The sequence below is a fragment of the Magnolia sinica genome, chromosome 4, assembly GCF_029962835.1.
Source record: "Magnolia sinica isolate HGM2019 chromosome 4, MsV1, whole genome shotgun sequence".
NCBI classification, from domain to species: Eukaryota; Viridiplantae; Streptophyta; class Magnoliopsida; order Magnoliales; family Magnoliaceae; genus Magnolia; species Magnolia sinica.
In genome coordinates, this window is record NC_080576.1 from 98,673,540 (window position 1) to 98,807,593 (window position 134,054).

The following is a 134,054-nucleotide window of genomic DNA, read 5'->3' on the forward strand; positions in this document are numbered from 1 at the left end:
ACAAAAATTGATGTGATGCAACGTCCATAAAGGCCCATCAGTCTTAATTAAGATATTCACCATTTTCACCTTAACTTTCTTAATCACCATTTTCACGAATCAAACGGATGGGATCTTCCAAACAAAGGGTGTGAGTGAAATTTGATCAGTTAGCCCAGATGGGAACCAATAAAAAAGGATTGTGCATGACTGATTTGTATTCCCAATTTACTTTAACTGAGTTGAGAATTGAAACAGTTTTTGAAGGAATTGAAATTCAAACAATATCTCATTTGTTTCCATGATAATTAAATTTAAAAGAAAAAACAAAAGAAAATCCCCCAAATGCCCATAAAACAGAACTGAAGATGCATGAAAATGGTGTCAAGAAAGACACAAACACAGATGTTCAAAACAAATCCAAACCATCAGAGAAAATTCCCTTCAATCTTCTTCTTCTTCTTCAGGAAAGCGAAGATGCTTCCCTTCTGGAGTCGGCATACCCTTCAACCGTAGAATGCCTGGTGACGCAGACAGACTCATGACCACCTCCTCTCCTTCGATCTCACCATCGCTGTTGTAGATGAACCGAGTATGCCGGCCCACAAACTCAAGCAATCCTCTCTTCTCCTCAACACACATTAATCTCAGCCCGTGGCATAACTCGTCGATTAATTCTCCCTCTTCTTCTGCTCCTTCATCATAATCATCTTCTCCTTCATCTCCTTTTGAACTCGCATTGGCCTGAACAGACCAGACAGAAGCATCGTCGTCTTCGTCAGGCAGTTTTTGTCCATGACAGCTCCCTTCGTATGTCAGAGCCGATGAGATTGTAGATGAAACAGAGTTTTCAGATTTTCCAGGGGAGTCGAACTGTAATGCCCGAGTAACCAGACTATCCTCAGATTCACTAGTTTCTTGTTTTAAACAGTTGATCGGATGACTGATCTGAAAAAAGAAAATCAGAAATACCCAGGTGAGGAAAGAGTACCAGATGAAAATAAAATGAGGCCGATGTGGGCCCCATTTGATGATGGACAGGAAAAAATCTTGTTATTGTTCCCAAACCACCTGAATTACAGAGGGACAGTGTGTCAAAGGCCCACATCCAATGCTTGAATTAAACCAACCTAGTTTTTGGGCCAACATTCATTCATGGTGGGACCCACATGATGAGCGGACTGGATCTCTTGAGAAGTGTCATCCCAATTTTACTCTTATTTCTCAAGAAAACAGGGGAAGAAAGAGGCTGGAAATTGCCTAGAATGAGACCTCGATTATCTTGGAAACTTCATGGGCCACCGGCATTGTGACGATCGGCAACGCAATGACATCTCCACCGTCCAAAGGATTCGAAATGAGTGGTGTGTTGGCCGGCGTCGGAGCTAGAATCCCTGCAGGCGAATCCAGAAGGCCTTGAAAATGAGGGAAAGGACGCACATCGAAAGAGAGTTTCGAAACCTCCGCCTCTTCTTCAACCTTCTGCAAGAGGGTTTTAACCTGCCCACGCAACAGCACCTCGCCCGATCCTGGTGTTCGTTTGGCTTGATCGCTGTTCTTGGCTACGGAATTGGGGGTTTTTAAGCTTCCCATCGCAAGCCCAACAATCGGCGAATCATTCGTGATATCAAAAAGAGCCGATCGATCGCATTTCCCTTTTCTCGATCTCGAAATAACCTTATCAGATTCTTCCTTCTTCCCTGCGTAGAAGGAAAGAGAAAGCAAGATGGTGAAAATTGAAATCTATTGCAGGAATCATTCGATGTTTTCGGCGGAAAGGGAAAAAAAAAAAAAATACTTACTCGAATTGGGTATGTTGTTCGATCCAGTCATGGTCTGGGATCTTGTGACTCGTCTTGTGGAAGATGGCGTTTCCATCGATCCTAAGAACAGAGACGATCGGACGTTTGTGATTAGAAGATGGAAGAAAGAAAGGTGGAAATCGATGAAAAGAGATGGGGAGATTCAGAAGGCTTGTAATGGGAGCTGTTAGTCTCAGAGAGAGATGTTCTTTCTTGCGAGCAGAGGCGTTTGCTTTTTTAAAAGATTTGAATTGGATTGAAGATACAACGGTAATATGACCGTTAGAGCATGCGGGATTTCGTGGGGCCTTGGTTTGCAAGGATTTTCGCGTGTTACTACGAGCGATTTGCGCGAGTAGGTATTAAAATAGTTGAATCGCGGAACATGTGCCAACAATGACACGTGTTTGATCAGAACCAATAATTACTTGTATTTGATCCTTATTATACCATGTTTCAAATATTAAAGTGATCCACTAACCAAGAAATCCATAATCATACGATGATAATATATAGTTATAAGGAAAATCATCAACAGTCTATATTCAATTAGAAGTGTGGACCCAAATGATGACTGGATCAGATTATATTATGGACATGATATGTACACCTTTTTCTCACCTATTATACGGACCATGTCTCGCACAAAACTGTGTCGCTCCAGTGTTGTGCCGCGCACTCGGCTTTATAATCTACTCGCGAATGTCAGTCGAATATTTCATGTTAATGCTCCGAGGGAGTACGTGTCGTGCGAAGACGAGCGCTGACGCTCCTCCATCTCCGAGCTGTACGAACGGTTCAAAGGACATCAAAGTTACATGGCCCCCAAAATGATGTATTTATTATATCCAAACCGTTCATATATTTTTCAAGATCATTTTAAATAACAAGCCTAAAAATTAATCATATCCAAAGCTCAACCACACCACAAATAGCAGCGGAGATAATGTTATTCACCGTTAAAACATTCAGATGGCCCACCATAACGTTTATTTTCCATCCAATCTGTTCATAAGGTAAAAATACCTGGATGAAGAGGAAAAACAAATATAATATTCATCCAAAACTTCTTTTGACCCCAAAAGGATTTCAATGGTAGACGTTCAATCCTCCAATACTTTTTTCAGTGTGGTCCATTTGATATTTATATCTATCTGATTGTTTGGCTTGAGACTTAAGACGAGTTATCCAAATGGATGGAGGGTTTGGATACAATACATACCTCATGATGGGACCCACAGAACTTGCTGACGTCACCACAGCAGCTACACCGCTTCGATCGAGCGATAAATGTCGGAAACGAATTGGCTACTCCCCCTGCCACCAGCCCGGTAGCTGATGGTCGGTGCTCTGTGGGGCCCTCTATGATGTATGTCTTTCATCATTCCGTTCATACATTTTTACAGATCATGTTAGGGCTTGATACCAAAAATGAGAGGGATATAAATCTCACGTCGATCACACCACAGGAAAACAATAGTGATTGGATATCCACCATTAAAATCCTCCTAAGGCCCAATGTATTGTTTATTTGACATCCAATCTGTTGATTAGGTCATATAGGCCCAGATGAAGGGAAAAAAACAAAGATAAGCTTGATCCAAAACTTTTATAGCCCCCAAAAGGTTTTTAATGGTCGACACACATTCAATACTGTTTCCTGTAATGTGGTCTACTTGAGATTGGGATATAACTCATTTTTTGTTTCATTGCATAAAATGATCTGAAAAACTAGATGGACGGAATGGATGAAACACATACATCATGGTGGGTCCCACAGAGCACCGACCACCAACCATTGGCCGGTGGCAGGGGGAGTAAGTAGCCAATCCGTTTCCTATAAGTCGGGTCTATCTGGGCTGAGCCAGGTTCAATCAGGCTAAAGTGGTTTGAGCCCTGGCTCGATCCAAAAAATTGTTCGAGCCATAAATGGTAGGGGTTAAGCTAATAGGTTTAAGCCCACCCAAAGCTGGGTTGGGTTCACCTGGTCCAGCCGCTACTCGGCTTGAACAAGGTTGGGCTGGCCCAGCCCAGCTAGACTTCAAATGCACGGCTATTACAGTTCTCTATTGGGCAAGCAATGGATCAAGCAATTGTAACCATCCAAATGTTGAGTATGAAATCTATGGTTAAAATAAAAAATTCGTGCGGGTCCTAATTCAGTGGCCAAAATTGGAAGGTTTCCATCATGTTCTCGATGGAGCATTCACCACCGTCCAATTAAATTAGTAGATGCATGCTCCGTAAATAGTCTCATCCCCAATTATAAATTTAAGATTTACCGGTACAATTTCTTTAATGGGCCCACATGGGGACTTCATTAGGTGCGAGGACTGGGTATTAACCCCACCGGGACTTAGCCAGAGATGGACGGTCCTGTCAGGGGCTATGTGGGGCCACATGATGTATGTATTTAAAACATCATTTTAAGTGATGAGCTCAGTTCGAATACTGAAGTGGACCACACCACAGGAAACACTAGGGATTGAATGCCTAATGGTGAAAACCTGTCGGTGCTGCACAAGTTTTCGGTCAAGCTAATATTTATATTTTCCTTTTTATTTCGTTTGTGTGACCTTATGAACAGTTGGATGGAAAATAAACATCACAGGAAGCCCTATGAATGTTTCAACTGTGGATGATGGTCCACTCAACCTTGCATCTGTCTCCTTTTGAGCTCATGTCTTAAAATGATTTTCCAAATTGAATGAACCGCTTGAATAAAACAAATATAACAGGATGAGGACTTAGCTAAGTACACCCCGTCGAAACCTTCCTAGGGCCCACCTTGATGTTTATTTGGTTATACAGAACTGGACCAACAGAAAACATAAATGGATGGACGGCATTAGATCTGCCTCGTTTTTAAGCTTCATCCAAAACCTCTGTGGACACGTATTCCATCCCACTATTTCCTGTGATTTAGTCAACTTCAGCATTAGATCTGCCTCGTTTTGAGCTCATGCCTTAAAATTATATGTCAAAATGGATGGACGGCATGGACAAAACACATGCATTACGGTGGTAGGCCCACACTGCCAGGGCCGTCCGTATCTAGGTTTGTCCTGGTGGCGTGCGGTTTAGGTGAAACCCCGGATCCACCAAGGTGGGTGGGAACCCTTATTGTGGGGCTCACAGTGATGTATGTTCCCTAAATCTAGACTGTCCAACCATTTTAAAAATTAACTGAGCTTCATTTTTTTGGAACATGCCCTTAAATGAGCTTTCAAAACGGATGGACGGTGTGGATGTAGTCACAAACGTCACAGTGGGCCCCACGGTCAGAGTCCCACCCATCTTGGTGGATCCAGGGTCTCACGTAATATCTTCCAGTTCTGGTGGGGGTAGAACCCGATCCGCTTCCACCCTGGCGGGGGTTTACTCAACGTGACTTGACCTTCCTGAACTGTTATTTTCAGAGGAAAATTTTTCTGTGTGCTCTAGCGGTGTATGGCCATCCATACACACGCACGGACCCCATCTGCTGTGTAAGTAGCATCACTTCAAACCTGCCGTAGCCTGAAAATTACAGTGAAGCCGCTTGGTGGCCAACAAATGGAAGGTTATAAACAGGGCTTCAAATTCAACCAAAAATTAAAAAAAAAATAAAAAAATCTACTAATAAGAGATTAGGACCGTCCAATCAAGCCAACTAGGGGATCAGGACACATCTATGTTAGGCCGGACTGAATGGATAGTCGCATGAGTATGCCACGTCTCCAGCGCCGAGATCGCTTAGATGACACACATCTGCGAGCATGCCAAGTTAGTACTGTATCCAATCCATTCATCAGATGCGACTAAGCAGATGAAATCTGCCGCTCGTCATAGGGGCACCAGTTTACATAACAAATGAACAGCTGAGAAAAAGTCGGCTGAAGTTTTCTTACCCGTCCACATTGTGGTCCACCTTCCGAATGGATCATAATTATTGCTGAGAGAACATCTAAAAAAGGTAAGACCTACTTGATGGACGGCTTGGATTCTGCACCTTGGCTAACCTGGTAAGTGGTACCTGGGATGGCGTGTATACATTGCTCCGTGTGAGAGGTTGTACTACACTCCAGTTTTCATTTTGTAGATGTGGGTCCATGGTTCAGTGATCCAAGCCGATCATGTGATTAATAAGATTATTTACCATTTAAAAAAAAGGAAAAAAACCCTCGGACTGGTTAATCCTATGGTCTTTTCTTCTTGATTAATGTCAACCGCCTGATGTATTTTCTATCTTAACCGTCTATTTACTGGCTGCCAGCCCAAGAATCAGGATTTCCAGGCTGGAAAATTCTCGATGCATGGGCCAGGTCTTCTAAAACAATATTTGGAATAGGCCTACAGGCCCATAAAGTAAGGCCAATCATATCAACCCTTTATATTACTGAAAAGTGGACCACATACGTACACATTTAAAACATTAGTGGAATGGACAAAAATCATAAGAGTAGGCACACAGACCCATAAACAAAGGCAATCCACTTATTAGGTGGGCCACACACGCATCACAATAATGGATGGTAGGAAATAGACGCTTGAATGCCTCAGTAGCATGTAAGATCAAAGGAAGGAGTTCGGAAGGGCGAAGCAATGACGATTCCAGAGACAGATACAGTTGTCCAGCACCGAATCTCGAGCGTCCTTTTACTCTACAGCTGGCCATCGCTTTTGCCGCCTCAGCGATCCCTCTCTACAGGCTTCCACCAAATTCGTGTGGGCCCTCCAACTTCATAAGAATTCGTGTGGGGCCCACCCTCCCAACTAAAGCAGCAACACGACGAGCATGTTTGGTGCACGTGTGGGCCCATTACATCCCATCATGCGGACAAGCCCTGCCAACTTCCGTTGATAGTAGGGCTGTTCACGAGTCAAGCTAGCTCGGAAAACTCGCTCGACTCGGCTCAAGTCAACTCGAATTGACTCGGTTGGAATGGCAGATTCCGGCCACGTCAAGCTAATTATTTGAAGCTCGAGTTGAATTTGAGCCGAGTTCGATCAGGGGGCATTTCAACTTGACTTGACTTGAACTCGACTTGACTCGAGCTCGATTGGACTTGATTAATAAATATATTAAAGTTATGGGGAATGCGGAAAAAGCTGAAGTAGGATCTCTTTGCTTTCACCCCAATAATAAAGAGTTTGATGTTGGTGTTGACGATCTCTTGAATTTAAAATGGTATGTTGTATGGAGCACTCACATGAATAGACATATCCTTCTTGAATATGTTGTGAGCTACAAGTCCTCAAATCATCTACAGGGTAATGGAAACTGCGCTTTTGTCTGAACAGCAACAATACAGGTTGGTCTCACTTTTTTGTGGTCCCAAGTCTGTTCAAAATCCTATCCATTGGAAAGTATGGCCTTGATGATGGATAATTCAGAATATACAATTGAGAATGCTTTTGGCCCATTGTTCTTTTATCATAGGGCTCACACAGGTAGGTTTTCTGGACTGCTGAAAGATGAACCACACCCTGTTTTGATTGCGGGGCCAAACTAAAAATAAATTTCGCTTGGTGGAGCGTCATGTAAAATGCATCTTTAAATTTATTTATTTTTTATTTCGTCTCTCTTCTGAATCAATGGAGGAATATCAAGAACAGAATCTATTACTCTCTCACCCAACAAGCTCGAGCTTGAGTTGAGATAAACTCAACTCGACTCGAACCACTAACTCGACTCAAACTCGACTTGACAACTTTAGCAAACAAGTCAAGCTTCATTCAATGTTGAGCTTGAGACTGAGCTCGAGCTCGAGTACAACATGGACAAGCCAAGCCGAGCTTGGCCCACCTCGACTCGTCCCGGCTTGATGCCCACCCGTAGTTTATAGCATGCTAAGCAGATTTTCGCGGAGGGCTGAAGAGTCGTCCGCGCATTCACCTACGTGGCAAGTGCGACATTGATCTGTATTCACGCGACGGGCCCCACCTGATGAACGGTTCTGATTCGAACAACCTGACACGTGCTGCGAGTCACCTCTTCGGCCTTTGAGAAACGTGGAAATGTGAGTGAGTGCTACTTACATGTGCAGCGCTGCCATGATTAAGATTCAACTCAATCTTTCCATTCCCACGATCACGAGTCATGTGCACACCGAGAGTCTGACTCGCGGTAACTGACAGCTGCTTGGGACAAACATACATGAGATCCACCCCGTCCATCAGCTGGTTAGTCACATTTTCACCATGGATTCTAAAATTCATTCAAATCAAAGAATTATATGGGCCACACGAAACTGAACGGTGTTAAATGATGCCTAAAACTCTAAATTAAATAATTACGCTTATTTAATTATCAGACCATCGGATTGTTGGTCCTTTATTGGACAGTTAAAAATGAAATATATATTCCACGGTCGTATTTCAGGAAACGAATCTCCAAGGAGGAGAGGTTCAGATTGACCCGCGATTTAATAGTTTAATTGATTTAATGCATGCACGTGTACAACTTTTGAGCGCCAGATTATCAAGCGCTTGCGGAGCCACAAGAACTTCACATCTGCAGAAACGGATAGGCTACTCCCCCTGCCACCAGCGCGGTGGCTGGTGGTCGGTGCTATGTGGGCCCCACCATGATGTATGTGCTTCATCCATTCCGTTCATCCAATTTTACAGGTCATTTTAAGGCTTTTCCACAAAAATTAGAAAGATATAAATCAGGTGAACTACACCACAGGAAAACAATAGTGATTGGATATCCACCATTAAAATCGTCCTAAGGCCCACTGTACTGTTTATTTGACATCCAATCTGTTGATTAGGTCATACAGACCTAGATGAAGGGAAAAAAAAAAAAGATCAGCCTGATCCAAAACTTTTAACGCCCTAAAAAAGTTTTTAATGATCGACGTTCATTAAACACTTTTTCCTGTAATGTGGTCCACTTGAGATTGGGATATACTAATTTTTGGTTTCACATGGTAAAATGATCTATTTTTATAGATGTACGGCATGGATGAAACACATACATCATGGTGGGGCCCACAGAGCACCGACCATCAGCCATTGGCTGGTGGCAGGTGGAGTAGCCAATCCGTTTCCACCAAATATGCAACACGTGGCAACTCGTGCTAACATGACTGCATGACTTTGTGCCAAGTATCACAAAATGTATCAGGACGTCAATACTGTCCTCATGAGGCCCATGAATCGGATCTCACCGTTTATGGTGGGGCCCACCGTCGACCTTTATAACATGTACCGCTGTTGTTTCACTTTCCGAGGCTTCTAATCGTAGCCCGCTGATGAAGGGTCAAGATCTTTTTAGTCACCAAAATGACTGACGAGATGATGCGAATCACTATACATATCCAATGCATCAGGACCCTGCAACTCCCCACCTTATAATTGGTGGTGGCCGGGCAGGTGAGGCGGGACATGAGCCTGGCCCACTACGTCTACCTGTAACGTCCTGCGCCCGCCTGACAGAATCGGTCCAGGCAGGGACTCTGTGAGTCCCACTGTGATGTATGCGTTTTATCAAGCCATTCATCCATTTTTTTCCATACTATTTTAAGCTATAAGCCCAAAAATAAGGAAGATCTAAAGATCAGGTGGACCACAAAGTTGTGATTGAACACCCACCGTTAAAAAATTCTTGAGGGTCACAGAAGTTTTCGATCAAGCTAACATTTTTGTTTTCCATTCAATTAGGTTTATGTGATCTTATGAACAGATTGGATGGAAAATAAACATCACGGTGGGCCTGGGAAGGTTTGAACGGTGGGCATCATTACCACTGCTGCTTCCTATGGTATGGTCCACTTGAGATTGGATTTTCCTTATCTTTTGTCTCATAGGCTAAATTGATCTGAAAAAATGGATGAACGGTATGGATAAAACCCATACATCACGGTGGACACCACAGAACCCCTGCCGGGACCGATTTCTATACAGGGGGCGTAGCCAATTCGACAGACGATGTTATCAGTCAACTAAAAGGGGAAGTGCAGGTAAGCATGACTCGAGCCGTACATTCAAGCTTAGCCACTTGGGTCTGTGTTTATCTTATTTGCATGGCACGGAACAACGAATGCAATCCGAGGAGAAGTCTAGCATACTTGGGATTTCAGTTTGTCCGTTAAAGGCCCTCCGTTAATGGATCCAGACCGTTGGATCTCATCAAAGATGGACCATTCCGAAAAATCTCCTTGATTAAATACTCCTAACCCTTTGTTAATGATCTGCAGGCACCTGAAGACAGTCCACGGAGCTGGAAAACATGTAGATGATGGTTTCACAGTAGGTCCCATCGTATCAACGGTCTGGATCACTAAATGATATGCCCTGCGGGCACGGATGGAAAACCCCAGCATAATATGAATATCCTCGGTCGAGGACAAATAGTTCCTTTTCAATTCCCCAGGTAACCACAAGTGTTGCGTGTATATACTGCGAAAGTTAGAATTGGTGCAACGCTCCTGTGATAGTTCATCACCATTTTGAAAATGATGGTGACTCATCCTCTTCACGTGTGGAACACATGTGCATCTATCCAGACCATCCAAAATGTGGGACACGTTGTGGATAGAGCCTATATCTCCAAAATACCTATATCAAGCAATGGTAATATCCAATTAATTGCTTTTAACTGGCTAAAAGAAAAAAAGATGAGTGGTCCAAATTCGAAAAAATCAGATGGTTGGGATCATCTTATCAGTCTAAATTTTGGGTTATGGTCCATCCAGACTTATCTGGGCCAGTGAATTGGACAGTCTGAATACAGCGCATCTATACCATGCTAAGGCCAAAGAGTAACCACTATCTTTTAAATCGTTCTTAACGATGGACGCGGTCACGCGGACTGTGGATCGAGCCGCGACGATATACCGTATCGTTATGACTCCTGTGGGGTCCACGGTAATGTATATGTTTTATCCACGCCGTCCATCCGTTTTTCAGCTCATTTTAGTGCATGAGTTCGAAATTTAAACATATCCAAAGCTCAGGTGGACCACACGAAAGAAAACAGTGGATAATGACGTCAACCGTTGAAACCTTCTTATAGCCGACAGTGATGTTTCTTTGTCATCGAAACTGTTCATAAGGTCAAAAAGACATGGATGAAGGGAAAATACAAATATTAGCTTTATCAAAAACTTCTGTAGCCCACAAGAAGTTTCCAACGCAAGCCGTCAATTCCCACTTTTTCCTGTGGTGTGGTCCCCTTAAGTTTCGAATATATTTAAATTTTTGTCATCTGGAAAAACCAATAGACGGCGTGGATTAAACAAGTACATCACGGTGGGCCTTACAGTCTTCAAACCATGTTAAAGGGTGGTGAACGCCTCACTACACAATCCGCGTCCCCAAGCTATCATAGATGCTTCGCCCACTGACTTCTCTGAAAGCGGATACGTGGGACCTCCAGCTCTAAAATGAGCTGGCAAAAACAGATGGACGGCGTGGATATAGATACAACACCATACATCGAGGTGGGCCCCACAGTCAGGGTCGCACCCACCCGGCTGGATCCAGGGTCGCACGTATTACGCGTCCCTCCTATAAATGAAGCACGCCCTCTCCTTGTTTTCTTCGCAAGAAAGACCTGTTTGAGACGTTTCTGTCCTTCTTCGCACGTGTCTTCCCTTCTCTTTCATGGCTTTCTCGAGAGCTGTCGTGGCTTTCCTTCTGCTAACTCTCTTTTCTCTGAGTCTTGTAGAAGCGCGTCATGGGTTCGAATTCCACTCGGTACAGATCCAACCTATGTTAGAATTTCTTTTCTTTCTTTCTTTCTTTAATTCTTTTACTGTTTCATGACATTAAATCTCGTCCGTTGAATGTATTGTTTTGCAGTTAATGGCTAGTGGGGCAGAAAGGAACCTCCTCCAGCGCATAGGTATATGTGCCTTGCAAGCATATGTTTCTTTATAGCGACTAATCACAGACGTCCATGAGATTTGCGCCATTCATTGGTTGCGGGCCATCTCATGGATGAGCTTGCCCAAAAAAATCAGGCTGGTCTATAAATGGACGCAACTGGGTTATATTCTAACTTACACGCATGGCCCACCTGACGAGTGAGCAGTCTCGATTTTATTTTTTTACCATCGGAAGTGGTTCCCATCTGATGAGTGGCCCGCACTGTCTAACAGACCGCACAGCACTTAATATTTTCTAGGCTGGCATAACGTTTTCCGTCCGAAACTGCTTTAAATTGATTAGAGGAAAACTTTCGTAGTCTTCCAGAGCATGGTCATCCGTACACATGCACTTACAGATTCCTAGAGACGTGGCATGCGTGCAATTTTCAGAAGCCATCCGTCTGATGGGTCCTGTTCGTGGTCAATGGCCTATAAAAATTACTCTCTATCGGACATTGGATTGATGAAGCTGATGGTTAGGATTATCCAATTTGGTGTGGTCCTCCTCTGATATTCAGAGGAGTGGCAACGGAAGCCGTCTTTTTAGTGACTTGGATTGGTTACGGCCCATACTTAAACGGCACTTACTACATGTAGAAATTTAATTTGATGGCAGGCTGTTGTTATAACATATTTCAAAAAAAATGAACCAGATTCAAATTTTATGTGGACATACAACGAAAAACATTTGTGACCAATCATTAAAAACTTTCTTATGGACCACGAAAGTTTTAGATCAATTTAATAATTATGTGGTCCCAATTTATCCAAGTCTTTGTAACCTTATCAATAGACCGGATGGCAAATAAACATTTCTGTAGGCCTCATGAAATTTTTAATGATAGGTCTATCACAAGTAGTGTTGTTCATCGATCCGAACACCCTTGCAATGAATTTGATAAATGGTCAAGCCGGTTCAGCACCACAAGTCACCCTCAGACTCCGGGGAGCTGGGTCTATTAACCATTGATTGGGGTGAGTCGTGGCGGCTTTGAGTCAGATGAATGAAATGAGGAGGGTTGATTATATAGAGAGTGAGGATGATGAGTGATCATGTCTACATTTTATGCAGATTGTGGGACAGCATGTGGTGTGAGGTGCAGCTTGTCATCGAGGCCGAGGCTTTGTAAGAGGGCATGTGGGACATGCTGTGCTAGGTGCAACTGTGTGCCACCAGGCACGTCGGGCAACCAGGAAAAGTGTCCCTGCTATTATAACCTCACCACTCATGGCAACAAACGCAAGTGTCCTTGAAATCCTAGTCTCTTTATACAAGGCCTTCTTGAGTTTGTGTAAAAGAAAGAAAGAATTAAAAAAATCATGTGAACGTTTGAACTATCATGTTGAAGGAAATAATGGGATGTGAATAAGAGACTTAAAGAGTGAAAAATAGAGCATGTCTTAAATGGAAGCTAAGTTCCTTTATTACTTTTGCAGCGCCTTTGTTATTTTTGTGTTAAAACTAAGCTCCTCTCTCTCTCTCTCTCTCTCTCTCTCTCTCTCTCTCTATATATATATATATGTAGAGAGAGAGAGTGGAGGTGGGTCGGTGGGTGGGTGGGTGGGTGGGTGTTAATGGGTCTGCCTATTATCTGCATGGGGCTCCTCTCTCTCATTCTCTGTGTGTGTGTGTGTGTGTGTGTGTGTGGAGGAGTGGATGTGTATCAATGGGTTTGCCTAGTGTCGGTCCTAGTCCCCAAAGCCCAGGTGGCCTAAACAGGCTACAAAGGCCTTGGTCCTCGACCAGCCCCTAGACCTCTAGGGCTAGGCCAGGGCCATCCCTTTTAAGGAATATATAATTAAAAGTCTGAAATAAATTAAATCTAAAAAATAAGTACTATTCCCTCCATTCTTGACAATTCCCATCATATAAATGTCTTTGATAATATAACATGACCATCAATTCAAAAAAGTGCCTTTAAACTACAAATAAAAGTTGAATAGAAACTTAAATTGTTGGACCTAGCCAACAGGCTTATCTAAGCCATACATCGCCCTAGCCCAGCTTAGCTCAAACTCCAGGTGGCCCAGCCCTAGCGATAAGTAGGGGCAGCAATGGGCCACCCCTAGTGATGAGTAGGGGGCAGCCATGAGTTGGGTTAGGCATCGAAAGTCCAACACTTCCCACTCAACGGGTCAAGAATTCTTGCCCGAGCCAAGCGTATGGTGTGACCTGATCTATTAAACGAGCCAAAGCTCTGTATCCCAAACCCAACCCTAGTTTAAGGATGGAATATGAGTCTAAAAATATGTGCAAATGGGTCTAATTAGCACACTTACATACTTGACTAGTTCTATAGTACAACAGCTTATACAATAATTTATGGTACACCCAGCAGATAACTTCCACCTATGATCTTCATACTGCATCCAATTAATTCTTCCAATAGATTGTCGTATGCAGAAGTCAACCCCTTCCACACATCAGGCCGGGTACATCTTTAAAACTAATTTATAACTATAGATAAATAATAAAATACAGGTGTGCTTTACTTGGGAGGCGGTTTGGCTAGTGACGCTGCCACTAGCCAGGTGGCTAGTGGTCGGTGCTACGTGGGCTCCACCATGATGTATGTGTTTTATCCACGCTATCCATTCGGATCATTCTAGGGCTTGATACTAAAAAGGAGGCAGATCTAAAACTCATGTGGAGTACACCACTGGAAAACAATAGTGACTGAATGTCCACCATTAAAAACCTCCTGGGGCCCACTGTAATGTTTATTTGACATCCAACTTGTTGATTAGGTAGTACAGACCTGGATGAAGGGAAAAATGAAACATCAGGTTGATCCAAAACTTTTGTGGCTCGCTGGAAGTTTTTAACGGTGGGCGTTAAATGATCTACAAAAATGGACGGATGGCATGGATGAAATACATACATCATGGTGGGCCCACATAGCACGACCATTAGCCATTGGCTAGTCACCGTACTCAGAAAACCTTTTGGATCAGTGAAAGCCTCCATGAAAGCTGGGAAGTCATCTGAACAGGTGGTCCATATGTATAGGGAGGACTGGTCGACCTCATGGGAACTTCCTGTGAGGTCAAGCTGTGTGAGCCCACCGTGACGTATGTTGAACATCAACACCATTAGCCAGATACACTATTCCATGGTGAGCTATGGGCTTAAAAATCAAGTCAATCCATGACTTGAATGGGCCACACCATATACAACAGTTGAGAGGGGTTACCCTCCCGTTAAAACATTCATAATTATTTACTGGGCCCACTAAGATGTGGTTCATAAATCCAGCCCATCCATTGTGTTTGTCACACTTAGATGAGGGGTCAGGCCAAATTTCAGCCGCATCCAAAACTCAAGTGGGACCCACCAAGTGCTTTTATATGTTTTAGGCATGTCTTCACATATTTTTAGATGATATGGCCCACCTGAGTTCCGTATACGGCTGATTTTTTAGAAATCCCACAACACCAGTTTTGGTTCTTCTCAGTATTGACAAGCTGTTTGAGGTTGAGTGTGATGTCTCTTATATCGGAATTGGAGGAGTCTTATCATAAGAAAGCAGGCTAGTAACCTTCTACAGCAAGAAGCTTAATTAGCGAAGCCCAAAATAAGTGGTCAACATATGATCTTGAGTTGTACCCAGTTGTTCAAGCGTTGCGATATTGGCGGCATTATCTGATTTAGAGAAAATTTATTTTCTACATTGATCATTAAACCTTAAAGTTTATTAATAGTCAGAACGTGAATCATGTGCATGCTAGATGGGTTGCATTTTTGCAGGAATTCACGTTCATTTTGAAGCACAAGTCAATGTAGCAAAATAAGGTAGTTGATGCACTTAGCCATCGTGCATCACTACTTCTAACAATGAGCAATAAGGTGGTAAGTTTCAACTATTTCAAGGAGTTATATGTCGAAGATGAGAAATTTAAGGATGAAATGGATGAGGCGCCAAGTGGGTCATCCCAATGACATATGTTATGGGAAAATCTGACCAAACTCAATAGAGGTCGATGAGCCAAGTAAGGCCTCGGATTGATAATTGTATGTCCGCTCCGACCTCGTCATAACGATCTAAACTGGGTTTCCAAGTCCTATTATAAAGCTTTAGGACCAACCTAGATTCAAGAAGAGGCTATTACATGCCTTGTCCGACCACCGCAACTAGACCCTTATCGGCAGACAACTAAAGCCAACTTGATCATGGGGTCGAAGTGTGAGGGTCGGCTCGGACGAAGGAGCCTTCAATGATCACGCTGAGGAATCAACTCCAATAACGCATGTCTGAAGCGATATCCCGCGCACGATCTACTGCTAACAGCCAACATCAGTGCGCCCTCCATTCTTACTCAACGGCAAGGATTGTGCTGAGATTGACGGGCACGTTCATCTCAAGAAAAAGGTATAAATAGGGGACTCATTTGGATAGGCAGGTACATAAGATTAACACCCTAAGCCCCATCTACACTACTTAGACCCAGATCCCTAGCTTTACTTTAGCATCGGAAGGTCCCCTGTTCTAGCCAGGGTCTCCTTTACTCTTCTCCTGTGCAGGCTTACAGGGCTCGGCGCGAGTGCTTGGAGCTCGGCGAGGGTGATCCAGATTTCTGCATCAACAACCTACATATGCAAGATAGTTTTCTCTTCGAAAGGAATCGACCGTGCATCCCTCAAAGTTCTTTGAGGGAGCACGTTATTCAAGAGCTACATGGAGGTGGCCTTGGTGGACAACTTAGGTGAGACAAGAGACTCTTGTTGAGGAGCGGTATTATTGACCACAATTGGTTCGTGACGTGGGTAAAGCAGTGCAACACTATCATGTTTGTCAAACCTCTAAGGGGCAATCTCAGATGCGGGCCTCTACACCCCGTTACCTATTCTTGACGGCCCTTGAGAGGACTTATTTATGGACTTCGTGCTTACTCTCCCACGAACACATTATAGCATGAATTTGGTGTTCGTAGTGGTAGATCATTTTTCAAAGATGACATACTTTATCCCATGTAAGAATACCATCGATACAACATACATACAAATCTATTATTTAGAGAGGTCACGCAGCTACATGGGGTTCCCAAGACCATTACTTCTAACTATGACATGAAGTTCATTAGCCACTTCTAGCGGACTTTGTGGAATTGGTTCGATACACAACTTCAGTTCAGCAGTGCCCACCACCCACAGACTGATGGGTAGACTGAATTTGTAAATTGCACGTTGAGAAGCCTCCTTCGATGTATTTCAGGTGACAAACTAAAGCAATGGGATTTGGCATTGTCTCAAGCGGAGTTTGTATTCAACAACATGGTGAAGCACTCGACAGGAAAGTCTATATTATAGATTGTTTATGGTCGAATGTTCCGCCACACACTTAACTTGGTCCCTTTACCCAAGCTCCCGGGCATGAGTGTTGCAATAGAACATATGGCGGATTGAATTGTGGGCATTTATGAGGATGTGGAAGCCAAGTTGCATGCCTCGAACGACAAGTACAAGGAGCAAGCCCACAAGCATCAACGACAAAAGGTGTTCGAGGTGGGCGACCATGTTATGGTTCATCTATGCAATGAGAGATTTCCGACCGAAACCTATAACAAGTGAAGCACAAGAAGATTGAACCAGTATTATCCTCCGAAAGATCAACGACAATGCTTATATTGTTGATCTTCCAAATGACATGGAGATCTCGCATACTTTCACCATCGCGGACCTAACCGAGACCATGAACCGAAGTCTTTTGAAGTGAAGGGGGTTGATGTAGAGCAGGTCGTGGACACTTTCATGGCCAAGATGGACCAGAAAAGGCCCAATTAAAGGTGAAGGTAATCAGGACCGTTAGTACATTAAAACAGACATATCTCACAAACCGAAATGAGTTTTTTCGACATATCATATATGATTTTGGAGTAGGAAAAGCTACTTTAGCCAACCAACCCAGCTAGGTCGGATTGCCCGTGCTAGATTTGCAAGATTCCATTAAATCGATGGTCGAAAGTCTATTTTATTTCCATTTTTACTATAAATAGTAAGTTTTAATTTGATCTTTTGATCCTTTGAGTTTTAGGAGTCATACGATAACGCCCTGAAATTCGACACTCGACTACATAAACTCCGATCCCGAATTCCCAAGTGTTAACCAAATGAAAATGCCCATACGACCTCGTTTAGATTCACATTCATTTCACACACAAGCAATCAAAATAGCATAATTTAAATTAGTAGATCCAAATCGGAAGATTATACGAGCCACAATATACATACCCAAGATGATTAAAGTGTAAATTTTTCAATTTGGTCCAATCCTCTAAAACATAATAGCGGTGGCACAAGCCAATCTAAGCCTACATGTAACACCCTGAAAATCGGGGGTCGTGCATACGCTCGATTCCCAAGTTCTCGGGGTCACTTATAATCGGTTTTCATTAATATGCGATTAATCCAGGTTTAAAGGCGCAGCATGGAATTACTTGAAACATGAAGCACGATCACAACTAGTCTGCTGAAATGAAAATAGATCATTATATACATGTCCAAAAGGATATAAAAAGGGTCGCATCAGGCGTTGCCCAACAAAATCACAAAAGGAATATCATGTCCAAAAGAATAGGGCTGAGTCCACAACTCAGCGATCCAAATCCTGTCTACTAGGCCGACGGGGAACCATCCATCAGCTGAAAGTAAGAGAACTCGTCCTCCTCCTCGAGGCTCGCATCACCAGGCTCCACGAAATCTGTATCACCTGCATCTATGAATGGGTCTGGTTGGTGTTTTAAAACACCGTCCCAGAGTGGGAGTGAGTGATCAACTCAGTGGGTGCTATTAGCCATAAGTTGTAACAAGCATCAATTATAATAAGAATTTAATGAAAAGCAATCAATCATAAACATCTATCTAGTCTTGTTAATGCGCATGCATGCAGGATGATATGATGTATGCCCTCGCCACAACACTCCCTCGAGCGACTCCATCTAACGATCGCGTATGACAACACTCCCTCAGTGCGACCTCGACTGCCGAGTCGCCAACCTAGCTAATGTCATGCAATGATGATGTTAACCGGGTTCTTAGTTAAGTCCATTCATCCAGCAGATTTGAGAATCTGATACACCCCACGTATCAAATGCCCTGAACTAGTTGCGAGGCCAAGACCCCCCAATGTGTGAGGCCGAGACCCCGCGATCCTTGACGCCATCGGGTTTCCCCCATCCCCGACTTCGAGCACATGGGGGGTGCTAAATGTGGGGTCACTATGGGGAGGCGCGTCACCCCAACGTAGGCCGACAGCTTGGATATAGTGTCCCATTCCACCATGCCCGGCTCATGAGACTGTGGATCAATATTTCATCCAGTATCGATGGGCTACAACGGTGGTGGGGTGTTCCAGTTTTCATACATATGTGAGCAAACAAGGTTAACAAACTAGGTGGGTCAGCCAGTGGACTAAACCGCACGAGCCCAGGCAAGTATGTGGCGGAACGACATCGGGTACAAGCGACCCATGTAGCCTAACTACTGCCGCCCACACGTACTCGTCCAAACCCACAAGTCCAACCCTAACGGAGTCCTACCGATGAGACTACCGTCTCGCCTCATGTTCCTGACCAACCCAAGGGTAGGAATAGTGACTCATAGCATGCCAACTACCAATGTAACATCAAGCATATTCAACACCATGTTCTCATGTTGCTCAACATACAATTCAAATTTCTCTAGCAAGCAAACTATTAATATCATGAATAAGGTGTATGTGTGTGGTGTGGGTTGGTGAGGAAGTTAAGCACTTCCTACACCTCAAGGGATCAAATACATAAGAGCAAATGAATCATACACAATATGAAGCAACACATATGAGAAAAAGAAATCAACCAAACATGAGCATGTAATCATCCATACACTAAATCATGAGAGAGGCAAGATTAACATTAAAGAGAAATAAACATGCAATTCATACAATTCCAACAACGTGTCATCCCTAGGTTCCTTTAGATTCTTCCATACAACATACCAAGCAAACAAAATCATTAAACTCCAACTATAATTGGTGCTAGGCCACCTAAGGATAATAGTCCGCACCTATGGATCGTTGAGATCTTAGAAAACGACCTAGAAACGCCAAACTCGATGTTGATCGGCCGGAATCCTAAGACAATGCACTTGCATGTTAGGATTTCATACAAATCCTAGCTCAACACAAAAGATTACAAAAAGGATGGGTGCTTACCTCCCCAATCGGATGAAAATCACTTGTATTTGTGGATGTGGGATTTCTTGAGCAAAGGGAAGAGGGGTTTCTAGATCTCACCTCCCTTGGGCCCACCTTTCTCTCCCTTCTTCCTTCTCTCCTTCTCTCTTTCTCCTCTTTCTCTTCTCCCTTTTTTCTCTTCTCTCCTTCCTTCTCTAGGGCAAATTCGTATGGGGAGAGGGATGCCCCAAATGAGGCCCTTTTATAATGCCAGATTTGGTGCCAATGGCCCCAAGTGTTGGGTTTTACCATACTAACCTTATGGGAGGGATTTTTCTAGCCTCTAGGGCCTACTATGGGGTATACAAGTCAATATACACCGTAGAATAGCTATCCCTAATGATGATCTACGTATGGATATGATCGGCTCGCCATTGGGATGCGCCGATCGACAGATATGATGAGAAGTCTGTTCAACGGTCACCGATAGTCGATCAGGGCTGCGGCTATACGGATATGACCAGAAAAATATCCTTACTCCATAGGTAAAGTTTGGTCGCAAACCGACGGTCCGAAATCCTCAACTTTACATAAGAGTGGACGACTCAATTCACTTAAGTTCCAACTCCTTCCTTTAGGGTATTTGCACTTCTCATGCACTCGTCCTTCGGCTCAAGTTGACCGGTTCTGGACCGTACCCAGGTCCGATTCCCGCGATGGTCGTCAAGCCCAATGAGACGGACATTATTCTATAGTTTTGGAACTAGTGGTCCACCAACGAGCGGTCTAGAGCTTGTTTGGATAACCGGGGCAGTTCTGGTGGCCCTCTGACCATGAAACTTATAGGATAGGTGCTCCATGGCCCGATGAAGGGCCATGCAAAATTTGGGGATGATCAGATATGGGGTTTGGTCGCACGGGTCTGATTCGCGATCAACGGTCACCGTGCCACGATCGGGACCCAGATTTTGTGGGCGGGCGTAGAAAAATACATTAGACCTTTACCGTAAATCTGGAAGAAATCCGACAGCTGAAATGCCTGAAATCTCAATTTTATTTACCAGTGCCAGATTCCAATTCTGGCATTGGTGGGTTGCATTTGGCAAGTGCCGATGGGACGGCCTGAATAGTTTATTTCTGGGTGTCCATTGGGTCCGTGGTCCGCGATGGACCACAAGCCCAGTGAGATCTTCAGTTCCCTAAATTTTTAGATTTTTCTGACCCTCCTCGGTCGCTGGGTGGCCCACATAGGTTGTCGTTAAGTGTAAACGGGCCATCTGGCTTGACTTCGGTTAGATCTTTGGGTCCAATGTGAGTGGATCATGGGGCTAAACTTGATGTTCAGGTGATCGGGCGGATTCGTTGGCTTCTTACAGTTGATTAAATGGACTTGTGCGGTTCTTTACTGGTTCTACCCGTGTTTAAACTATTATTGAGTGCTAATGGCCATTAAGTGATATTATAAGTTAATTAATAAAAAAATTCAAGGATTTTTTTGGAAATTTAAAACAGTGAAAATCCAGGATGTTACAATCTACCACTTCTAAGGTCTCGCTAGTACTTACATCAATAATATTGTCTGGTTGGTGTTTTAAAACACTGTCTTAGGTATGAGTAATTAGCTAACTCAGTGATTCTATTAGTTCTAAGCTACACATGTTATCGACTCAATCATCACAGTTAATGATAAACAAAATATCAAGCATTTACTAAATACTCTTGTTAAATTCATGAATGGAATTATGGAATAATGATGTATCTCAATAAACGACTTCAACGCCTATTTCATAAATGAAATTATACATCCTTCTTATAATCCAACACTCCCTCATAAGCAACTTCCATGCCTATTTCATAAATGACAACACTCCCTCACAAGCGACTATGTAACGCCCGAAAATCGGGGGTTGAGCAAGAGCCCAACTTCCGAGTTCCAACACATCACTTATGCAATATAGATAATGATGATTAAATGTTGACCATATTAGTGTATTAAACATGAATGAGATTATACCAAAACAACATATCATACTCCAGACAACTGAATTACGCAAACGGAAGACTGTGATAAGTATATAAAACATATAAGTGACTGTAAGACTCCTGAGTATGATCATGTTACCAGGTCAATTAAGTACATATAAAATTTTCAAAATATACAAAATATGTAATGTCATCTAGTCACATCCCAGTAATCCCTGTCGATCAGAACAGGGCCTACATAGACCCACCTGATAATTGCATGTAGGAGAACTCCTCGTTATCATAAAAGTCTGACTCCGCTACGTAAGCGTCGCCATCATCTGCAACTACAACAGGGTCTGGTTGGTGTTTAAAGCACCATCTCAGAACGTGGGAGTGAGTGATCAACTCAGTGGAGCTATAAAGCAAAGGTTAACATGTTATCAATTCAGTCAAGCAGTAATGATAAAGCAGTACAACAATCATGTCCTAAGTACTCTTGTTAATGCAAGGATGGGATGCGATAATGATGTATGCCCTCGCCTACACTCCCTCTGCGGCATCATCTCACGGTCGCGCATGCAACACTCCCGCTGTGCTCAACTCCAACGCCAAAGGCACATGCAATGCGGTGCATGTGCGTGATTAGCCAAGTTCTTAGATAAGCATATTCATACAGTAGGATTAGAAATCTAAGGCACCTCCCTTTATATCATTGACCCAAACAATGATCTATTTATGGTCGTTAATCCTAGTTAATCATATACGATAGGTAATTCTAGGTCGCTACGGAGAGGCTCGTCACCATCAGTGCAAGCCTAGTTTATACTCGAGGTTACTACGGAAAGGTTCATCACCTTAACGTAGTCCTAGTGTATACTCGAAGTCACTACGAGCTCGTCACCTGATCGTAAGCCAACAGCTCGAATACAGTGTCCCATACCACCATATTCGGCTCACGAGTTTGGGTTGCTCACTGGTCACTACGGGGAAGCTCGTCGCCCTAGTGTAGGCCGATAGCTCGACCACGATGTCCCGTACCACCATGCCTAGCTCATGAGTCTTAGTGGATCGAGGTACCAAGGTTAAACGGGGCTTTCACTAGTAAGTTGGTACCTTAGATTCAAGCAGTAGTGTCCATACATGGTGAATATACATTAGGCCAATTGGGTTGCTTGACAAGCTCGACTAGTTCGAGCGTACGTCGAGCTGATCGACATGGAGCGCGTAAGCATTCCGCGTGGCCTAACCACTGTCGACAAGCAGCGTACGACTCAGATTCATCGTGCGTACCATTGTGGTTAAACAGTTCGGCCATCGATCGTAAACCATTACCGAATGTCTGGATTACATCATAGCCCCAATCATTCTCAACATAATAAGCATCCATGTTTCATAGTCAAGATAGCATGCAGCAACCAATTCAAATGTAAATCTCATATAAACATTTTAACGATCACATAGAGAACATGTTAACATACATAGGCATTCATCCATAAAGCACGTGGTGGTAAGATAAGTCCCATAAAGGAAATTGTAACTATAGATAAGGTCATTGAGAATCCCATTTCAATGCCCTTATTACATGCATTTTCAATAAGCATTTCCTTATTCAAGCATTTTATCAAACACTTAGGCTACACATATCACACATATGTAATAAATTAGTAAAACACATATTACGGCAAATCCTTTCACATAAGAGTGGCCACATGCACAACAATCATGTATTTACAATCATAATCCTAGCGAGCACAAATCCAAATTATATATTCATTTAAACATTTCAACAAACACATGAAATGCATTATAAATCAACATAGTTTATATATAGGCATACTATACGAAAAACCTCGTATCTAAGCACGTGCGATAACAATCAAGCCAGTCATAAATTATTACTGACATTGAAAGCTTTGAAAACCATAACATAAACATTTATAGTCCGCATCTTTCGTCGGCAAACTCATAACAAACTCAGTTTAAACATTAATTCCTCGCCTACAGCACAACGATAACCTATAGCATGAAATAGGTTAGTTATTTCACCATTTACTCTATTTGAATCCCTAAAACAGATTAGGGTTAGGATTTCTTACTTGAAAACGGAATCGAAAACGCCAGTATAGCGACACAGAAGCGGTGGTTAAGCATGTGGAGTGGTAAGGAAGGATCCCAGGAACAGTCTCCCACTTTCTCTCTCACTTTTCTCTCTTTCCTTCTCTCTTTGCTCTCTTCTCTCTCCTAGGGTTTACAAATTCATATGAAGTGAGAGAGGGGTGGGTTTAGGTGTTTATATAGGCCCTGGACTGATGTAAATGGCCCCAAGGCCATGGTATACTTAGGTTATAGCCAAAAATTAGATGTTTCGGTCCAACGGAGCACATCTGGAGGCCCCTTTTCTACGTACAGTCCGGAGTAAGTCCTCTAACATTGGATCTAGGTCCAGTTAAGTTTTTGGTCCAATTGGATTTACAAATCGACCGCGGAGGACCAGTTTCAGTTCAACGGTCATCAACACTCGATGAGGGCCACAAGTACATCGACATGTGATGGAAATTTTTCCTAATCCAAGGGTGTAGTTGGATCAGAATTTGACGGTCTAAAACCTTAGATTTGACCTGCAAGTGAACGACTCAATTCACTTAAGTTTCGGTTCGTTTCGTAAGGATATTCGCGTTTCTCACACACTTTGCTCCGGGCTCAAGTTGTGCGTTTTTGGATACTATCTGGACTTGATTTCTGAGATGGTTGTCAAGTCCAGTAAGGCGGTCACAACCGTATAGTTCCGCGGTAATCGGACTTTCGACGCGCGGTCTAGGTCCGATATGACATTTCAAGATGCTCCCGAGAGCAACTGGGTTTTGAAATTGATCCTAGGTTTTTAGGTAATGTAGCGTTAATGATTTTACTGGTTTTGGGTCTTGCAGTTCGTATTTAAAGTTGTCCAAGCTAATTCAACAGGTGATTTGGTTTAACACTTAATTAATCTTCGTCTAATTTCTAAAGGATTCAATCCTTAGTGATTTCTACCTGAGGTGGTACTTGAGTCTTTCTACGAATTTTTCCGAGACGTTACAGACGACTCCAACGCTAAATCACAACATATCTTAGGGTATGCATGATTAGCCAAGTGATTATTAATACCAATTCATATGCCAGATTGGCAAAGATAGGATACCGACATTATATCACGAGTCCACATTCAGATCACATGGCTCGTTGTAGATAGCGGCCATCACTAGTATCCCTTTATCCAAATTTAGGTATCACTAGTTTATCTCACAAATTAACAATTCCAAAGGTATGGCATGATACCCAAATGTATGATAATCAACTTTGTATGAGTCGTCACTCAAACACCGAGTATGATCACTCAGTTTCAAGGTGCGAGCTTATCACATGAAATTAAATCATCACAAAAGAAATGGCTCATCACCCAATTTCATTCACACCCGGGTCATTCGAACGATACTCTGGCATTGGTTTGGTAATTTAACGGGGGTCATTTGAACACTGATTTATCACCTCTATTAGTACCCACTGGTCACTATGGGAAGGCTTGTCCCCCAACATAGGCCAACAACTCGGACATGGTGTCCCATTAGAGGTGGGCATGTCTGACCCGATTTGGTGGATCCGACTCGATCAGGCCTAATCCGATCCGAAAACCCGATCCGAAAGGATCTGGACCGATCCGATCCGGAGTGAGTAGTCGGGTTCCCTACAAAACCCAATAATCTCCTTCTCTGATACCCTATTCTCCACCTGCTTAAGAGAGAGAAACGAGAGTTCATGGGGAAGTATGAAACTGGAATTGGTGTTGTTGGAGGCGATTTTTTTTCTGGGATTTGAATTTCTTCAGCGGATCTTTCTCACCATCATCTACGCGTGTTGGCGATTTAAAGCAACTAAAAATAGCCAAACAGAAAGCCATGGATATCCGGGATTTTCTTTTCACCTGAAAAAGAGAAATGATGAAGTGGCGTTTGGAGTCGTTGTTTCCATGTTTTTATACTGATAATAGTCGGAGGGGTTTCTTACGAAGCAAGCTACCAGTAACTCTCTTTTTCTTTAAAGTTATTTGTAGTGTTAGGCATGCAGTTCTTTTGGAAATGGTGGTGACCCTTATACATTACACGTGGTGGCCTATTACCTCTTTATTAGAATTTGGTTCCATTTTATCAACAAGATATTTGTTGAGGGGCCCCTCTTTGAGATTACACTAAATTTTCTATTATCTTTTTTTTCTTGAAGTTTTTCATATCCAGATGCATATTTTCTACCAGTCATTTTAAATATTAACAAGTTAACACAAATAAGGAATAATAATAATAAATAAACAAAAGCTAATTGATATAAATAATAAATTGAAATATAAATTCTTGAACAATAGAACCTGATGAATCCTAGATTTGTTGAAGCAGCAACAACCAACGGATTAAGACTCTTAGAAGCTGATTTGCCGATTATTTGAGAAGTTGTTTTGTAGATATTGTTTAGCAAAAAATTAGAAAATACTTTGAGATTGAGAAGCTATTTTGCTCCGCACCCACAGGGGCGGCTCAACATTTTTGGGGGCCTTAGGGAAGTCATAAAAATGAGGCTTTTTAGAAAACTGAAGTTAGAATTTAATTTAGAAAAATGACATTAGAATTTAATTTCTTGAGAACTTAATTAGCAATAAAGTAGGTAGTTGTGGTCCTAGGTTTTAGGAGAAGAATTTATTGGAAATGATGATATTGTTTTGAAAAGCGACGATAGAGTTAGACTGTTATTATTGATAGTGCTAGTTTCTAGGATTTGTTTTTTATTTTTAATTTCAAATTTGTAAACTAATTTTTAGATGTTCCTATTTTGTAGGCCTGTCAATAAGTTTTATTTCAAAAATTTTAGGCTTTTTTTATCTTCTTAATTTTAATTTTTCTATAATATAGGACCTTCATAATTAAGAAATTTTAATTTTGCTATAATATAGGGCCTTCATAATTAGGGGGCCTTAGGCGATTGCCTCACTTGCCTACCCCTTAGAGCCGCCCCTACAGTACATGTAGCCTACACTGCAGCGTACGTAGCGTGTATCGTTGGTAGCATAGTTGGTAGCATACGCTACCAGCTACTCTCTTTTTCTTTAAATTTATTTGCAGTGTTACGCATGCAGTTCTTTTGGAAATGGTGGTGACTCTTATACATCACACGTTGTGGTACTTTACGTCAATTCGGACCATCCAAATTGTGGTCCCCATCGTGTTTACTCTTCATCCATATAGTTACACCCATCGGACAATCCTAACCATTTGATTTTGGGCCTAAAACTATATAGATGGAGAGACTTTAGGTTTTCTAACTAGTATTAAACTTACACAATAAAAAAAAGTTTATAACTTAAAACATATTTCGAAAAGGGTTTTGAAGTCCCTACCCGGCTCTAGCGATGTTGCTTCCAGCCCCAAAAGGGGAATTTTCGATTCTCTCAATCTAGACATCTGTTTGAAACAAGATTTTAGGGGTCTGATCGGCCATGTTAGAGGATCCTATGGGTGGTGTTTCAAATGCATTGGATCAATAACAAAGGAAAACTAAGTATTTCCTCAATCTAATGTCTGTGCTACTGTAGGCCTTCCGATTTGCGACTTTTGCTTGATTTGGAAGAGATTAAAGGCATGTTTATTATTATTAATGTCATTTAGTTATATTTATTTTAATTTTATTGATAAAATGATTGATATATGTTATGTTATCTTCTTTTTTTTTCATTTTTTCCCTATTTAGTTGCCATTTTTTTTCATTTTCTTCTCTGTTTGTTTGCTTTTTTTTTTCTTTCATATTTCTCCCTCTTAGGGATGCCGATTTTGTAAAATAAGCTTGTTTGACAAGCATTGGTTGTGTATGGCCACTGTTTTAGTGTTCTACATGGAAATGGCCCACCTATAGACCTATTTTACATGAAAATGGCCCCTAATTATAGGCATGTTTTTCTTTTATCCCTTTTTTATATTATTTTAATTAAAAAATAAAAGTATCATATAGCTTACACTACACGCTATAGAGGGCCGAACACTACGCTATACACTACACACTATTTAAAACACTGATAAGATCTTAGCTGTACATCTGGTTGGTAATCATTTTCAAATTTTCCTCTCTGAAAATCAGATTGTCTTTAAAGATTTTATGAACCTCGATGGCGAAGTAATCTGATGTCCAATCTGATCCGACTCGGTTTTCCTAACTGAGTCGGACTCAGATTAGTTCAGGCCAGCAGGGGTTTGAATCAGTTCGAGTCAGATGACCCGAACTTGGTACCAGATTAGTCCGAGTTCGGGTTGGGCCATGTAAAATCCAAACCGAGTCAAGTTGGACCCAATCCGATCCGACTCAGTCCGATGCTCAGCTCTATGTCCCATACCACCATGCTCGACTCATAAGTCTTAGTGGGATTGTATCGCACTAACAGTTATAAATGGACTCATTCATTCGGAACAAGGTATCTTAGATTCTATTTAGTCGCGTCATACATTGTGAACATAAATGATCAGTCGGCTAGTGGACTAATTTGATTGACTAGGGAGAAACCTGGCATAACCGGCACTGGGTGCAACCATCCCGTGTAGTCCATCTATTGTTGGTCCTCCATGTTCAACCCGAGTCAATCGAACATGCCTAGGATGGGCGACCAAACTCGAGCCACCCCTTGGTTTGGGTGATTTACCAACTGACCCAACATCGTAAGTAATTCTAAATGTAACTAAGGGCTAACAATTCGTTAAGGAATCATGATAAGATTTCATATGAAGCCTAAATTTAACAACAAAATCACTCAAGGATTTTATCAAACATGTAAGCATCAATGACGCAACACAATCGCATAGGTATTTCATCAAACATGTGATCATCAATAATACAAAACAACCACATATACACTTCATCGAACATGTAAGCATCAATGGAACAACATATTCAATAATTTAGGCATTTTATTAAACATGTGAGCATCTATAAACAGGCAATAATACATGTTGCTATCAAATTGAAATGTGAACATGCTAGCATTCATCAACTTATATATAAACAACAAAATCATTAACTGGGACCCTCAAGGGTCGATAAATGGAAACTTAGGAATAATGGTTTACACAATGTGACAATCTGCCTGACTCACGACGCTCATAGAGTTAGAGTGTTAGGGGAAGATTGTCGAGAACCTAAGTAAGTATGAAAGCTTGTAAGATTTGAAAGGAATTAGCTACAAGACCTATACCTACAAATATGACTCAATACTTACCTTCAATCATCGTTGAATCGACATTGATGAAGAGCAATGTTATTATAGAGGGGATGAGAGGGTAAAGGTGTACAAATCCCCACACTTCCAAGCTCTCTCTCTCTCTCTCTCTCTCTCTCTCTCTCTCTCTTCTCCTTCTCTTTCTCTTCTCTCTTCAAAGTTAGAGCTCAAAACTCATATGGGGAGAAGGGGTGCCCAAATGAAGGCCTTATATAGTTTTAAAAGTAATGCAAATAACCCTAAGGGCTAGGTTTTCATTATTCCAGCCCTATGGGAGGGTGTTTCTAACCTCTGGGGCCCACTATGAGATGTACAAGTCGATATACACCTTATGATAGTTGGCCCTAGTGGTAATATATGTATGGATACGATCGGCTTGCCATTTGGATGCACCGATCAATGGGTATGATTAGAAGTAAATTCAATGGTCACCAATGGTTGATCAGGGCCATGATTATATGGATATGTGCAGGGTATTAACTTAGGTTATTTCTCTAAATTTGTTCATGATTTAACGGTCCAAAAGCCACAACTTGGGCAAAGACCGGATATAAAGAATTAACCTAAGTTCTTGATTAATTTCAAGAATATTCGCACATCTCATGCACTGAAATTGCAACTCCAAATTGAGCGATTCTAAACACTATCACAGCTCGCCACCTGCAATGAAAGTCGAGCTGGGCAAGACGGACATTATTCTATAGTTTCAAGACTAGTAGCCAACTAACGAGCGATTTAGAGCTTATTCAGATAATCATGGCATTTCTAAAATGAATTAGGTAGGGAGATTTCTTTTGCGCAATTATTAAAGTTGGATTATTGAAGTTCATAGTGTGGCCTACTCGCAATTAGCAAAAATAGCGATTCAGTATAATCACTATAAATCGTCGGTTCTTATGGTAAAATGATAATTGGGTCACTTTGGTTTGTTAATTAAGATCTGACCCCTAATTGTCTCGGTTTTGGGATAATCTTTATTTAATTGCGGTTATCTTAAATAGTCAATGATAGGTCGGCTAGATTTGGGCCCTATGTGAACAAACCACGAGGCTAAACTTGATATTTAAATGATCGGATGGATTCATTGGCTTCCTACGGTTAATTAATCAGATTTATATAGTTCTTTACTTGTACCACCCACGTATAAGCTCACCTTGAGCATTAAGGCCAGTAAGTGACAAATAGGCTAGTTATATCAAAAAATTTCAAAGTTTTTTGAAAATCTAAAATGGTGAAAATCCATAACATTACATATGCCCAACATGAAAAGGGCTTAGAAAAATTAGGAGAATAACGTGGTTAGGCCAAATTAGACACTTACTACTTTTGATCGAAAACCATGAAGTCTAGTAGGAATGGTGACTGTCTAGTAAGTTTATTATTTATAGTAAGTCACATTTTTAGGGTGTTTGAATCTAAAAGTCCATCCTAGGTTTAAGCTCATTATTTGTAAAAGGGTTCTAATTTCATTTTTATCATTAATCAATTTATTTCAAATTATTAAAAATTATTTTGGTTTTCATCCCTTGTGGATTCGAGGAATCTCTCTAAGGAGTCCAAAGAAGCTCCATGGGTTCAGAATAATTATCCCTGAGGAAGACAATGATCGACCTCATCACGTCCTTCTCTACGTCATAAGGCAACGTGCCCACTAAGTTTATAAGAGACCCATTGAGAGAATATATCTTATCACAAATGTGGCGATAATCTTCTCAGTGAGGTCCTCTCTCACAGTCCTTTTAAATGGGATATCTTCCCAGAGATGTTCGAAAAGGTTGTAGCATTCCAGAAGATTTCGAAGATCAGAAGATCGGACCGGTGTCCAAGCGAACTCAGCTACTGTTTGGACCTAGATCAGGAGAAACGGGCACATCATTCGAGTTAGGTCTATAACAATGCCCCGATTGTAATGAAAAGAACGGGCAACATATTCAAAGAAGGATAGGATCTGCTCAATAACTGATTAGTGTCGAACAAGTTTCAACCACTCATCAAGAAGATCGGAAGAGTTAAAGAGATTACCTAGAGGCCATACTGGGTGATCTGATCTGACAATAATGGTCCCATCAGAGCCAAAAGAATGACAGATCTTAACCCGAAAAATCTAGCCCATTATCGATAACTGATCCAGAATAAATGTCAATTACCACTCTAACGGTTAGGAACTGAGTGATCTAGACCAAGTTGCTTAGATGGACGGTCAGGATGGGTCTCAAAGAAGGATGCTCCTTTGGGTAGTGCGAGTCAAATAGGGGAGCATTTACATATAGGAGTGGAAATTTGAGATCCGACACCCGTAGACTTTTTAGAGATCTTCCTGATTGAGAGTTTCCAAATCTTCGTAAGAGACTTTCTTCGTTAGAAAGTAAGTGACTTAAGTGCAAAGGATTCAGAAGCAACAAGGAAACCCTACCGAGGGTTTCACCGTCTCGACAATTTATAAAATGAGCAATCGAAAAAGAGCTTGAGGCCCCATGCCACACATCAACTTATCTTTTAATAATCTTTTCTTTTCTTAGCATAGCTTATCTTAGTTTAAGCTAGCATCTAGCAACTCTCACTATAGTACCTTAGGAGTAGAAATAATCTTTCTCCAACCTTAAGTTGTAGATCGTAATCATCTAAGTTCCAATTTGGTTTATCACATCCGCCTTAATTCGTCGGTTCCATTAATAAGCGTATCAAGTATTTATCCATTTTCTTTCATTTATTCATTTGGGTTGTCTCACACATTACCGATTATAATAAACATCATTTTACAATATCTAATTAAATAGACAATATATTACCTTATTTAATTTGATTGGGTATCTTTGTTCATTTGAGAATTGTTTTAAACTTAAATTGTTAGTGAAAGAACAAGTCTTTAAATTCATAGAGTCACATTTATTGTCACAAGTAAAAAAGAACTCATTCGAAGGATTGCCCTCCTTTCTTTTTACTAGTCGCCTGAATGGAGCCCAATTTTAGTGAACGAGAGGACTCTGAATCTCTGATCCTAGTCTCCAAGCTGCCTGTCTCAAAAAAGGGGACACCAACCATTCAGTCAACCCTTGAGTTAAGTAGACTTTGGCACACCCGCACATCCTACTCGCATATACATGTGCAAAATCTAGACCATCAATCACACGAGTAGTTCAATTTAATTGAAGTGAGTACAACAGGTCCTATGGTGATATATGTGACTTATAAATGACTTTCATCCATTTCGTGGGCTCATTTTAACTCAAAATTGAGTTAGATGGCCCATACGAAAGGGATCGGTGTTAAATCATGATGAAAACTCTAACTTCAAGTGGTGTGGTCCAAATGAGTTTATTAAACGTATTGCCAATCAATTATTATGCAAATTTAATTATCGGATGATCGAGTTGGTGAACCTTTAATGGACGGTTAAAAATGAACTTACATTATACCAGTCCTATTTCAGTGAACAAGTCGCCAAGAAGAGCTTAAGGGGTCGTTTGGCACCATGGATTGGAGGGGATTTGAGGGGCTTTCAAATCCCCTGGTTGTTTGGAAGCATAAATAAATGGGGATTTCAAATCTGAGGGTGTTCCAATCCCCTCTTTAAGAGGGTTTGTAATCCATGGTGAGAGTTTGGATTACACCTAAAATTATTTCAATAGTTGCAGGTGTAACATGTGTGTCACTATACACTATCCCTCGTAAACACCGCCCGTAGCCCAATCCTGGGATGCAAGTTTTTACCGCTATGTGTTGCCCATCGAAATATCAATGAGATATCCACTCCCTCCATCATTTTCACCAGCCTACGTTCAGGCATGACCTTGTTTTGAGGCAGATAGAAAACAGTGAGTAGGGCACACCACAAGAAGCAGTGGAGATGCAAATCCATTTATTTGTAATGGTCCAAACACACTGTTGTATATCCCATGGGTTATTGCAAACCCATGGGATCAGCGGACAAATGCTGACACCACCATCATTACCTTAAAATCCATTCCATCCCTCATAATCCCATGGGATCGGCCCAGCCAAACACGCCCTAAGAGGGTTTGTAATCCATGGTGAGAGTTTGGATTACACCTAAAATTATTTCAATAGTTGCAGGTGTAACATGTGTGTCACTATACACTATCATTTTATTGGGTACATGGCCCACTAATGATGATCAGCACCATCCAAACATTGTCCATGTAAATTAGCATTGTCCAAACATTGTCCATGTAAATCAACAATTAAAAATCGTTGGTTAGTCACTCAGACATGATCTTGTGCTTGTCTATCCAAACATTGTCCATGTAAATCAACGATTTGGTTAGTCACTCAGATATGATCCTATGCTTGTGGCCTATCCAAGATTTGGAATTTCATCATTTTCGGGCAAAGCATATATTTCAGTGGGCTTATCACAACCATTGTGTCAAAAATTATATATCTCACTAATTAGAGATATTAAAGTTGATTTAGTAATTAAATTCAAACTCCTGTAAATATACCATGGATAAGTACTTTTAACTAAAGTTGATTCACACTACAGGTGCCAAACACACTGGGAGGATTACAAATCCAAGGGTTTCTAATCCCAGGTTCCGAATCCAAGGGATCCAAGTCCATGCTCCCAAACAGGCCCTAACATTGTTCCACAATTCAATAGTGGAAGCGGATTGGCTGGTGTACCTCACACCATTTATATAGCTGCTTATATTGACGTGAGCGAGTTTTGTGGATCTTATCATGAGGTAAGGTATGTGTTATATCCCAATACTTTCATCTTAATATCACAATCTTCTGGTTTGCTCTTAATAATCTTGTAAATTCTAGAGCGAAGCTCCTCTTACGTAGTCTCGAGACGTAACGTAATTTATTTTGAAGTTCCACCCGTGTACAAGTATCGCTTGTTTTCAAATTCTAACTCCCCGCCAAAAGAGCACATGATTCTCATAGCCATTATCTGAAAACTAATAAAATGACACATTATCAGTTAATCGTAAAACAATGGAAGCTTTCTATAAGACAAAACTCGATTAAATAATGAAGGACCGACAACTCAGTTTCTATTATAGATAAGGATGATAAAGAGCTTAAGGAAATAAACAGTAAGCTACGCGTTTATATTCCAAATAAACAACTAGATCTTATACGGATTAGGCCTTCGTCGTTAACGAATGATTTGAAGTGGTGCTAGTTTAATTTTGTTTGTGACGCTATCTATCATGACATTGAGTGAGGGAAGCTTTATTAGTTTGAGCAGGACACACATGACATTCAGCAGGGTAAACTGAAAATTGAGTGGGCCAAACTAGAAATTCAGCGGAGCAAACATGAAATTCAGCGGGGGTAACATGAAATTCAGCGGGGCACACATGAAATTTAGCAGGGCAAACTAGAAATTGAACGGGAAAAACATGAAATACAGCGGGGCAAACATGAAAATCAACGGGGCAAACAAGAAATTGAGCGGGGCAAACTGGAAATTGAGCGAGGCAAATATGAAATTCAGCGGGGGTAACATGAAATTTAGCGGGGCACATATGAAATTTAGTGGGGCAAACTAGAAATTGAACGAGAAAAACATGAAATTTAACGGGGTAAACATGAAAATCAGTGGGGTAAATCATCAATTTGAATGGGGCAAACAAGAAATTTAGCGGGGCAAACTGAAAATTGAGGGGGGCAAACATGAAATTCAGCGGGGGTAACATGAAATTCAGCGGGGCACACATGAAATTCAGCGGGGCAAACTGGAAATTGAACAGGGAAAACATGAAATTCAGCAGGGCAAACATGAAATCAGCGGGGCAAATGATCAATTTGAGAGTGGCAAACAAGAAATTCAGCAGGGCAAACAAAAAATTGAGCAGGGCAAACATGAAATTCAACGGGACAAATCATCAATTTAAGCGAGGAAAACAAGAAATTCAGCGAGGTAAACTAAAAATTGAGCAAGGCAAACATGAAATTCAGTGGGGTAAAATGAAATTGAGAGGGGCAGACATGAAATTCAGCGGGCAAACTGAAGATTGAGCGGGGCAAAAATGAAATTCAGCGGGGCAAGCAAGAAATTGAGCGGGGCAAACTGGAAATTGAGCGGGGCAAAGATGAAATTCAGCGGGGGAAACATCAAATTCAGCAGGGGGAAACATTAATCGAGTGAGCATAGCATGATATTGATGTGGGCAAACGATATTTCGAGCGAGCATAGCCTAGCATGAAATGGGCAAACATTAAATAGGCGAGCATATCATGATATTGAGCGGAGCAAACATTAAATCGAGCGAGCATAGCATGATATTGAGTGGGGCAAACATTAAATCGAGTGAGCCTTGCATGATATTGAATGAGCGAACTGAAAATTGAGCGAGCATAGGATAATATTGAGCTGGACAAACATTAAATCGAGCGGGCATACCATGATATTGAGCGGGGCAAACATTAAAATTGAGCGATCCTAGCATGAAATTTATTGCGGCAAACATTAAATTGACCTTATCTGCCATGAAACTAAGCTGAGCAAAAATTAAATTGAGTGATCCTAGCATGATATTTATTGAGACAAACATTAAATTGACCTTATCTACCATGAAATTAAGCTGGGCAAACATTAAATTGAGCGATCTTAGCATGAAATTGAGCAAGGTAAACATGGAATTCAGTGAGCCTAGTAACAGGTCAAGTGAGCCCTAACATAGAATTGAGTGAGCTTCAAATTGAATTGAGCGAGTTTGACATGGATTCAATCGATCAACGCATAAAATTAACTAAGCCTAACGCATAAAATTGACTAAGCCTAACACATGGAATTGACCAAACTTCGGATGCAATGCCATTGTACGAGTGTAGCTTTTTTTTAAATATCTGTATCACTGACTACTGTAGTACCGGTCAAATGCAAGTTGAAGAGAGGTGCTTTGGAGTGAGGGAATATTTTGAACCTTTTCAAGGAGATGTAACTAGTTCGGCGGATTTCACATAACCCTAGCCAAGATGAAATATGGAAAATGTAGAATAACTATATCTAGATGGATATCTAGATGCTTCACAGAGATTTCAGTTAGGAAAACGAGAAGAAAACCCTTGTACTTCACTTCTTCGTTCGAAGAGAGTGTAGGGGAAGCACCTGTTTTTTTCGTTAAGGGGAGTGAAAGCAACGCTGAAAAGCAGCAGCAGTGAAAAGAGTATGCAAAAAGGAGGGGTCTTTTCTTGAGAAATTTAGGAAAAGCATATCTAAGACTCAATTAGAGCTAGGCAAAACAGACCCGATCCGACCCGATTAGAATCGATCCGACGGTCTGGATTGGTGCTGATCGGGTAGCCCCATCCAGATCCGAAATCTTTTCGGGTCGAATTCGGATTGGCCCTGATTTGACCCGAAAACTGATCCGAATGGATCCGGACAGATCCAATCCTACCCGATCCGGAGTAGTTCTTTTGATACTTCTACCTTTTCCTGTGGTATGGTCCGCTTGAGCTTTGGATATACATCAATTTTGGGTTCAACTAGTAAAATGATATGCAAAAAATGAATGGACGGCGTGGATACATCACATGCATTCAAGGTGGGCCCCAGCTGAGATTGCTGTGTACAATAGCAAAATGATTTGCTGTGTACCGCACACTACACACAGCTACTACATAGCTGGCTTTCAACCTAAGTGTAGGTACGTATCGTGCCAAGACGATGCTACTCTATTCAAAGGAGATCAACGTTATATGGCCCCATAGTGATGTTTTTATTATATCTACACCGTTCACATATATTTACAGATTAATTTAGAGCATTATACAAAAAAAGGTGACCCAAAAAGGGTTTCAATGATAGACGTTTAATAATCACTGCTTCTTTCAGTGTGGCCCACTTAATAGTTAGATCTATCTTATTTTTCATCTCAAGCCATAAAATAAGCTCAAAAAATGGATGGACGGTTTTGATATAACACATGTACCATGATCAGACCCACCTAACTTGCTAACGTGACGTCAATACCGTGTACTACCAATGCACGGGACAGTCCCACTGACGCCATTCACAGCTGTAAACAACTTTAACTTTTAAACGTCGAGCGTTGTACGAACGGTTCAAACGAATTCAACATGGGCCCCACAATGATGTATTTATTATATCCATACCGTTTAACTATTTTTCATGATCATTTTAGAGCATTCGGTAAAAAAATGAATCATATCTGAAGCTCAAATGGACCACACTGAAAATAACAACGAGGATAATGATTTTCACCGTTAAAAAATCTGATCAGTATCGTACCTAATCCGATCCGACTCGGTTTCCCTGGCCGAGTCGGACTCGGTTCGGGTCAGGCCAACAAGGTGTCGGATCTGATCGGATGGCATGTCCCAGATCCGGCCCCGGATCGAAATGAGTTCGGGTCAGCGTATTTAGATCTCGGACAGAATCGGGTTAGGCACAATCCGATCCGACTCGGTCCGATGCCCACCTCTATGCACGTTAAGTTTGTTTTGCTCCAAAAAAACTGCTGGATAAAAGGTGGGGTCCACGATCACAAATTTCTCGACAGATGGCTGGTGTACCTCACACCATTTATATAGCTGCTTATATTGACGTGAGCGAGTTTTTGTGGATCTTATCATGAGGTAAGGTATGTGTTATATCCAAACCATCCATTCATTTAGCGAGCTCGTCTTAAGGCTTGAGACGGAAAAGGAAAGACAGATATAACTATCAAGTCGACCACACCGTAAAAACCAGTGGGGGTTGCACGTATACCATTGAAACCCTTTTTGGGGTGACAGAAGTTTTGGATCAATATGAAATTTGTTTTTCCTCTTCATTCAGGTATTTTTGACCTTATGAATATATTGGATGTAAAATAAAAGTTACGGTGGACCCTACAAATTGTTTAATGGTGAAAATCATAATCTCCGCTGCTATTTATGGTGTCGTCCAGATGATCTTTGGATATGATTCATTTTTTTGTATAATGCTCTAAAATGAACTCTAAAAATAGATGAACGGTGTAGATATAATAAATACATCACTGTGGGGCCCATGTAACTTTGATCTCCTTTGAACCGTTCGTACAACTCGGAGTTCGAGGAGCGTCAGTGCTCGTCTTCGCGCGACACGTAACTATAGCAGCTATATAGCTGGTGTCTGGTACACCAGTCAATCCGCTTCCTGCGTGGTGCAGGGATCGTATGTGGGACCCACCATGCTGTATGTGTTGCATCCATGCCGTCCATCTATTTTTACAGATCAATTTACAGTATGAGACCCAAAATGAGATATATCTCAATCTCAAGTGGACCACATTACAGGAAACAGTGTTGAATGAGCGTCGACCATTAAATATATTTTGGGGGTCATAAAAGTTTTGGATCAAGCTGATTTTTGTTTTTTCCATTCATCTTGGCCTGTATGACCTAATCAACATACACTACAGTGGGCCTTAGGAGTATTTTAATGGTGGATATCTAATCACTATTTTTTCATATGGTGTGGTGCACCTGAGATTTATATCCCTCTAATTTTTGGCATAAAGACATAAAATGATCCGTAAATGGATGAACGGAATGGATGAAACATATACATCATGGTGAGGCCCAAAAGGCACCGACCATCAGCCACGGGGCTGGTGGCAGGGGGAGTAGCTAAACCGTTTCTATAGCTGGCGGGAGGTACACCAGCCAATCCGCTTCCTTCAATAGTGGTTTAAGTGCATGACACGTGTATAAACTTCTGAGCAATCAAGCGCTTGCATAGTATCAAATGGCTTCATATCCAGTGTATGCCTGACCAGATATCCGACACGTGGCAACTCCTGCTACACAGACTGCATAGCTTGGGCCAAGCACCATAAAATGTATGAGGACGTCAATAGGGTTCACATGAGGCCCATGATTCGGATCTCACCGTTTATAGTGGGGCCCACCGTCGACCTTTATAACCTATACCGTTGTTGTCTCACTTTCCGAGCCTTCTAATCGTAGCCCACTGATGAAGGGTCAAGATCTTTCACTCAAGGGTGGCCTATCAGATCACCGAAATGAACGACTGGATGTGGGGCCCACTCAAACGAAACAGTGCATTGGGATGCGAATCACTATACACATCCACTCCATCAGGACCCTCAAACTACCCACCTTATAATTGGTGGTGGCCCACAATGTCTACCTGCAAACAGAGAAACGTTGTTTTCACGTACGAATACGATGCGAGTCTGTGGAACCACGGACCCGACCCGAGGAGAAGTGTAGCATACTTGGGTTTCCAGTCTGTGCTTTAAAGGCCCACCATTAATGGATCCAGACCGCTGGATCTCATTAAGGATGGACCATTCCGACAAATCTCCTCCATAAAATACTCCTAACCCTTTGTTTATGGTCTGCAGGCACCTGAAGAAAGTCCACAGAGCTGGAAGACTTTTGGGTCATGGTTTCATAGTGGGTCCCATCGTTTCAATGGTCTGGATCATCAAACGATGTGCCCTGTGGGCACAGACTGAAAACCCGAGCATAATATGAATATCCTCGGACGAGGACAAAATAGAACTATTTTAATTTCTTACGTACCTAAAAGTGGTGCGTGCGTAGGTGCTACACGCCTGTGCCAGTTCATCACCATTTTGAAAATGATGGTGGCTCATCCGGGTCACATGTGAAACCCATATACATCTATCCAGACCATCCAAAATGTGGGACACGTTGTAGATGGAGCCTATATCTCCAAAATCAGCCATATCAAGTAATGATAACCATCCAATTAATCGCTATTAAATGGATGGTTAAAAGAAAAAGGGTAAGTGGTCGAAATTCGACAAAATCAGATGGCCGAGATCATCTTATCAGTCTAACTTTAGCGTTAGGTCCGTCCACCCACAGCTGGGCTAGTGAATTGGACTGTGTGAAAACAACGCAACCATACAATGGTAAGGCTAAAGAGTCACCGCCATCTTTTAAATGGTTCAAAACTCAGACGCGAATTGTGTAGGGCGGCGCTCGCCGCCCTTTGCCGTGGCGTGAAGGCTCCCTGGGGTCCACCATGATGGTTTTATAAGCAGTCCATTAGCTTTTCAGTTCATTGTAGGGCATGGATCCTCCATTGAAGCATATCCAATGCCCAGGTCACGGCTTTGATAAAGGGAAAATACAAGTATTACATTGATTCAAAACCTAGGTGGCTCTCAAGAACTTCTGCAGGTTAGGAGTTTATTAATACTCACTTTCTATTGTGGTGTGTTCCAATTGATATTTAGATCTCAGTTGATATAGGCAATAACATGTGAAGGCTCAGATCCAAAGTTTATCCAGATGATCAATGATCTCTATAGCTAAGATCTTTGAACCTCGCAAAGACACCTTGACCCATAGCTCAACTGGTAGATTGAGCGGAGATACCTCGTTTCAACACTTAAGGTCATGGGATCGATGAAAAATGAAAAGGTTAAGCATCCTTTTACCGCCAGTGTCAATCGTGGATTCCAAGTAAGAAAAGGTTAAGTATCTTTTTACCACCCGTGTGAAACACAGTTTCTATTTTGCCAAACTGTACCATTTCAAAGAGGATTCAAAAAACTTTTAATAAATACTAAACTTTAGATATCTAAAAGATAAACTGAAAATAAAATAAAAAAGGTAGAAAATTGGTTTTGGAATAAAAATACGAAAAAGAACACAATTTTTTATTACTCCTTTCTATCATGTTTTCTAATACAGAAGTTTCTCAAAAGAGACAACTCTAGATTAGGTGGTCAATACAGAGGATTCCAATGTACCGACTGGAGAAAGATAGATAAAAAATATAACCTTATCTTTGAAGTTGAAGGATAGATAATAATAAAAAATATGGCCTTAGCTTTAAAGTTGAAATATACTATGAGATTTAAGTAATAAAAGAGACCAAGGAATCTTTACTCTTGCTCAGGTGGTAGACTGTTAGGAGTTTCAACACTCCGTCAAGGGTTCGAGTATCCATAAGTGGTGAAATTCCACTAGTGTGACTGTGTGGGGGTGTGCATGCGTGTGGTAAATAAATAAATAAAAATAAAAAATAAAAAATAAAAGGATCGAGAGAACAGAGTCTCTGTACTATCTCTGTCGTTGGCTATATCCATGGTTCTCTCTCTCTGTGTTATGAAGGCAAGAGCACCTTTTTATAGGTATTTCAGGGGTAGGTTCTGTTGGTCACAAGCATCAAGCTTGGATGCATAGTTAGGTTCGTGCAATCCATCTCATTCCACGAGTCATGGATGGGCATGGATGATAGTGCGGATCACGGTATGAATGATGGCAATGATCATGGTATGGTATGGATGATGACATGGATGACAACATGGATCATGGCATGGGTGATGCTCGTGCAAGCTGAGCTGATGTGTCAGCGAGCGAATGGATGATCAGAACCCTCAAGAAATGTCAAATTTTGATTTTTTGCGCAACACAAAGATGGCGCTGGCGCCGCCGTGTTTGGGCAAAACCCAGTACTCAGTACGATGTTGGGCTAACCCTAGCTCAATAAAGACCGTTGGTCAGCTTTCTTTAATTATTTTAAGCGTTTTAAACTGAGGGCTCACCCAAATTACAAAGCCAAATAATCATGTTTTTATTATGGGGTGTCTACAGTATTATACTTTAAAATGAGCTTTACATCACGGTTAGAGTTGTACATGAACAGAGTTAGCTCGGTTAACTCGATCGACTCAACTCGAAAAAGCTCAATTCGGCTCGGTTCAAAACTGAATTCAAGCCGAGTCGAGCTGATTTTTGGAACTCGAAAAAATTTCGGCAACTCGGGTATTTTTTGATATATTAACTATTATTGCTCACCAATTGTATGATGAAACGACTCAATGAAGTGGTGTTTCGAGTGCATACATTCTCTGTAGGTTCAGCAGGTAGGGATAAAGTTATGATACGAAACAAATCACTAAAAAAAAAAATTTACACAATAAAACTACCCTTGTATTTTAATTTTGATGTTTCATATCAAGTGTTTGATGAAATATCTGCAAATTGATGGTACTGTTTTGCATAGTGTGAGATATTGAAGGTGCGTTACATGTGTTTGAGAAAATGTCGGCTCGAACTCGCCCAAGCTGCTGAGTCGAGGTGATGAGTAAAGCTCGAGGACCATGCTAACCCGAGTCCGAACTGGTCTCAGCTACTGGACGAGCCAAATCGAGCTGTGCCAAGCTCGACTCGGTTCGAATCGTCTACAGCACTATTTATTCACGGTGGGCCCGACAGAATCTTCGCACTACGGTAAAGGGCGGTGAGTGCCTCACTACAGGATCGACCTCCCTAAAATATCAGCAATCGGATGACTGTGACCAAGGGCACAGATATTCCCGTGCCTTTGGATGTGTGCAGCCCACAGAGATGTTTGTCACAAATCCACTCCGTTCATCTGTTTTGCAAGACTACATTAGTACAGAAATCTAACAATCAGACAGATCCAAAACTAATGTGGGCCATACTACACAGAAAAGTGGAGATTAAATGCCTGGTGGCGACAGAAGTTTCCATGACTATGATATTTCTGCATACAGTTTATCTGAGTGTTTATAAACCTATGAATGGTTTGGATGGCATATAAATATCATGGTCAACTCCAGCAAGGTTTCAATGATGGACGTTTCCGTTCCCACTGTTTCGTTTGGTGTGGGCCACCTGAGTTTTAGATCTGCCTGATTTCTATATTTCTGTCTTATCGTGCTGTTTGAAAACAGATGGACGGAGTGAATCTGTCACAGACATCCTGTGGGCCCCACAAAACCCCGGGCACAGAAATATATCTGTGCCCAGGGTCACACGCAATCCGTTTCCAAAATATCACAGATGCTTATTCTCTTGTCTTCTCTGAAAGCGGATACGTGGGACCTGGCTCCAGCTCTAACATGAGCTGGCAAAAACAGATGGACGGCGTGGATATAGATACAACATCATACATCGAGGTGGGCCCCACAGTCAGGGGCGCACCCACCCGGCTGGATCCAGGGTCGCACGTATTCTGCGTCCCTCCTATAAATGAAGAACGCCCTCTCTTTGTTTTCTTCGCAAGAAAGACCTGTTTGAGACGTTTCTGTCCTTCTTCGCACGTGTCTTTTGCTTCTCTTTCATGGCTTTCTCGAGAGCGATTGTAGCTTTCCTTCTGCTAACTCTGTTTTCTCTGAGTCTTGTACAAGCACGTCATGGGTTCGAATCCCACTCGGTACAGATCCAACCTATCTTAGAATTTCTTTTTCTTTCTTTCTTTTATTGTTTAATAAAACTAAATCTCGTCCGTTGGATGTATTGTTTTGCAGTTGATGGCTAGTGGGGCAGAGAGGAACCTCCTCCAGCGGATAGGTATATGTGCCTTGCATTGCAAGCATATGTTTCGTTATGGCGATTAATCACAGACGTCCATGATATTGCAGGCGGCTGCTCTATAAATGGACGCAACTGGGTTATATTCTAACTTACATGCATGGTCCACCTGACGAGCGAGCAGTCTCGATTTTTTTACCATAAGAAGTGGTCCCCACCTGATGAGTGGCCCAGATCCAGATCACATGTGATATGTTGTCACGTGTGGAGCAGATCGTGTAGTCATCTCACCTGGGACATTAAATAGTCATTTTGTATATATGTTTATTGAGTAGTTTCTCTGGCATGGGTTACGTAGCCTACAAAATGACTATTTTGCCCTATGGGCGGATCGCGTAGTCATCTCGGACATTAAATAGGTGGGCCCCACTTCTCTGTTTAGGGATTTGCTCACTACATGTGTACCGGCTGGTACCCCGGAATCTGTGGGTGGTACCTGACCGTGGGGCCCACCTTGATGTATGAATTATATATCTACGCCGTCCACAAGTTTTTCCAACTCATTTTATGGCATGAGCCAAAAAATGAAGCAAGCATAAATCTCAAGTTGACCACACGATATAAAATAGTGTCATCAAACGCCTACTATTTAAAACTTCCGAAGCCACTGTATTGTGTATTTGCCATCCATCCCGTTGATAAGGTCCTGGATGAAGAGAAAACAAAGATATCACTTTCATAAAATGGGCTGGCAAAACGGATGGACGGCTTAGATATATAACACATACTTCGAGGTGGCCCAAAGGTAAGGCTTCAGCGGTACCGGCCAAGTCGCGCCCGGACAGGTGCATAAGTTGGAATCCGCCACGTGGCGACAAAACATACCCGCCGCCGGAAGCGGATTGGAAACGGATTGGCTACGCCCCCTGCCACCAGCCCCGTGGCTGATGGTCGGTGCACTATGGGCCCCACCATGATGTATTTGTTTAATCCATTCCATTCATCCATTTTTAAAGATCATTTTAGGACTTGATCCAAAATATTAGATGGATATAAATCTCAGTTGGACTACACCACAGGAAAACAATAGTGATTAGATATCCACAATTAAAATCCTCCTAAGGCCCAATGTACTATTTATTTGAAATCTAATCTGTTGATTAGGTATTAAAGGTCGAGATGAATAGAAAAAACAAAGATCAGATTGATCCAAAGCTTTTATGGCCTCCAAAAGTTTTTAATGGTAGACGCTCATTCAACCCTGTTTCCTTTAATGTGCTCCGGTTGAGATTTTTCTATAACTCGGTTTCTGTCTCATACCATGAAATGATCGGGAAAAATAGAAGGACGGAATGGATGAAATAAATACATTATGTAGGGCCATGGAGCACCGAGTGGCAGGGCGAGTAGCCAATCCGTGGCTGGTATATCACACACCACCTATATAGCTGGTGTTGGTGCGTTACGTGCAAAGACGGGAAACGAATCGGCTACTCCCCCTGCCACCAGCTCCGTGGCTGGTGGTCGGTGCCCTATGGCCCCATCATGATGTATGTGTTTCATCTATTCCGATTCATCTATTTTTAAAAATTATTTTATGGCTTTATACCAAAAATTATATGTATATAAATCTCAAGTGAACCACACCACATGAAAACAATAGTGATTGGATATCCATCATTACTATCCTCCTAAGGCTCGTTATATTGAAAAAACAAAGATCAGCTTGATCCAAAACTTTTATGCCCCCAAAATGTTTTTAATGGTCGACCCGCATTCAACACTGTTTCTTATAATGTGGTCCACTTGGGATTTGAATGTACCTCATTTTTTGGACTCATAACATAAAATTACCTATAAAAATAGATAGACAGCATGGATGAAACACATACATCATGGTGGGGCCCACATAGCACCGACCATCAGCCATTGGCAGGTGTCAGGGGGAGTAGCCAATCCGTTTCCCAGGGGGCGGATTAGATACTGACAACGTAAGTAGCAAAATCGCTACTGAAGTGACGTCACCAAGCTACGTGGACCCCACTATGGTGCATGTATTGTATTCCTACTGGCCATTCACTTGGAGAGATCGTTTTATGACATGAGAAAAAGAATGAGATAAATATAAAGTTCAAATGGACCCCACCATAGAAAACAGTGGGGACAGTGACATCCACCGTTCCAAACTTCTCAGGGGCCACAGAAGTTTCCGATCAAGTTTATATTTTTTTTTCACTTCATATATCTCTATTTTAATTTATGAATATGTTGGATCCAAAAAATACATCATGGTGGGCCCTATAAATGTTTCAACGGTGGGTGTGACTGATCCCACGGTTTTCTGTGGTGCGTCCACTTGAGATCTATCTCATTCTTTTTATTATGTCATAAAATGATCTCTACAAATGGTTGGACAGTATTGATACAATGCATACATCATGATGGGTCCACAGAGCTTGATGACGTCACTTCAGTAGTATGTAAGTATCAAATCCGTGCTTGCAAAGACGAGCGCTGACGCTCCTCGGGCTCCGAGTTGTACGAACGGTTTAAAGGAGATCAAAGTTACATAGCCCGCAATTATGTATTTATTATATCCACACCGTTCATCCATCTTTAGATATCATTTTAGAGTACCATCCAAAAAATTAATCATATTTAAATATCAACCAGACCATATCACAAATAGCAGCCAAGATAATGATTTTCACCATTAAAATTTTCATAGGGCTCACCATGATGTTTATTTTCCATCGAATCTGTTCACAGCGTAACAAAGACCTGGATGAAGAGGGATAAAAAAAATAAAATCATATTGATCCAAAACTTCCGTGAAATGGCAGACGTTCAATCCCCACTACTTTTTTCAGTGTGGTCCACTTGATTGTTAGATCTGTTTTCTATTTCTCAAGCCTTACTATAAGCTCGCAAAATGGACGGACGGTTTGGATATAACACATTCATCGTGATGAGATCCACAGGACTTGCTGACGTGAATACAACAGCTATATAGATGTGTGGTACACCAGCCAATCCGCTTCCCCCGCCGCCTCGTCAGTGGTTCCCACAAAAGTCATTGAATCAGACCACCGACATGTCTAATTTTCACTGTCCCCTGTCTTCATACTCGGAAACCCACCTAATGAGTGCAACGGTCTCATTTCGCCGCCAGCACTGATCACGCATGTCTAGCAAACGGAAACGGATTGGCTACTTTCCCTGACACCAGCCAATGGCTGGTGGTCGGTGCTCTGTGGGCCATCCATGCTGTTCATCTATTTTTAGATATCATTTTACAGTATGAGACAAAAATGAGGTATATCCCAATCTCAAGTGGACCTCAGGAAACAGTGTTCAGTGAGCGTTGACCATTAAAAACATCCTGGGGGCCATAAAAGCTTTGGATCAAGCCGATTTTTGTTTTTTCCCTTCATCTGGGCCTGTGTGACCTAATCAATAGATTGGATATCAAATAAACAGTATAATGGGCCTTAGGAGGATTTTAATGGTGGATATCCAATCACTATTGTTTTCATGTGGTGTGGACCACCTGAGATTTATATACCTCTAATTTTTTTGGATCAAGCCTAAAATGATCTTTAAAAATGGATGAACGAAATGGATGAAGCACATACATCAAGCTAGGGCCCACAGAGCACTGACCACTTGCCACGGGGATGGTGGCAGGGGGAGTAGCCAATCCGTTTCCCTAGCAAACCGCGCGGCCGTTATAATGTTTTAAAGGCTAGCATAACGTCTTCCCTACGAAACTGCCATTAAAATGTTTGGAGAAAAACTTTCCTACTCTTATAGAGTTTGATCGTCCGTGCGCATGCACTTAGAAAATTCTTAGAGTAGGAAAGTTTTCAGAAGCCATCCGTCTGATGGGTACCGTTCGTGGTCAATGGTCAATAAAAATTACACTCTATCGGCCATTGAATTGATGAAACTGATGGCTAGGATTATCCAATTTGGTGTGATCCTGTCCCGATATATAGAGGAGTGGTAATTAGAAGCTGTTTTTTTAGTAGATTTGGAATAGTTACGACCCATATCTATACGGCATAGGAACACACGTGAAATTTTGATTTGACAGCAGGCTGTTTTTGGAACATGATTTTTTAAAAAAAAAAAAATTCAAATTTTAGGTGAACCATACAATAGAAAATAGTAGTGATTGACCATTAAAAATTTATTATAAGCTACGAAAGTTTTAGATCAATTTAATAATTATGTAGTCCTTTCATCTGAGTCTTTGTGACCTTATCAATAGATAGGATGGCAAATAAACATTTATGTGTGCCCCATGAAAATTTTAATGGTAGGTATTCCATCATCATAGATGTTCCTATGATATAATGAAGCCCAATTTCCTACAAGTAGTGTTGTTCATCGATCCGAACACGCTTGCAATGAATTTGATAAATGGCCAAGTCGGTTCAGCACCACAAGCAACCCTCAGACTCCAGCTAGCTGGGGTCTATTAACCATTGACTAGGGCGAGTTGTCGTGGCGGCTTTGAGTCAGATGAATGGAATGAGGAGGGGGTGATTAGAGAGTGAGAATGATGAGTGATCATGTCTACATTTTAAGCAGATTGTGGGACAGCATGTGGTGTGAGGTGCAGTTTGTCATCGAGGCCGAGGCTTTGCAAGAGGGCATGTGGTACATGCTGTGGGAGGTGCAACTGTGTGCCACCAGGCACGTCGGGCAACCATGAGAAGTGTCCCTGCTACGCCAACCTCACCACTCGTGGCAACAAACGCAAATGTCCTTGAAATCTTATTCTCTTTGTACAAGGACTTCTCGAGTTTTGTGTGTATAAAAAAACTTGGATGGACGTTTGAACTATCATCATGTTGATGGAAATAATGGGATGTTAATAAGAGACTTTTTACTTAAAAGAGTCTCTGAAAACTAGAGCTGCATGTCTTAAATGTAAGCAAAGTTCTTTTCTTACTTTTGTAGGGAAACGGATTGGCTACTCCCCGACACCAGCCAATGGCTGGTGGTCGATGATCTGTGGGGCCCTACATGATGTATGTGTTTCATCCATTCCGTCCATCTATTTTTACAGATCATTTTACATTATGAGACCAAAAATGAGCTATATCCCAATCTCAGTTGGACCACATTACAGGAAACATTGTTTAATTAGCATCGACCATTAAAAATATTTTGGGGGCCATAAAAGTTTTGGATCAAGCTGATTTTTGTTTTTTACCTTCATCTTGGCCTTTATGACCTAATCAACAGATTGGATGTCAAATAAACAGTACAGTGGGCCTTAGGAGGATTTTAATGGTAGATATCCAATCATTATTTTTTTTCATGTGGTGTGGTCCACCTGAGACATATATCCCTCTAATTTTTAATATCAAACCCTAAAATGATCTTTAAAAATAGATGAACGGAATGGATGAAACAAATACATCATAGTAGGGCCCACGGAGCACCGACCATCAGCCCCGGGGCTGGTGTAGGGGGAGTAGCCAATCCGTTTCCCTTTTGTAGAGCCTTTGTTACTTGTGTGGTAAGCTAAGCCTCTCACTCTCTCTCTTTCTAGGGCTGGACTAGGGCCAACCCTTTTAAGGATTATATAATTAAAAGTTTGAAATAAATTAAATTAAATTTAAAAAAAAAAAAAATCAGTATCCCCTCCATTGTTGACACTTTTCCAATCATATAATATGAACTTCATGCCTTTCTAGAGAATTAAATTTTACATTATAATGTGTCAAATAAGGTTATTCATCAACCAAGCATATATCTATGAAATTATCCATCATATGGATTTAAAAAAGTGCATCATTGACCATTAAAGTGGGGTTCACACTTTGAATAGTCTAAGAGTGCTTGTGTATCATCCATCACACTTTACCAGAGTATTAAAGTTCTTCATAATAGCATGTACACTAGTATATGGACTCTATAATCTATGTTACAAATATCCACGCACCATATAAAATACACCACGGAAGGAGGCCAGGTATTCATCATTAGCCCGAGCCCAGCCCAACGCGAACACCGGGCTAGATTTCAAGCCCTAGCAGGTGCATGTTTAGTGATCCAAACCCTTCAGATCACCCAAGATAATTGGGCAGCCATGCCCATTCCCACCCCTAAGATAGAGACCAATGGACTAGGCAAAATGACTAGATTGGTCTTGACCTAGGAGTAACCTAAACCCAATTTGCTTAAGCTGGTAACGTCTTCTGGCTCTAGCCTGACGACCGTTTATTTACTGTGGCCCAAACCTGCTCCATGAGTAGATCCATTGCCACCCTTAATGGCCAATGAGTTATATAGAGAGATTCTAAAAATATATCTAACCATTTTCTTTGGGGCCAAGAGACACATATCTACATGCTGAAAGGCTTGGATCTATAGCATGGGTGACCTTTCTTAATATATATATATATATATATATATATATATATATATATATATAGGGCTCTATACTGACCTTCCCGTTACAAGTTAGCTCGGTTTGTGTCCAGCTCACTAGTGCACACCACTCACTTTAGATGGGTTTTCATTCAACATTTATGTCCGTTGATTTTTAATGATTGACTATTTTAATTTTGACCGTCAATATCAATTAACATTCGCTAATCTAGTGGTTGGAAATTATTTAAGAGCCATCTAGATTACAGCCAACAATTTTAACCCTTTCGTTTGGTTAATTACATTGCAGGAGCACAATCTTTTTAAGTAGAAACTCTCTTACTATACTATTTCACTATAATAACCTAAATACTCACTTTTACTTCACAACTCTTATCATATCTTTAATTATAAACTCTTATCACCTCTCTTAATTAACTAACAGCCCTTTTTACAGTTTTTTTTTTTTTTTTTTAAAGGCAAATCCTAGACAATGGACCCCAATCAGCATGCTTCTCAGATGTCCACCACAAGTGGAAGGTCATGTTTGAGTGCAAGCAAGAGGAGCAACTACAGCATCGCATAGAGTAATACCTGCCACTAATCTGTTGGGACTGGGACCCCACACCTAAAAGTCAGGCCAGTATTATGAAATTTTAAACCAAATTAGACTGATTAAGCATGAAATATTGTGAAATTTCATGATATTTGGTGTAACCAAACACAGCATCGCATAATTCCAATGATTTTTCTCTGTCAATCTGCTTCTTGCTTCTTTTTTCCCCAACGGCCAATATTTTAGATGCATTTGATACAAACAGCATTTTGTTGCTAACCATTTCGAGGATGGGTTGTTGGTGAGAATTTCGTGCGACTGGTTGCATGTGGGGTCCACTGCGGTGCATGTGTGTGGCATCTAAATCATCTGGCAAGCTCACCCCCACGATGAAATGGGACACCCCAAATAAATTATTATTATTATTTTTTTTTTTTAAAGGCCTATCCGCTCATTAAATGGGCGTAATGGACAACAACCGAAACGGCTTCAAATCTACTTGTTGGCCCACCTGATCATTGGATCAGCCTGAATTTTGGGGCATTTTCACCGTGGAGCGACCCTTCTGCGTTGATGGGGTCCCATAAACATGCCATGGTGGGTCCCAAATGCACCTAGTTGTACACCTCATTACAGAGGACGCAGATATGGAGCACATTTTCACATCGTAACGGTGGCAGTGGGCCAGACCAGTTATGGGACCCTGTAGAGCCTGGGTGGACCAAGGACCAGCCTGAGCCAATGACAAATGGTCCAGCCTGTTGGTCCAGTTCAATCATCAAGTGACCCACCATTGTACAAAAAGAATGGACATTCTAAAGACGCTTGCCTGCTAATCCCATTCACCATACCTGTGTGATATAAAGACACTTCTTCGATACAGGTCATCTTTCAATGATCTATACCATTTATATGATAGAATTGGCTGTGGATGGAGAATAACCAGGAAAAATAAAAATAAAAATTGAACAATTTCAAGCCTCTGATCATTTATATCTTTTCCAAGAAATGCTACAGCAATTCGCGCCAATTGCCTGTTAAGGGTTGCACTCCAATCGAGCCACATGCACGATGGCTCTCTTCTCGGCAACAAGCCATGAATTTCATCTGGATGGGAGAGTTTAGTAAGAACCATGCAACAACGACTTGTGTTGCCGTTGTCACATCTTGTAAAATCCACTCCGTCCTTCCGTTGCCCCAAATCATTTTTGGTCTTGAGTGTAAACCAAGCAAATACAGAATCAAGTGAGCCCATTGGAGTTTTTATCAGGAAGACATTTGCTTCTTTTTTCCTTCATCAACTCATCTTAGGAACAAGTTGGATCGAATATAAACATCACAGTGGGTCCCATGAAAAGGTTTCAGCAGTGAGAATCCATGTTCCCACTGTTTCCTTTACTGTGGCCCACTTGAGTTTTGGATGTACTTGATTTTTAGGCTCACATCCTAACATGATCTGGCACAAATGATGGACAGAGATACACAACCGTGGGCCCATAAAGCTTTCTTGTTGCACTAGCACCCTTCTGGATGCGGATTGCATGAGGCAGGGCACTGCACACACCCCATATAGAAATGATGTGTCACCAAATAAATGGCACGTGGCAGACATGAGACCGGGCAAAATCGTTATTTCGCGCAGGAGAATCTTTACTTCTCACGACCCCATCTGCCATACGCACACGGCGGTTTTCATTAGAGACATGTCATTGCCACACAGGATGCTTACAGCATTGCTGCATGCCATCCACCTCCAGCCTGACCTTGTAGAGCCAGGTTAGTGCCTTTTCAGCATTAGGCAGGGCATAGGGGACTAGAGCTGGGCTAGGGCCAACCATGGCTCAGCCTTAGCACAAGGCCATTTGCACCCCTAGACATGGTTTACTAAACCATGGCAACTCACTATGGTATACTTCCACGTACACACAAACCATCTAAATTTTGTGGCACATACATGCACACCAATCAAGAACATCCAATATGTGGACCCCTTTATGGATGGGGTAGATATCACATATGGATGTCATGCCAAACGGATTCAAATCTGATTCTATTTTTGTAACAAAACATTTATTACCTTTTGCAGTTATTATTGTAAAAACAAGAGACTGCACTCACCTTTAAATCTTAGGCTTAGGGCTTGGCAATCAAAGATCATCACGGGCTTGAGCTCCTGGCCGGCCCAGCTCATTGACACCTGAAAAGGGAATTGTCACAAAAAGAAAAAGAAAGAAAGAAATAACGTAGAGTGAGTTTGATTGCACTAAATATTAGGGCTGCAACTTGGGTTTGGGTCAATTTGAACCCGACTGACCCAACCTGAGTTCAAGTCAGGTTGGGTTGGGTTGTTAGGGTCCTCGGGTTGGAAAACTCTTCAGTTGATTAGGTTGGGTTGGGAGTAATCACATGTATTTGTGTTGGGTTGGATCGGGTCAGTTTAGGGTTAAGTAGGTTGGGTTGGGAGTAATCATATGTATTTGTGTTGGGTTGGATCAGGTCAGTTTAGGGTTAAGTACACAAGAACCTGGGTTGGGTTAGGGTTGGAAATCAGGTGAGGTTGGGTTGCAAGTTGGGTCTTCTTGAGGGCAGGTCAGGTTAAGGTCAACCCTCAACTTGACTCAACCTGCCCAAGTTGCACCCTTATCCAATATCATAAAACTAAATGATATTTCATTATTAATCGGACTAATTTGGTAGAAATTTTCATGAAATTTGGTGCAACCAAACACACCTGAAAGAAAGAAAGAAAGAATAAAATTATAAATAAAATGAAGAAAATGAAAAAAGAATTCTCACTAGGAAACCGACTATTGGGACAAAGGGAAACTTTGGGTCATCTGGGACGTGGATTGTATCCAGCAGTCGTTGGATGCACCTCGTCCAACAACACCAATGAAAAAGTGCAAAGTGCGCACGTAAGGCATGGAACCCATGGTGAAGAAGTAAAGATTCCCTGCACAAAAGGATGATTTTGCCCTTTTCACTGTGGGTCCTATGCCCGACATGCACATATGGTGCTTTTTCATTCGCATTAGACTAAGTACAACCAATGCCCTGCTGCACAATATGAATCCGCTCATTTGGCTCAATGGAAACCATGTCTTATGGAATTTGTTTCCTATTAGGCTGTTTTTCACTTTTGGATTCATGGAAACCAATGGAAACACCTTGTCCATGAAAGGAATTTCCTCCAAAAAGACAATAGGCTCCTTTTTTTTCTTTTTCATAGAGCTGGTTTGTCGTTTCAATGGCAAGTGTAATGGCTATTTTCTTTGAAATTATAGAAGATCCCAATCAGTAATTGTCTTTCCTCTACGATTAAAACGTAAACTCTTGATTATGTAGAGTTATAATCCCATCATCCAAACATGATAAAGAGAATCCCTTTCCAGCTATTCAGAAGGCATTCTTTTCATTCCTTAAAGCATGTTCAAAGGAAAAATGGGCAAAAGAATTTCTTTAAAAATCATTTCTGGGTCCCTCTATTTTTAATTAATTACTGAATGATTACTAAATTGTTCATGGAATAATGCGTTCTTAAATTCAGGCGAATTTTATAACTATGATGCAACAAAATTTGAACATGCCTTCTTTATAAAATTTTCAACAAAATTTGAACATGCCTTCTTTATAAAATTTTCAACAAAAAATTCCCATTGAGTAGCAAATAGAAGAAGCAAAATAAAACATCCAGACAGTAGTTCAAAGGAAAGGGGGAATAGAAGAAGAAAAGAAAAGAAAAGAACTACCAATACATGGACGCATGTTTTGGGACCCCAATGGAGCATGTGGGCTTGACTTTGGCTGTCTCCTCAGTATTTACCTCATGAAACAAGATGGTTCACTAATCCCACGTGCATGTATAGCCGGAGACCCCTACGTGCAACTCCACATGTGCTAAACACGGTAAACATGTGGAACATACATGCTGTCCATCAGGTGGGGGCCCACCAAGTAGATGCCCTGGCCTAAAAATCTAACCGATCCATTAATTGGGCAGGCCACAGAACAAGTGGACACTTTGCCTGATGAGTTGACTGACCTGACTTTTCCAGCAAGAGCAATCCACACAGTGCAGCCAACTGATGGACAGCTCGAATGTTCCACACATACACCACATTGGAACATGAGCAAGTGTTCACGGCGGATATCACGTGTTTGGGATTAGCAAACATCTAGAAACAAGACATTCAAAAAATCCTAGCTCTTGAAACATTGGTACGCCCCATGGTCTCATGATCAGACAGAACACAAACAGGAAGTAAGACATCCACACGGTGTGCAAAATAGCATCATGGCTTTGTCTTACCCAATAGATTTGAAATCCCGGATGTATCAGCATGTCCACGATGCCGATCTCTTCATGAGTGGCTTCATCTGTTTGTCCTCCTCGAGCGATATCATTCCCAAATGAGATGGATCTTCAAGCATCATCTTTGCAACCAAGTAGCCTGCAATGGACCATGTTTGGAACTTCCGGGCCTGCTTCCCAACGAACCGCCCAAGCTTTCCATCATAGTATTCTGGCCAGCTATCTTTCAACAACCGGGTTTCAGCGAGTTCAATGGCACGCCTTGCAATTTGTGGGCGTCCCGTCTTGATGCATGCAGCAGTAAGAAGCCAAAGGAGCACTAAATACACAACAATCACGTAAGAAATTAAGTGACTTGCTCAAAAGTAATGGAAAATTTCAATTTTCAATAGTAAAATGCATTCAGTTGAAGGTTTATCCATCAATGGAAGATGAAAACTTTTTACGCCCATTGAAAACATAAATTTATCAGCCCTGATTTTCCAAGAAGGGTCATTTTCATGGTGAAGCCTACCATTTTAATGGTGTTGATGTCCTAGACAAGTAGCATGCTGGTGGGAAAAGATGGCACCGTTGCCTGTCTATGATCAGTCCTCAAATTTGCATCCCGGGACAGTCCATACTCATTATCATAATTTGGAAACCCAGTCACCTGATGTTGGAATGCATATCCTTCTAGTCTTTCTTCGGTAATGCTTCTTTTAATGCTCATTGTTATTGTGTATGCATGGAATGGATATGTTTGGGACGGATTTGTTGGGATACTTCATTGAGGTCTTTGTCTCCCTAGAGAATGAAGTAAGACAAGTTCGATGTGAAATACATTGTAAGGCCTAACTTGTTTGGTTCTTCATAGACCTATAATGTTGTCATGGCTAACAAATAAGTTAGGATAGTATAATCCATAGGCCATTGTACATGGTGTGACTGTTGTGCATATAGTGAACATTGTCCTCACACATGTAGGTGTGCACATGTGTACACATTGACTAAATCTAGAAAGTGAAGATGTATCTATCTAGTTTAGTATTAGCTTGCACTTCCTATGCTTGTTACACTTAAGACTTGAGAGAACCTACGGTCTTTGTGGGAATTTGATCGATTGCTTTGATTCACCAATATGTGAGCCTCTTATATGGATCTCGCCAAGTTCGATGGTCAATCATGTTCTCATGGGGATTAGGATCCTCACAAAATAATCTACAACCCTTATGGGTTTAGCCTTATATTAGGAATCAGAATGATTGATAAACTTGGCCTGCCATCGTTTTGATTAAACAATTGATTCAAAATCACCATATGCATTGTTTTCTAAAATCAACAGTTCATATTTGTTTTTAGATGATCAATCATGGTTGTGAGATAGGACCGGCCTAAGATACTAGTGCTTAAGACAGTATGAAAACGTCCAAACTTGGATAGGTTTGACTCAGCCAAAGTTTTTATGTGGTTATGCAAGTATACTATGGTTGTTGCTAGCAGTTATGTAACCTACAAGAATTTCCCTAGAGAGACCTATGATAAGGAAAGCTCGGTGGTAAAGGCTTAGAAATCTATAGATACATGAGAGTATCCTAGGAAGCCAGACAGTCCCACACCCTAGGCAAGCTTTCCTTGGCATAGAGAGCAAAACCCTAGATGGTCGGTTCAAGAGAAGAATGAGAGAGGGGCAAGAACTGACCGTCTTCCATTCTCTATAAAAGGTATGCTTTAAGATCACGTTAATTCATGCATGCCTAGAAGTTGATCTGATATGATTTATTTGATTTGTTTCACTTCTACCATACGTAAATGCTTTCACCTGACTCTACACGATGTTGAAGAAGATCGAAGCACAGACTCGATTCTATATTTATGGAGCATAAAAGAATTATATAGATATGAAATTCATGAAATAACATGTAACAAATTGGAAAAGGGGTGCACTCCAATGGTACCAGGACCACCATAAGCTTACAGTGGCACCAGGCATATGTGGGCCCACGTGATGCATTGACACCATCCAACATGTCTATCAGATGCATTACATGAGAAAACCCTACAACCCAAAACTCAACCCTATCCAAACTAAGTTGGGCCAAAATAAAGGGAACAAGTTAGGAGGGAATGCCCACCCTTGAATTTAACAAAGGCCCATCTGAACGGGCTTGATTATATATAAACAACACAATGAACGCACCATGTTAAGCAAAGATAAGCATACCCTCTCAATATGTCCTTTGTGTTGTGGCCTGTCTAAGTTTTGGATGGACCGAGTTTTGGGCTCCGGGGGTTTTCTGAGGTGACGCGTCTTGTGGATGGGTTGGATTCTGTGAAAACATCGCTGGGCCCCACATCTGCTTGGTACCACAGTAAGCTTATAATGGTTTCGTTACCATTGAAGCACGCCCCATTGGAGAACTAGTAGCGCATAGTACATTAAGAGACTCAATAACAAAAGATGCCCCTCTATTTGAAAACAGTGTCCAAAATATACCTTATTTCCTATTTACACTGGTTAAACTAAAGTCTACAAAGCATGGAACGATGATTTGTACGGTCAGATGTGACTCATATGTGTTAACTCAAACTCAGTCAAGTCCAATCCAATTTGGCACCATGAGTTAGAATTGAAAATAAGGTGTGACTACCTGACTCGGCTGAGTCACCCAACTTGACTTGAGACCTAACGTGTTGAGCTAACTCTCCGAGTCCTAAAACCTTGCTTGCTAGTGACCCAACTCAAAGTTCAAGGGGGTGGGTAGATTCGGTATGTTTGGTGTCAGGTTGATGAGTTTTCCAATGCTGCACAAATCTTACGCACATGTTGTGTTTCCTCATGCAGGTTGTGTTCCAATAGTATTTCTTGTTGTTGTTGTTGTTAAAGGTTTCTCTTAAGTACTACCATTCTAACAAATGATGTTTCTGTAGCAAGTATTTTCTTTTTGCTCTCCAAATTGCTTCTTAAGTCCAATCAACCAGCAAGAAAAGATTCCTAAAGTAAAAAATAAAAAACTAGGAAACTAGGAATATAAGAAGCAATCTTTTACAAAATTTCCAATCTTGGGTCACATTTCAACAACCACCAAATCTTCATACAGCATTTAGAACAAAATCTTTCAAAGGGGCAGAATGCTTCACAATCATTCCAAGAGGTATGTCCATCGTCCTAGTGCCCCATTGGAACCTCAGCAAGAATTGACAAGATCATGGGATTCATGAAAGGAACCTTCTACCAGAGCAATTTGAGACCCATCACTATGCGTCTCTCACTCATGCTTCGTGCCACTAAAGGCAGGACCATGCTCATGGGGGGGATGAGTATATAGGCCTGTGGAGAACAAGCAAACTTGATGAATGTACTAAATCAAAGATGACCTTAAGCTTGTCATAAAAAGTAACCACTGCTACGATTTGGTACTAAACTGCCTACTAAAGGTGAGAATGGTATCAATATGAACCAGAGTTATACGAGGAATTTTGGGAACCCTGAGAAATTGCTTGGATTTCCTCCAAATCGATCCAACACATACTTCTCAAAGCCTAAATATAGGTCCGTTCCTTTGAGCATCAAGCGCACATTTCAATATTGTCCATTTAGGAGAAAGGTAAAGAATCATGGGCAATGTAAATGAAGAGCACAAGGACACAATTGTTTAGGTAACTAAGATTCTGTTACTAGTTCAGTAACATCTACAATGACAAAGGAGAGAGTTCTAAAGGATTTTTTTCATGTTTCAAGACCGCCACCCATGGTCCCAGAACTGCCCCATATGAGGAATTTTATTGGTAGAAAATGCCCCCATGAGGAATAGCGCACAATAACATGTTACTCATAATAACATATTGCTCACAAAGATAGAGATTCAAGCATACATACACAAACATAAACGGGCACAAGAACACATGCAAGCACTCATGCCGCATAAGCATATATACATGCAGACATACATGATACATACATACATACATATATAGATATATATGAGAGAGAGAGAAGGGGCAGGGGGATCGTTGATCTTTACCGGGCCAAGATCCGCCATTGTGGTAGCTCCACCTAGTATTTTTTGGGTCACAGCCTGTTTCGATCTGCCACTCATGACCTTCTATGGCCGGATAACAAACCTTTAGAGGCATTTCGCCAACCAACTCTTGCCAACGTGCTTCAATAAGATCCATAATGGCTGCAGATTGCTCAGGGGTCGCCATAGATGATAAAATAGCAATACAATTACCCAAGCAGAACCAACGGACATCCATCCTTGCAGGACTAACATTTCCGATAAAGTAACCACCACGAGTCGGCATAAAATCAAATACCCAATAGGGAAGAGAATCGGGAATCACATTGAATTTGTTGACTGCAGTATGAGAGTATTCCTCTGTCTTATACCTATAAATATCATTAAGCTGCTGAAAATCAAGCCAAAAATAATTTCGCATGTGATAGCTCAAGGCGTGGAGCCGTTTAGTTATGCGCTCTACAAACTCCTTCCCCTCGTCATCCTGCTTTAGCAAAAGCAATGCACATCTTAGAGCCATGAAAAAAAGTGCTTGTATTTCAATAGGATACCCATAAACGCCCTGCAAAAGTGAATAAACCGTACAATTAGGTCATGTGTGGATACATGGAATCCAAGGCAAAAGAAAGGAAGCAACCATAATTATCCAATAACGATTTCTATGAGAACTATTGAAACATGGATTCCAATTTTGAGTTCCTGTTTGGGTAGCAAGTGGATTCCAACTCTCTCTCTCACATACACACACAAGGAAAACTCTGAAGAGACATCAGAAGAATAACCCACACCAATAGGGACTAAAAATTAAGGCAAAAGGTGATAGAGAGTTGAGTCTTGCCATTGATCTACATCCAGCATGCATTATGTTTTTTTTACTTGATAAAATGCAGAGAAAACAGCCAACTTCCGAGAGATTTCAGTCAAATACAGTTTGATCAAAAAGCACCAGCAGGTAGTTCTAGAGCCCAAAACAATTTCTTGTAAGATTTTCCCATAACCATGGCTTTCCGTGGTTTCAAATTCCCTAGTTGCGCCCCCCCGCAGCCAGTGTTCTAGTCTGTGATTGGATGCAGCACTGACTTGAAGTCTTGAACAACAATGACTACATCCATCAATCAAATGCAAAATGGCAAAATCATGGTCACCTTCAAGTCCAACTTGCAATTGGATTCCTTTCGAGTCCAACTTGATAGGAACGTAATTGAGAGTTGAAGCCTAGTCTTGCAACGTGAATGCTAAAAAAGGTATCTGCAATCTTGTCCTTTCCATGTAATCAACTAATTGTTGTAATTCAGTTCAATAGTGAATCCAAACATTGCCTATGTGTACAAGAGCAAACCTTATTCAGTAAACCCTAAGAAAGTTCATGTTGGACCCTTTGCTATTGGTGCAACCTGGTTATCGATTCAATGAGATGGTGATACCTGAATCACAAAAATAGCCAAGTACACCCACAGGCGGTGTTCGAAATATCGGTATTGCGTTACGTATCGTATCATTGGGATATAAATACGTATCAGTTATTGCACGGGATATAGCGTCTGTAACGGGTAATTTATTGCACTTTTTGCGAAACATTGGGGAAACATTGGGGAAATGATTGAATTTTCATTGAAACTTCAGGAATTGTTAAAAAATACCTTAATACACTTTTAAATCATAACATCTCAAAAAAAAAAAAAAGGTGCACATAATAGGTTTCCTTTATGCGCTATCTGACTGAACTAATGCAACTATATTCAAATTGAATGCATAACATTTAGAGTGTATGTGATGATCATTTCATCAAACTCTTCCAAATACTTCGAAATTAGTCTCAATTGACAGCTAGTTTAAGGGAATTCTGATATCTATATATATATATATATATATATATATATAATTTTTAATTAACAAATGATTTTTATTTTTCAAAATTTGGTAAGGACTTAACAAATCAGTAAATCAGCCCTCATACATGCTTGACTTCATGTTTGGAGTGCAACATTGTAAGCAATTTGGGAGAAATTGGGGAAATTTTGAATTTTTCCCAATTTTCCTCAAATTGGACCACCTACACTCAATTTTCAAAATTAGAGTGTATGTGATGATCATTTCATCAAATACTCTTAAATACTTTGAAATTAGTCTCAATTGAGAGTTGGTTGAAGGAAAATTTTGAAAAAAACATGGAGAACATGAACAACCAATGGATATTGAAATCAAAGCTCCAACTCCATGATTTTTCATGCAAAACATGAAGAACCAATGGATTTGTAAGCATTTAACACTGATTTAACATAATTTAAACAAAAAAAAAAAAGGATTGGAAATTGAAAATGCTCACCAGATCGAACATGTGGGGATATATCCGCACTACCTTTGCGTTTCGTATCGCACAAGTGGGATACAAGATATATCGTATGATATATTGGCCGATACCGTCGATATTTAAAACATTGCTCACGAGAATGTTTGAGTTGAGAGGAAGAAGCAACTTGATTGAAACTGAAATTCCCCCTTACATTCACATACTTAGAAATGTGGAATACCTAACCTTGAAGATAATTCCTATGAATTTTTAATGAAAATTGGAAATCCCCCAACTATTAGATTGATTTCAAATCAATCTATAATTTATTTAATATAACAAAAATCCCATCAACAAAGATTTCGCATAAAAAATCAAAAACAACTTTATCAAACCCTGAAAATCTGCAATCAGATCTTCTACATCAGCCTCCCTATCTTCCACAAATGGCAAATGTGATCTCTAACATTTAAGACCCCAAATTTTACAACAAACAACTCAAAATCAGCACACGTCCCTACAGTGAGCCGTGGGCCTAAATTGTTCCCCTGGGGTTGGAAAGAGATCGACTCCAAGTTGGACACTTTATACAAGTAGTAGAGAAATGGATCTAATCTTTTCAAGTCGTCACCCATGAATCATGTGCATTTCTGATAGGGCTTGTTCTTCCATTCCACCAAGTATTGCTTTTATTGACCCCGTTGAGTGTCAATAGTCTTTGTGTGTAACACTTGTTCATCTTTTTTCTTCTTTTTCTATGAGAGTTGTTTAACCATATTGACAATGACTTCATCTTGCACATCAGACACCCCACCCTGGTACTCGAACAAATCCGGCACATTGAAAATTGGCGAGATATCTAAGTCATCCGGCAACTCGATCTCATAGGTTTTGTCACCCAACTCCCTCTTGACTCAGCATGGATCAATTTTCTTAGACTTGAGCTTGTTGTAATTTCCCTTCAAAAACCTTTCTTTGTGGAGATAAATAATAACCAAGTCACCTTCTTTATATATCTTCTCTGTCAATGTTCATTCGCGGCTTCTCAGTACTTTCCAAAAAGTCTTAGATGTGCTTGGTGAAAGCATCAGCACTTTGCTCACTTGATCTTGTACTAAGGTAAGCACATGATGTGGACTTCTCCCATTTGCGATCTCGAATGGGGATTTCCCAATGGTTCAATTGACTGAGTTGTTGTAGGCAAACTTAGCTTGGGAGAACCACTAAGATACATTGTTAGCTACAATACTTGAGAGGTTACTAAGGTTCTTGTTGACTATGTTAGTTTGGCCATCTGTTTGAGGATGAATGCACTACTGAACTGAAGTTTAGTCCCCAACCACTTCCATAAATTGCGCCCGAAGTATCTAAGAAACTTTGTACCATGGTCCAAAGTTATCGATTTCAGTACCCTACGAAGTTGCACAATCTCCATGAAGAATATGTTGGCAATGCATAGCATCCATCATCCTTCGTCATTGAATGGAGTAGGCTATCTTCGAAAAAACAGTCCACCACATCAAAAAATCGAATCTACTCCATCATAAGACTAAAGAAGACCTAAAATGAAGTCCATAAAAATGTCCCCCCATGGTCTGACTGGAATAGAAAGTGGCATACAAAGGCCATTGTTCTATACATGACCTTTGGAGACTTGGCATCGACAACATCGAGTTATGAACCGTTCAACATCACAGTGCATACAAGGCTACTTGTGTTTTTCCTCCGTAATGACCAATGTTTTATCTCTTCTAAAATGTCCACTAGTTCTCCATATAGCTAAAATAGAATCTTCTTCCGCGACAATCCTTTAGAAATGCATAAGCGGGAACCCTTAAATTAATATCCATCGTGTGAGATGAATTCACGTTTTGGATCATGGATATCCACACATATGTCGAGCACATTGCCAAAAATAGGGTCCTTGTATTGTTCTTTTAGTGCCTCAAATCCCATGCCACTTTATTTTGACTTCCAACTTTGATACACAAAAAGAAAGCATATTCTTGTAAAAAAAGCCATCTACTTCGCATGACGAGTACTCGACTTCTTCTGGGAGTTGAGATATCTCTATGCCTCATTATCCAAGTATAGAATGAATTCCTGATGAATCAGGTAATGCCTCCAATGTCATATTGCCCGGAACATTGCATAGAACTTGAGATCATATGTGGAGTAGTTCTTCCCTGCATCATTAAGTTTCTCGCTAAAGAAAGTGATCGGCTTTCCTCCTTGACTTAGCACTACGCCAATGCCAACATTTGAAGCATCACTTTCCACTTCAAAGACTTTATTGAAGTCTAGAAGTGGAAGAATTGGAGTTTCTATCATTTTCCTTTTTTAATGGTACCGAAGCTTTGGTTCACCACTTTAATCCATTCAAACTTGCCTCCGCACATGCAATCGTGGAAGGTACAATAATTATTCCAAAATTTTGAATATCTCCAGTAAAATGTTGCCAAGTCGTGGAAAGAACTGGCCTCCAAAAGGGTTCATCGAGTGGGCCACTCCATAATGGCCTTGATTTTCTTATGGTAAACCTTGATCCCGTCTAGAACTAACCAAAAACTCAACACTATCGACAAAGAACAAGCACTTTATCAAGCTAAGATATAGTCTCTTCCTCAGTACTACATTAAATATTTTCCATAAGTGGTCAATGTGAACATATGAATTAGGACTAAAAATAAGAACATCATCAAAATAAACAACTAAGAACGTCCCCATGAAGGGGTGGAGTACCTCTATCATGAGCCTCATAAAAAATATTTGGCATATTTGGAAAGCCTAATGGCATCAAAAGCCACTCGTACAACCCATCTTGTCTTAAACGCGGTCTTCCACTCATCCCTGGGCCAAATACAAATATGATGATATTCGCTCTTGAGGTCGATCTTTGAAAAGATCTTTACTTCGTAAACATGTCTAGTATATCATTCAATTGTTGGTACTTGATATTAATAAGGGTTTATTGCATGATTGTCCACACATCCTCCAAAATGCACCTTTCCTAGGGGATGATAATGCAAGAATAGCACATAATGACATGTTTTCCATAATTAAACCCTTCCCAGTAACAAATTGGTGGAGTTCAGCATGTTCGGCTAGACTCATTCAGTAGTGCGCAAGGTATGGGAGGCTCAAACCCGGCACTAAATCAATGTGGTGTTGAATGTTCATAAGAGGATGTCCAATTGGGAGTTCTTCAGGAACCGAATATTCATATTCATGTAGCAGCTCTTTCATAGTAGGGGGAACATCTAACTATTTTATGTCTTCTTTAGCAACCAAGACATAAATGACGCACATCTCCTTGCTTTTCTCTTCAAACCTTTATACGCCAAGTGATTTTTTACCCTCCTCTTTATCAAATTTGGATGTCAGAAGATGTTTCATTAGGTGTAATGTGATATTAACACCATCCTTGACGAATGAATAGGTGTGTGTCCAAGTTAAAATACTCCATATCTCTATCCCAAAGCTACAGTCTTCCCAATGAAATGTGGCATGCATCTGTGGGAATAGCGTCACACCACACCTCATCCATGTACTCAGATCCAGTAAAGAAGGAAACTAAGCACCTAAAGTTAACGGAGACTTCACCCCCTTTCTTAAACCAAGGAATCTGGTATGAACATGGATGCATGTATTTTTTTAAATTTATCCACCATTTCTTGTGAAACAAATGTTTTCATTGCTCTCCTCGTCTATCAGAATCATGCATATCTTCCCACCAAAAGTGTGAGTGGTAAGGAAGATCTTGTGTCGCAACCATCGTCCCTCATCAATCACTTGAGGCATTGATAACATAGTCTGTTGGATAACCAACGTTTCACTCCTATCACCATACACATTTGCTACATCTTTCCTAAGATGCGTCACATGCTCACATTTCTTCATATTTTGTGTCATCTTCAGCTTTCATACGATCGGGAGTGCCTTCAACATATTCTCCTTCATCAACACATTCACTTTAACTAAGGATTGACGTTCAGCACATTAAAAAGAGTAATGTCCCGACTACCCACCCTTAAAGCATGAGAAAGGAGTGTTTTTTTACCCTGTCTTGGATGCACTAGCTGTCTAGCCCCTTATCCATAATCACCTCCCCCGGGTTGAGGTTTAACTTCATTGCTAGATATTGGCCATTATTCCTCGACCCATAGGAGATCCTATGGTCACTTTACATGAGAAGTTAGCATGTTGCCCCATCGTCGATGACAATGCTTGTGAATCAGCAAATCGTCTCCCAAGTCCCCAATTAGTTATCTCCTTGGCTTTTAATGCAAATGTGTATGTATTGAACATCTTAAATACATCTTTGAAAGCCAATTCATCTCTTATGTCCAGATTAAGACCGTTAAGATATCTTGAATTTTTTTTTCTTCATACTCACGAAACCTTGCTAGTAATGTTAATGTATTGAACTCCTTGGTGTATTCATTTACTAATTTGTTCCTCTGACATAAACTGCGAGGTCTTTGATAGAGGTCAGGGGCATAAGTCGCGGGTAGGAACTTACTTTTTAACACCCTTTTCATCTTTTTTACTCTCCTTGATGGATTCATTTTGCTTGGAGATCGTCCCACCATGCTAACGCATGAGCGAAAAACTTCATAGCTATTTCACGTTCACAAGCCGGGGCTGACGGTTATTGGTTAGGACCTTGGTAGGAACTTTCCTCTACTTGTCCTTTGATCTCCCGATTCCCTCCATGCCAAAGCTCTCCCACTTGATTAGTGAGATTGTCTACCATTTGCATTAGTTGAACTACTTGCTCTATGAGTACACAAATCAATAAGGTTACTTGCACAAATTCTTCATGAATCACCCCCTTGAAGCCATTATTAGGAGATGATGTAGAGTTGAAAATCCCCAAAGGTGACTTGCTCTGATGCCTAAATGATGAAACTAGTTATTGATTCAATGAGATGTTGATACCCGAATCGCAAGAATGGACAAGAGTAAAATCACAAGAATGCTTGAGTAGAGAGGAATGAGCAACTTTATTAAAATTGAAATTTCTTCTTACAACGACTTAAACAAAAACTAATAAACTTAGAAATGTGGAATGCCTACCTCCTCCACCAACACCCCTTTTATAGACCCTAAAGATAATCCCTATGAATCTTTAATAAAAATCCCCAACTATTTTATTAATTTCAAATTAATCTTAATTGATTTCAAATCAATCTATAATTTATTTATGATGATAAAAATATCATCAACAAAAATTTGGCCTAAAATAACAAAAACAAATCTACTAAAATACCCCAAAATCTTCAATCGTATCTTCCACATCAGCACTCTTATCTTCCACAAATGGAAAATGTGATCTCTAACATCTAGGGCCCAAATTTTGCATCAGGAAACCCAAAATCAGCACATGTTGGGCCCTATGGTGGGTTGTGGGCCTATAACAACTATAAAAAGAACACCTTCACCTCTTTAACATTCCTTAAGTGTTCAATAGAAGCCTCTCCTAAAAGACCCGAGGAATTCATCTCTTCTACCTTTTACAACCCAAGAATTAGTGGTGGTGGCACAAACACCATTTCTAACTAGAGCACCCGGTTGCCTCCAAAATTTTGCCCAAACCCCTCAACTGATTGAGAAAGGGAAAAAAAAAACAACTTTGCTAATAAAGTTGAACATTTAGTAAACTGAGGGTGTTTGCAATACAGGATTAACTAGAAAGATTCTGCCTGCAGAAATAACAACTTTTTTAAAAGGTGCCAAACATGTGCAGTATTTTCACAAATTGGGTTCCATTGCAACTTCTAACTCCTAGATAACCATAGGAATTCAACATAATTGCATCCCAAAACAAAGTCAGAAAGAAGTTTTGTACTTTTTTTCATATTGATAATCGACAATTCTTTAATAAGAAGAACAAACAAACTACGATCACATGACAAGCTTACATAAGGAGGATAAAACCGATATAGATATCCCTTACTTGAGGAACTTACATGAGGAGGATAAAACCGATATAGATAGCCCTTGAGGAACTAGCAACATCATTGGCCTGGCCTCATCACGAATATCTGACGCCATGTTTGGATACTAGAGATTTCGTGCCAGACAATGGAAAAGGAAAAGGCTTTTTTCCTTTGATCTGACCATTTTTGCTGTTTGGATAGCAAAGGAAAGGATGGATTCTACAAAGCAATCATCACATTTTTTCCATAATTTGAATTCTTGGCACAAGAAACCAGGTGAATTGTGAGAGAAATATGATATTTCCACTTGCTATCCAACAAGAACTCTAAAATTGGAATCCATGATCCAATAGTGCTCATAGAAATTATCATTAGATATTTATTACTTTTTTTGTTCTTTTCCTTGAATTCCGCATATCCAAACATGCCCTAAAAGAAAAGACGGTTGTTTTGTACAAATCCTCAATCTCAATAAAGTATGAGTTAATTTTCATGATCCCAAGCTTCTTTTATCCTCAAATACTGACATTGGTGAATCGCCTTCAAATAAAGGATATGATTAGAGTCACAATATCACCAAATAATGACCAAAAGAGCTCACAACTCTACTTCATTAGAGAATCTTGACCAAAGAGGGTCCTGATAAGCAAGAAGGAGCTTTCCAAAGTCCTATAATTACATTGTTTGCAAGAAGCGAAGTAAATACATCAGAGGGGAATAGATTGCCCAATGTAAATGGAAAGTCAGCAAATGCCTTCCTTTGCAAGAGCATCCACCATCTCTTTACACTCACGAGGAACAAAGTCAAAAAGAAGAATCAAAGTTTCTACTAAGCTCCCAAATGTCCTCAATCATATTTTCCAACCTCCAAGACATCATCTTTGATGCCCATGACAACGCTTTACAGGAATCACCTTCCACAATATCTTACCTAAGAGAATATGTAAATGTAAACATTTTAACATCAGCAACAAGAGCTTTAATTTAGGCTTCATTTGAATCTTTTACACCAATAGGCCTGAAAAAACCCAACTATGTGTGATCTCTAATGTCTTGAATAACAATAATAGCTCCTGCCTGAATTCATCCATTGAACTGATTTTAAGCACTCCTGCCAAAGGTATACTCCATTTGATCACCAGTACCGGCAATCTAATTCTATTTTCCGTTACAAGTCTCCAACTGTATAAACATCTCAAACAGAAACATCCCCCAAACTAATTTCTCAGTGTCTTGTGACATGATTGTGATTTTGGTCATTCCTGAATCCCGACAAATTTGAGAAGAGATCACCCATCAAAAAGAAAAAAGAAAATCCTTAGGGCCTCTTTGGGGGTCACCTAAAATCAATTGAATGCAAATTTGATAATCTGACTTCATTTTTTTATTGAAGGTCCGCTGCTCAAATACCTCTTTCGATGAATTGAGTTAGGTCTTTCATGCAGAACACTCAGGCTCTCATGTTCAAGTTTTTTTGGTAGTTGAGCTAGTTTCCATTTGGCATCTTGCTAGGAGCTCACCAACACCACAATAATAGTGTCAGCACCTATCAGTAGTTCTTCAACTGGCCCTTGGTCGGTCAGAAGTGGACTATTGTCTTTGGCCCACCAAAAGTCCATACAGTGCAGATTTATTAATAAGGACCACATTGTCCCACAAATATCTTTACAATGGACAGCTCAGATCACTCACACATGCCGCACGTTAACACCTCCAACACAAAATCAAACTCCCGATCTTAGGTAGGCAGATCCTCACCATTCCTCCAATACCAATTGAACCAGAATTGCCAAACAAACTCCTAATGAAATTGAGAGTTCCATGATATTGATACAACCTGCTGTCTGATTGGACCAGTTTATCTTCTTGCCATTCACATCTGTTGTGTATCATGATATTCATAGCCTCGTCCCATCTCCCAACTATTTGGGGTCAGCAAAACTTATGATGGGCCAATTCACGTTGCATGTGAACACCACAACTTCAAAAGGATAAACATACATTATCATTGGCTCTACCTTCATAGTTAAATAACAAGAATCCGACAACTTTCAACAGCATTTCAAACGACCACAATGACTTGGTGAGATTTCAAACCAAGATGCTGGGAAACTCGGTCCTCAGCCTGACTCGACCACAACTTGGGACAACTTGTCGAGTCGACTTTACACAACTCACAATGACTTGAGCCAAGTCACTCGGTGAATCAGGTCCGAACGTTAATCAAACTGTAAATGGGAGAGGGAGGGAATCAATCCCACAACCTTTGACATGGGAAGAAATGAACCTAACTACTGCATCATTCAATGTTTAGTTGTTAGTTTTCGTATCTTGTATAACTTGTACTTATTTTAGACATGTTTAAAACCTATCCCTGTTCTTATTTTTAATATATAATTATTAAATATCAAGTCGAATCAGGTCGAGTCTTCGAGTCAAAGACAACCTGACCAGGTTGAACATTGAATTGAGTTGAATTTCAGGTTTTCAAACTACAGTTTATACAAGTTCATTACAGAGGCTGCATATTCATGTACATGGCATCATAGGGAATGATTATTTCCTCATTTTCCAACAATCATAAAAATAAAAGAAAAAAAAAATGCGCAATGAGGGGAAAAAAAAAAACGTCATGAGAATATAACCAAATATCTCGTCCTTTCTCTTTTTATTCTTGCTTTTTAAATTAGATTCATTCATCTTTATTGGATTGGTATGTCACATGTGCCTTAAAAATGCCAAAACTAGTTACGCGAAAAACTAAACTAATGAGCATATGGCAAACCAAGTACAAGCGCATGATAAACCAAGGTATAAAACTATACATGCATCAAAATTAAAATAACATCAAAATACAGATAAATGAAGACAGACACTAAAGGCTAATAATTCAAATTCATGCCCAAAAGCAAGATGGGTGGAAGAAATATAAAAAGAAGAAAGAAAAACAGGAACTCACCATTCTTCGGTCAATCATAGAGCACCCATCCGCACAAAGCAAGGTGGGGAATGTATCAAACCCCTCTGACAGACATAATGCCAATATAAGGCGCATACCCTTTTGGCATTCAGGCATTTCTGCTAAGGAAGAGTCTCCTGTAGATTTCGTATATGCACGAAGCAAGATAATCCACCAAAACCCAGAATCAACAGGAGCAACTCTTCCTATCGCAGTCTCTCCGAAATCCGCAATTAAAGTTTCATAATTCCGAATAGGATCATGGAAGACTTTAAAACTAGCGGGCATGACTCCTTCTCCTAGTTTGAAGCGGTCGATCTTTTTCTCCCCTGATTGAAGGCGAAGGGTTTTCAGAAGAAAATTCTTAACTATTTCTGGCTCTCCATTCATCAAAAATGCCAAGGCACTTGGGACGAAGTCTCGTACAAACACCTACCCAAATCAAAGAAACAACCATCAAATATACTATTTCTAAAACTCTCCATGAATTGCAGCTCCTTAAGGAAGAATCATTCTTATGCATGGACTATGAAGAGAGAAATAACATAAAAAAAGCATCAAGTGCATGCAAAACAGCACCAGCAATACATTGTATAAATATAATCCATGGCCCATTTAAGGGATGTAGAACTTGAAATACAAGAGAAACTAATATGGGCCCCTCATTATCACTGGTTTAACCATGTAGCAGAGACATGAAGTGTGCCATTTCATGGCCGTTCTTCACTAACACAACAGAACCCATAACATATTTTTATCAAGAGAAATTCTATATGGAGCGCTTCATAGTTCCAGTGATTGAAATCATTGATCTGGTGGACCACCACATGAATGAATATAGGCAAATTTTTCATATTCATTGAAATCAAGTGATTGAAATCATTGATCTAGTAATTGAAATAAAGAGAGATGCTATATGGAACACTCCATATGAGTTCTAGTGATTGAAATCATTGATCTGGTGGGCCACCACATGTGTATATAAGCAAAAAATTCGTAATGATTGGATAATTCTTGCCATCAAATTTCTTGAGTTTTGTCCATTGGATGTCAACCAATGCTTCTTGTTTGAGTGAACAGTTCCTTTCTCATGCCATTGGTTGGATGACTACTACAGTCCAATGACTTTTGCAGCATTTCTCATCCATGTGATGGCCCACATAATCAATGGTCCTGATAACCACACGGTGACATGTACACCAGAGATAATTTGGTGCACAACTCCAGGAACTCCATTAAGCAGGCACACCACAGCATCAGCATTCCATGTTTGTCTAATATACATAGGGAAGAAAATAAATATACCTGATTATAGTTAAGGGCTTCTTCAGAATGGTCCAGTGCAGCAATCGTTCCAACTGGCTGGCCACGGAAGTACACCAATGAATGCCTGATAGCTTCCCATGCTTCAGCAACCATGGGATGAGGTTCAAAGCAATGTTGAGAAATAGGTGTGCTCACATTTGACCTTCTACCAGGAGAAAATATGTTCTCAAGATGGTCCACAATCCGGTAGTGCTCAGCATTCCTAGAAGAATGGCGAGGCGATAAAGGAATGGACAGCTCACTGAGGGACCCATCGAATGATCTTTGCCGTTCTATGGTCAGAATCCTGGGCTTATCCGCCAGCCTCGAGAAGTCGCATTCTTCAATCTCAGCTATACATAGTGGATCAAGAGTCCTCATAAATGTACCCGGAGATGCATCCATCGAAGCAGTAGGCATACCCGAAATTCTCCAAGAACAATTTTGTTACGTTCCGAAGCTTCAAAATCTGCATCTAACCGAGGACAATTAGAAACATAAAAGAACAAAACATGGGAGTCCCTATGTAACTAGGACACTCCATTTTCTTAAAAAAGACCGTGACCACACACCCCATGTTGTACAATCGTGCTGGACACATGTCGACGGTGCTATTCGGGGGGAAAAGGAGCGTTAGTCTATCTCTTACTATTGCATTTTAGAGATATCCATTATACTATTTGTCCTTCTAATGACTTTCTGATTAGCTGTGCATTCATGAAGAAATGTTTATATACTAGAACATTTCAATATCACCATATTTCTATATCGTATTCCCTCCTATCAGAGACCACATCGGCACATCCCCGCATCAAACACCGACACATTTCTACATGCAAAGTTACAAAGATGATTAAAAACCCAAAACTAGAAGTAACTTAGAAAAGCCATTCGCAACCCAAGCAGGTCATAGAAGCCTTGTGCTTTTTTACATTTGTTAGGAGACTAACTCTCTCATGCTCTCTAAATTAAAAGATTTTAAGGATACCATATCAACACAAATACTAGTACTGCATATTGTATCGATGCTACTGCATTCTGCTTATGATTTTCTGAGCTTGTATCGATGATGTGGGTGTGATTCCCAAACACTTGCATCTATGTCTTGGATTCTGAGAGATGGAACATCAAATTCCCTTTACATGTACCCGAATCCGTTTACTCTCACCCGTATCTAGGAATAAAAGCTACAACAATTATAAATATCACTTTGAAGGTTCTCTTTCCACATGTTTTCACAACATTTACTAAAGAGGAATTACAATACGCCGGCCTGAATTGACGGCTTTTTCATTGAGGCCAGAATCATTTTCAAGTGTTGCCTTTCATAGATCTAGATTGTTCATTTGGGGGCCAATGGACCAAAAGCCATCTTGATGGAATAATCCCATTCATTAGATCTACGGACTTCTTCTGCCGCCAATGGATGATAAGATATTTTTTATTTTTAACAATCCATTCTCAGGCTAAAATTTAGCTGACAGGGTAGTTTTTTCTCTTTTTTTTTCATTTTTTTTTGTTTAGTATCGTCTATTTATTTAGGGCCCACCAGATGAACAATCTGGATCACTAACAGATGGGGCCCATATGAAATGACAGCATGGACAAAAATGCCAGCAACCCTGTCCTAGTCAGTCATAAACATAATTCCATGACGGCTAACCTAATTAAATTGCAGTGCACCAATTCCTTGAATGGTGACCTGCACTCAAACCGGACCCATACCACAATGGTCCAAGATTCAAACCATTCATCAGCACCGTCGATCAACCAACTTCCGCAAACCACATGGATTAGACAATCCTATCCATCCAAGCAGTGGGCCCCAGGATTCCAATCTAACACCCCCAATCATGGATTGCCGATTCATCCAAGTCGACTCAGACCATCCCACAAGTCAACCTCTCTCCCCCCCGACTCGACTCAAGACCTGACGAGTCCCGTCCAAGATGGAGCAGAAAACCAAGAACCCAACCAGTCAGTTTTCTCTACCGCAGCCAATCCCTGGTGGGGCCCACTCGCCGAATGTTACAGATCATGAACCGCTGTGCCACAAGGCCCATTTGTTCAAATACAACAAATCCATAAACCCATTATCTAATATAAGTAACAAAACACTACCGAATTACAGAATCAAAATCAATCCAAATTCTCTGAAAATTCAAACAAGAAAACATGAAGACATTCAAGAACTCAAACTGATACACTAACACCATTCCGCCTCTAATTCGACATCCAAACATCGAAAAAAAAAATGCGTATTTCAATCACAATTCACATAAAACAACAAACCAAACACACCTAAAAAACGATCGAAAAATGCGAAATTTGCAACGCTAAGTTCTACAAATGTAAGACTGTATAAACTATATATAGCTCTTCAGAATTCTGATATTGGGTGGGTGGGTGGGGGTGTACAAAGCACTCACCTAGAGAGCTGGGGTGCGCAGGTTAGTTATCCTGCGCCCCCTTCGAGCAATGCAGATGGAAACATGTCCCACTGGCAACAGGCGTTCTGTGTGAAGCTGTTGTCATCTAATCATAGATGAGGAGGCAGCTGGGTGGTAACCGGTTACTACCGGTTTCCGAATGGGGTGACCGGCTGTGACCGGTGGGCGTGTGTCTGTTTTCTACGAGAGAATCGAGGAGATTTGGAATATCCTCCACGAGCCTGTCGCCTCACCTCCAAATTTTAGAAAAAAATAAAAAAATGTAGGGTCCTGATGCAACGGTTGGTACAAGTGGGACCCACTTTTAGGTGATGCAGAACGTTGAATTGGTGGGCCCCACTTGAATGCGGATGCGTCTGAAAACATTGAGATCGGAGTATCCTGGACATCTGAGCTCTGGCATCGTATCTTTTTTCGACCGTTTCTTTGTAGGCCACAGATCAAAGCGTCGTAATCATCCGAGCTATGAGAATTTTATGGATACCCCATCTACGTTAGTTTAAATCATTTCAACGGTCTGGATCACCTAACCGTGGCCCCCTTTTCAATTTTCCAAACTAAAATGATCTCTGCAAGAGCACTATCATGTATAGACAAGCACACAAACTTCTGCACACGTGGGATGCGTGTACACCAATCCAAACCGTCCAAATCGTGGGATCCTATGCAGATGAAATACTCTATTTAAATTAGGTCGGTTGGATCCAAACCGTCCATTGAGTTTCCCATATTTAACTTCAATTTTATAGCCAAAAATTCGTTCAAATTAGGTTTTGATTGTGATGGATTGATAATGGGCCCCACCACCTGAATGCTTATGCCATGCGGAATTAGCTGTCTCCCTTGATATGGATGGCCATACCTTGTTACGCCCATCCACACGCAATCACACATGTTAATGGTACACGTGTGCCATATCCCAGCTACCCTCTTGGTCGGGACTGAAGCTGATTAAGTGTTACTCGGGCAATCAACCGTAATGGATGATTCCCTGACCGTATGGCCCACCTTGATGTATGTGTTGTATATCCACACCGTCCATCAGTTTTTACACCTCATTTTATGGCACGGTACAAAAAATGAAGCAGATCCAAATCTCAAGTGGGCCCCAATCACACCGTTTCCTGCTGTGTGGTCTGATACACACGTGTGCTTGCGTGTGCATGAATATGCGGCGTGTGCTTGAGATGTAATGGAGCACTTCTTTAAATGTTGGCGACTCATCCGATACGCACGTGGGATGAGTTAAAGGCCTCTATAATACTGGCACGTGTGCTTGCTTGTGCATGTGCGGCGCTCCAAACTACTGGAGAAAAAAATTGATACTCTGAAAGAGGGTGATGGATGATACAGGGCCACTTAAAAAACCGAAGTCATGCGTACCATTTTATATATATTAGACTAAAAATTAATGATTATATAATATCAGATTGGTGTGGACATTTATTGAACGGTTAATAATAAAAAATACCTCACAGGTGTCCAAAATCAGATATTAGGCCTGTCCATACAATCACAATTTTTTTATTGTAATATAAAAAGGGTTTTTTCCATAATTAGAGGGTTTAATTAGGGTTAATATGTGCCACGTGTACAATTTCTAAGTGCCTGCGTATCAACCGTCATACGCCGCCAAAGTATCAAAACTCACTAAACCAAAGACGGGTGTGGTTGTCGGTTGACGTTTTCTTTTTGTATTGTGCTGCGTTGTGACGGTGCTATCTACAGTGATAGTTCACCAACATTTTAAAATGCTGGTGACTCATCTATATACACGTGGGATAAGTTCTTGGCCGTCTATTCAATTCATGAGGATATTATGGATGGTCCAAGGAACTGAACTTACACTGATCAAACAATATTAACCAATTTAGAGGATGGCCCAGCAATCCAAACAGAATGGTAGATCAGATGGTTAAGATCATTAGAAGATTTTATTTTTATTCTTTTTTTTTGGTCTATGTCCCTATCCGTAGTGGGATCAGTGGATTTGATGGTGTGGATTGGCATACATGTGTTCCAGTTGTGAGTGCATGAGTGGCTACTATTTAATGAAATGTGGGTGAACTATCACCACAGTCGACTCTAAAATCGAGGGAACACTTCCCAATCGGCCACGTGGATCACGTGATCGTAGACGCGGATTAGATACTGACAGGTTGAGCAGCGAGAAGAGTCGCTACTGAAGTGACGTCACCAAGTTCTGTGGGACCCACCATGATGTATGTATTGTATCCACACCAGCCATCCATTTGGAGAGATAATTTCAGGGCATGAGACAAAGAATGAGTTATATCCAAATCTGGAGTGGACCCCACCACAGAAAACAGTGGGAAGAGTGACGACCACCGTTGAAACATTCCTAAGGTCCAATATGATGTTTATCTGAGATCCAACGTGTTCATAAGTTAAGACAGACATGAAAGAAGGGAAAACACAAATTTAAGCTTGATCGAAAACTTTCGTGGCCCTTAGAAATTTTAAATGGTGGACGTCACTCTATCCACTGTTTTCTATGGTGGGGTCCATTCGAGTTTTGGATCTGACTCATCCTCTGGATCATATCCTAAATCGATATCTCCAAATGGATGGACGGTGTGGATACAACACATACATCATGGTGGGTCCCACAGAACTTGGTGACGTCACTTCAGTAGCGAGTGTCGCTACTCAACCTGTCAGTAGTTAATCCGCATCCCGTGATCGTCAGCGGCCATGCAAACGTCCTAGTCCAACCAGGTCGTAATACGTACAGTACAGTTCTACAAGATGTACGGCCTTAGATCTATGCAAGTGGGGCCCACTGTTTATTATTGATCCAAGCCGTTGGGACTTACCATGGATGGTACATCCATCAAAAAAGCCAAAATGTGGGGCCCACTTGCACTTCCCGTGTGAATTGTTTCTCAGCCGTGAAACTTTTTTTAAGGGATTCAATTTTTTTTCGTTTTGCGAAAAAATAGAAAACAAAAATAACTTTGTATTTGAAAAATAGCCCACATTAAATAGAAGAGTCCAGCAGGACTTTCTCATTGCTTTTTATGTCTTTTTCATTTAAGACTTTAATAATAAATGACAAAAGCATGGGTCTTATTTGGTTTCTAATTTTTATTTTTTTATTTTTGGAAATAAGATTTTCAGTTATTCTCATGAAAATGAGTTTGGTTATGTCTTTTTCCTAGTTTTTTTTTTTTTCGAAGGGCCCATTTTCTCAGCCGTTCAAGGAAATTATTTCCTCAAAAGTGAGAAACAATTCGTGAGAACGAGAAGCTGCGTGGGGCCCACACAGATTCTCGTGAGAAATCCACTCCGTCCATCCGTTTTGTAGGATCACAATAGGACGGCACTCCCAAAATCAGGCAGATCCAAAACTCCTTTGGGCCACACCACATGAAACAGTAGGAACGGATACATCCACCGTTGAAACCTTCCTGTAGACGACCATGATGTTTATATGCTATCCAAACCGTTTATGGGGTTACTATACAGAGTAAAACTGTAGGAACAAACATCGTCTTGATACAAAACTTCAGTGGCCCCGCAAAGTTTCCATTGGTGGGCGCTCAATCGCCACTGTGGTGTGGCCCACAGCAGCTTTGAATCTGCTTGATTTTTATATTTCTATCCTGTTGTGGTATTTCAAAACTGATGGACGGAGTGGATTTGTTAAGGACATCTCTGTGAGACCCACACAGCTTCTGACTACTGAAATTTCACAGGCAATCCGCGTTTACGAGAGCCCATCCTTCTCTCTACGCCCCTCCATTGCAATTGACTTCTCATCCCTCCTCTAATCTCAAAGGTGGATCCCACATGATAGACGGCCTAAATCACTAATCATACCTTTTTCCTATATCATAACATTACAAAGGATAGTTCGGATTTTTTGGGCGAGTAGGACAATCAAAGGTGAGCTTCACGTGATGTACAATGATTAGTCCTTTTTATTGTTTTTGATATGGATCGTCCATTTCCTAGTAATGGGTCCAAGGGTTAGGATGATGTGATCAAAGTGACTTTTTATGGCCCACGGGCAATCAAAGGTGACCTTGCCTTTCTCATCCATTGACAAAGCGGTTAACATCATCATAGCAGAGTAATTCTTGGGAAAGATTGGCAATCAAAGATATTGGAGTCTTTTCTATCATATTTAAAAATAAAAAAATTAGTCCATTTTTGTAATCATGGCAGGGTGGCTAAGATGATGTAGTTAAAGTGACTTTATGATGAATGAGCAATAAAAGTGGGCCCCACAAGATGTATTGTAAAGATCAATGATCAAAACTTTCGGAACATTTTAGTTGCATAGCCACTAGTTAGTTGGTTGGTTAGGATCATCAAGTTATAGCCACTTTTGAAAAACATATGCAATCAAGGGTGGGCCACACATTTGGATCCTTACTCTTGCTTCGATGGTAGACTCTCTGGAGTTTCAACACCGGTCAAGGGTTCCAGTATCCATTGGTGGTGAAATCCCACTACGGCGTGAGTGTGTGGGGGTATGTGCGTTAAATAAATAAATCAAGGGTGGGCCACACATTATAGGAGATAGAGATTTTCACTAGAGGTGGGCATCGAGTCGAGTCGAACCAGATTAAGTCCAACTCAACTCGATCCAGTTTTTGCAAGTACCTGAACCGAACTTGATCCGATTCGAGACCGAGTCCAATAGGGCTAACTCGATCCAAACCGATTCCTTGCTAACTCGATCCGAATCGATTCCTTGCTAGCCTGTCGCGAACCGAGTCCGACTCGGTTAGGGAAACCGAGTCGGATCGAGTTGACTCTCTCCGATCGATTCGAATTATGCTAAGTCAAGCCAAGCAGGAGACTCTGGTGCTAGGAAGAAAACGGGAAGAAAATCGGGAGAGAAAGGAGGAGAGAGAATGAGAGAAGGGAAATTGGGAGAGAAAGAAGGAGAGAAAGGAGGGAATGAGAGGAAGTCGGCTCGGGTAGGGTTAGGGTTCGGGTAGAGGAAGGGTAAAAGTTTTTTTTTTAAAAAAAAATTGACTTTATACTACCCGATTCCGGTCCGATCCTGACCGGATCGAATCGGATCGAGTTACTACATGGTCCGAACTCGACTCGGTTTGGCATCAAATCCAAGTGGGTCTACTCAATCCGACCTGACCCTGGCTTTCGGTTCCGGCCGGATCCGACCGGTTCGGTCGAGTCGAATCCGACGAGTTGGGTAGGATCCTGCCCACTTCTAATTTTCAGCTTCTCTAATATAAATAAAATCAAGTCATCTTAGCAATTGATCCAATGGTTTAGAATCATCCAATCAAAGTGCTTTCAGAGAGAAGGGAATCTAATTCAATACACATGATGGATGGCTTAGATTAATGACCAAAACATTTTTCCACTGACTAATCAGGACTAAACTTGTGTTTATCAGTGCTTACATTTGTGTAGATCATAATTTAGGCCAGTCCATGCATCATATGGCCCACTTGATGAATTAATTGCCAAGCCTCAGCCAGCTCTTTGACCATCCCACTGAGTTTCCAATTGACTAGGCTCAAAATCGAGTCGACTCGTCTGAGTTTCAAGTCCACTAACCATGTTTAAAACTTTTTTTTTTTGTTAGCATGTCAGTACACCCACTGTCAGTTCACACTTCGCTGTTAGCCACCCCCACTAGGGAATCGATAGGAGGACCTCAGTGTTGAAATGAGGTATCTTTCACTCAGTCTACCACTTGAGTTATGGATCTGGGTGTAACCATGTTTAAAACTATATGCACAGCAACATTCTACAAGTGGGGCCCATTGTTCTTTCCAACTTGGACCATCCAAGTTAGGCCCATAATATCAATGTTATGAATTGCCAACTCCTGGCTTCCTTGAGGTCTATAAATGTAATTGCCAAGAAATTACAGGATTTGCTGAGGTTTTCTTTCCCATGCATGCAGAAGATATTGGATGCCTTAGAAAACTAACCAGACTAGCTTTAAATATTTAAATATTTATTAGTTCGCTAAATACTTTAAATTTAATCATTAAACTAACTTGGGTTATTTAATTATGGTCTGGATGGTCCATCTGCTGATCTGTGGACATATATGACACATATCAACAACAACAACAACAACAACAATAACAATAACAATAATAATAACAACAACAATAGCAATAACAATAACAACAATAGCAATAACAATAACAACAACAGCAACAATAATAATGATAAACCATAGCCAACAATGTGTAATCTATGGTCAGGAAGAGCAAACCATGGACCCACATTACGGAAGTGGACGCACGTCGAAGTCGTATGATCCAGTGATTCCTCATCAATCAAAATTTTTATGAAATAATTAAAAGCAAATAAACACAAGTTCTGTTGTACAAAATAATACATGACTTGAAATTGCCTGGAATCCCTAGCTCTCTTCAGTCAAAAATGGAAAAGACATCTCTGAAACCCCATTTAAACTAGAGCAGCATCTCTGCAATCTGTATCGCATTAAGGGCAGCTCCCTTGCGAATCTGATCGCCACAAACGAATATGTCCAACCTGTTCAGGAATTGCCACTTCTTTTAGTACAAATGCCTGGAGATTGCTGATATAATAATTGGACGGTTGTTACGAATCTTACCCAAGATTTCCGTCTTGGGACACATCACGACGTATCCTACCCACTGCAACATCATCTTTGTTCGATACCTGTAATCAACACAGCAAACATTTTAAAACAACTCACATGCACAAAGATTACTTTCCATAATGGATAGAGCAATCTAACAATGATGAAGAAAAATCAAAGGAATGGGACAGCGAATTCAGGAATTATCCTTGGGCAAGGAAAAAAGGCCTCAGAAGAAGGGACGGATGAGGCCAAGGACAGCAAGGGCCAGAGGGACGGACGTGGGACAGACAGCAAGAAGGAGCGGGTGCCAGAGAATTCTTTTACCCATGTGAACCCCCTGCCAAGGCTGCAAGAGATCATGAATTTTCCATGGCATCACCCATTTCATCTCAAATAGGCTTATGAATCTCCACCAAATTTCATGAGCCCATCTGCAATGCATGAACCATTGATCCACCATTTCCTCACCACAAAGAGGATACAAACATTGGGAATTATCTTTTTTGAATGATAGGGAGTGATCAAATTTCTACTAAAATGATAATCGAAAGAACTTTATCCCTTCCCACAATCCAAGCGATAGCTACCACCCCAGCAGCATGGTTTTAAATAGAGGTTTTGATATATAGCAACCTCCCTTCTGGCTCAAAGACAAATAACACCCTCCCTCGTGCATTTTTCCAAATAACACCTTCCATTTTTCATATCGGTCAAAAACAACCCTGTGGTTAACATCCATTGGCAAAACGTGACAGGACCATGTGAAAGCTGTTATAGCAAAACATGATAGAACCATGTGAAAGCCGTTACAGTTGACTGCTGACCATGGAAAAAGAACTGTTTACGCTTGGCTTGGGGATGGTAGGATTTGGGTTAGGATCTGGGAGGAAAGAGGAGAGGTTAGGATTGGGATTTTGGGATTTTTGAGGGGGGTAATATTGTCATTTTTAAAAATATTTTGCTAACCTCAGCATGGTTAGTTTTTTTCCATCCAAAAATTTAACAGCAGCATGGCTTTTGACCATATTTGGGGGGGAAAAAAAAGGGTATGATTTGGAAAAATGCAAGGGTGGTTATGTCTTTGGGCCAAAGGGGACGGCTGTTATGTGTCAAAACCTCTTTTAAATGTCATCCAATACGACTCAGTATCACCCAAGCCGTATTGGTTTCAATGGGTACTAGGAAAAGGTATGGCCTGGTCCACTACGACATGTATCGATTTCGCTCAAGCATGGATTTTGATAAGGAATCAAGCACATGTCAGGCTTGATGTATGGCCTGGATGCATTCCAGATGCATCATTTCTCTACGGCTTCAAAAAGAACACCTCCTCAACTAAGAGCCTGTATTGATCACTTGCCAAATTCCACATTGTTATCATGTGACAGACGTCCATCTCAATTTCAATGCATCCCCCGTCAGAATTCACCAATCCAACCATTGAACTGTATGCAACTCGTTCAACTGTCCCAACTGTCCATCATCGGTAGATGTATCAGATGATCCATTAGTCCCTTCTAATGGCGCAGTGGTTAACCGTTCTTCAGTTTGAATAGATCCTTTATTTGATCCACTCATTGAACCATCAACAAATCAATATGTGGTTCCATCAAGCAATCTGATGGTGGATTCCTCTCGGATTGCCACGCTTTTTGCAAACACGTCATTCTTGGGATCTCCAAATACAAGGGATTGAGATCCTTTCTGTCACAGTGCCTTCAAGTACTCCATGCATGTTTTGAACTTCTCTACAGCTTCTTCGAAACTACTTCTCAAAAATTTCCTCCTTGAGTGATATCCTATCATTCTTGATTTTTCTACTATCCTTCCAAGTCTTCTCTATTGATTCTCTTGCTATATTATGCCTTGTTATATTGTCTTCCTTGGCTTCAGCAGCAGTTAATGGTGAAGGCTCCATCAGATCGGCTCGATCATCCTCTGACTCCAGATTATCGTGCGTTGTTCTTTTGCCTCCTTTCAAACCATGCTCATTGTTGAGTCTTGCATTTAGCTGAGAGTCTTTGCTGTGGCTAAACCGGTCCTCGTTGAGATCTGATGGACACATATCCAACCTCTGAATTGTCTGCAACCCCTTAAATTATCCCAACAGTCCATCCATCCGTAGAGGTATGATGTATCAGATGATCCATTAGTCCCTCCTAATGGTGCATCTGTTAACCGTTCTTCACTTTGAATTGAGCCTTCATCTGATCCACACATTGACCATCAACAAATCAATCTGTGGTTCCATCAAGCAATCCAATGGTGGATTCCTCTGAGATCGCTAATGCTTTTTGCAAGCACATCTTTCTTGGGAACTCCAAATACAAGGGATTGAGATCCCTTGTGTTGCAGTTCCCTCAAGTACTCCATGCAAATTCTTGATTTCTCTATTATCCTCAATTGTCTTCTCAACCCTATTTTCTTTTACTGATATTTCTTTAGAATATAGTGTTTCTAAACAACCAGTATATAAATTATTGCTCACTTTCGTGACACCAAAAAAGGTATTAATATGGAACATAATAAAGCTCATAGGAAGAGAGGTAACAATCGTGACGATTGGAAGCTCGGTGGTAATGATCAGGGTTACTCTTATGGGAGCTGTACAAAGTGTAGTGATAGGAATTCAGGTCAGAATAGACATAAAAATAGCACACCTCAACAACATCTTAGCGATAAAGAAAGGACTGGTTCATGACAGGTTAAAGGTTGAAACTTGGGATTTTCTGAAATTTTGGAAATTTTCAGAATATGGAGTTTTAGAAGATTTTTTGTGATCTTTGGAATTCTGAAATTTCTGGAAATTTTTGGAGTCTGGAATTCCAGATTTCTAGAATTCTGGAAAATTTTGGTTCTGAAATTCCTGAGGATTCTGGAATTACAATCTAGAGTTCCTGAAGAATCTGGAACCTGGAATTTTGGAGTACTTCTCTGGAGATTGGGAAATATAAATTTGGAGAAATCAAAGGAATTGGATACTTTTGGATTAGAATTTCGCAAAATTGGGAAATTAGGGTTTAGCAATTTGGGAACTTAGGACCTGTTTGGATTTGGAAGAAAATAGAAGAAAAGAAAGGAAAATGAAAAAACTTTTCCCATGAGTGGACGTTTTTTTCTTTTTTTTTTCTTTTCTTTTTTTTATTTTTTACATACACTCACACCACATGGGCACTCAAACCCATGACCTCAGCGTTGAAACACAGTCTGTCTACCACTGAGCCATGGAATCATTATACTTTCCTTTTGCTTTCCTTTGTTTTCCCTCAATCCAAACATGTCCATTGGGAATTTGAAAACAATAATAATAATAGTAATAATACAGGCTTCGCTTCCTAATGGGGAGAAGTTGAAGAAACTAGGATGTCGAGATGGATAAAACTGGGGAAAAAAGAAATAAAAGAACTAAGAAACAAAAAGGAATGGAAATTTTCTTTGATACCAAATTTGATTCATCCAAATTGTATCTACATACCATTGACAAAGATTGCACTTGATAACGAAACCCAGTAAATCGATCACGCAACACATGTAATGAGATCACCCAAGTAACTAATGCTACAGATGGAGCAACGCATGCTCAAAGAAGCAAAACATGCCTTTTAAATCATTGAAAACAAGAGTTATATTCACATCATAATTTATTAAATCCATACATGTGGCTCTAACTCTATAGCCATGAGTACATATTTGCTAATTAAATGCAAATAAAGTAACTAGAAATCCTACTGGTTATGAATTGAATAAAGAAAGCACGAAAATAACTTTTTTCAGAGGTAACACGAAAGAAATAACTCTATTGGCTAAAATCTTCCTAGAATATCTCTAAAACAACTGATGGAGAGTCCAACTTTCCTAAAATTCATCTCTAAGACATCTAGCTAAGGTCTCTTTTCCTTCTATATATCTCTTGACAGCTCATGGATATGGACTGCTTATAGACCACCGTATTTGCATAGTAGGTTGTGTGATTGCCTAAAAGACACCTTTCTAGCCTCGTAGCTTGTATTAGTAGGTTGTGCAATTGCCTAAAAGACACCTTTCTAGCCTCGTAGCTTGTATAGAGTCTGTTTGTAATCAGATTTCCTTCCATATCATCCTTAATGTCTTGTACACCAACCATATAACTATGCAACACTCTATGGTTGCTTTACAAAACTAAACATAGCAAACAACTGATATCTAGCACTATCTAATGCTGTTTTAGATATTCAATGCCAACTAAAACTCCAATTCCAATTGGACTTCCATCTACATCAGTCACATAGACTGTGATACACAACCATATGGGTTTTCTTCTGAAAGATGACGGCTTTTTCTTAAAACCATATGGGTATTCCCTGCTGTATGGTTGATTATACAACTGAATAAATATACGGTTGCACATACCAGACTCAGAACTGAAAACTAACGGATATATACAACAATAAATACTTTCCAAGTGCACTTGTGGGGCCCACAGTCCAATTGGCCCCACTTATTAAGGAATCTAACACACATGAGGCCTGACGTGTGGCCTGGATGCATGACATTAATTCCAAGTGAACCATAGAGCCACTAGAAGCAAAGATTTCTTTCTCCTCTTGACATCCATGGGACCACCTTTCTGGATGCAAGGATATCAAGGCTGGTATTAACCACACCACATATCAAATGCTTTTAGATGTGTTCTACTTCTCATCTTCAACAAGGACCAAAATCAAATACTTTTATGCGTGTTCTACTTCTCACCCTCAAAAGAGACTTATGTTGTCATCAAGAGGGGGGATATCAAAGCCAGCATTGACAACACTCCATATGTCAACAAATCAAATGCTCTTTTATCTTCTACTTCCCATTTTCAACAAAGACCTAAATCATGTGCTTTAATGTGTGTTGTACTTCTCAACCTCAACAAACTAAGTTGTTGTCAAGAGGGGATAAGCCTAGAAATCTAGAAACCATGGGGGAAAAAAGCATCACTTCTATCAATGTTTAGGCTACCTCAATATTATATAACAGATATAAAATTCATATCAAATGCTTTTACATGCCTTCTGCTGATCATCCTCATCAAGGACCTTAAGTTGTCACCCAAGGCTGGCAATGGATGAACTCGGCTGAATATGCCCAAAACCTGCCATTCCAAATCAGACCTTGAGACCTTTCGAAGCCAGACAGTTGTCAGCCCCAAATAACCCTAGAAATCTAACGATCTACATAAACGGAACTGCAATCAGACCTTATTGTAATCAATTACCTCATTCACTTTATGTTTATTACCTTACATGGAACTCTCCAACTCTTCATCATAATGGATAAAAAAGAACCTTCAGCACTAAGCAACCAATGCCATAAACAATTGATCCTCTCCTTGGATGTCCATATGCAATGTCATAGCTTTAGTTTGCAGGAGAGGTATTCAACTTCCATTTAGTCTTTACCACCACCTGACATATCTGTCTCTTGCATTCTCCTTTACTTTTCATCTATAATTAAATTCAGGGTCAACTATATGCATATATGAGATCTCCCACTTCCCCATGTGTGCAGGAGAAATAGCGGGGACAAGGCTACAATGACAATGACAATGATGATACATGTGAGAAATGATAGCAGATACCTACATGCATACATACATACATAGATGGAGGGAGAGAGACTAGAGAGAGAGAGTGAACCTCCAGAGGAGTCGGGAAGTGATTGGAAGCCCGATCATCAATAACAACTACACCAGCAGAACTCTTGAGAATTTGTCTCGCAGTATCCTGATAAAATCAACAAAGAAAATGAATAGGAAAAAAGAATTAAGAATGACAGAGGGCCATCAGATAAGAAATTTGTGTTATAAAATTTAAGAACAAAATAATTAACAGAGTAAAATTCTCTCTATTAGATCTTTTTCTATTGATATTTTTATTCAATCTTTAGTTGACAAGTGAAGACTAGAATCCAAATTAAATTTCCTGAAGAATTCATTTTCAATTCAAGTAAAACTCACTAAAGAAGTTTTTCCATTTCCATGAACTTTTCATTAGCATCTTCATTTAGATATTAATGGTCTATGTGAACATCTATGCTCTATTTTAAGGTTTCCAATTCCAACCCACTTCCTTTACTAGCATTTAAATTTAAATACAGTCTTTCGCACTCAATCTATCTATTGCAATAGTGATGATAATTCCTAATGTCCTTTTTCTAAAGCTTACCAGTCCAAAAATAAGATAGTTTGAAATGCAGTCTGCTGTCAAATACACCATTCCAAGCCTTTGTAGAGGTTTACAAATCCCACACTATGTAAGGCAGCCCATGTAAAAGTAACCACATGTGCCAACCTGACACAACTGTGTGAGATTTAATATAATCCATCCACTGAGTGGGTCCTTGTAGTGCCCAATCTAAAAGTTAGGCTGGTCCGCTTATCAGGCTGACACAAATTTTCAAAACAAATAGACGGCCAAAGAAAACATGGCCAACTTTTTAAAAGCTCTTTGTTTATTCAAACACTGCCTACCTAATCAGTGGATGGGCCTGATTTTGGGACAGGGCATCTACACGACAAGACCTGCCTAATTAGCGGCTTAGATGTAGCAGTTGCACATATCTTCCAGGTTGGCACATGTGATGCCATTTAGATGGGTTGCCATACACAAGTGTACGGAGTTAGCAAAGTTCCTTTTTATAAGCCATCTTGGTATTCTTAATGGAACTCTATTTACTAGACAACTTTCATCAGCAGAAAAGGGACAAACGGATAGTAATATGCATGTGCATGGACTTAATTGTTTGATGTCCACTCAAAATTAAAATAAGAATGCACACAAAAAACAATGGTGAATGCACACAAAAATAAGAATGCACACAAAAAACAAATCTGGTGCGACTTCTTTTCCCGTTTCAATGTCAGTGGGTGTCTCCCTAGCACTGCTCCCTCTATGTTAGCATATTGGCATGGTTTTAACTTAGGTGGTTCTTCAACCCATATCTGGAGGGTGGCTATTCTAGCCATTTGGTGGGCTGTCTGGAAGGAGAGAAATGATCGCTGTTTCAATGATGTTCACAGCTCAGCCCAATCAGTGGGTTCTTTTGCCAAGTTTTTGTTGATCGAATGGGCTTCCTATGTAATGGGTCTAAAGGACTTTAATTTCCTTTTTTTTAGGTTTGTAGTTTCTTGGCTTGCTATCTCAGCAGCCCCGCTCTGTAAGTTTCTTTCTTTTTAATGCATCCCCATTACCTTTATAAATAAAAAAATTTAAAAAAAATAAAAACTAAAAAAAAACAATGGTGAATGCGAAAAAGCCTAGGAATAATCGACAAATCAAATAGGGAACAATCACTTACAATCGGTTTGTATGGTACAAACCATTTCTTATGCCTTCTGAATTTTATTTTCCACTTTTTTCCTTCAAAATATAGGATATTTTTCCAGAGAAATATACTTGGAAAAATGGGTCATCGAATAAGCTAACATATGACCAGCTGTAGATGATCGGTTCTCATTTCTCAATCAAATACAAGAGGGGGGGAAATGTGAACTAAAACCACATACAACAGAAAAACAATTCAGAAACTAGATCAGAATAAAAAGATAGAGATTGTATCCCTATTACATGCATATCTAACATTGGAGCCTTTTTTTTAAAAGGGTCATTTGAACCTTTTTTACAAAGGTGAATCTTCAAAAACTGCCTGTTTGGATTGGGGATTACCATGGTAATTCAACGGAAAGTGCCATTATTGTGATTTTACCACCGCGAAACCAAAGACGGTAATCGTGAATCAATTGCATATAAAAGGAATTTGTAATCATTGCGCTTTTCAACTGTATTAGCATGAAAATCTTGAATCCAAACCAGCCCAAAGTGTTTGGATTTGATAATTTCACAGTAATAATATTGAAAAGTGCCATCATTACCATTTTATGCCGATATACCAAACACAACAATTGTCGGTCAAATACAGATGTATGCAGGAGACAGGTAAAAGAATTGTACTCATTGCACTTTTCTAATACATTACCATGGTAATCCTCAATCCAAACAGACCCTTAATGTTTTTTGTCACCAGAGTTTTCTATATAATGGTGCATTTCAACTACCACACATTCTAGTGAGAGTAAGTAGATAGTACTTAAGGAAGAATATTTATGAAAAATGCTCCCAACTAAGACTGCAACTAGTCTAGGTGGCCCAAGCTGAACCCAATTCCAGCACGCTTTCACGGATGCACAGAACCCAGGATGAGCTTTCAGGTTCACTAAATAAATGGGCTGGGCCTACCTCGAGTCTGCCTTTAGGCCAATAATTCAGCCTAGGCAAGACTTACTTATTTAACAGTAATAGGCTGAGCATTTTCCTAGTGTGCCCAGGCCATCCTGATGAATTCCTCAGATTATCAGCGCACTGGGGCTTGGATCAGGTCTTTAGCTCATGGGATGGACATGGACACGATCTGCAAGGCTTAGCCCAGCCCAAATGCAACATACCGGCAACAGCAACAAGCAACTATCTTCGAAAGGAATTACGTCATCTAGGAGCAACTCCATAATCCACACTATACTTCCTTTCTCAAAATGACAATTGACTGTTTCCTTGAGATGAGAAAGGTATAAAAGAATCTAAGGGAGAGGCAACAAAGATCTAACAGGAAGTGACCCTCCGGTCGCTCCACCTTTACTAAAGAGCCCACTACCTTCTTTTTTTCTTTTTTTCTTTTTTAGTTAGACTCTCTTGTTTAACACTTCACCACATTACCTCATCAAGTGGCTTCTCAAATTGGAGATTCACGGACTCAGCATGTGCACGCATCACAGGTACTCGTATGCATGTGGCAGTCACCTTGACATTCTCGTCATTCTACAAAACATATTAAAGAGCAGACTTATTTATGGCTTCTCACAATCAAGAGAACTTGAAATGAAAAATAGAAAATAAAACATGAAACAGTTCAGATTCAAAGAAAAACATTCATCAAAAGTTACCCAGATTTTCCGCGTCTCTTTCACTAATTTCATCTCCTCCTCATTATAGCCATTTGAGAGGACTGGTGCATTGTGAGAGAACAGATTAAATGCATACTGCATCAATTGCACATATTATAACATGAATCTTGATGTACCAAATTAGGTATAATACAAAATAAAGCAAAGGCAGGCACCATTTTTTTTTAGTTCGCCCAAGCAATGGTATAAATGGGTGCCGCCTACAGTTACTAAGCCATTGATCTGGTGGGTGGCCCCACCACTGGATTGGAATGTGATAATATACATCACCCTATCATAGCCTCCCAATGAAAATGGACAATTACAACCAATGGTCCACATTTAACAAGCACCTAATTGGATGTGTAAGATCACACCGTGGCAGAGATTTTGCCATATTCTCCATCTGCCATGCAGTGTACCATATGAATGTTATGGACACCAAAAGATGTGCCCACATGTACAGTTATACTTTGGAAGCTAGATCAAGCATTATATATTTCCTCAGATAAAGTATAGCTTCACATGGATTCAGTCATCCACATAACAACCACTTTGAAACTAGCAGATGCACCTGTTGCTTGAATATTTTACATGTTGGCTGCTTGCCCTCTAAAACCTACAACAAAGAAATATAATTTCCATAAGGATACTATTTATATAGATGGGCCTTAATATATCAGGTATAATGAATTTTTTTTTGAAAGATAACAATTTCATAATATCAGGTATAATAAATGGCAAGATGGAAAATATGAAAACATAAGAAAACCTCGCGAGTCTGCAGTTCAAGCTCTTCCATTGCTGCAGCACCAGCACCACTAGCTGCCTGATATGTGCTGACAACCATTCGCACTACCTGACACATGCAACATATCAATAGCCTCGGTGGCATTAGATTCTAAACATTCTGGATGCATAAATCATGCAACCACACAATTATAGAGTCATCCACTTGATGAAAGTGTGCGAAAACCAACTGCAAACCAGACAGTATAAAGACTGCAAGCATTTGAGTTCACCCACAATCATAGACAGGAAACCATACCTGCACATGCATGCATGTGAACTTCAGGAGGAAAATGCCTAATTGAACATGACTTTTGCCCACAAGCTATGAGAACACATCACAAACATATACGAAACCTGGACCACTCAATTGACTGAGCCACACCATATATGGGCCATGCTCCAAAATCAGGCTGGCTGGGCAATCCTAATAATTTTAGAAAAGAAGTCTGGCCACGACCCATCTTTTGCCAAGTTCCGGTCAAATGGGTAGAATTGTCGACTGGGCATGTTTTTTTCTTCAGGAAACAGTCCATAAATGATGGGGGCCAATGGACGACTGATCCATATGTTGAATATGTAACAGTTCACCCTGTTTGAGAGAACTTGAGTGGAATAACATGTGCAGAAGCATTCCTCAAATTTCAGATGGGTTGAGAGAAACCAAAAGCAATTGTATACCTTGGCATGACGGTGGAGAGGGGTGGCAGCCATCAAGCATATAATAGTGGAGCAATTGGGATTTGCAATGAGAGCCCCCTTACCAGAGCCAAGCCTAATGTCAGCCATAGCCTGAGGATTGACCTCTGGGATGACAAGCGGCACACCTGGTTCCATCCGGAAGGCTGAGCTGTTATCAACAACGACACAACCACGGGAAACCGCAATGGGCCCAAACTCCTTGCTTATGGATCCACCGGCGCTGAATAGGGCAATGTCAATGTCATCAAAGCTGTCATTGTTGAGCTCCTCAATGACATACTCCTTTTCCTCGAAGGAGAGGCGTTTGCCGGCAGATCGTTTGCTTGCTAGCATACGGATGCTTCGATAGGGGAAATCGCGATCAGATAGGACGCTAAGGAACTCCTGGCCAACGGCACCAGTAACACCTACGACAGCCAGAGAAGGACCAGCTTCATTGAGACCCATCCATACAACAAAACTCCGGTTGCGGCCATTGCTGCTGCTTCTTCTTCCCCAAGAAAAAGTGCTGCTGGTGATAGGGTGGGGATAAGCAGCAGCCCGCATTTTTCTATTTCGCACTTGTTGGGGTTGGGGAGCACCTCGCTTTATAGCTGACCTGCAGAGAAAGAGGAAAAATGTCGCTGATTAGTAAAGAGAAAAGGCCACATCAATACATTGGAAAAAGGCTTCTCAAAAAAATTATTTCAGGAAAAGTTGTAAGGATAAGTTATGGGGTTTTCATGAAATGCCATCCATTTTTACGCATAATACCACCCCAAAAATATTGCTTTAGATATCAGCACCCAAAATTTGATGGGTCCATGAGGTATCCCGTATCGGTATCGGTTGGCGTAACGGTGACCTCCAAAACCGATACGGATACGGGGGCGTAACGGTGATACGGGGGCGTAACGGCCCGTAACGGTGCAAAAATTTTTTTTTGTCAAAAAAATATGAAAAAATATGGATTAAATCCGGAATATTCTAAGCATTCCAAATATGCATTCATTTATAAATTGGAACATGTTTATGGTGGTGTAACGGTCCACTCTTTGGTGAGAAGTTGTATCGGACTATCTGATGAATTTATGAACCAAATAACCTGAATTTGACTACAAAATTCATATATTTAATTTTCTAACTATCTATTATCAATGATAGATATATTAGAATGAATGTAATATGAAAATATCTTACATTTAGGTGTTTGCAATTATTTTTGAGGGCCAAAATTCATGCGTAAATAGAAAAAAATATAAAATGGCACCCCAAATATGTAAAATGCACATTAACATGTTCTACTATGATTAACACATCATATTACATCATTAAAACAGCAAAAGAATCATTAAAAAATGATTTTTCGAATTTTCAAAAAAAGGGCCGAAATAAATGCGTAAATAGAAAAAAATATTAAAAAAATATAAAATGGCACCCCAAATATGTAAATTGCACATTAACATGTTCTACTATGATTAACACATCATATGACATCATTAAAACAGCAAAAGAATCATTAAAAAATGATTTTTATAATTTTCAAAAAAATGTCCGAAATAAATGCGTAAATATAAAAAAATATAAAATGGCACCCCAAATCTGTAAAATGCACATTAACATGTTCTACTATGATTAACACATCATATGATGTCATTAAAACAGCAAAAGAATCATTAAAAAATGATTTTTCGAATTTTCAAAAAAAGGGCCAAAATAAATGCGTAAATAGAAAAAATATAAAAAATATATAAAATGGCACCCCAAATCTGTAAAATGCACATTAACATGTTCTACTATGATTAACACATCATATGATGTCATTAAAACAGCAAAAGAATCATTAAAAAATGATTTTTCGAATTTTCAAAAAAAGGGCCAAAATAAATGCGTAAATAGAAAAAAATATTAAAAAATTATAAAATGGCACCCCAAATCTGTAAAATGTACATTAACATGTTCTACTATGATTAACACATCATATGATATCATTAAAACAGCAAAAGAATCATTAAAAATGATTTTTCGAATTTTCAAAAAAGGGCCAAAATAAATGCGTAAATAGAAAAAAATATTAAAAATATAAAATGGCACCCCAGATCTGTAAAATGCACATTAACATGTTGTAGTATGATTATCACATCAAATGGCATGATTAAAACAGCAAAACAACCATTAAAATTTGATTTTTCGAATTTTAAAAAAAGGGGCCAAAATTCATGCGTAAATAGAAAAAAATATTAAAAAATTATTAAATGGCACCCCAAATCTGTAAAATGTACATTAACATGTTCTACTATGATTAACACATCATATGACATGATTAAAACAGCAAAACATATTAAAAAAAGTATAAATACCTATTTTTGACGAATTTCTGAAAAATGGCCCACCGAGCTTTGATTCAAAAAAATTTGTGATATAATGTGTTTTTATCTCAAATACCTAGCTAAGGTTGGTCGAAATTAGTAGTAGAAGGAGTGAAAAACAGTTTGGAAACAAAAGGTTTCAAAAAAACAGCAAAAAACGAGCTAAAAATGAAAAAAAAAAAAGTTACCGTTTCGGGCCCGTAACGGCCCGTTACGGCCGTTACACCCCGTAACGGGCCCGTATCGGCCGATACGGGTACAAAAAATCGTATCGGCCGATACGGCCCCGAAACGGGTAACGGTTCGCACCGTTACCGTTACGTATCGGCCGATACGGCCGATACGTAACCGATTCGCACACCCCCGTCCATCTATGTAACCACTTCCCATCAAATCCAAGTCCTGTCCATTAGTTTATTTCTGAAAGTGACGAAAATACCCCTAAGAAGTGGTCATATCTTTGCATATATTGATGGAAGGATCAATCCATATCATTGTCCACCAAGGTATTTAATAATGATAACGATGACTGTAACGCCCAATGCCATTACCATTATGGTGCAGACCATAACGGCCATTACAGCCTTCTTTTTTTCAAAAAAAAAAAAAAACCTGTTTTGGGCCCGTTACGGACTGTTACAAGCCATTTTTCCATTACGGCCCCATAATGCACAACAGTTACCGCCACTACCATTACTAACCGTTTTTTATTACGTTGTTGTCCACCTACTCTTGAATGTCCTAGATTGTTGTCCACCATCTTGGAAAGGTCTAAATCGTTGTCCACGTACTTTTGAACGGTCAATATAGCTATCCAACTACATTTGAACAGTCCAAATTGCTAGCCACCTGTGCTGAATGGTCTATATCGCTGTTTGCTATCTTGGAACAGTACAAATCATTGTGCACACCGGTCCAGATCATGTCCAAGGCTACCACTTCTTAGAGGCATTTTCTTCATTCTTAAAGATAAGCTAACGACCGTTACCTAGATTTGACAGAACGAGGTAAAATAAAGAGACCTCTAAAAATGCGGGTGGTTACATCTAAAAAAATTATTTTTGGTGGTTCTATCTAATTGGTAAAAAAATAGGAGGCATTTCATAAAAATCCCGGAAGTTAATTTGAGTAGCAATTAGGATACGTTATTTTCAGTTTCCTTGTTTGGTTGGACTCTTTATCAAAAGAATCTATATATTGTATGTGTGTTTTTTTAAAGACGAAGCAATATTGTTAGCGCCAAATAGCCAAACGATAAGAAACAAAACATAGAAAGAAAGAGAAAACAAAAAACAACGGGCAAGAAAGGAAAATAAGAAACCAAAAACTTCAACAAAAATGGATCACTCGACACCCAATTTAAAACCCCACCCGCCGACCCACTCTGGTTATGGAAGCAATGATTATTTCTTTCCAACCAGATTAACCATAACATGGCAAGCAAGACCAATCTCCATCTAGATCTACCAAGTTCCCCTAAAGAGGTCTAAAACTTGAGATTTGGAGAATGCTGGATCACAATACTCTCGCAAAAAAACAGTGAATGAAGAGGCCATCCACAGACTCCTTGGCACACAAGCATAGAAGGCAAACATTGGGAAGAACCATCAACCTCTTCCGCAAGTTATTAGTTGTAATAATCATGTTTCTCCCGGCAAGCCAAGCAAAGACGTACATTTTTGGAGGAGCCCTGTAGGACCACGCAAAGTATGATGACAATCTCCCTCATTCTTGAACCGAGATAAACACTTGTCGAGGAAGCGGACTGAGAATTTGCCTAAAATCCCAAAATGCCAAAGGAGCAAATCATCAATTCTCAGATACATCAAGATTCCCTACAATCAAGAAAGAAGGTTGAGCAAGTCATGGGGTTAAAAATCATTCAAGGCCCTACTGGAAGGGGGAACCCAAACGCCTCTAGAGAAACCCCCATTAAAGCAACTACAGAAATACCTGCCATAGGGTAGAGGCCAGCCAAGGCAAGGAAAGACAATCTAGGTTAGGAATCCCTACACCAGATATCATCCCAAAGCCTCACCTTAAAGCCCTCCCCCAAGGCAAAGCTACAGCCAACCTGCACCTCAGGGGACATCCTCGTAACCGCCTTCGAAAGGAAGCACGATATAAGGATGAGCCTCTGATCCATCACCCATGGGGGAGGAGCCATACTTGGCCTCTACGACTGTCCTCCACAAACTAGAGACTTTCACCCCAAAATGCCAAAACCCACTTACCCAGCAAAATTGAATTAACAAGCTCCAAGCAACTAATCCCAGCCTTGAGCCATATCCCCCCCGACTGCACACCTCTTTCAAATTCAATAAATAGAACATAACTTTAGAGGCACCTCATTGCCAAAGGAAATGATGAGGACATCGTGCACACGCACGCCCGCACACCACCACCCCTACGCACGTACATACGCAGAAGGAGGACCCCACCATCGATCTGGCTCGATGACGACGTCCAGGGAGGGCCTCCTAGCTAGAAGTCAAGTTTTGGTTCAGAAAAGTGGCCCGATAGTCAAGAAAAGCCCACCATGAGATCTCATGATCGTGGCCCACTCGTCGGATTGGTTTTATATTTTAAGTTTTGCTTATTGTTATTATTTAGAACATCGTGAACGCTTTAGATTTTCTTGTTTGGTTTTTATTTTAGTTTACTTCATCGCCAAGTAATAGGTGTCGCACATGGTGCGAGTTTTTGGGTATAGGGTTCTCCCTATAAATAGGCACCCCTTGTAGTTCTTTTCATTGATTGAAGTTAATAAAAAAATTCCTGCTTTATTTTTCTGCTCTCTTCGTGAGTTGTGGAAGAATTCAAAAGTGGGTGTGAAGCCCTCCCTTTTCGAAGGGCTAACTACCGTGGTGCGAAGCCACATCGATCCCAATTCACCCCCATCTTCCATCATCTTTTTTTCCATCTTCCCTCACCATCCGTACTTCGAATTTGTCCTTTTGTTGCATCAGATTTCTTCATTACAGCAGGTTTCCAGATTTCGGCCCGCAGGCGAGCTGAAACTTCGGCGGAGCACCACGCACAAACCGTACATCGGATCGAGCTGAAATTTGGAGGTTTTGGAGTCCATCCCTGGCCGACCAGGGCCAAGGTGGCCTTTTTCTGAATAGTGGGCTCCACACACGTGCGGCCGGGATCACACACACGTCCATCTGGACCATTGTTGTTGTCCACACGCGGGATCATCTTTTGGTTCAGGTTTTTATCTTCTTTTATCCTCTCATAGCCGTTTTTTCATGAATCCTAACCCTATATTACATGATCCCTAATTGATTTGCCCCTTTTTATCACCTTAGGGTTCCTTGAATTGAAATTAGGGAATCCCTTGGATTAGGGACTGATTTTTATGCATGAGTAGTTGATTTTATTTCCCTTTGACATTGTTTGGTTTATAATTTTATTGGTCCAGTTTTAGCCTGCCTGGATTCACATAGATTCCCCTTTAATTGAATGTTTGGATTTTCATGTGGGATGTGGAAGTTGTGTGATTGTTTCTGAATTGGTGTGATCTAAGCCTGCAATCTTGCATAACATAACTTTAGAGGCACCTCATTGCCAAAGGAAATCCCTTCTCAATTTATCAATAAGCTCAATAATCGTTTTAGGGCACCAAAACAAGGACATGAAATAGAGAGGGAGATTTGAAAAGGAAGACGTAATCAATGTCACCCTCTCCCCAAGGGAGAGCAATTTGCTCCTTTCGAAGGCGGTTACGAGGATGCCATGAAATTCGCTTTTAGAAAGATTGATATCAACACCCGAAACAACCACAAATCATATGATCGCAAGCCTCACATTTGACACCATCAATTCCTCCGACTCACAGAAAAGAATGGTACCATCCACAAACTAAGATGACTAATTGACAAAGGAAAATTTTAAACCTTAAAGCTCCTCAGCCTGCCCTCTAGAAAGCATCTTGCTAAGGGCTTCAAATACAATTACAAAAAGGAAAGGGGAGGGTCCCCTGCTTAACGCCATGGGAAGCTTTAAAAAAAAAACAAAATAAAATAAAATAAAAACAAAAGGAGACCCATTAATTAGAATTAAGAATGTAGTTGAAGACATGCAACATCGGATCCAACATCTCCACTTCTCCCTAAAGCCCATCTGCCTCATCAAATAATCCAAAAAAGACCAATTAACATGATCAAATGCCTTTTCCAATTTCAGCTTACAAACCACACCCTAATTACCCAACCTATGGCACAAGTCCAAAAATTCATGGGCAATCAAAGCACAATTAATGATATATCTACCAGATATGAAAGCACTTTGATAAGGCGAAACGACCTTGGGAAGAATTGCCCAAATTCTCTAGCTAAGGATTTTAACGATAATTTTATACAGGCTCCCCAAGAGACTAATAGGTCTAAAATTCCTCAAACATTCAGCCACATCAAGCTTGGAGATGAGGGCCATAAAAGTGTAACAAATGCCAATGAGAAGTCATCAGGCTTGAGGGCTCTATCCCTTCTTAAGTCCCAAACAGCCATTTAATCTCTTCGAGATAAATAGGCATCTCCATATAAAGAGCATCCTCCAAAGACAGACAATCAAAATCCAAATTATCAAGATTGGGTCTATCTTAGCCCTCATCCGAAAACAAATCAGAATAGAACTTAATAACAGCATCATGGATAGGGCATTTCTCAACTATCTTAACACCATTAACCTTGAGAGCAGAGATCCAATTGGCCCGAGCACGGATATTGGCCATCCCATAGAAGAATTTGGTATTCCTATCTCCTCCTTTAAACCAAACAGCCCGTAACCACTGATGCCACTTTATCGCTTTCTCTAATAGAACGATAAACAGAATATAATTTATCTTTAAAAAAATTATCCTCTTCAGAGAGCAAGCCATATGTGTTGATGATTATAACATTAAAGAACCTCGCAATGAGAGCCATGCACTCTCATTCTCTCATTGCTGGTCCACAACCCAAATAAAGGAGGGTCATGTCAGCTCGGTAGTCAGCGTGAAACCTTGGCCACAACTTCTACTCATGAATCCTGATAATCCAAATTCTAACATTTCAAGCAAGTGGAATGGAGGTTTTAGGATTCACATAGCTGAACCCATTTAGTTGGGGATGAGGCTTAGATGATGATAACAATGACTGCAATGATAAAGATATCTCTCCCCCATGTTTTATAGAGAACCGAAATGCTCCCTCTTCCTTTTAAATTACAGGGTATCAGAGCCTACAAGTTGTGAAGTCAAAGATCTCTCTTTTCTTCTAGTACTTGTCTCTCCATTCTTGTTTACATATGCTAATACTATTTTTCAAAATCAGAAGAGAGGGGAGATCCCATCAGCAATTTGCGTGGTGTTTATAGGATTTGCATAGCTGACCCCATTTAGCTGGGAATGAGGTTTAGATGATGGTAACAATGACTGCAATGATAAAGATATCTCTCTCCCATGTTTTATGGAGAACTGAAATGCTCCCTCTTCCTCTTAATTTACAAGGTATCGGAGCCTGCAAGTTGTGAAGTCAAAGATCTCTCTTTTCTTCTAGTAATTGTCTCTCCATTCTTGTTTACATATGCTAATACTATTTTTTTCAAAATCAGAAGGGAGGGGAGATCCCATCAGCAATTTGTGTGTTGTTTAGCACCATGCACCTGATTTTCTACACTCTGCTTTCAGTGATTGGAGCTATGGCATTCTACATTCTGAGTCTGGTATTTAGTGCCTTGTACTGTGCACTCTATGTTCTACATTTACCGCTTTGCGTTGCTCTGGTGTTCAAAGCTCCACACTCGCATCCAGTGTTTATTGCTCTGCACTCTGCTTCTGGTGCTTGGAGCACTGCTTAAATGTGCTTTGTTTCACATATGGAACCCCATTTAGTGTTTAGTGCTTCAACTATTGGAATTAGATGTGCTGTATTCCATGATTGGTGACTTGGCATTTGGTTCTTTGAAAGTGGTAGATAAAATTTTGCCGATTCATGCCAATGTTTCGGTGTTTTAGACAATAGGTGTTTGGTACTTCCATGTTTGGTGTTTAGCATATCCATCCCTAGTGTTTTGGTGTAAGTTTTGATGTTTGGTGTTCATGATTAGAAGCGTTAAACCCCATCAAGGAACCCTATCTGGCAGTTGGTTGTCCGGCATTTGGTTTTGATTAGGAATGGGGGACCCCATTTGGTATCTGGTTTTTGGCTTCTGCTTATGGGTGGTGGACCTAATCTAGTACACGATTTCTATTTAAGGGTGGTCAACCTTCTTTATGGTTCTTTTTAGGGGCAGCAGGTCTCATCTGGATCTGGTGTCTATTTACGAGCTGCCTGATAGCTAATGTTCATTTAAGGATTGTGGAACCCATCTGGTGTCTAGTTTCTGTTTTGGTTCATTTGATGTCTGATCCATGATTAGTGGTGTGAATCCCAACTATCAGAGTTCCATGCAATCAGCCCCGAATCCCATCTCGAAGTTCCACACAACCTTCTACCTCTAACCAATTTGCCTACAGAAAAACCCATTTCAGAGAGCATGATCTGTCCCAAAAAGATTTGTTGCTTCCCTTGAACCAAACCAACCAGAGACCAGCTAGAAGAACAAGCCACCAAAAAGTTCTCATTTTCCTGTCTCCCGCAAGGTGCCACAAAAAATAATAATAATAATAATAATAATAATAATAATAATAATAATAATAATAAGCAACACCAAAGAGACAAAAGAACTTCGACCAAATCTTCCACTTTGTGGTGCGTGAATAAGTAATCTGCTAATGCCACATCCCAGAGACACAATGCACCTGCTCGGGATTATTAAGTTCTCCATTCCTTAAATGACTAATTGTGAGTGCCTCGTCTTTCTAACTAACCACACAAAAGCCAAAATAAGCAGCCGAATATTTCCATATATAACAGATGGGGTCTAACACATTAGAACAGAAGGTCACATGAATAGACAAATAAAAGGGTTTGACAGAGAGATGCCCCGATTTATCCGAGTCCCATGCCCATCTATTGATGCAGGACGGATGGCCTAGCCTAGAATGATGCAATGAGATCATCAACGGATTAACTATAAAAATTTAAAGCACAAAATAATGCTAATCTGTTATGAGAGGAATTTTCGGGAGATATTTCTGTTCTTTAGAGTCGTTAGAAGATCTGGATTAAATAAGTCTTTTGTAACGTTATTGTAATTGTTGCTTATTTATCCCCTCTTTTTTAGCTCTTTTTGTTAAAAGATTTCCCTGTATAAAAATAAATAAATAAATAAAATCTGGAGGAAAGTGATAGACCTGGATCTTCTTCGTTGGCCTATGGTTGTATGAACTAAAATAATGGACGAAATAAAGGTTCTCTTCGAGGGGAACCGTCCCTCCAGACACCTCTGTAAAGAGTTGATAGCAAAAGTCCTCACATTCCACTTCCTCCAGATATCTTTTTTTACATGGAAATCTTAAACAAAAAGAGCCTTTTATAAAAAAGGGATAAACAAGCAACAGTTATCGCAACGTTAGAAAAGACTTATTCAATCCAGATCTTCTAACGACTCTAAAGAACGAAAATATCTCCCGAAAATTCCTCTCATAACAATCCTCCCCCCTTAAAAGTAACATTGTCCTCAAGGTTAAAAGTGGGGAATCTTTCCTTGACAGAAGTGAAGGTTTCCCAGGTCGCTTCTTCAGGTGAACAATTTCGTCATTGGATCAATAGTTCAGTAACGGCTTTGTTATTCCTTTTTACCATGTGACGATTTAAAACCCATTTCGGTTCCTTGGTTAAGAAGTCTTCAAGCAACAAGGTAGGTGGGATCGTCTATAAACGAACAGTCGGTCCTATTCTTCGTTTGAGCTGAGACACATGAAATATTGGGTGAACCTTAGACCCTTCATTCAAGTCGAGTTTGTAAGCAACTACGCCAATCCGATGAAAAACTTGATAAGGGCCATAGTACCTTGACGATAGCTTCATAGAACGACGTTGAGCGACCGTGCTTTGACGATAGGGTTGTAGCTTAAGATAAACCCAGTCTCCTTCCTTAAACTCACGATCGATTCGACGAGCATCGGCAAATTTCTTCATACAATCCTGAGCCTTAATGAGGTTATCTTTGAGAAGTTGAAGAATGAGCTATGAAGTGGGCGTATTACAAAAGTGCAAGCTGTGGATACTGAGTTATAGCAAAGAGATGTCATTCTTCAACTTCTCAAAGATAACCTCATTAAGGCTCGAGATCGTATGAAGAAATTTGCCGATGCTCGTCGAACCGATCGTGAGTTCAAGGAAGGAGACTGGGTTTATCTTAAGCTACAGTCATATCATCAAAGTACGGTCGCTCAACGTCATTCTATGAAGCTATCATCAAGGTACTATGCCCCTTATCAAGTTCTGCAACGGATTAGTGTAGTTGCTTACAAACTCGACTTGCCTGAAGGGTCTAAGGTTCACCCAGTATTTCATGTGTCTCAGCTCAAACGAAGAATAGGACCAGCTATTCCTTTACAGACGACCCCACCTACCTTACTGCTTGAAGACTTCTTAACCAAGGAACCAGAATGGGTTTTAAATCGTCGCATGGTAAAAAGGAATAACAAAGCTATTACTAAACTATTGATCCAATGGCGAAATTGTCCACCTGAAGAAGTGACCTGGGAAACCTTCACTTCTGTCAAGGAACGATTCCCCACTTTTAACCTTGAGGACAAGGTTACTTTTAAGGGGGAAGGATTGTTATGAGAGGAATTTTCGAGAGATATTTCCGTTCTTTAGAGTCGTTAGAAGATCTGGATTGAATAAGTCTTTTGTAACGTTGTTGTAATTGTTGCTTGTTTATCCCCTTTTTAAGCGAACTGGCAATCTCCTAATAGTGGCCATCAAGAAGAGCGAGCAATTGCATGATATCTGAGAGCGCCTGTTGAACATTAATGTTTTCTGGGGCTTCAGAAGCTCGTGAATCAGCCATTTCATCTGGCTCTGATACCAAAGTGATAGACCTGGATCTTCTTCGTCGGCCTATGGTTGTATGAACTAAAATAATGGACGAAATAAAGGTTATCTTCGAGGGGAACCATCCCTCCAGACACCTCTGTAAAGAGTTGATAGCAAAAGTCCTCCCATTATGTTATAAGAGGAATTTTCAGGAAATATCTCCCGAAAATTCCTCTCATAACATAATCAATTACAAGCTTAATGAATTCAAGTATTTAACTATGCTCAGATTCAAAACTAAATCACAATCGAAGGAGTTTGATTGGGAGCCCATACAAAATTCTGGCCAAAATTCTATCCTCCCGTCTGTCGAAAGTCATAGGCAATCTCATTTCGCCAAATCAAAATGCTTTCATTAAAGGTCATCAGATATCGGATGGTGCGCTGATCACTAATGAAATTCTCCACTCCTGCCACAAGAATCATTCCGAAGGAGTTTTCTGTAAGCTAGATATTGCAAAGGCTTACGATCACGTCGACTGGGGTTTTCTTCTTTACATGCTTACCCGTATGGGCTTCGGGGCTAAGTGGAGAAAATGGATCGCAGCTTGTATTGGCTCCGCTCATTTCTCAGTAATCATCAACGGATCTCCCAAAGGATTCTTTAAAAGCTCTAGAGGTCTTCGCCAAGGGGACTCCCTGTCTCCTCTCCTCTTTCTAATAGTTGGGGAGGCCCTTTCCAAGATGTTGATCAATGGGCAGGATCATGGCATGCTTCGTGGCATAGCGATGCCTGGGATGACGCATCCTATCACGCATATTCAGTTCGCTAACGACACATTAATCTTCTCTGAGGCCTCAGCCCATTATATTGAAAATCTTCGCACGGCGTTGTGATGTTTTGAAGCCGTATCAGGCCTCAGGATCAATATGGGAAAATCCAAGTTGCTTGGGATCAATGTCTCTCCTGAAACGCTGCAGTCTTTTGTCAATATTCTTGGTTGCCACATCCAATCATTCCCTTCGTCGTTCATCGGCCTCCCTCTCTCAGTGGGCGCCCCTCCGAAATTTATGTGGGACAGGGTTATCAGTAAGTTTCATAAATCTTTGGCCATTTGGAAATGCTGTTATCTGACTCTGGGCGGTCGGTTAACTCTGATCAAAGCAGCTCTCACGAACCTGCCACTGTATTTCAGGTCTCTATTTGAATGTCCTGCCAAGGTTTTAAAGTCCATCGACAAGATCAGAAGAGATTTTTTATGGTACGGAAAGGATAATCAGAAGAAATTCCATTTACTGGATTGGAACGATGTCTGTAAAGGGTTTAAGGAAGGTGGCGCCAACGTCAAAAATCTCAAATTCATGAACAAGGCCCAGTTAGGGAAATGGTCTTGGAGGCTAGGAGTAGAAAAAAATGCCCTGTGGTCTTTAATTATTAAAGGGAAATATGGCACCTCCCCAGGGGACTGGTGGTCTAAGGATTCCTCATTTTGTAAGGCGTCTCATATCTGGAAAGGGATTCTGCGGGCTAAATTTTATGTTTGTCAGACTTGTTGTTTCGACTTGGGCAATGGAGAGTCTATTTGCTTTTGGGAAGATTTATGGGTGGGAGAAGAGGTCCTCAAGATCTAGTTCCCTAGTATTTACCATCTGGCCCCCGACAAGAATGTTTTTATCAGCAGATGTTTCTCTATCTCGCCTGCTCAAGTGGTCTGGGATATCAGATGCAACAGGAATCTAAATGACAGCGAAGCATCGGAGTATATCTCTTCAGGACTGCCTATCCAAAACCATGCCTATCCTCAATCAGCCCGACAGACTTGTTTGGAGGCTTGAAAAATCAGGAACCTTCTCAGTCAGGTCCCTCTACTCATTCATATATGCTACGTCGATTTCAACCCATGACGCCTCCCCTTTTATTTGGAAATATCAGGCGCCTCCAAAGTTCATATGCTTTGCCTGGCTGGTGGGTCGTAATAGAATCTTAACCATAGATAACCTTTCCAAGAGAGGTATGCAGATAGTTAATGTGTGTCTCTGTTGCATGCGGGAGGCTAAATCTGTGAATCATTTGTTGGTTCACTGCTCGTTCATATCCCATATCTGGGAGGAGTTCTGTCAGGCTTTCTCCATCAATTGGTGCGTTCCGGAGTCAGCTTCTAACCTCCTATCCTCCTGGCATGGTCTCAGATTGGATAAGAAGAGATCTCTCATATGGCGCATGGCCATTCTGGCTATCTGGTGGTCCGTCTGGGAAGAGAGGAATGAAAGATGCTTTAATGGCACTTCTTCTGCAGCTAGGACAGTGGGTTCTAGGGCTAAGAAAATGTTGATCGAATGGGCCAGTAATCTTATCAAGTTGCACTCTTATGATTTTTCATTTCTAGGTTTTTAGAGGCCTTTTTCTGCTATCTCAGCAGTCAGGGTTCTCTTTCCTTGTTGTTTTGTTGTTTCCTCTATTTTGTCCCTTTTACTCCTTTAATGAAATCGTTGCTTTTACCCAAAAAAAAACAAAAACAAAAACAAACTAAATCACAACCCGTCAGTTAGATCTTATAAAACATTATTAGATAGTACCTATGGAGGGTAGGACTTCCATCTAGTATAGGAATTAGTCTAATTCTAAAGGGAATCTCTTCATTTGTTTAAGGATTTAAGAACTAAGGTTTTGAAATTTGGGGGTTTAGGAAAATTTTGGGTTTTGAGAAATTAGGGGATTTTGGGGAAATTAGGGTTTGAGGTTTTAGAGATTTAGGGTTAGGTTGAGGGTGAAAGGATTGGAGAACGGAAAACAAACAACGGAAGTAGGGTTTGTTTGTTGATGGAGAAAGAAGAAAACAAAACTTGGATTTAAGAGAGAGAGAGAAATACCCTTTGATTTAAGAGAATGAGAAAAAATGATAACTTGGATTCACCCCATGGCATCACACCAATTACTCCAACCACGGGAGATTTGCTTCATCTCAAAGCAAAGAGAAAGAAGAACTTTTTCCATATGTTCAATAATAGGCTAGGGTGCGGACGTCCAAGCCTTTATGGTCTCATAAAAGACTTTTTACAAAAAAACACTCTCAGATAAAAAGTTTCACATAAAGACGCTCAATAAAATAAAATTTGTTCCAAACTCTCTAAACTCAGCAAAAATATAAGTTAAACCAAAAATAACAAACATATAAACAACTAAATAAATTAAACTATTTCGTGGCCCACGATCAAGATGTCCAATAACGATAATCCAACTGTCATAATTGTCCAACCAAGTAGCCTACATGAATCTTCCCAGTGTAGGGCATTCAAAGATGCATAATCATGCATGTGGGGTCTTCAATGGGCTAGGCACTCAAATTGGGCCTACAAGGCCCCATGTATGCATCACCTAGCCATAAAGAAACGGGAACTCTCATCCTCCTTTGGTATATTCTGACTGGCGCTCAGATGTCCTCATCAATCACTCTCATTCGCAGCATGTGGTTTTGAATTTATATAAAATAAAAATTAAAAATTAAAAAAAAAAAAACCAATGGTGTTGTTATTTGTTGTTGAAATCCTATTTGACTAGCTGATACTTTCCGTGGGTTTTTTTAAAATTATTTTTGTGGTTTCAAGTTGGCAAACCCCTTTAATCGCTTGCATCAATTTTGGTATCACAACAAGTACCTTCTTCGCAAAGTAAAACTAGGTTTGATCCAACAAACGGATCTACAGTTAATCAGCCTAGCATTTGATTATATAGTCACAATGGTGAATGAAGGTAGGTCTGCCGATTAAACAAAATCTAGCCATCAGCATAAACAAGATCAGGGGACCGTAATATGGGGTTTGTGTGAGAAGTTCAATCAAATTACACAATACATGATGCAGCAAGAAGTGGATTAGGTGAGAGATGGTTGTAGTAGAGTGACAAATCTGGCTGAAACCAACAAGGACAAAAGCATTTGTAGATCTAGCAAATTTTCATAGAAACAATTGAAGGTACAATTCATGATCTTGATTGTGATCGGCTTTTTCTAAAGAGGAAATTGCAATCAGTTGTAAAGGCCTTTCTTCTTGAACTAAATGGTTCTATGCATCCAGAGATGTCCGTGGACTTGCTAGCAGCGGAGAGCAGTTTTTTTCAATGTAACGCCCAGATCATAACCAAGTAAAGCTTGTACCAATGAGGTCAAGAGGACACACAATCCTAAGGTGGATCCAACTTCAACCAGCAAGAGAAACAAAGTGAAATATAAGATTTAACTTCGCAGAGCATAAAAGAACTGCTCAGCCAGAAGTTTTTGCCACACACACACAATCTTCTTTTGAAGATTCAGAATTTCGCCCAAGGGAGCTGAAATGTGCAGAGTTATATGGAGGAATTCTGCGAGTTTTTGATGTGGGGATGAGGTGTATTATATAGATGAAACATGCCATTATGTCATAATGATCAATGAGATAATGGAGAAAAAAAATCGTTTGACATCAAGATCCTAGGAATCTGCAGAAACTCAGGAAGAACATTTCTTTATCGAATGAGCTCAAGAAGGACATTCTAAATAGATTAAACTGATTCGTAGCCAAAAAGAAGGACATTGAGGAAAAGGATTTGATATCGAAACTTCTAATAGCAAAAGGAAATTGGGCTGTAACAAGTGCTCACGATTTAATCATGATTTGCATGCGTCCATTCAGGAGGATAATTGCAGGTGTTAACGTAGAGAAGGTAATTAGAAAGGTGAAGAGTAGATATAAGAAGGCACCTTAGATCTTCTTGAAAAGTGAGTCTCTCATAATTAGTCAAAGCTTAATTATTATTATTTTTTAATTAGTCAAAGTTTAATTATCACCGGACACGATCAACAAGAAAATCCTTTTCGCGCATGATGCCTATTACAAGGGAAGACATATAGCATGACCATGGTTAATGCAAGTTGGGACAATTTTGCATCAAAGGAGTTGTTGGAGAAGCTCAATTGAAGTGTTATTAGGTGAACATGGCTAAATGCATGGTTTGAAGAGAGAGAATGGATTGAACAACAGACCACTTTTGTAATTTATAGTGTCTGTGGATCTGTGGATGATCATCTTCAACTATCTGATCGTTGACATATCAAATGGACAATAAACGATAAGATGGTCGATGGTGTCGGTCTAATTAGCAAAATTAGATGGTTAATGTCAATCAACCAAGGTAAGCTCTAGGATACATTGCTGCACAATTTAGAGAGTTTAGATGCCAAATGTATGCTGGATGAGACAGCAATATCTAGAAATATAGTAAAATAGTCATGGTCCAAATTTCGAGCACAAAACCAGATTATTGCCATCTTCTTTATGTACATTTTTTCGGCTAGCCCCATCGACAAATGGATCAGCTATATGGACATTTTGGGTTTCCATACAACTCTACCATGTGTCCTGTTGAAGAGTCAAGATCAATTCTAAAATGGTGCACTGTTATGAGAGTCTAGCAACCAATCACTAACGGCTGGTTTTTATGCTAACTTAGCACACAACCTCATTTTTTTCCTGAATGCAAATTGCCTAGTGACCAGACTCTGTGGGGCCCACCATGATGTATGTGTTTTATCCAGGCCGTCTATCTGTTTTGACAGCTCATTCTAGTGCATGAGGCAAATCCAAAGCTCAAGTGGACCACACCACAGGAATTAGTAGAAATTGAACGCCTATCGCTGAAAACTTCTTGGGGGCCACATAAGTTTTAGATCAAGCTGATATTTGTGTTTTCCCTTTATCCAAGTCTATGTAACCTCATGAACAGGTTGGATGGAAAATAAACATCATGGTGGGCCCTAGGAAGGTTTCAATGGTGGGCATCATTATCCCCATTAATTCTTGTAGTATGGTCCACTTGAGCTTTGGATCTACCTCATGTTTGGGCTCATGCCCTAAAATGAGCTGGCAAAATGGATGGATGGCGTGGATAAAACACATGCATCATGATAAGCCCCAAAGAGTCAGGTCACCAGGCAATCCGCGTCCATTTTTCCTACAATCATATCACATTTAGCGTACAACTAACCAGTAAAAAGGTTGGCCCACCATTGAAAATTGTTGTATTAACAAGTCCACTGAATTATAGAGCAAATTGAAAATTGAACTAAATAAGCCTATACTAATGAACAGAGAAATTTGAATAGCATCGAACTATGAATTACGAATCCAAACTCGAATTGGTTGAGCTGCAATTTGGGCAACTATGTGTTGGCTGGACAGGGATAGGGTACTACCCCTGCTTGTCACGAGCTCGGAATAAGCAGGGCTCTGAGGGGCACACCATGATGTATGGTTTTATCCACACCGTCCATCCATTTTACCATATTATTTTAGGGTATAATCCCAAAAATGAGGCAGACCCAATGCTTAAGTGGACCACACAGTGGGGATTTAATGCCCACTAATAAAAGTTTCTTAGGAGCCGCAGAAGTCTTGATCAACAGTGGTATTTGTGTTTTCCCTTCATCCAGGTCTATGTGACCTTATGAACAGGTTGGATGGCAAATAAACATAACCGTGAGCACCATTATCACCATAACTTTCTGTGGTGTGGTCCACTTGAGTCTTGGATCTGCCTCATTTTTTAACTTTTACCTAAAATGATATGTCAAAATGGATGGACGGTGTGGATAAAACCCATACATCACGGTGGGCCTCTTAGAGCCCTGCCTGTTCCGAGCTCGGGACAGACAGGGATAGTAACCAATCCTTTAATTTGAGTTAACTTGTGCCACGTATACAGTCTCTGCGTGCCTGAGTATCATCCACAGAGCATCAAGTAACTCCCCTTTCGGCAATTTGCTCGAGGAAATGCCTTTCGCATTTATCTTTTTCTGGACGCAAAATGCAGACCATGGAGAGAGAGAGAGAGAGAGAGAGAGAGAGAGAGAGATAGGTACCTGATAATGATGGGAAGACCTCGGAAGAGTCAGGCGTCAGGGTCGAACCGGCGCCTGAGAGAGGGAGAGCGTCGTGAGATGAGAGCGTCAAGACGGGTGGGGTTTAGGGCTTTACTAGGAAAACGCTTATTACAGACCCTACGCTTGGGAAACGGATTGGCTGGTGTACCCCACACCAGCTTTATAGCTGGGGACGCGGATTGCGTCCTACCCCTGATCCCACCGTTGTGTAAGTATTTTATCCAAACTGTTCATCGCTTTTCTCGCATCATTTTAAAGTGTAATCCTAAAAATTAAGCAGGTCCACAGCTCCAGTGGACCACACCAAAGGAAGCTGCAGTGATAAGGATATCTACCATTGAAACCTTTCTAAGGGCTACCGTGATGTTTTTTACCTATTAATAAGATCATGTAGACGTGGATGAAGGGAAAAAACAAATATCATCTTGATCCGAAACTTTTCCAGCTCCCAAGAAGTTTTTAATGGTGGACATTCAATCCCCACTTTGTGGTCCATTTAAGCATATACCTGCTTCATTTTTTGGATAATTCCTTAAAATGATATTAGAAAACCTATGAACGGCGTGGATAAAAATTTTACATCACAGTGGGCCCCACATAGCCCTGCCCGGACGAGGGGCGGGGGTAGGACGCAATCCGCGTGTCGTGCGAAGACGAGCGCCGACGCTCCTCAAGCTACGAGTTGTACGAACGGGTCGAAGTAGATCAAATTTACATGGCCCACGATGATGTATTTATTATATCCACACCATTCATCCATTTTTCGAGATCATTTTAGAGTACTAGACAAATAATTAATTATATCTAGATATCAAATGGACCACACCAAAAATAGCAGCGAGTATAGTGATTTTCACCGTTAAAAATTTGTAAGGCCCACCATAACGTTTATTTTCCATCCAATCTGTTAATAAGGTCACAAATACATGGATGAAGAGTAAAAACAAATTTCATATTGATCCAAAACTTCTATGATCCCAAAATGGTTTCAATGATAGACGTTAAATCCCCCACTGCTTTTTTGCAGTGTGGTCCAATTGATATTTATATCTGTCTTATTTTTCGTTTGAAGGCTTAATATGGGCTCACCAAATGGATAGACGGTTGGGTTATAACACATAACTTATTATGTGACCCATAAAACTTGGTAGTGTCAGTACATCAGCTATATAACTGCTGTGTGTGGTACATCAGCCAATCCGCTTCCTTGCACACATACCCACGGGATCACTTTAAAGGGATTTTGCGTCGCATAGACCCAACGTACTACCCACATTTTTTCATTGGACGCGAAGAAGACGTTAATTACCAAAGTAGAGTATAGTCGTATGGACGAACCCAGAAAGACAAAAATATCCCTGCTTTTTCCAACCGTTTATCCTAACAAGCAAAGGTATTTTCGTCAAAAAACCAGCGTCCGTACCCTAACAGTCGCCTTTGGTTAGATAAGTTTCCGAGCGGCGATCAAAATAAGGGCGTTGTACAGACTCGCCTACAGTGCTAATTTTTTCCGCTTTAAATTAAAGGCTTTTTGGCGTTTTTATCATTGCAATATACGATAAAAACTCACACTATAACTTCCTTTTACTGGAAGTTACGTACGGCCACAGCGGTGTTTTTTAAGAAATCTATATGTTCATCCGTTTTTTTAGGACATGGACTTGAAATTGAGTCAGATCCAAAACTTAGGAAAATGCTTAACATTGAAGCCTTCTTGAGGTCGACCTTCGCATTTATTTGACATTAGAATGTACTAATTATTATATGCTGAGCTTTTTTTTAAAAAGGCAGATCAAATGTAACACTCCATGCTTTTCAATACGCAGACGTTGTTAAAATGACTTAATTTAGTACAAATGCAAACTCCATTATTCTAAACATTCACCCTCACTCTACCCTAGATCTAACCATTAAGGATAATCTTCGCCCGTAGATCAAGTCATCCATCTGTCATCCTTCAAGATGGACCATCATACCAATCACACCACAAGAGAGGTCTATTTTAGGGCTTCAATCACTTTGATAGATAAATCAAACCATCCATTATCAATATCAAACGCTAACTCCATTATTCTAAACATTCACCCTCACTCTACCCTAGATCCAACCATTAAGGATAATCTTCGCCCGTAGATCAAGTCATCCATCTGTCATCTTTCAAGATAGACCATCACACCAATCACACCACACGAGAGGTCTATTTTAGGGCTTCAATTACTCTGATAGATAGATCAAACCATCCATTGTCAATATCAAAAGCTGGATCATCAAAACCCACCGTTCATCCAACCAACCACCTTTTGTAAGACGACTTGGATACTTAGTAAATAATATAGTTATCGAACTTTGGAGGTATCGGTGTAAGTGTATATGGATTAGCCTAGGAACGTTTCAGGATGTTAAAAATCAAGTGTGGACATGATGTGACAATTGAATCGACAGGTATTACTAGATGGAACGTTGAATCATCAGATGAGGCCCGCTTGGGTTATGGATCTGCCTCATAGTCAGATTGGTAGCCTATCCAAAGCTGTTGGGGCTGATGGACGGACTGGATTTCTTGTAAACAACATTGTGGACCCCACATGAGAGTGCATGTGCACATGGAATGCAAACACCCGCGGTGCATTGGACTAGAAAACCCGATCAAACAGCTTTAACCCGACTTCCATTCGAAAAAGAGAGATTTCTCTCTTCTTTTTCTCCCGTCCGCAACGAACGAATGGACGACGCCCGTTTGGGTTGGGCTGTGGCCCACCATGATCACCTGATTGGACGATCCAAACCGCTCATCATGTTTAGGGAGAGGGCTCGACCAAACCCCATTCAGTTTTGCACATCGTCACACGTGTTCACACAATATCCGCTATAAATAGGGTTGTGTTAGAACTGTGTTGCCAAAAACAGAAACTGTGACAGTGCTAAGCTAGCAATCCACATGCGATGGCTCGTGCAACATCTCATCCCTCCGTTTGGTGAAATCGGAGCCCTCCATGCTAGGGTTTTCCCCAGTTGCAACGTAGGTTTCTCTCCTACCACCACCGCGTGTTGAAAACCAAAACCGTTAATAGGGTATTAATGACCGCTCATTTTGTGGCCCCCACAATGATCATGGGACCTATCCACACCATCCATAAGCCTCTAATTACGAGATCACCCATCAAATCCAAATCCGTTATTAATTGGGAGGCCATCTTCCTCGTCTAGCCGAAAGACTCAACATCCTCTAGTGGGCCCCATTCTCATATCAAAAGCGTCCATTTGGTGGCCTGTAGCACCAGATGACCCTCTATATCAATAGATCCTATCCATACATTCAAAACAGCCTTTAATTAGTCGATCTTTTCCAACTGAGTTCATAATGAATTTAATAAATAACTTGACTAACTCCTTGATTAGTTGCTTCAGGCTCTCAAAAATAGGATTAACGTGGCTTATATAAGCTCCCTTTTTAGGGCAGTCATTGTTCAAAGAAGGAGAGCCACAGAGAGAGAGAGAGAGAGAGAGAGAGAGAGAGAGAGAGAGTGTCTGTGTGTGTGTGTGTGTTGAGAGCGCCGCTCTCTTCCTACCTCACCACGTCGGGTTGGATTGAGTTCCAACTCGGTCTGTACCCTTTTAGGGGAAGGAAGGGGAAGAAAGAAGAGAGAAAGGAGAGGAAGGCAGGGAGAGAAAGAAAGACACGAGAGTGAGAGAGAGAGAGAGAGAGAGAGAGAGAGTGGTAGAGAAGAAGAAGGTGGAGAGAATGAGAGCAGGAGACGGGAAGAGAAATGAGAGAGTGGAATAAGGGAAATAGATAGAGAAAAAGAGAGGACATTGTCCTCTTTCTTCTTGTCGTCCGCTGCCGCGTCAGGCCACTATCAGAGCCTGGGTTGAGTCCAGGGCCCTTTGGTCCTGTTAGCGGAATGAGGAAAATAAAAGAGAGAAAGAGGGAGTCTCAGGTTGCTGGTGCACCGAGTGAAGCAACTCGGGCTGAGTTGCCGCCCGACGAGGTTGGCTCAAATGCCACTTAAGTCCAGACATTGCTGGACATTCCAAAAATATATAATAATAAAAGAAAAGTAGAAGAAAAAAGAAAGAAAGAAAGGTGTTCACTCCCCAGGTGCAGGGTTGTGATGTAGTAATAAACTCGGTGAGACCGAGGTCGAATCCCAAGGGACTGATACTTGTACGTTACCTGAAACTAGGTAAAAATAGAACTAGCCTAAGATGAAATCTAAATCGAATGGAATTTAGGGAATAATTGTGAAATAATTATGTAAAACTTAAGAGAAATCAGAGATAAGAAACTAGGGATTCAGAAGATCCACTTGTAGAAATCAGGGAGATCTTATGCCTGCTTCAAGAATCATAGAAATTAAACTGAACTTCCTCTGATATAACTTTAAAGAGATGAAAGGTATATGAATTAGAATGGATTCCATCACCGAACCATGCTCAGGAGACAAAGCAAACAACAGAATTAAACTAATTACAAACCAATCAACATGCTATGAAGGTTAGGAAGGGTACCGTCATCCTACCATCCCAGGAGACGATGGTGAACAACAAGGCTTCTTGACATCATAAACATAAAAGAAAAGGGACATGCTCAAAGCTATCGCAGATCCATTGTAATTTCAGTCATAACAGACCATTAAAAATAAAAAACATTCCCGATAATCAAACCATTATCAAATTCAGTTCGTAAATTAAAACTAAATTAAAGACATAAAGTAGAGTCTCCCATCTCACTACAAGCTTCACCTCTTAGCCCTAGCTAAGAGGTTTAGCCTATAAACATAATTAGGCTAATCTCTTAAACAAAATAAAATAAACAAGGAAAAAAAAAAAAAAAGAGAACAACTCTACTCTCTGTCTCTCTCTCCTCAGTGCTCCACGTCCAATCCCCAAGCTCTCCAGATTCAATCCCCTTCTCTATCTATTCTCGTTCTTTTATAAGCATAAAAAGGCAGTGGAGAGGAGATTTTCGCACAAAGAGGTGGTGAGAAATTCGGATTCGTGCATAAGTCTACGCAGCAGAAGGCGGTTGTTGTGCGTAAAGACTTTTCGCAGCCAAGAAAACAGCGCCACAATTCCCCATTTTCCTTACTTTCTTTCCAAAGATCAACGTCCCCTAGGATGTTTTTTGGAAGACCTTCATGATGGACAGTTCAGATCACTGGTCGGACTTACGAATAGTGGGCCAAGTCAGCCGTGAAATCCGAACAGTGTTCTGTTGCGAAAACAGGGCTGATCCTTACTCCGTCGCTTTGGCGGGCCCCTGATCGCATCAAAAGTGAAATCTAATCCATCCATTAGATTTGTAACAAAATTTTAGTTGAATATGGGCGGTTTTAGGTTGTCATTAACGTGGCCCAAATAATTAATCACGCTGCAACTATTTTGAACGTTGCAGGGTTGTCCGTTCGAGACCGTTAAAATCAGCACGTGTGCTTGCATGAATGAAAAAAAGTCAGCATGTTTTTGACTAGTTTGATCCCCTCTTTATGATGGACGGCTTGGATTATTCTCATGGGTCATGATGGAGGCCCACTGCAGATCAAATGGCGCCCCTGTTTCACGCCAGAAGAAACGGAAGTTTCTGTTTTTGAACGAGAGTCGGTGGGGCCCATGAACAATGTCAAAAAGTAAATCCACTCCGTTCATTCGACTCATGGCGAAAAACCAATTAGAAATGTATACTTTTTCTTGATTTTAGTGCGGCCCACTGTATCAAATATTTCCACCGTCTATCCTGCGTTTAATCGCTTTCTTCCTGTGTGTACGTGCATGAAACCGAAAGGAAAGCTAGGATGGGGTTGTTCCCACCCACAGGAGAGTACGGACGGTTCGGATCTTTTAAATGGATGATGGGTGGGCCCCATTACCCAAAAACGGTTGGGCAGCTTACGAAGGAAGAAGGAAATTTCCTTCTTTCTTTTTTTTCTCGGTTAGAGACGGTCAAACTGTCTCTGCCTTTTCTGTGCACGGCTAGTGCACTTGTACACTATGCACACTCGTCTCATATGGGGTCCACATATGATGTTTGTGAAAAATCTGCACCGTCCATCTGTTGAATCATCAAATTTAAGGGGTTGAAGCCAAAGTTGAAGCATATCCCAATATTAGGTGGGCCCAGAATCAACTATTTGTGGGCTGATCTGACAGTTGTGCCACTTCCAGAGGTATTCAATGGCTGAAATTTTACGTGTACGGTTAATTTATGGCCCTCAGGCCATGTATGAAGTTTCGAGCCGAACAGATGATGAAAACCCAGTGATCTTGCATTTTGGCTGACTTTCAGGCCGCTTGAGCTTCAGTTTCTCAATTTTCGCGGATCCCTGGCCTGTAATTCCGTCGATCTTGGTCCCCTGGAGTCCGTTCGTTGCCTTTGGTGTCATCAGAGCGTTAAATCTATGCTTTATCATCCTTTTTCAGTCTAAGCTCGTAAGTACACTCTGCATCACAAACACGATTAAATCAGCCATTAAACAGTATTATGCTTGTAGATCCCGGTAATAACTGGGGTATAATATGCAATATTTGACACTCAACAAAAGGAGAAGAGAAGAAGAAGAAGAAGAAGAAGAGAGAGAGAGAGAGAGAGAGAGAGAGAGAGAGAGAGTGAGTGAGAGTGAGTGTACCGAATTTCACTATTAAAGGTTTTAAATCAGGTTAACCTCTGGCCTTTACAGCCCTACACAAGGACTCTAAAGTTTATGCCCTACTCAAGAGCAAGGGTCATACACAAGCACCTAAATTTATGTCCTACACAATGACAATAGTGTAAGTGCCATGTTTTCTAGCTCTTATGATTGCCAAAATTTGTAATGCCAAAACCCCTTGGAATCTATATATTGTTTAGTTCATCTTCTTATTCAAGATCATGTAATTCAAGTATAAGTTTAAGATGTTCCAATTCAAGATTCAAACATCACAAGTATAAGAGATATACAAGTTCAAGTACAACATCAAGTGATAGTTCAAGATTTCAAAGCTTTAACTATGTCAGGACAAAGTGCTTTGCTTTGGAATTCAAAGCTCAAGGTGAAATATATGTCACAAGGACTTCAAGTTCAAGCTTCGAAATACTTCAAATTAAAGCTTCAAAGTAAGTCAAGATATCAAGCTTCGTATATTTCAAGATCAACTATCAACCGAAGCAAATGATGATTCAATATTCAAATTTCACTTATAAGGTATATAAGACCCTATATTGACCATGGGTTAGGTCATATTGATTGCATACTTAAATTGGGTCACTATATACTTCTATAGATTCTTTCTCGACTAGTCTTAGCCTATATTCGACTAGTTCTAGTACTAGCTCGACCAGTTCAAAAAATTTATCGATCAGTCCAAGGTTTGTTACTAATTTTCGAATTTTTTTTTGGATCCTTGACCAGTCCTGGAGACTGCTCGACCAGTTGAGTGAACAGTGCTCGACTCAAAGTCCAGCAACTAAATTGGGTCTCACACGACCAGTCGAGAGCAGGGTTTGACCAGTCGTGCAGGCCACTCGACCAGTTGAGCAAGCCACTCAACTAGTCGTGGAACGGTCTTATCTTATCACGCTCGAAATTTCAAAATTTTGTTGGTCCTTCGACCAGTCGAGCTGTCCTCTGGGCCAGTCGAGTGAACAGTTTCTGCACTTATAAATAGAGTACGATTTTCAGAGTTTTTTTATTCAATTTAAGCAAAATTAATACACCACTCTGAGAGATAAGTTAGTGATATTCTTAAGCTATTTAGTGCTCATTTAATATTCTCTTTAATTTAGCTTTTTGTATTTGATTTTGAGATTCTGCATTCCAATCTTATTTGAAGAAGAGATTTTAGTTTTCCCCTTTCTTAGAATTAAAATCAAATTAAGCAAGCCCAAGGTGATTTAATATAAAATTCAATTAGAACTTAGAACATTTTCATAAGTAAGTGTGGACATTGAACATCTATTCCGATTTGGTTCTGCCAGGCTTCATCAAAGGAGAATATCCAAATAAGTATTTTACATTTCTGTAAATCTATTTTATTTTTTTTTAGATTGTGCCAGGAAAAATCTCTTTCTTTTTGGTTTGTCTAAGGTGATCCAAAAAACTCAGAGTGTAAGGTTTTTTAATTGTGTGAGCCTACTCGAAGGACACAATTATGAAGGTTTTAGGTAAACCTTGAAAAGCCTATTGCATAGTGAACGCCAATATCCACTATGTGAGGATATTAGGAGTGGAGTAGTTGTGTGGCTGTTTTTCTAAATAGCCAATATCCACTATATGAGGATATTGAGAGTGGTGTACACATAAGCGAACCACTATAATTTATGGTCTTGTGGTGGTTGATTGATTGTGACATTGTGTGAATGTTGTAATTTTTTTTTAAGCATTTGTGGAGAATATTGTAATATCTTTTATGCAAGTGTGGGAATGCTGTAAAAGCTTAGTTATTTTCTTTGCTATTTTTATTATTTATTCTTCTTTATCGGTTTGAGATTTCGATACACAGACCGTTCTAGGAATCAGGTTGTCCTACCATAAACCATTAGTTTTTGGTGTAAAGTTGTCCTTAAACAACATCTGTATCAACCTCTCAATACTTGTATATTTGAGGTTGTTATTCATTTATGCTTTGTGGGATTGTTTAATATTATCTTTATTTATATTTGTTTAATTCCGCATTTAATTTTTTAAATTGACATAGTCTTATCTCCCCATCCCCCCCCCCCCCCCCCAAGGACTCTTAGCTCGGCCTTTTCAAATGGTCATAGTCCCGAACCCAACATTTTAGGCCACACAAGCCAAGGTCCTAATCCGGAACTTGGATTTAGGCCACACAAGCCAAGGTCCTAATCTGAACATGAGTGAGTTTGGGATACAAACTCTTGCACTCCAACCTATACAAGGAAGGAGTACAAACCAAACTCTTACACTTGACACTCACTTGTCTGATTGAGTCCCTTTTGATGCTCCTCTTGGGTCACTTGATCTCTGCTATCCCGTGCTTCAATCAACTTCTCGATGCTCCCCCGATCATGTTGTCAATGCTTCGCCAAGGCCTCAGTTCCATGATCAATTGCCTTTCATATGATGTTCTTCAAGATTACCAAGGTGATAGGAGTGGGCCGAATCTCTTACAACTAATGTATAGTTGTTTATCATAGGGGATTCAACTAAATGTGTAACACCCCGGTTCTCGAAACCCGAGTACACTGCTCGTTTTCCAAAAACCTGAGTGTTAACCTTTAACGGTGGCTCAACTTTCATGTACATTTTTTTTTCTTTTATTACAGTTAGTAATTTAGCGAAATAAAAACAAATCAAGTATAAGAGGGAGTCCAAATATACATAACTCAATTTTCAAGTGGTTGCCCGAAAGCTTATGCAAGACAGTGTCTTAAGTCTTTAAGATACATAAAAGTATAAACTAAACATGAAAGAAATCTGGAATGGAGAGCCACAAGATCATCTAAGTTCTCAAACTCCCCATAAGCACCCATATACGCATCATCCGCGTCTCCTGCACACTAAATATGGTTTGATAGCGTCAATGGCTATCCCAGTGAGGTATAACCCCTAAGAATTATCAAGACACCAAGATAACTAAGCACAGTTTATTAGGAATAGTTTATAATGAACATTTCAAAATAATCATTATAATAATAAGATAGAGTTTATCAAATACGCATGTATTGAATAAATTTCACCAAGACATTCTTGTTTAGATGCATGAATGCATGCACGTGCTTACAGACCCGGGGATGCCCATCCAGCTGGCAAAAGGCCACCCAAGGAAAACTAGCCATCTGGAAAAGACTATGCAAAGAGGACATCCGAGGTGGCCTAACTTTGTAGAAGAGTACTCTATGTATGTCCAAGGAAAACTAGACATCCGAAAAAGTCTACGCGAAAAGGACAGCCCATGGTAGTTGAATGCACACAACAAAAACTTAAGATCACCAAGTAAAATACTCTATGGTACAGCCCGTAGTGACCCAATAAAACCCCGCGTCTTGTATCGACCACCCGGTAAAGTCCACATGCCATGAAATGCATGATTAGCCCAACCATTATTATTTCAGTTACAACCAACCAATATATGAAAGCTTAAATGTTGCTATGAGGGTTCGTCACCCAGGATATATAGGGAATCTACAGATATGATGTTTTAAAGGAGATCTCTTTAATTAGTGGCCAAATATATTTCAAGAGTGAAACATACCATCATAGGGTTATACTAAAATCCTTCATCAAAGCCACATAGGCCTAAATGGTCAACAAGATGGTAAATCCACGACAAGGACTCCATTTAATCTATTAGACAAAGTGGCCACTAGTTCGAGGACTTCCAAGCAATCCATCGAGTAATTACATATGACAAATTAAATTACGTGTAACATTGATATCGCACATGCATATCTAAAGCGTTCATCTTAAATAAGAATAGAGGTATTTAAATTGAATCGCATGTTCAAATAATTGAATTTAAATCCAATCCATCAATCATCTATAAAGGACCCAGATCAATAAGAGCAATTCACCATAATAAGAAATCAATGTGATAAATTAACAAAAAATGAATAAACAAAGTTAACTATTAAGATGTAGAAAAGCTTGAAGGGTCATCCTCACCTTTTGTGTGGGCACACCTCTCACTTCTTGCTGAACACTTAACCTCAAGTATGAGGCACCACAAATCTAATCCAACTTAAGTTGGTTTTTAATCCACTTCATACAAACATAGATATACCCGAAGGATTTAGATTCCACAATTAATTATGAATTTAAGGATTAACCAACCGAACTTAACATTACGTAATGAATCAAAGTTAACTTACCTAGCCCAACTTAGTTAACTCAGTATTAAACAATTGGAAACTGGTTTTGACATACCTTGACTTGTCGCAATAGGGCTTGAATCCGATCATGAATCTGAGCTTTTAAACCATCAACTGGGACATCGTAGCAATTTTGCTGCATCCAGATTAGCCCCAAACCCCCATACTCGGTAAACTCAACCGAGTCAACTCGGTAAAGACGAAGAAAACTGTAATCTTCTTCTTCTTCCTCTTTCCTTCAATTTCTTCTCTTCCTTCTATTTTAAATTTTTTAGTTTTCTCTTTCTTTTTCCTCCTAATTAGTCACGTCCAAAGGTGGGTGTTTAGGCTACAGAATTAGGCCGGGTCAGCCCGACTCAGTTGAGTCGACTCGGAATGAAATGCCCGAATGAACTCTCTCTTTTATTCTTCTTCCATCATTTTTCTTATTTCCTCTCTCTCTCTCTCTCTCTCTCTCTCTCTCTCTCTCTCTCTGTGTGTGTGTTTCCTTTCAACACGTATTCAACAAAACTCAACTCGATCTCAGTGAGTTAACTTTACTCGACAGTGAGTCAAGTTCTAACACTCAACTTCTTCTCTGATTCTCCTTCTTCTTTCTTTCTTTTTGTTGGAAGGCCTGAGATACAGGACTCAACGTAGGCAAGACACGCAGGACTCGAACCAAGTCACAATTCAAACCAGCTGAAATGAGTCTGACTCGGTGCGATAGAACCAAATTTGGCTCTTTATTTCTTTTCTTTCCTTTATGATCATCTTATTTCTTTTCCCCATTTCCTTCTGCTTTCTTCTTCCTTCTCTAGAACTCTAGAACGAGTCTGGGTCAGTAATGACCAACACCATGGTCTGGCCGAACATAGGTCGAGTCGCTGGCTTGCCATCGACCCAGTAACACGTGATCTCCCCTCTCATTTTTTGTTTTCTTTCTTCTTCTTTATTTCTCCTCTTCCTAAACAGCCATGGAGTCTAGACCAACCCACACTCTCCTATATCCGACTTCGGAACTTGGTCCTAGCCCGTGACTCGATCCAGACACGAGACTCGTTCTGAGCCACCCAAAGTAGTAAGAAAATGGCACCCGCACCCCACATTCTTTTGTATTTTTCAAATTTTGGGATGGGTTACCCTAAAAGAAGAGTTATTTATAGTACCTTTAAACCTACTTCTAGAATCGTCGAACACGACTAATCTGGAGATTAGTTGCAGGTTTCTAATCCACGCTAATCGGCAACTCTTTTTAACTATAATCATTGATTTCACCTTGATTAACTTGCACGGCCTAAATACACTTCCATTTATGACTTCTTGACATGTTGGCCCACATAATGATCGGTTTTGATCGGGTTTTAAGGGCCCAAGGCTTATGTGCGGTTTTCCCAGTTTATCGAGGAAAATGACCCATTGTCCATGGTAGATTTTGGACGAGGGGTTTATCCCGTGATCTGAGGCATATGGGTGGTATGGATGAGTCCACTGGGCACTGTGGGGTCCATATTTCGAACGAACAATCATGATTTCTTAATGGTGCAAGAGCTCTTCTAGTTCCGCCCTAATATCTCGCACCGACGAGATTCTCGCACAAGAACTCATAGCCAAAGCGATGGAGGCTCCTGAAGCCCTATATTCGACGCTTGTGATGGATTGGAAAACTTTCGGAAGCTCTTGAATGGCTGAGATGGATCCATGCTTAAAGAGGAAAGATACCTTCTGCCTTTTTGCCAGCTGTAAGGAAATTCTAAAACATGGTGGAAATGAAGGGGTGAGATGACTTGGAACGGAAGGTTTGGATAAGCAGAGCCAAGCTGACTCAGATCGCCAGGTTAGCAGAAAAACAGATGTGATTTCCGTTTTCGGTAAAACTCCCAGCATAGCTCTGTTTGCGCCCCACGTTGTGCACACACACGAATGTATTTACGTGTGGGATAGCAATGGTTTGGTCGGCTTCGGGTGCTCTGTGAGATGGATCGGGCAAGCCGATCACGAAGGTGGGCCACAGATCACGTCAGTAACAGAAAGTTTCCATTTTCGGAAACTATTCTCGTGCATGCTCATATTGCGCACGGTACTGAGTGTATTCACGTGCACGAAAATGTGTGAAATCCTAGGGTTTGGTCATATTTGTGCACCCTATGAGATGGACAGTTTAGATCATCCAAACATGACCGGATAGTGGGTCCTGATTTAACCCAAAACGGAACAGTTCGTTTAAGCAGAAAACCAAGAAAAGAGAGAATTCTCTCCTTTCTAGTAAAATGCCGGTCAACCTCCATTTGACCAGCGTTGAGGTCCCGTAGGTGTATCCTTTTTCAATGTACACACATAATGAATGTGGGGCCCACGGTGATATTTTATTGAATCTACATCGCCAATCCCACACTGCACTCTTCACGGGTCATCAGACCAATTTTCCAGTAGATCCATCCGTCAGATGGGCCATAAATTTAGGTTTTGGCCCTTTAATTGTAGATTTTTGTTGATCCGATGGTTTGATCATTTTGAAATTGGATATGAATGGTAAAAAAAAAAAAAAGAATCCAAGGAACCACTTAATTAGGGTTCAATGGCTAGATTATAGATCAAATGGCCTATTACATATGCGTAATATTAAATATCATTTTTACGTTGTTTCTAATATCATTGTTATTATATTTTTAATTATAAGTTATTTATATTTAATCTGATGGTTCTCTCTTTTGGCCATGTTTTATAGGTTTATCAAAAATAAATTACTCATTTATATTTAGATGTATATAATTATTATCATTATTCTCTACATTATTTACATGGGTCACACTCCGATCAACGCCATCTATTCATTGGGCTTTAATTTGAAGGATTAGATCATTTTAATTTTGTAAGTGGACCATAATACATGGGTCTTAACATTCAGTTATTGATTTATTTAAATTAACAGTTATATATGAAATTTTTGTTATTCTAACTATTAAATTTTAATGGTGGGTTGAGATTTATCAAATGATAGTGAATAAAGTAGGTTATTTGTACCTTTACACAAATGTACTAATATAGTTTATAATAGTAACACCCGAGCACTGGAAAGTACAGGGTGTTACAAGATGGGTCTCCTATAAGAGTTGGACAATGATTTACCAAGAATGCTTAAGTCCAATATCTAGGAAATGAAGGAGTTCAAGCACATCTCAATGTTAAGGTTGGAATCCTTATTAAAGTTGTAATCTCAAAGGAGATGGCTTAGAACTCAATGGAATAGAGGCTTTGGATGAGATATTTGCATATGGAATCACCCTACCTTCTATTGCTCCAAAAACCCATAAAAATGCCCAGGAATTGACTGCCTTTTATAAAAAGCTTGAGCTCTAGCGGTAAAAAAACGAGCAAAAAATGGCATGTTTGATGACATCGAACACGCTAGATGTCATCGAAGATCAATCTTTCGATGTCAAGGAAGGGGTTCGATGTCATTAAGAAAATCCAGATAATATGATGTTTTCTTATTGTACATGGCCTGTTCGATGTCATCGAACGTGTTAGATGTCATCGAAGATCAATCTTTCGATGTCATCGAGAAAATCCAAACAATATGATATTTTCTTGCTAGACATATCTGGACCATTTTTCGATGTCATCGAAGGTCTTCAATGTCATTGAACATCATGGCTTCGATGTCATTAAAGTCTTATCGAAAACTATTGTTTTTTATATCTTTTGCACAACAATTTCACACATCTTATTGCCTTCTTTATCATGTTTTTCTTGTTCTCTTAAGGTTAAGGGATAATCAAATTAATATACCTAATTGGGTCAAGATCATCTAGAGGCTATATGGTTGTTTTGTGTTGAGGGTTAGGGTCATCAAGGCATCTCTTTTACCTGTATGTGCTCGTTGATGCTTTTGCTCCGCTTATGTCTTCGGTCTTTACTTTCTAAAGGCTCAACCAACTACATGACACAATGGCTCACATGATTGACAGACCAAGGTACAAAAGTGAGTGCACTAACACTTGGGTTTTTGGTGGTTACTGAGTCGACTCGACTAAATTTGAGTCCAGTCGGGTCGAGTTAGGCCCGATCTAGCTAGAGTTCCAACAGGAAGAGAGATAAAGAGAGGAAGAGGGTAAGAAAGAGAAAGAAGGAAGAATAACGGGAGCTTGGGTGTGGTTATTGCCAAGTCGAGTTTGAGTCGACTCTCTGATTAACTCAGCTACTCGAGTCGACTTAGTAAGGTTGCGTTGAGCTTCCATCATCGCTGAAGTGTTGGTGGTGGTCGGCTTGTCTAGCAACATATTTGTTAGATTGGGCCGATTTGAGTCCCCAACTGGCTGTGTTAATTAGATTGATCCAATTGGGTAATTTCAACTCAGTTATTAAATTAGAAATTTGTTGGTCATTTTTTATCATATGTACTTCGAAAATTTTATGATATAAGGTCGAACCTAATTTGAGCTGCTTCACACACGTAAACCCTATGATGTTGTAAACTCACATCTTAAGGTGAGGACTCACCCTTTGAGTTTTCCACTTAAATTCGTCAATCCAGACATAGATGATGCTTTGATTTCTCTCATTTAGTATCTCATAAGTTACCTAATTGAGTTACTTATCTTACTATGCGAATATGTTAATCTGTTGCGCAATTGATTCCTGTGTTAGATAATGGACATGTCTCTTTAATTTTAGCGAGTATAAATGATTTAATGTTCACGTGCTATTTCCAGTTGTACAATTTGCTAATTAATTAGGTGTTTGCTACTTGTGATTATTTGATGGATTGAATGGAACTTGTTGCGGACTTACCATCTTACGGTCTATATTTGACCTACGCGGCTTTGATTGTATATTTTCTATATATGACTTAGATCGCATATTTGACCTGCATAGCTTTGATCACATATTTTCCTTACATGGCTTGGGCCGCATATTTGCCCTACGCGGCTTGGATGACATATCTGCCCTTCACAGCTTTGATAGGATATTGGCACCCTCTGTGGCTTTGTTGGTTGTATTCGCATAACTTGTTAATTTTCAGGTCATTATGTGGAGTTCATTATGATTTTCGGGTGGAGCTAAAGTTCGTAAATCGATTTTCTAGCCATCTTGCGGAATTTAGTCGTATTGTGATTTCTAAGTGTAGTTGAAGTCCGCTTATCGATTTTCTAGTCATCTTGCGATGTTCACATATGATATGATTTCCGAGTGGTTTAGAGATTTGAATTTTGATTTTTTTTCATCTTACGGAGTTAAGTCGTATCGTGAATTTCAGGTGGAGCTGAAGTTCAGTTATCGATCTTCTATCCATCTTGTGGTGTTTACATACGATATGATTTTCGAATGTTAATTTTCTATTCATCTTGCGGAGTTCATACAATTTTCGAATGACGCCGAAGTTCCGATGCTGATTCCGTCTTCATCTCGCCGTATTTATTCGTGTTGTGATTTCCAAGTGGAGTCGAAGTTCGCTTATCGATTATATAGCCATTTTGCGATGTTCACATACGATATGATTTTCAGGTGAAGTAGATGTTTGAATGTTGATTTTCTAGCCATCATGCGGAGTTTAGTCGTATTGTGATTTCCGGGTGGAGCTGAAGTTCACTTATCAATTTTATAGCCATCTTACGGTATTCACATACGATACGATTTCCAGGTGGTTTAGAAATTTAAATGTTGATTTTCTATTCATAATACGGAGTTCAATCGTATTGTGATTTCCAAGTGGAGTTGAAGTTCGCTTATCAATTTTATAGCTATCGTGCGGTGTTTACGTGCGATATGATTTCCGAGTGAAATAAAAGGTCGTATGCTGATTATTTGACTATTTGGACATATTCACTTGTATTGCAATTGCTGTTACATTTTCTTAATAATGATATTATGTTTATTGGCTTCATTTATGAGTATATAATCATGATTTTGAATTGCGTTATTTAATATATATTTTCTCATGTCTTGTGATCCATACTGGATTATGAATGATGAGTGTGTAATCTTATATAGTACTTCTCACTGCGATAGCCATTGACACTATGAAAACATATCAGTTGATGCAGGTGTAAAGGGAGCCGACGTTATTCACTTGGTTGCTGGAGCAGATCGGGTAGCTGAGGAGCTAGACAAGGTCCCCATGGCCCATATTGAGTTCCGTCATTGGATGGTAGTTTTTTGTTTTTGTTTCATAAACTTTTGTCAATTGGGTTGTATAAGTCCTGCATGGGCACTACATTTGGATCTTTGGTTATGAATGAAAAGTTTTTATTCAATGCATAGTTTACTTCGCATATAATTGCTACTAACTCTGATTAATAATAAGATTGTTTAAACTTGGAGAGAAAATTTAAAGGCTAACAATCGGGTTTCAAAAATCGACGAGTTATATCAAATAATCAAGTGGTCCACACCCTCTAACTTCCATTTAATAGTCCATAATTTACCCACTACCGAGACTTTTTACGGCCCACCTACCACTCAGATCCACCTTGTTTTTGGTCCAATGATATAAAGGGAGATGGGAAAACTAATGGACGATATCGACCAGTGAAGTTAATATAGGTGGACACCATTCCAACCTTCTAAAGGCCCTGCTAAATTTAGGGCTAAAGTTGTAATAAAAGAACTAAGGGTAGCAGTCTCAAGATTGATTGAGACTCCAAGGAACCCATGGTGTGAGTATGTTTCGTTCCTCTCTCTCTAACCTCTTCGTGACTCCTTTGTGAAAAGACCATAGTAACCTCAACATACTTTTAGCTCATCCTACGGAGTTGTGTAGTAGATTCGGCATCGTGTGATTTATCCCGACTCGGGATTGTGTAGTGTGCATACAACACCAACTGAAGCAAGTACTGTGAGCTACTAGAAAATCTACGTGGCCCCACCATGATGTATGTGTTTTATGTGCACCATTCATCCATTTTCCCTGCTCATTTTAGGGTTCCAAAAAACAAGACATATCCAAATCTCATGTGGATGACGCCATAAGAATAATGATGATTGAACACCCACCATTAAAAACCTCCAAAGGCTCACTATAATGTTTATCTGCCATCCAACTTATTATTAGGTCACACAGACTATGGTGAAGTTAAATAAAAATATCAGCTGGATCCAAAACTTCTATAGCCCATCAAGTAATTTTTAATGTTGGGCGTTCAATCACCAATTGTCTCCCATGGAGTGGTTCACCTTATATTTGGATTTGCTTTATTTTTTGGCTCATGCCTTAAAACGAGCCGACAAAATTGATGAACAACATGGATAAACATATACATCATGGTAGGGCTCACAAAACTTTTACACTACCCAAGTCAGTCCACCGACATAGCACGGCGTGCCATTGTCAAATGTGGGCTTATGGTGAGAGGAAAATCCTCCCACGGAAAATAAAGGTATTTTTTTTTCTTTTTTCTTTTTTTTACACATGCACTGACACTTGACACACACACCCATGCACTAACACCATAGTGGGATTTCACCATAATGACCTTGTGTTGAAACTCTTGTGAGTCTACCACCAAGGCCTGAATAAGGACGTCACGATGCACATGGTGCAAAAATAAAGTTTTCGTCCTATGGGGCCATGTGTGATAGCGCATGTGGTGCCATTTCATCGATAACAATAGCTACCACGAACAACTTCTCACCATTGTGCATGATTATGTGGGATATTTGGATGCCTATAACTTTCTAAAGTGATAAACAACTTTATAATTGAAAGTGACATATAGTTGTAACTTGTTTTCATGTTGTATGTCTCTTTGTGAAATAGTATTTTGAATTCAGACCATATAAAAAAGCTCAATATAAGATATGTCATTGAGTTAGGCTTATATGGATAAATTTTCGAACTGATTTTTAGTCTAAACAAATTATCAAGTGAGCTATAAAAATGAGCATACATATTCAAATGACCAACAACTACTTAATATAAGCAACAACTAAATATATATTATAGCAGTAATAGTGATGGGGCATTTTAACTTCACATAATTATTTTCCAGCAATGGATAGCTCTGTATGTCGGAGATATGTAAAGATATTTTAAATGAAGTCAGGAATATTTAAAATTTTGAAGATACGAATGCTTACCCTACAATTAAGATTTCATTCACAAATGTCACTGGGTGATTTATGTGCATGTAAAGCCTAAAACCTTAATGTTGGCACTTTCTCTCTCCTTAAAGCCCAAAGTATCCACCAGCGATGGCTAGGTTCCCACCGGGACTACTTTCACAAATAGAAATCAATTAGAATTTTCATGAGATCCACTGAATCTATTGAATAGGTTGTCCCATTCTAACAATTGAACCCAAGTTTCACGGGTTGCAATCAAGGAAGATGTTTTTGACAAAGTCTTTAGCAGGTGGTTAATGCGTTGAAAACTATATAGGGCCCACCATAATGTTTTTGAGAAATCCATCTCATCCATCCATTTTGTGAGATCATTCTAATACTGGAGAGAAAATTTAAACATGATCCAAGATTCAAGTGGGCCGCATTAAAGGAAGATGTGGGTAGGGAAATTCCTATCGTTTAAACCTCCCTGGGTTCGGCAGTGATGTTTACACACCATCTATACCGTTCACAACGTCATTCGTATTGGGATGAACCGAGAACACAAATATTAGCCTGATTTAAAACTTTTGTTACACCATGATTATTTAAACGGTGGTCACTAAATATACATTGTTTCATCTCATACGGACCACTTCGGTTTTGGATACACCTCCTTTTTATCGCATGTACTGAAATGACCTCTCAAAATGGATGAACAGCGTGGATTTATCACTAATATCTTGGTGGGACCCACCTCGCATCCCAGCGGAAGAACTTCCTGTAAAAGCCTTCCACTGCGTCATTCGGAGAGTTAGAGAATATGTAGAAGAGCCATGCTGAAAATGGAAACTCGATCTCTTAAACGCGCGCATAAGAGCGCCTTTATCTAGACCATCTGTCTTATCTGACTGTTGATAGCAAGGTTCGCATATAATGACGTGCAAACGGGCGCGTAGCTGAGCATTTCTCTCTCTATATATATAAAATATAACTTTGCTATTAACTACCCGAGCACATCACATGGACTGTCCTGAACCCAAGTAGTCCTGATTTCTAACAGTGGTGCAAGATGTAAAATCCAAAAATGACCCAATTTCTTAACAAGTCAAGTAAATGGCACTTGGACCCATTAAAATGAGGTTGAATCAATCAAATACCCACTGGTCTAAGTACCCATTGACAGCCCTACTGGATAGAACCCATGTGAATGGGCTCAATGGTGCGCACGAGGTTCCTACACGTTTCTAATTTAAAACCTATCCTACAGACATTGCAAAGCATTCCAATGCAAATTGCACGCAACCCTATCATAGGTGGGGCCACCTGTGATGCTTGTGAGAAAACCACCCCTTCCAGACAGCCAAAACTTAAGTGGGCCCATGACAAGAAAGGTGAGGAGGGAAATGCTACCGTTAAAACCTTTCCAAGGTCCACCATGATGTTTACGTGCCATCCAAATCATTCACAAGGTCATCACCACTTGAATGAACTAAAAACACACAAATTTTAGCCTAATTCAAAACATCTATGGCCCGAGGAATGTTTCAACAGTGGGTGTTCAACCACCATTTTTTCTTATTGCAGGTCACTTGAGTTTTTGTATCTACCTTATTTCTGGACTCATGTCCTCACATGTGCTCAACAAAATGGATGAACAGGGTGCATTTCTCACAAAATATCCTGGTCGCCTTATCTATTAACTAAAACATGGTGCTTGGACTCAATTGAACCCAACCCAATTGGACTCAGAGCCTGAATTATCTGATTATAGACCCCGAACCCAACCCATTGATAACCCTTTTTTTTACACACGCATTCACCCCCCACACACACTCATGCACTCACACCACTCGGATTTCACCACAATGGGTACTTAAACCAATGACCTCGTGTTGAAACTCTCGGCATAAGTAGGGACCTGATTAACAACCCAACTTGATAAGTTCAAATTTGAATATGAAAATCCCAGTTGGTATCGTTGTCACCCATATGAATCATCTAATGGATTCAATGCAGACTGCTTTTATGCAAGTATCTGATGTGGCAAATCGCATGATGCGGAAGAGCATGCATGGTTCTCTTGACTAGTCCTATTAAACCACTCCCATACTTTGTAGAGTCCAATATAATGTGGGTATGAAACCCACACGAGTATAAAACCCACATTGTCAATATGTTCATGGCAAAAAAAAAAAAAAACTCTTTCCTAAACCTAAGTCGTTGAGGTTGGCTACAATACATGATCAATGTAAAATAAAGTTAAAAGCTTTTTCCAAATGCACTTAGCCCACTTCAAATTTAGTTTGGTTTCTCACCATCGCTTCATCGACACTTGATGAATGGGTTGTGTGGAAGATCGGCACTACACGAGCTTCTACCTTTGTCTTGCTGCCTCTCATCTTACACCATGGTGTTTCTGCACACCTAATAAGCTATTGGCTCGTTTGTCACTTTGGATTTGGAGGTAAATTGGTGTAATTCAAATCTAAGTAGCTAATATTTGTGCTTGGCGGTCCCAATAAATTTTGAGGTATTTCAAATACATTCTCTATTATTATTATTATTTTATTTTTTGTGTTTTGAACTATCAACAAGATACTCTGTTCATGATGGAATTGAAATGAAATGCCTTTTTTGTTTTGCTCATTTTAAATGCAAGAGAATTGCACGTATAACAAAAGCATCACTGATCTATTATTCCAAAGCACATGTGGTATACCGATGATACCTCAAAGCAATTCAATTATTGACTGCAACACTAAAATTATATTAATAGAATGATCCAAACCATTTAAATGTTGGTTATATAAATGGACAGTAAACTACTTAATTGTAATCCTTGCATTTATGGCCTTTCCAAGGCTTTAATTTTTAATTTTTTTGGGGCCAAAGTATATATTTCAATGGGCTTATTACAATCATTCTATCAAATATCACACACACGCGCACACACGGAAATTTAGAATATGAAAACTAATTTAGTTGATCAAGTCTAAGTTCTATACTAATTTTAATGCATTCTAAATTCAAGCTCTTAAATCAAAGATTTGTATTCCAGTGCATTTCAACTAAACACGATTGATGATTTTAAATCATATTGATTTCAATGTAATGGTGATTTGGATTCCAATGCATTCTATAGCTAAGCTCCTAAACAGGACATATGGTGTTTTAGAAGGTCGCAACTTATTTTTGCTTGATGCGAGTGAATTTAAATGGGAGGAGTTGGGATAGGAATTGGCTTTGATAATGTAGAGAGTGAGATGCTAGTCATTTTATCTTGTTGGCATGTGAGACAAATAATAGAGAAGAGCATAGAGAAAAATAGAAAAAAATTCCATCCAAAGTAGAGACAAAAAGAGGAAAGAAGAAAACATTGAAGGTATTTTTTGGAAAAAAAATAAAACAATAAATTTAGAAAGGAATTGGACTCCTTCATTTAATGATCTTGCAATATTTATAGCTCTTGGGCCTGGTGGGGCAAAAATGACCCGAGCCTAAATCCAACTAAAACTTGATTGGGCTCCTGATGTTGAGTGGGCCTCCTGATGCTCACATTAGGATGGGTGTGGATTGGGTACTGCCCCCAACAGAGTGGATGAGATTTCCTGCGAAAGACTTTCGCAGGAAGTTTCTATGCAAGGATGCTGGGTAGGGCACACTGAGATGTATGTTTGTGAAAAATCCACTATGTTCATCCATATTGAGCGTTCATTTGAGGACATGTGACCAAAAATGATGTATATCTAAAACTTCGCTGAAACATTCTTGTGGTCATAAAATTTTTGTGTCAGGAATTTTTTTTTAATTTTTTTTTGTATTTTTCACTTCATCCCAGTGGTAATGAGCTTATAAACGGTTGGGATGGCATATAAACATCAAGGTGGAGCACAAGAAGGTTTTAACGGTAAGAATTTCTCTCCCCAATTTTCCCTCTCGTGTGGCTTACTTTAGTTTTGGATCCACCTCATTTTTAGTCTTGTCCTAAAATGAGCTCTCAAAATGGATAAATGGGGTGGATATCTCACAAACATCTCTGTGGGCCCCACACAAGCATCCTTAGCAGGGAACTTACTGCCAAGGCTTTTGCAGGAAATCCTGTGTCCCACCTAGGGGTGTACACGAACCGAGCTAGCTCGGTTAGCTCGCTCGACTCGACTCGAAGAAGCTCGATTTGACTCGGTTCGAAGCTGAGTTCGAGCCGAGTCAAGCTGATTTTTTGAGCTCGAAAATGAGTTTGAGTAGGCCCCAACTTGACTTGACTCGGATTGAATTCAGCTCAAATCGAACCAGTTCGGTGACTCAGTTACTTTGCCATTGATGTTGCTCACCAACTGTTTGATAAAATGACTCAATGAAATGTGGCTGGTGGCAAGGAAGGTATGTACGTGAAATAAATACCATTTTTCTTGGTTTTTATGTTCCTTAGAATGTGTTTGATAAAATACTTGTAAAACTATTGCCTTTATTTGTAAAACAGTGGGATTTTAAAGTTGCAGTTCAGGTGTTTGTGGAAATGCCTCAATGACGAACTTGACTCGATCTTGGCTCAAACTCGGCCCAAGCTAGCTTGAGCAGCTAACTGAACCAAGCCGAGCTGGCCGGTCAGGCTCGAGGACCAAGCTGAGCCGAGTTCGAGCTGAGGTTAGCTAGTGGCTAAGCCAAGTCGAGCTGAGGCCTGCTCGACTTGGTTCGGCTTGATGTACACCCCTAGTCCCACCAAAGCATAGCAAGAGACTGTGTTGGCTACTCCCTGCCACTCGCCAATGACTAGTGGTTGGTGCTATGTAGGCCCCACCATGATGTATGTGTTTCATTCATGCTGTCCACCCATTATTCCATATTATTTTATGGTATGATCCCAAAAATGAGGTTGATCCAAATCTCAAGTTGACTACACATTGTTAAAAACTTCTTATGGCCCACAAAAAATTTGGATCAAACTGATCATCCAAGTCTTTATTACCTAATCAATAGGTTAGATGTCAAATAACCATTATAGTGGGCCCTTCGGGATTTTTAACGGTAGACGTTCAATCGCTACTGTTTTCCCATGGTGTGGTTCACCTGAGATTTAGATCCACCTCATTTTTGGGATCAATGCTAAAATTATCTTTCAAAATGGATGTACGGTGTGGATAAAATATATACATCATGGTGGGGTCCACATATCACCTACTACTACCCACCAGGCTGGTTGCAGCCAAACTAGCCAAACCGCGTCCTAGGCAGGGGTTCTGTGGACCCCACCATGATGTATGTGTTTTATCCACTTTGTCCATCCATTTAGAAGGATCATTTTAGGGCATCGGCAGATACAAGGCTTACGTGGACTCTGCTGTAGGAAGTAGTTCCATTTAAAACCTCTTGGGAGCAACAGAAGTTGTGAATGAGGCAGATGTGCATGTTTAACCATCATCCAAGTCTCTCTGGCCTATCAACAACAGGTTAGATGGCAAATAAATATCACGGTGGGCCTCAGGAAGGTCTTCAACCTTCTATCTGCCTCCATTTTGGACTTGCCCTAAAATGACCTTCCAAAATGGATGGACGGAGTGGATAGAACACATACATTAGAGTGGGTCCCACATATCACCTGCGAGGACCGTCTTCCTCTGGCTAGGTCCCCACGGCCATTATTGAAATCTTCGATGGGCTACTGATCTTTTGGTTCCAGATGATGTTTATGTTTTCGGTTCATCCTGGTACGGGTAATCTTATGAACGGTTGGGATGGCACACTAATATCACATGCCCCACGCGCGCGTTTAATCCCCCACCGTTCCCTATAACTTGTCCGATTTGAGTTTTGGATCTGTCTCATTATTGGTCACGTGTCCAAAAAATGGCCGTCGAAACTGATGGACGGAGTGCACGTCACACGTACACCACAGGGGCCCCCACAGTACTTCTGGCAACAGCGACTCCCTTGCCCCTGAGTCCCTGACCATTTAGTCCCTCCACTCATGCCACTGATGACTGAACGCGCGGATGAGGCAACAGTACTCATGGCACGTGAGCGCACGCGAGAAAGATCTAGGCCACTGATAATTTAAGGCAAGGGCGCTGGCAAGAGGGAAGGGTCGGAAACAAACGACGAATATATGGAGTGAACCAGCCTGATTTCCCGGGGGAGGCGGATTAGATACTGATCAAGTGATGTTGCCGAGTTATGTGGGCCCCATCATGATGTATTTGTTGTATCCAGGCCGTCCATTCATTTGGAGAGATCATTTTAGGGAAAGAGACAGAATGATTAAAATCTAAACCTCCAGTGGATCCCACCATGGAAAACAGTGGTGAGTGTGACACTCACCGTTAAAAATTTCTAAAGGCCACAAATGTTTTCGATCATGCTGATATTTGTGTTTTTCCTTCTTTCATGTATTTGTTTAATTGTGAACAAGTTAAATTTCAAATAAAAATCATGTTGGGCCTTAGGAAGGTTTTAACTGTAGGCATCAATCTTTCCACTGTTTTATTTGTGTTTTTCCTTCTTTCATGTATTTGTTTAATT

General features: G+C 40.3%; 4 protein-coding genes across 11 annotated transcripts; 1 reads left to right on the forward strand and 3 right to left on the reverse strand.

Moving 5' to 3' along the window:
- Positions 1 to 249: 249 nt before the first annotated feature.
- On the reverse strand, positions 250 to 1,990 carry LOC131243471 (uncharacterized). The gene is made up of 3 exons (XM_058242845.1): positions 1,782 to 1,990; positions 1,252 to 1,679; positions 250 to 927 (listed from the first exon to the last, which is right to left on the reverse strand). The coding sequence occupies exons 1-3, from the start codon at positions 1,855 to 1,857 to the stop codon at positions 424 to 426; spliced, it is 1,008 nt and encodes a 335-aa protein (XP_058098828.1). The 5' UTR covers positions 1,858 to 1,990; the 3' UTR covers positions 250 to 423.
- Positions 1,991 to 11,298: 9,308 nt separating this feature from the next.
- Positions 11,299 to 48,247, forward strand: LOC131243474 (snakin-2). Of its 3 annotated transcripts, none has more exons than XM_058242850.1 (3): positions 11,299 to 11,468; positions 43,285 to 43,327; positions 47,885 to 48,247. In XM_058242850.1, the coding sequence occupies exons 1-3, from the start codon at positions 11,376 to 11,378 to the stop codon at positions 48,064 to 48,066; spliced, it is 318 nt and encodes a 105-aa protein (XP_058098833.1). In that variant the 5' UTR covers positions 11,299 to 11,375; the 3' UTR covers positions 48,067 to 48,247. The 3 variants fall into 3 exon arrangements, with proteins under 3 accessions (XP_058098833.1, XP_058098831.1, XP_058098832.1); XM_058242848.1 differs by lacking the exons at positions 43,285 to 43,327; positions 47,885 to 48,247 and adding exons at positions 11,574 to 11,616; positions 12,714 to 12,917 and having other exon boundaries at positions 11,300 to 11,468; XM_058242849.1 differs by lacking the exon at positions 11,299 to 11,468 and adding an exon at positions 43,021 to 43,190.
- A 2,791-nt stretch (positions 48,248 to 51,038) lies between these two features.
- On the reverse strand, positions 51,039 to 73,561 carry LOC131243476 (probable alkaline/neutral invertase F). 4 transcript variants are annotated; one of them, XR_009170096.1, is made up of 7 exons: positions 73,470 to 73,555; positions 71,041 to 71,509; positions 69,736 to 70,167; positions 58,548 to 59,106; positions 54,541 to 54,862; positions 52,350 to 52,428; positions 51,039 to 51,338 (listed from the first exon to the last, which is right to left on the reverse strand). XR_009170096.1 is itself a non-coding variant. In XM_058242853.1 (6 exons), the coding sequence occupies exons 2-5, from the start codon at positions 71,458 to 71,460 to the stop codon at positions 54,567 to 54,569; spliced, it is 1,707 nt and encodes a 568-aa protein (XP_058098836.1). In that variant the 5' UTR covers positions 71,461 to 71,515; positions 73,470 to 73,561; the 3' UTR covers positions 52,142 to 52,428; positions 54,541 to 54,566. The 4 variants fall into 4 exon arrangements, 3 of the variants coding, with proteins under 3 accessions (XP_058098836.1, XP_058098834.1, XP_058098835.1); XM_058242853.1 differs by lacking the exon at positions 51,039 to 51,338 and having other exon boundaries at positions 52,142 to 52,428; positions 71,041 to 71,515; positions 73,470 to 73,561; XM_058242851.1 differs by lacking the exon at positions 51,039 to 51,338 and having other exon boundaries at positions 52,142 to 52,428.
- A 6,062-nt stretch (positions 73,562 to 79,623) lies between these two features.
- On the reverse strand, positions 79,624 to 108,817 carry LOC131243477 (uncharacterized). Of its 3 annotated transcripts, XM_058242854.1 has the most exons (10): positions 108,689 to 108,817; positions 90,512 to 91,130; positions 89,814 to 89,900; positions 89,616 to 89,660; positions 89,042 to 89,137; positions 88,815 to 88,916; positions 85,743 to 85,829; positions 80,313 to 80,419; positions 80,092 to 80,159; positions 79,624 to 80,009 (listed from the first exon to the last, which is right to left on the reverse strand). In XM_058242854.1, the coding sequence occupies exons 2-10, from the start codon at positions 91,076 to 91,078 to the stop codon at positions 79,876 to 79,878; spliced, it is 1,293 nt and encodes a 430-aa protein (XP_058098837.1). In that variant the 5' UTR covers positions 91,079 to 91,130; positions 108,689 to 108,817; the 3' UTR covers positions 79,624 to 79,875. The 3 variants fall into 3 exon arrangements, with proteins under 3 accessions (XP_058098837.1, XP_058098839.1, XP_058098838.1); XM_058242856.1 differs by lacking the exon at positions 80,313 to 80,419; XM_058242855.1 differs by lacking the exon at positions 80,313 to 80,419 and having other exon boundaries at positions 85,705 to 85,829.
- Positions 108,818 to 134,054: the final 25,237 nt, after the last annotated feature.

What these genes read in the sequence shown, in the direction of transcription:
- LOC131243471 (XM_058242845.1), bottom strand. Translation starts at nt 1,857, where the DNA reads ATGGAAACGCCATCTTCCACAAGACGAGTCACAAGATCCCAGACCATG. An exon ending in GAACAACATACCCAATTCGA is followed by an intron (nt 1,680 to 1,781) that starts GTAAGTATTTTT and finishes CCTTCTACGCAG; the next exon opens with GGAAGAAGGAAGAATCTGAT. An exon ending in AAGTTTCCAAGATAATCGAG is followed by an intron (nt 928 to 1,251) that starts GTCTCATTCTAG and finishes TTCTTTTTTCAG; the next exon opens with ATCAGTCATCCGATCAACTG.
- LOC131243477 (XM_058242854.1), bottom strand. Translation starts at nt 91,078, where the DNA reads ATGCGGGCTGCTGCTTATCCCCACCCTATCACCAGCAGCACTTTTTCT. An exon ending in CTCTCCACCGTCATGCCAAG is followed by an intron (nt 89,901 to 90,511) that starts GTATACAATTGC and finishes TGCATGTGTCAG; the next exon opens with GTAGTGCGAATGGTTGTCAG. An exon ending in GTAAAATATTCAAGCAACAG is followed by an intron (nt 89,138 to 89,615) that starts GTGCATCTGCTA and finishes CAATTGATGCAG; the next exon opens with TATGCATTTAATCTGTTCTC.
- LOC131243476 (XM_058242853.1), bottom strand. Translation starts at nt 71,460, where the DNA reads ATGCCTACTGCTTCGATGGATGCATCTCCGGGTACATTTATGAGGACT. An exon ending in AAGCCCTTAACTATAATCAG is followed by an intron (nt 70,168 to 71,040) that starts GTATATTTATTT and finishes TGATTTGGGTAG; the next exon opens with GTGTTTGTACGAGACTTCGT. An exon ending in CAATGGCGGATCTTGGCCCG is followed by an intron (nt 54,863 to 58,547) that starts GTAAAGATCAAC and finishes TTGTGTATTTAG; the next exon opens with TGCTCCTTTGGCTTCTTACT.
- LOC131243474 (XM_058242850.1), top strand. Translation starts at nt 11,376, where the DNA reads ATGGCTTTCTCGAGAGCTGTCGTGGCTTTCCTTCTGCTAACTCTCTTT. An exon ending in ATGGGTTCGAATTCCACTCG is followed by an intron (nt 11,469 to 43,284) that starts GTACAGATCCAA and finishes ATTGTTTTGCAG; the next exon opens with TTGATGGCTAGTGGGGCAGA. An exon ending in GAACCTCCTCCAGCGGATAG is followed by an intron (nt 43,328 to 47,884) that starts GTATATGTGCCT and finishes CATTTTAAGCAG; the next exon opens with ATTGTGGGACAGCATGTGGT.